General features: G+C 50.4%; 1 protein-coding gene across 2 annotated transcripts; it reads left to right on the plus strand.

The window, feature by feature from the left end:
* Positions 1 to 37,921: 37,921 nt before the first annotated feature.
* Positions 37,922 to 121,653, plus strand: LOC146333997 (potassium/sodium hyperpolarization-activated cyclic nucleotide-gated channel 2-like). 2 transcript variants are annotated; one of them, XM_084825389.1, is made up of 8 exons: positions 37,922 to 38,076; positions 78,182 to 78,605; positions 88,673 to 88,834; positions 90,384 to 90,602; positions 94,573 to 94,719; positions 95,871 to 96,111; positions 109,227 to 109,391; positions 112,536 to 121,653. In XM_084825389.1, the coding sequence occupies exons 1-8, from the start codon at positions 37,952 to 37,954 to the stop codon at positions 113,564 to 113,566; spliced, it is 2,514 nt and encodes an 837-aa protein (XP_084681515.1). In that variant the 5' UTR covers positions 37,922 to 37,951; the 3' UTR covers positions 113,567 to 121,653. The 2 variants fall into 2 exon arrangements, with proteins under 2 accessions (XP_084681515.1, XP_084681514.1); XM_084825388.1 differs by lacking the exon at positions 37,922 to 38,076 and adding an exon at positions 43,253 to 44,202.
* The last annotated feature ends 243 nt before the right edge of the window (positions 121,654 to 121,896 follow it).

Below are 121,896 nucleotides of genomic sequence, written 5' to 3' on the forward strand. Positions count from 1 at the left end.
CTCCCTCTCCTTCTTTCCTGGCTTCCTCCTTTCTCTCTTCGACCTTCTTTCCCACTCCCTCCCTCCCTCCCTCCCTCCCTCTCTCTCCTTCTTTCCTGGCTTCCTCCTTTCTCTCTTCGACCTTCTTTCCCACTCCCTCTCTTTCCTTGCCTCCCTCCCTCCCTCTCCTTCTTTCCTGGCTTCCTCCTTTCTCTCTTCGACCTTCTTTCCCACTCCCTCCCTCCCTCCCTCCCTCCCTCTCTCTCCTTCTTTCCTGGCTTCCTCCTTTCTCTCTTCGACCTTCTTTCCCACCCCCTCTCTTTCCTTGCCTCCCTCCCTCCCTCCCTCTCCTTCTTTCCTGGCTTCCTCCTTTCTCTCTTCGACCTTCTTTCCCACCCCCTCTCTTTCCTTGCCTCCCTCCCTCCCTCCCTCTCCTTCTTTCCTGGCTTCCTCCTTTCTCTCTTCGACCTTCTTTCCCACTCCCTCTCTTTCCTTGCCTCCCTCCCTCCCTCTCCTTCTTTCCTGGCTTCCTCCTTTCTCTCTTCGACCTTCTTTCCCACTCCCTCTCTTTCCTTGCCTCCCTCCCTCCCTCTCTCTCCTTCTTTCCTGGCTTCCTCCTTTCTCTCTTCGACCTTCTTTCCCACTCCCTCTCTTTCCTTCCCTCCCTCCCTCCCTCCCTCCCTCCCTCCCTCTCCTTCTTTCCTGGCTTCCTCCTTTCTCTCTTCGACCTTCTTTCCCACTCCCTCTCTTTCCTTCCCTCCCTCCCTCCCTCTCCTTCTTTCCTGGCTTCCTCCTTTCTCTCTTCGACCTTCTTTCCCACTCCCTCTCTTTCCTTGCCTCCCTCCCTCCCTCTCCTTCTTTCCTGGCTTCCTCCTTTCTCTCTTCGACCTTCTTTCCCACTCCCTCTCTTTCCTTGCCTCCCTCCCTCCCTCTCCTTCTTTCCTGGCTTCCTCCTTTCTCTCTTCGACCTTCTTTCCCACTCCCTCTCTTTCCTTGCCTCCCTCCCTCCCTCTCCTTCTTTCCTGGCTTCCTCCTTTCTCTCTTCGACCTTCTTTCCCACTCCCTCTCTTTCCTTGCCTCCCTCCCTCCCTCCCTCTCCTTCTTTCCTGGCTTCCTCCTTTCTCTCTTCGACCTTCTTTCCCACTCCCTCCCTCCCTCCCTCCCTCCCTCTCTCTCCTTCTTTCCTGGCTTCCTCCTTTCTCTCTTCGACCTTCTTTCCCACTCCCTCTCTTTCCTTGCCTCCCTCCCTCCCTCTCCTTCTTTCCTGGCTTCCTCCTTTCTCTCTTCGACCTTCTTTCCCACTCCCTCCCTCCCTCCCTCCCTCCCTCTCTCTCCTTCTTTCCTGGCTTCCTCCTTTCTCTCTTCGACCTTCTTTCCCACCCCCTCTCTTTCCTTGCCTCCCTCCCTCCCTCCCTCTCCTTCTTTCCTGGCTTCCTCCTTTCTCTCTTCGACCTTCTTTCCCACCCCCTCTCTTTCCTTGCCTCCCTCCCTCCCTCCCTCTCCTTCTTTCCTGGCTTCCTCCTTTCTCTCTTCGACCTTCTTTCCCACTCCCTCTCTTTCCTTGCCTCCCTCCCTCCCTCTCCTTCTTTCCTGGCTTCCTCCTTTCTCTCTTCGACCTTCTTTCCCACTCCCTCCCTCCCTCCCTCCCTCCCTCTCTCTCCTTCTTTCCTGGCTTCCTCCTTTCTCTCTTCGACCTTCTTTCCCACTCCCTCTCTTTCCTTCCCTCCCTCCCTCCCTCCTTCCCTCCCTCTCCTTCTTTCCTGGCTTCCTCCTTTCTCTCTTCGACCTTCTTTCCCACTCCCTCTCTTTCCTTCCCTCCCTCCCTCCCTCTCCTTCTTTCCTGGCTTCCTCCTTTCTCTCTTCGACCTTCTTTCCCACTCCCTCTCTTTCCTTGCCTCCCTCCCTCCCTCTCCTTCTTTCCTGGCTTCCTCCTTTCTCTCTTCGACCTTCTTTCCCACTCCCTCCCTCCCTCCCTCCCTCCCTCCCTCTCTCTCCTTCTTTCCTGGCTTCCTCCTTTCTCTCTTCGACCTTCTTTCCCACTCCCTCTCTTTCCTTCCCTCCCTCCCTCCCTCCCTCTCCTTCTTTCCTGGCTTCCTCCTTTCTCTCTTCGACCTTCTTTCCCACTCCCTCTCTTTCCTTCCCTCCCTCCCTCCCTCTCCTTCTTTCCTGGCTTCCTCCTTTCTCTCTTCGACCTTCTTTCCCACTCCCTCTCTTTCCTTGCCTCCCTCCCTCCCTCTCCTTCTTTCCTGGCTTCCTCCTTTCTCTCTTCGACCTTCTTTCCCACTCCCTCTCTTTCCTTGCCTCCCTCCCTCCCTCCCTCTCCTTCTTTCCTGGCTTCCTCCTTTCTCTCTTCGACCTTCTTTCCCACTCCCTCTCTTTCCTTGCCTCCCTCCCTCCCTCCCTCTCCTTCTTTCCTGGCTTCCTCCTTTCTCTCTTCGACCTTCTTTCCCACTCCCTCTCTTTCCTTGCCTCCCTCCCTCCCTCTCCTTCTTTCCTGGCTTCCTCCTTTCTCTCTTCGACCTTCTTTCCCACTCCCTCCCTCCCTCCCTCCCTCTCTCTCCTTCTTTCCTGGCTTCCTCCTTTCTCTCTTCGACCTTCTTTCCCACTCCCTCTCTTTCCTTGCCTCCCTCCCTCCCTCCCTCTCCTTCTTTCCTGGCTTCCTCCTTTCTCTCTTCGACCTTCTTTCCCACTCCCTCTCTCTCCTTCCCTCCCTCCCTCCCTCTCCTTCTTTCCTGGCTTCCTCCTTTCTCTCTTCGACCTTCTTTCCCACTCCCTCTCTTTCCTTGCCTCCCTCCCTCCCTCTCCTTCTTTCCTGGCTTCCTCCTTTCTCTCTTCGACCTTCTTTCCCACTCCCTCCCTCTCTTTCCTCGCCTCCCTCCCTCCCTCTCCTTCTTTCCTGGCTTCCTCCTTTCTCTCTTCGACCTTCTTTCCCACTCCCTCTCTTTCCTTGCCTCCCTCCCTCCCTCCCTCTCCTTCTTTCCTGGCTTCCTCCTTTCTCTCTTCGACCTTCTTTCCCACTCCCTCTCTTTCCTTGCCTCCCTCCCTCCCTCTCCTTCTTTCCTGGCTTCCTCCTTTCTCTCTTCGACCTTCTTTCCCACTCCCTCTCTTTCCTTGCCTCCCTCCCTCCCTCCCTCTCCTTCTTTCCTGGCTTCCTCCTTTCTCTCTTCGACCTTCTTTCCCACTCCCTCTCTTTCCTTGCCTCCCTCCCTCCCTCTCCTTCTTTCCTGGCTTCCTCCTTTCTCTCTTCGACCTTCTTTCCCACTCCCTCTCTTTCCTTGCCTCCCTCCCTCCCTCTCCTTCTTTCCTGGCTTCCTCCTTTCTCTCTTCGACCTTCTTTCCCACTCCCTCTCTTTCCTTGCCTCCCTCCCTCCCTCTCCTTCTTTCCTGGCTTCCTCCTTTCTCTCTTCGACCTTCTTTCCCACTCCCTCTCTTTCCTTGCCTCCCTCCCTCCCTCTCCTTCTTTCCTGGCTTCCTCCTTTCTCTCTTCGACCTTCTTTCCCACTCCCTCTCTTTCCTTGCCTCCCTCCCTCCCTCTCCTTCTTTCCTGGCTTCCTCCTTTCTCTCTTCGACCTTCTTTCCCACTCCCTCTCTTTCCTTGCCTCCCTCCCTCCCTCTCCTTCTTTCCTGGCTTCCTCCTTTCTCTCTTCGACCTTCTTTCCCACTCCCTCTCTTTCCTTGCCTCCCTCCCTCCCTCTCCTTCTTTCCTGGCTTCCTCCTTTCTCTCTTCGACCTTCTTTCCCACTCCCTCCCTCCCTCCCTCCCTCCCTCTCTCTCCTTCTTTCCTGGCTTCCTCCTTTCTCTCTTCGACCTTCTTTCCCACTCCCTCTCTTTCCTTGCCTCCCTCCCTCCCTCCCTCTCCTTCTTTCCTGGCTTCCTCCTTTCTCTCTTCGACCTTCTTTCCCACCCCCTCTCTTTCCCTCCCTCCCTCCCTCCCTCTCCTTCTTTCCTGGCTTCCTCCTTTCTCTCTTCGACCTTCTTTCCCACTCCCTCTCTTTCCTTGCCTCCCTCCCTCCCTCTCCTTCTTTCCTGGCTTCCTCCTTTCTCTCTTCGACCTTCTTTCCCACTCCCTCCCTCTCTTTCCTCGCCTCCCTCCCTCCCTCTCCTTCTTTCCTGGCTTCCTCCTTTCTCTCTTCGACCTTCTTTCCCACTCCCTCTCTTTCCTTGCCTCCCTCCCTCCCTCTCCTTCTTTCCTGGCTTCCTCCTTTCTCTCTTCGACCTTCTTTCCCACTCCCTCTCTTTCCTTGCCTCCCTCCCTCCCTCTCCTTCTTTCCTGGCTTCCTCCTTTCTCTCTTCGACCTTCTTTCCCACTCCCTCTCTTTCCTTGCCTCCCTCCCTCCCTCTCCTTCTTTCCTGGCTTCCTCCTTTCTCTCTTCGACCTTCTTTCCCACTCCCTCTCTTTCCTTGCCTCCCTCCCTCCCTCCCTCCCTCTCCTTCTTTCCTGGCTTCCTCCTTTCTCTCTTCGACCTTCTTTCCCACTCCCTCCCTCCCTCCCTCCCTCCCTCCCTCTCCTTCTTTCCTGGCTTCCTCCTTTCTCTCTTCGACCTTCTTTCCCACTCCCTCTCTTTCCTTGCCTCCCTCCCTCCCTCCCTCTCCTTCTTTCCTGGCTTCCTCCTTTCTCTCTTCGACCTTCTTTCCCACTCCCTCTCTTTCCTTGCCTCCCTCCCTCCCTCTCCTTCTTTCCTGGCTTCCTCCTTTCTCTCTTCGACCTTCTTTCCCACTCCCTCTCTTTCCTTGCCTCCCTCCCTCCCTCTCCTTCTTTCCTGGCTTCCTCCTTTCTCTCTTCGACCTTCTTTCCCACTCCCTCTCTTTCCTTGCCTCCCTCCCTCCCTCTCCTTCTTTCCTGGCTTCCTCCTTTCTCTCTTCGACCTTCTTTCCCACTCCCTCTCTTTCCTTGCCTCCCTCCCTCCCTCCCTCTCCTTCTTTCCTGGCTTCCTCCTTTCTCTCTTCGACCTTCTTTCCCACTCCCTCCCTCCCTCCCTCCCTCCCTCCCTCTCCTTCTTTCCTGGCTTCCTCCTTTCTCTCTTCGACCTTCTTTCCCACTCCCTCTCTTTCCTTGCCTCCCTCCCTCCCTCCCTCTCCTTCTTTCCTGGCTTCCTCCTTTCTCTCTTCGACCTTCTTTCCCACTCCCTCTCTTTCCTTGCCTCCCTCCCTCCCTCTCCTTCTTTCCTGGCTTCCTCCTTTCTCTCTTCGACCTTCTTTCCCACTCCCTCTCTTTCCTTGCCTCCCTCCCTCCCTCTCCTTCTTTCCTGGCTTCCTCCTTTCTCTCTTCGACCTTCTTTCCCACTCCCTCTCTTTCCTTGCCTCCCTCCCTCCCTCTCCTTCTTTCCTGGCTTCCTCCTTTCTCTCTTCGACCTTCTTTCCCACTCCCTCTCTTTCCTTGCCTCCCTCCCTCCCTCTCCTTCTTTCCTGGCTTCCTCCTTTCTCTCTTCGACCTTCTTTCCCACTCCCTCCCTCCCTCCCTCCCTCCCTCTCTCTCCTTCTTTCCTGGCTTCCTCCTTTCTCTCTTCGACCTTCTTTCCCACTCCCTCTCTTTCCTTGCCTCCCTCCCTCCCTCCCTCTCCTTCTTTCCTGGCTTCCTCCTTTCTCTCTTCGACCTTCTTTCCCACCCCCTCTCTTTCCCTCCCTCCCTCCCTCCCTCTCCTTCTTTCCTGGCTTCCTCCTTTCTCTCTTCGACCTTCTTTCCCACTCCCTCTCTTTCCTTGCCTCCCTCCCTCCCTCTCCTTCTTTCCTGGCTTCCTCCTTTCTCTCTTCGACCTTCTTTCCCACTCCCTCCCTCTCTTTCCTCGCCTCCCTCCCTCCCTCTCCTTCTTTCCTGGCTTCCTCCTTTCTCTCTTCGACCTTCTTTCCCACTCCCTCTCTTTCCTTGCCTCCCTCCCTCCCTCTCCTTCTTTCCTGGCTTCCTCCTTTCTCTCTTCGACCTTCTTTCCCACTCCCTCTCTTTCCTTGCCTCCCTCCCTCCCTCTCCTTCTTTCCTGGCTTCCTCCTTTCTCTCTTCGACCTTCTTTCCCACTCCCTCTCTTTCCTTGCCTCCCTCCCTCCCTCTCCTTCTTTCCTGGCTTCCTCCTTTCTCTCTTCGACCTTCTTTCCCACTCCCTCTCTTTCCTTGCCTCCCTCCCTCCCTCCCTCTCCTTCTTTCCTGGCTTCCTCCTTTCTCTCTTCGACCTTCTTTCCCACTCCCTCTCTTTCCTTGCCTCCCTCCCTCCCTCCCTCTCCTTCTTTCCTGGCTTCCTCCTTTCTCTCTTCGACCTTCTTTCCCACTCCCTCTCTTTCCTTGCCTCCCTCCCTCCCTCCCTCTCCTTCTTTCCTGGCTTCCTCCTTTCTCTCTTCGACCTTCTTTCCCACTCCCTCTCTTTCCTTGCCTCCCTCCCTCCCTCTCCTTCTTTCCTGGCTTCCTCCTTTCTCTCTTCGACCTTCTTTCCCACTCCCTCCCTCCCTCCCTCCCTCCCTCTCTCTCCTTCTTTCCTGGCTTCCTCCTTTCTCTCTTCGACCTTCTTTCCCACTCCCTCTCTTTCCTTGCCTCCCTCCCTCCCTCTCCTTCTTTCCTGGCTTCCTCCTTTCTCTCTTCGACCTTCTTTCCCACTCCCTCCCTCTCTTTCCTCGCCTCCCTCCCTCCCTCTCCTTCTTTCCTGGCTTCCTCCTTTCTCTCTTCGACCTTCTTTCCCACTCCCTCTCTTTCCTTGCCTCCCTCCCTCCCTCTCCTTCTTTCCTGGCTTCCTCCTTTCTCTCTTCGACCTTCTTTCCCACTCCCTCTCTTTCCTTGCCTCCCTCCCTCCCTCCCTCTCCTTCTTTCCTGGCTTCCTCCTTTCTCTCTTCGACCTTCTTTCCCACTCCCTCTCTTTCCTTGCCTCCCTCCCTCCCTCCCTCTCCTTCTTTCCTGGCTTCCTCCTTTCTCTCTTCGACCTTCTTTCCCACTCCCTCTCTTTCCTTGCCTCCCTCCCTCCCTCCCTCTCCTTCTTTCCTGGCTTCCTCCTTTCTCTCTTCGACCTTCTTTCCCACTCCCTCTCTTTCCTTGCCTCCCTCCCTCCCTCCCTCTCCTTCTTTCCTGGCTTCCTCCTTTCTCTCTTCGACCTTCTTTCCCACTCCCTCTCTTTCCTTCCCTCCCTCCCTCCCTCTCCTTCTTTCCTGGCTTCCTCCTTTCTCTCTTCGACCTTCTTTCCCACTCCCTCTCTTTCCTTGCCTCCCTCCCTCCCTCTCCTTCTTTCCTGGCTTCCTCCTTTCTCTCTTCGACCTTCTTTCCCACTCCCTCCCTCTCTTTCCTCGCCTCCCTCCCTCCCTCTCCTTCTTTCCTGGCTTCCTCCTTTCTCTCTTCGACCTTCTTTCCCACTCCCTCTCTTTCCTTGCCTCCCTCCCTCCCTCTCCTTCTTTCCTGGCTTCCTCCTTTCTCTCTTCGACCTTCTTTCCCACTCCCTCTCTTTCCTTGCCTCCCTCCCTCCCTCTCCTTCTTTCCTGGCTTCCTCCTTTCTCTCTTCGACCTTCTTTCCCACTCCCTCTCTTTCCTTGCCTCCCTCCCTCCCTCCCTCTCCTTCTTTCCTGGCTTCCTCCTTTCTCTCTTCGACCTTCTTTCCCACTCCCTCTCTTTCCTTGCCTCCCTCCCTCCCTCTCCTTCTTTCCTGGCTTCCTCCTTTCTCTCTTCGACCTTCTTTCCCACTCCCTCTCTTTCCTTGCCTCCCTCCCTCCCTCTCCTTCTTTCCTGGCTTCCTCCTTTCTCTCTTCGACCTTCTTTCCCACTCCCTCTCTTTCCTTGCCTCCCTCCCTCCCTCCCTCTCCTTCTTTCCTGGCTTCCTCCTTTCTCTCTTCGACCTTCTTTCCCACTCCCTCTCTTTCCTTGCCTCCCTCCCTCCCTCTCCTTCTTTCCTGGCTTCCTCCTTTCTCTCTTCGACCTTCTTTCCCACTCCCTCTCTTTCCTTGCCTCCCTCCCTCCCTCTCCTTCTTTCCTGGCTTCCTCCTTTCTCTCTTCGACCTTCTTTCCCACTCCCTCTCTTTCCTTGCCTCCCTCCCTCCCTCTCCTTCTTTCCTGGCTTCCTCCTTTCTCTCTTCGACCTTCTTTCCCACTCCCTCCCTCCCTCCCTCCCTCCCTCTCTCTCCTTCTTTCCTGGCTTCCTCCTTTCTCTCTTCGACCTTCTTTCCCACTCCCTCTCTTTCCTCGCCTCCCTCCCTCCCTCTCCTTCTTTCCTGGCTTCCTCCTTTCTCTCTTCGACCTTCTTTCCCACACCCTCCCTCCCTCCCTCCCTCCCTCCCTCTCTCTCCTTCTTTCCTGGATTCCTCCTTTCTCTCTTCGACCTTCTTTCCCACTCCCTCTCTTTCCTTGCCTCCCTCCCTCCCTCTCCTTCTTTCCTGGCTTCCTCCTTTCTCTCTTCGACCTTCTTTCCCACTCCCTCTCTTTCCTTGCCTCCCTCCCTCCCTCCCTCTCCTTCTTTCCTGGCTTCCTCCTTTCTCTCTTCGACCTTCTTTCCCACTCCCTCTCTTTCCTTGCCTCCCTCCCTCCCTCCCTCTCCTTCTTTCCTGGCTTCCTCCTTTCTCTCTTCGACCTTCTTTCCCACTCCCTCTCTTTCCTTGCCTCCCTCCCTCCCTCCCTCTCCTTCTTTCCTGGCTTCCTCCTTTCTCTCTTCGACCTTCTTTCCCACTCCCTCTCTTTCCTTGCCTCCCTCCCTCCCTCTCCTTCTTTCCTGGCTTCCTCCTTTCTCTCTTCGACCTTCTTTCCCACTCCCTCCCTCCCTCCCTCCCTCCCTCCCTCTCTCTCCTTCTTTCCTGGCTTCCTCCTTTCTCTCTTCGACCTTCTTTCCCACTCCCTCTCTTTCCTTGCCTCCCTCCCTCCCTCCCTCTCCTTCTTTCCTGGCTTCCTCCTTTCTCTCTTCGACCTTCTTTCCCACCCCTTCTCTTTCCCTCCCTCCCTCCCTCCCTCTCCTTCTTTCCTGGCTTCCTCCTTTCTCTCTTCGACCTTCTTTCCCACTCCCTCTCTTTCCTTGCCTCCCTCCCTCCCTCTCCTTCTTTCCTGGCTTCCTCCTTTCTCTCTTCGACCTTCTTTCCCACTCCCTCCCTCTCTTTCCTCGCCTCCCTCCCTCCCTCTCCTTCTTTCCTGGCTTCCTCCTTTCTCTCTTCGACCTTCTTTCCCACTCCCTCTCTTTCCTTGCCTCCCTCCCTCCCTCTCCTTCTTTCCTGGATTCCTCCTTTCTCTCTTCGACCTTCTTTCCCACTCCCTCTCTTTCCTTGCCTCCCTCCCTCCCTCTCCTTCTTTCCTGGCTTCCTCCTTTCTCTCTTCGACCTTCTTTCCCACTCCCTCTCTTTCCTTGCCTCCCTCCCTCCCTCCCTCTCCTTCTTTCCTGGCTTCCTCCTTTCTCTCTTCGACCTTCTTTCCCACTCCCTCCCTCCCTCCCTCCCTCCCTCTCTCTCCTTCTTTCCTGGCTTCCTCCTTTCTCTCTTCGACCTTCTTTCCCACTCCCTCTCTTTCCTTGCCTCCCTCCCTCCCTCTCCTTCTTTCCTGGCTTCCTCCTTTCTCTCTTCGACCTTCTTTCCCACTCCCTCCCTCCCTCCCTCCCTCCCTCTCTCTCCTTCTTTCCTGGCTTCCTCCTTTCTCTCTTCGACCTTCTTTCCCACCCCCTCTCTTTCCTTGCCTCCCTCCCTCCCTCCCTCTCCTTCTTTCCTGGCTTCCTCCTTTCTCTCTTCGACCTTCTTTCCCACCCCCTCTCTTTCCTTGCCTCCCTCCCTCCCTCCCTCTCCTTCTTTCCTGGCTTCCTCCTTTCTCTCTTCGACCTTCTTTCCCACTCCCTCTCTTTCCTTGCCTCCCTCCCTCCCTCTCCTTCTTTCCTGGCTTCCTCCTTTCTCTCTTCGACCTTCTTTCCCACTCCCTCTCTTTCCTTGCCTCCCTCCCTCCCTCTCTCTCCTTCTTTCCTGGCTTCCTCCTTTCTCTCTTCGACCTTCTTTCCCACTCCCTCTCTTTCCTTCCCTCCCTCCCTCCCTCCCTCCCTCCCTCCCTCCCTCCCTCTCCTTCTTTCCTGGCTTCCTCCTTTCTCTCTTCGACCTTCTTTCCCACTCCCTCTCTTTCCTTCCCTCCCTCCCTCCCTCTCCTTCTTTCCTGGCTTCCTCCTTTCTCTCTTCGACCTTCTTTCCCACTCCCTCTCTTTCCTTGCCTCCCTCCCTCCCTCTCCTTCTTTCCTGGCTTCCTCCTTTCTCTCTTCGACCTTCTTTCCCACTCCCTCTCTTTCCTTGCCTCCCTCCCTCCCTCTCCTTCTTTCCTGGCTTCCTCCTTTCTCTCTTCGACCTTCTTTCCCACTCCCTCTCTTTCCTTGCCTCCCTCCCTCCCTCTCCTTCTTTCCTGGCTTCCTCCTTTCTCTCTTCGACCTTCTTTCCCACTCCCTCTCTTTCCTTGCCTCCCTCCCTCCCTCCCTCTCCTTCTTTCCTGGCTTCCTCCTTTCTCTCTTCGACCTTCTTTCCCACTCCCTCCCTCCCTCCCTCCCTCCCTCCCTCTCTCTCCTTCTTTCCTGGCTTCCTCCTTTCTCTCTTCGACCTTCTTTCCCACTCCCTCTCTTTCCTTGCCTCCCTCCCTCCCTCTCCTTCTTTCCTGGCTTCCTCCTTTCTCTCTTCGACCTTCTTTCCCACTCCCTCCCTCCCTCCCTCCCTCCCTCTCTCTCCTTCTTTCCTGGCTTCCTCCTTTCTCTCTTCGACCTTCTTTCCCACCCCCTCTCTTTCCTTGCCTCCCTCCCTCCCTCCCTCTCCTTCTTTCCTGGCTTCCTCCTTTCTCTCTTCGACCTTCTTTCCCACCCCCTCTCTTTCCTTGCCTCCCTCCCTCCCTCCCTCTCCTTCTTTCCTGGCTTCCTCCTTTCTCTCTTCGACCTTCTTTCCCACTCCCTCTCTTTCCTTGCCTCCCTCCCTCCCTCTCCTTCTTTCCTGGCTTCCTCCTTTCTCTCTTCGACCTTCTTTCCCACTCCCTCCCTCCCTCCCTCCCTCCCTCTCTCTCCTTCTTTCCTGGCTTCCTCCTTTCTCTCTTCGACCTTCTTTCCCACTCCCTCTCTTTCCTTCCCTCCCTCCCTCCCTCCTTCCCTCCCTCTCCTTCTTTCCTGGCTTCCTCCTTTCTCTCTTCGACCTTCTTTCCCACTCCCTCTCTTTCCTTCCCTCCCTCCCTCCCTCTCCTTCTTTCCTGGCTTCCTCCTTTCTCTCTTCGACCTTCTTTCCCACTCCCTCTCTTTCCTTGCCTCCCTCCCTCCCTCTCCTTCTTTCCTGGCTTCCTCCTTTCTCTCTTCGACCTTCTTTCCCACTCCCTCCCTCCCTCCCTCCCTCCCTCCCTCTCTCTCCTTCTTTCCTGGCTTCCTCCTTTCTCTCTTCGACCTTCTTTCCCACTCCCTCTCTTTCCTTCCCTCCCTCCCTCCCTCCCTCCCTCTCCTTCTTTCCTGGCTTCCTCCTTTCTCTCTTCGACCTTCTTTCCCACTCCCTCTCTTTCCTTCCCTCCCTCCCTCCCTCTCCTTCTTTCCTGGCTTCCTCCTTTCTCTCTTCGACCTTCTTTCCCACTCCCTCTCTTTCCTTGCCTCCCTCCCTCCCTCTCCTTCTTTCCTGGCTTCCTCCTTTCTCTCTTCGACCTTCTTTCCCACTCCCTCTCTTTCCTTGCCTCCCTCCCTCCCTCCCTCTCCTTCTTTCCTGGCTTCCTCCTTTCTCTCTTCGACCTTCTTTCCCACTCCCTCTCTTTCCTTGCCTCCCTCCCTCCCTCCCTCTCCTTCTTTCCTGGCTTCCTCCTTTCTCTCTTCGACCTTCTTTCCCACTCCCTCTCTTTCCTTGCCTCCCTCCCTCCCTCTCCTTCTTTCCTGGCTTCCTCCTTTCTCTCTTCGACCTTCTTTCCCACTCCCTCCCTCCCTCCCTCCCTCTCTCTCCTTCTTTCCTGGCTTCCTCCTTTCTCTCTTCGACCTTCTTTCCCACTCCCTCTCTTTCCTTGCCTCCCTCCCTCCCTCCCTCTCCTTCTTTCCTGGCTTCCTCCTTTCTCTCTTCGACCTTCTTTCCCACTCCCTCTCTCTCCTTCCCTCCCTCCCTCCCTCTCCTTCTTTCCTGGCTTCCTCCTTTCTCTCTTCGACCTTCTTTCCCACTCCCTCTCTTTCCTTGCCTCCCTCCCTCCCTCTCCTTCTTTCCTGGCTTCCTCCTTTCTCTCTTCGACCTTCTTTCCCACTCCCTCCCTCTCTTTCCTCGCCTCCCTCCCTCCCTCTCCTTCTTTCCTGGCTTCCTCCTTTCTCTCTTCGACCTTCTTTCCCACTCCCTCTCTTTCCTTGCCTCCCTCCCTCCCTCTCCTTCTTTCCTGGCTTCCTCCTTTCTCTCTTCGACCTTCTTTCCCACTCCCTCTCTTTCCTTGCCTCCCTCCCTCCCTCTCCTTCTTTCCTGGCTTCCTCCTTTCTCTCTTCGACCTTCTTTCCCACTCCCTCTCTTTCCTTGCCTCCCTCCCTCCCTCCCTCTCCTTCTTTCCTGGCTTCCTCCTTTCTCTCTTCGACCTTCTTTCCCACTCCCTCTCTTTCCTTGCCTCCCTCCCTCCCTCTCCTTCTTTCCTGGCTTCCTCCTTTCTCTCTTCGACCTTCTTTCCCACTCCCTCTCTTTCCTTGCCTCCCTCCCTCCCTCTCCTTCTTTCCTGGCTTCCTCCTTTCTCTCTTCGACCTTCTTTCCCACTCCCTCTCTTTCCTTGCCTCCCTCCCTCCCTCTCCTTCTTTCCTGGCTTCCTCCTTTCTCTCTTCGACCTTCTTTCCCACTCCCTCTCTTTCCTTGCCTCCCTCCCTCCCTCTCCTTCTTTCCTGGCTTCCTCCTTTCTCTCTTCGACCTTCTTTCCCACTCCCTCTCTTTCCTTGCCTCCCTCCCTCCCTCTCCTTCTTTCCTGGCTTCCTCCTTTCTCTCTTCGACCTTCTTTCCCACTCCCTCTCTTTCCTTGCCTCCCTCCCTCCCTCTCCTTCTTTCCTGGCTTCCTCCTTTCTCTCTTCGACCTTCTTTCCCACTCCCTCTCTTTCCTTGCCTCCCTCCCTCCCTCTCCTTCTTTCCTGGCTTCCTCCTTTCTCTCTTCGACCTTCTTTCCCACTCCCTCCCTCCCTCCCTCCCTCCCTCTCTCTCCTTCTTTCCTGGCTTCCTCCTTTCTCTCTTCGACCTTCTTTCCCACTCCCTCTCTTTCCTTGCCTCCCTCCCTCCCTCCCTCTCCTTCTTTCCTGGCTTCCTCCTTTCTCTCTTCGACCTTCTTTCCCACCCGCTCTATTTCCCTCCCTCCCTCCCTCCCTCTCCTTCTTTCCTGGCTTCCTCCTTTCTCTCTTCGACCTTCTTTCCCACTCCCTCTCTTTCCTTGCCTCCCTCCCTCCCTCTCCTTCTTTCCTGGCTTCCTCCTTTCTCTCTTCGACCTTCTTTCCCACTCCCTCCCTCTCTTTCCTCGCCTCCCTCCCTCCCTCTCCTTCTTTCCTGGCTTCCTCCTTTCTCTCTTCGACCTTCTTTCCCACTCCCTCTCTTTCCTTGCCTCCCTCCCTCCCTCTCCTTCTTTCCTGGCTTCCTCCTTTCTCTCTTCGACCTTCTTTCCCACTCCCTCTCTTTCCTTGCCTCCCTCCCTCCCTCTCCTTCTTTCCTGGCTTCCTCCTTTCTCTCTTCGACCTTCTTTCCCACTCCCTCTCTTTCCTTGCCTCCCTCCCTCCCTCTCCTTCTTTCCTGGCTTCCTCCTTTCTCTCTTCGACCTTCTTTCCCACTCCCTCTCTTTCCTTGCCTCCCTCCCTCCCTCCCTCTCCTTCTTTCCTGGCTTCCTCCTTTCTCTCTTCGACCTTCTTTCCCACTCCCTCCCTCCCTCCCTCCCTCCCTCCCTCTCCTTCTTTCCTGGCTTCCTCCTTTCTCTCTTCGACCTTCTTTCCCACTCCCTCTCTTTCCTTGCCTCCCTCCCTCCCTCCCTCTCCTTCTTTCCTGGCTTCCTCCTTTCTCTCTTCGACCTTCTTTCCCACTCCCTCTCTTTCCTTGCCTCCCTCCCTCCCTCCCTCTCCTTCTTTCCTGGCTTCCTCCTTTCTCTCTTCGACCTTCTTTCCCACTCCCTCTCTTTCCTTGCCTCCCTCCCTCCCTCTCCTTCTTTCCTGGCTTCCTCCTTTCTCTCTTCGACCTTCTTTCCCACTCCTTCTCTTTCCTTGCCTCCCTCCCTCCCTCCCTCTCCTTCTTTCCTGGCTTCCTCCTTTCTCTCTTCGACCTTCTTTCCCACTCCCTCTCTCTCCTTCCCTCCCTCCCTCCCTCTCCTTCTTTCCTGGCTTCCTCCTTTCTCTCTTCGACCTTCTTTCCCACTCCCTCTCTTTCCTTGCCTCCCTCCCTCCCTCTCCTTCTTTCCTGGCTTCCTCCTTTCTCTCTTCGACCTTCTTTCCCACTCCCTCCCTCTCTTTCCTCGCCTCCCTCCCTCCCTCTCCTTCTTTCCTGGCTTCCTCCTTTCTCTCTTCGACCTTCTTTCCCACTCCCTCTCTTTCCTTGCCTCCCTCCCTCCCTCTCCTTCTTTCCTGGCTTCCTCCTTTCTCTCTTCGACCTTCTTTCCCACTCCCTCTCTTTCCTTGCCTCCCTCCCTCCCTCTCCTTCTTTCCTGGCTTCCTCCTTTCTCTCTTCGACCTTCTTTCCCACTCCCTCTCTTTCCTTGCCTCCCTCCCTCCCTCCCTCTCCTTCTTTCCTGGCTTCCTCCTTTCTCTCTTCGACCTTCTTTCCCACTCCCTCTCTTTCCTTGCCTCCCTCCCTCCCTCTCCTTCTTTCCTGGCTTCCTCCTTTCTCTCTTCGACCTTCTTTCCCACTCCCTCTCTTTCCTTGCCTCCCTCCCTCCCTCTCCTTCTTTCCTGGCTTCCTCCTTTCTCTCTTCGACCTTCTTTCCCACTCCCTCTCTTTCCTTGCCTCCCTCCCTCCCTCTCCTTCTTTCCTGGCTTCCTCCTTTCTCTCTTCGACCTTCTTTCCCACTCCCTCTCTTTCCTTGCCTCCCTCCCTCCCTCTCCTTCTTTCCTGGCTTCCTCCTTTCTCTCTTCGACCTTCTTTCCCACTCCCTCTCTTTCCTTGCCTCCCTCCCTCCCTCTCCTTCTTTCCTGGCTTCCTCCTTTCTCTCTTCGACCTTCTTTCCCACTCCCTCTCTTTCCTTGCCTCCCTCCCTCCCTCTCCTTCTTTCCTGGCTTCCTCCTTTCTCTCTTCGACCTTCTTTCCCACTCCCTCTCTTTCCTTGCCTCCCTCCCTCCCTCTCCTTCTTTCCTGGCTTCCTCCTTTCTCTCTTCGACCTTCTTTCCCACTCCCTCCCTCCCTCCCTCCCTCCCTCTCTCTCCTTCTTTCCTGGCTTCCTCCTTTCTCTCTTCGACCTTCTTTCCCACTCCCTCTCTTTCCTTGCCTCCCTCCCTCCCTCCCTCTCCTTCTTTCCTGGCTTCCTCCTTTCTCTCTTCGACCTTCTTTCCCACCCCCTCTCTTTCCCTCCCTCCCTCCCTCCCTCTCCTTCTTTCCTGGCTTCCTCCTTTCTCTCTTCGACCTTCTTTCCCACTCCCTCTCTTTCCTTGCCTCCCTCCCTCCCTCTCCTTCTTTCCTGGCTTCCTCCTTTCTCTCTTCGACCTTCTTTCCCACTCCCTCCCTCTCTTTCCTCGCCTCCCTCCCTCCCTCTCCTTCTTTCCTGGCTTCCTCCTTTCTCTCTTCGACCTTCTTTCCCACTCCCTCTCTTTCCTTGCCTCCCTCCCTCCCTCTCCTTCTTTCCTGGCTTCCTCCTTTCTCTCTTCGACCTTCTTTCCCACTCCCTCTCTTTCCTTGCCTCCCTCCCTCCCTCTCCTTCTTTCCTGGCTTCCTCCTTTCTCTCTTCGACCTTCTTTCCCACTCCCTCTCTTTCCTTGCCTCCCTCCCTCCCTCTCCTTCTTTCCTGGCTTCCTCCTTTCTCTCTTCGACCTTCTTTCCCACTCCCTCTCTTTCCTTGCCTCCCTCCCTCCCTCCCTCTCCTTCTTTCCTGGCTTCCTCCTTTCTCTCTTCGACCTTCTTTCCCACTCCCTCTCTTTCCTTGCCTCCCTCCCTCCCTCCCTCTCCTTCTTTCCTGGCTTCCTCCTTTCTCTCTTCGACCTTCTTTCCCACTCCCTCTCTTTCCTTGCCTCCCTCCCTCCCTCCCTCTCCTTCTTTCCTGGCTTCCTCCTTTCTCTCTTCGACCTTCTTTCCCACTCCCTCTCTTTCCTTGCCTCCCTCCCTCCCTCTCCTTCTTTCCTGGCTTCCTCCTTTCTCTCTTCGACCTTCTTTCCCACTCCCTCCCTCCCTCCCTCCCTCCCTCTCTCTCCTTCTTTCCTGGCTTCCTCCTTTCTCTCTTCGACCTTCTTTCCCACTCCCTCTCTTTCCTTGCCTCCCTCCCTCCCTCTCCTTCTTTCCTGGCTTCCTCCTTTCTCTCTTCGACCTTCTTTCCCACTCCCTCCCTCTCTTTCCTCGCCTCCCTCCCTCCCTCTCCTTCTTTCCTGGCTTCCTCCTTTCTCTCTTCGACCTTCTTTCCCACTCCCTCTCTTTCCTTGCCTCCCTCCCTCCCTCTCCTTCTTTCCTGGCTTCCTCCTTTCTCTCTTCGACCTTCTTTCCCACTCCCTCTCTTTCCTTGCCTCCCTCCCTCCCTCTCCTTCTTTCCTGGCTTCCTCCTTTCTCTCTTCGACCTTCTTTCCCACTCCCTCTCTTTCCTTGCCTCCCTCCCTCCCTCCCTCTCCTTCTTTCCTGGCTTCCTCCTTTCTCTCTTCGACCTTCTTTCCCACTCCCTCTCTTTCCTTGCCTCCCTCCCTCCCTCCCTCTCCTTCTTTCCTGGCTTCCTCCTTTCTCTCTCCGACCTTCTTTCCCACTCCCTCTCTTTCCTTGCCTCCCTCCCTCCCTCCCTCTCCTTCTTTCCTGGCTTCCTCCTTTCTCTCTTCGACCTTCTTTCCCACTCCCTCTCTTTCCTTCCCTCCCTCCCTCCCTCTCCTTCTTTCCTGGCTTCCTCCTTTCTCTCTTCGACCTTCTTTCCCACTCCCTCTCTTTCCTTGCCTCCCTCCCTCCCTCTCCTTCTTTCCTGGCTTCCTCCTTTCTCTCTTCGACCTTCTTTCCCACTCCCTCCCTCTCTTTCCTCGCCTCCCTCCCTCCCTCTCCTTCTTTCCTGGCTTCCTCCTTTCTCTCTTCGACCTTCTTTCCCACTCCCTCTCTTTCCTTGCCTCCCTCCCTCCCTCTCCTTCTTTCCTGGCTTCCTCCTTTCTCTCTTCGACCTTCTTTCCCACTCCCTCTCTTTCCTTGCCTCCCTCCCTCCCTCTCCTTCTTTCCTGGCTTCCTCCTTTCTCTCTTCGACCTTCTTTCCCACTCCCTCTCTTTCCTTGCCTCCCTCCCTCCCTCCCTCTCCTTCTTTCCTGGCTTCCTCCTTTCTCTCTTCGACCTTCTTTCCCACTCCCTCTCTTTCCTTGCCTCCCTCCCTCCCTCTCCTTCTTTCCTGGCTTCCTCCTTTCTCTCTTCGACCTTCTTTCCCACTCCCTCTCTTTCCTTGCCTCCCTCCCTCCCTCTCCTTCTTTCCTGGCTTCCTCCTTTCTCTCTTCGACCTTCTTTCCCACTCCCTCTCTTTCCTTGCCTCCCTCCCTCCCTCCCTCTCCTTCTTTCCTGGCTTCCTCCTTTCTCTCTTCGACCTTCTTTCCCACTCCCTCTCTTTCCTTGCCTCCCTCCCTCCCTCTCCTTCTTTCCTGGCTTCCTCCTTTCTCTCTTCGACCTTCTTTCCCACTCCCTCTCTTTCCTTGCCTCCCTCCCTCCCTCTCCTTCTTTCCTGGCTTCCTCCTTTCTCTCTTCGACCTTCTTTCCCACTCCCTCTCTTTCCTTGCCTCCCTCCCTCCCTCTCCTTCTTTCCTGGCTTCCTCCTTTCTCTCTTCGACCTTCTTTCCCACTCCCTCCCTCCCTCCCTCCCTCCCTCTCTCTCCTTCTTTCCTGGCTTCCTCCTTTCTCTCTTCGACCTTCTTTCCCACTCCCTCTCTTTCCTCGCCTCCCTCCCTCCCTCTCCTTCTTTCCTGGCTTCCTCCTTTCTCTCTTCGACCTTCTTTCCCACTCCCTCCCTCCCTCCCTCCCTCCCTCTCTCTCCTTCTTTCCTGGATTCCTCCTTTCTCTCTTCGACCTTCTTTCCCACTCCCTCTCTTTCCTTGCCTCCCTCCCTCCCTCTCCTTCTTTCCTGGCTTCCTCCTTTCTCTCTTCGACCTTCTTTCCCACTCCCTCTCTTTCCTTGCCTCCCTCCCTCCCTCCCTCTCCTTCTTTCCTGGCTTCCTCCTTTCTCTCTTCGACCTTCTTTCCCACTCCCTCTCTTTCCTTGCCTCCCTCCCTCCCTCCCTCTCCTTCTTTCCTGGCTTCCTCCTTTCTCTCTTCGACCTTCTTTCCCACTCCCTCTCTTTCCTTGCCTCCCTCCCTCCCTCCCTCTCCTTCTTTCCTGGCTTCCTCCTTTCTCTCTTCGACCTTCTTTCCCACTCCCTCTCTTTCCTTGCCTCCCTCCCTCCCTCTCCTTCTTTCCTGGCTTCCTCCTTTCTCTCTTCGACCTTCTTTCCCACTCCCTCCCTCCCTCCCTCCCTCTCTCTCCTTCTTTCCTGGCTTCCTCCTTTCTCTCTTCGACCTTCTTTCCCACTCCCTCTCTTTCCTTGCCTCCCTCCCTCCCTCCCTCTCCTTCTTTCCTGGCTTCCTCCTTTCTCTCTTCGACCTTCTTTCCCACCCCCTCTCTTTCCCTCCCTCCCTCCCTCCCTCTCCTTCTTTCCTGGCTTCCTCCTTTCTCTCTTCGACCTTCTTTCCCACTCCCTCTCTTTCCTTGCCTCCCTCCCTCCCTCTCCTTCTTTCCTGGCTTCCTCCTTTCTCTCTTCGACCTTCTTTCCCACTCCCTCCCTCTCTTTCCTCGCCTCCCTCCCTCCCTCTCCTTCTTTCCTGGCTTCCTCCTTTCTCTCTTCGACCTTCTTTCCCACTCCCTCTCTTTCCTTGCCTCCCTCCCTCCCTCTCCTTCTTTCCTGGATTCCTCCTTTCTCTCTTCGACCTTCTTTCCCACTCCCTCTCTTTCCTTGCCTCCCTCCCTCCCTCTCCTTCTTTCCTGGCTTCCTCCTTTCTCTCTTCGACCTTCTTTCCCACTCCCTCTCTTTCCTTGCCTCCCTCCCTCCCTCCCTCTCCTTCTTTCCTGGCTTCCTCCTTTCTCTCTTCGACCTTCTTTCCCACTCCCTCCCTCCCTCCCTCCCTCCCTCTCTCTCCTTCTTTCCTGGCTTCCTCCTTTCTCTCTTCGACCTTCTTTCCCACTCCCTCTCTTTCCTTGCCTCCCTCCCTCCCTCTCCTTCTTTCCTGGCTTCCTCCTTTCTCTCTTCGACCTTCTTTCCCACTCCCTCCCTCCCTCCCTCCCTCCCTCTCTCTCCTTCTTTCCTGGCTTCCTCCTTTCTCTCTTCGACCTTCTTTCCCACCCCCTCTCTTTCCTTGCCTCCCTCCCTCCCTCCCTCTCCTTCTTTCCTGGCTTCCTCCTTTCTCTCTTCGACCTTCTTTCCCACCCCCTCTCTTTCCTTGCCTCCCTCCCTCCCTCCCTCTCCTTCTTTCCTGGCTTCCTCCTTTCTCTCTTCGACCTTCTTTCCCACTCCCTCTCTTTCCTTGCCTCCCTCCCTCCCTCTCCTTCTTTCCTGGCTTCCTCCTTTCTCTCTTCGACCTTCTTTCCCACTCCCTCTCTTTCCTTGCCTCCCTCCCTCCCTCTCTCTCCTTCTTTCCTGGCTTCCTCCTTTCTCTCTTCGACCTTCTTTCCCACTCCCTCTCTTTCCTTCCCTCCCTCCCTCCCTCCCTCCCTCCCTCTCCTTCTTTCCTGGCTTCCTCCTTTCTCTCTTCGACCTTCTTTCCCACTCCCTCTCTTTCCTTCCCTCCCTCCCTCCCTCTCCTTCTTTCCTGGCTTCCTCCTTTCTCTCTTCGACCTTCTTTCCCACTCCCTCTCTTTCCTTGCCTCCCTCCCTCCCTCTCCTTCTTTCCTGGCTTCCTCCTTTCTCTCTTCGACCTTCTTTCCCACTCCCTCTCTTTCCTTGCCTCCCTCCCTCCCTCTCCTTCTTTCCTGGCTTCCTCCTTTCTCTCTTCGACCTTCTTTCCCACTCCCTCTCTTTCCTTGCCTCCCTCCCTCCCTCTCCTTCTTTCCTGGCTTCCTCCTTTCTCTCTTCGACCTTCTTTCCCACTCCCTCTCTTTCCTTGCCTCCCTCCCTCCCTCCCTCTCCTTCTTTCCTGGCTTCCTCCTTTCTCTCTTCGACCTTCTTTCCCACTCCCTCCCTCCCTCCCTCCCTCCCTCCCTCCCTCTCTCTCCTTCTTTCCTGGCTTCCTCCTTTCTCTCTTCGACCTTCTTTCCCACTCCCTCTCTTTCCTTGCCTCCCTCCCTCCCTCTCCTTCTTTCCTGGCTTCCTCCTTTCTCTCTTCGACCTTCTTTCCCACTCCCTCCCTCCCTCCCTCCCTCCCTCTCTCTCCTTCTTTCCTGGCTTCCTCCTTTCTCTCTTCGACCTTCTTTCCCACCCCCTCTCTTTCCTTGCCTCCCTCCCTCCCTCCCTCTCCTTCTTTCCTGGCTTCCTCCTTTCTCTCTTCGACCTTCTTTCCCACCCCCTCTCTTTCCTTGCCTCCCTCCCTCCCTCCCTCTCCTTCTTTCCTGGCTTCCTCCTTTCTCTCTTCGACCTTCTTTCCCACTCCCTCTCTTTCCTTGCCTCCCTCCCTCCCTCTCCTTCTTTCCTGGCTTCCTCCTTTCTCTCTTCGACCTTCTTTCCCACTCCCTCCCTCCCTCCCTCCCTCCCTCTCTCTCCTTCTTTCCTGGCTTCCTCCTTTCTCTCTTCGACCTTCTTTCCCACTCCCTCTCTTTCCTTCCCTCCCTCCCTCCCTCCTTCCCTCCCTCTCCTTCTTTCCTGGCTTCCTCCTTTCTCTCTTCGACCTTCTTTCCCACTCCCTCTCTTTCCTTCCCTCCCTCCCTCCCTCTCCTTCTTTCCTGGCTTCCTCCTTTCTCTCTTCGACCTTCTTTCCCACTCCCTCTCTTTCCTTGCCTCCCTCCCTCCCTCTCCTTCTTTCCTGGCTTCCTCCTTTCTCTCTTCGACCTTCTTTCCCACTCCCTCCCTCCCTCCCTCCCTCCCTCCCTCCCTCTCTCTCCTTCTTTCCTGGCTTCCTCCTTTCTCTCTTCGACCTTCTTTCCCACTCCCTCTCTTTCCTTCCCTCCCTCCCTCCCTCCCTCCCTCCCTCTCCTTCTTTCCTGGCTTCCTCCTTTCTCTCTTCGACCTTCTTTCCCACTCCCTCTCTTTCCTTCCCTCCCTCCCTCCCTCTCCTTCTTTCCTGGCTTCCTCCTTTCTCTCTTCGACCTTCTTTCCCACTCCCTCTCTTTCCTTGCCTCCCTCCCTCCCTCTCCTTCTTTCCTGGCTTCCTCCTTTCTCTCTTCGACCTTCTTTCCCACTCCCTCTCTTTCCTTGCCTCCCTCCCTCCCTCCCTCTCCTTCTTTCCTGGCTTCCTCCTTTCTCTCTTCGACCTTCTTTCCCACTCCCTCTCTTTCCTTGCCTCCCTCCCTCCCTCCCTCTCCTTCTTTCCTGGCTTCCTCCTTTCTCTCTTCGACCTTCTTTCCCACTCCCTCTCTTTCCTTGCCTCCCTCCCTCCCTCTCCTTCTTTCCTGGCTTCCTCCTTTCTCTCTTCGACCTTCTTTCCCACTCCCTCCCTCCCTCCCTCCCTCTCTCTCCTTCTTTCCTGGCTTCCTCCTTTCTCTCTTCGACCTTCTTTCCCACTCCCTCTCTTTCCTTGCCTCCCTCCCTCCCTCTCCTTCTTTCCTGGCTTCCTCCTTTCTCTCTTCGACCTTCTTTCCCACTCCCTCCCTCCCTCCCTCCCTCCCTCTCTCTCCTTCTTTCCTGGCTTCCTCCTTTCTCTCTTCGACCTTCTTTCCCACCCCCTCTCTTTCCTTGCCTCCCTCCCTCCCTCCCTCTCCTTCTTTCCTGGCTTCCTCCTTTCTCTCTTCGACCTTCTTTCCCACCCCCTCTCTTTCCTTGCCTCCCTCCCTCCCTCCCTCTCCTTCTTTCCTGGCTTCCTCCTTTCTCTCTTCGACCTTCTTTCCCACTCCCTCTCTTTCCTTGCCTCCCTCCCTCCCTCTCCTTCTTTCCTGGCTTCCTCCTTTCTCTCTTCGACCTTCTTTCCCACTCCCTCCCTCCCTCCCTCCCTCCCTCTCTCTCCTTCTTTCCTGGCTTCCTCCTTTCTCTCTTCGACCTTCTTTCCCACTCCCTCTCTTTCCTTCCCTCCCTCCCTCCCTCCTTCCCTCCCTCTCCTTCTTTCCTGGCTTCCTCCTTTCTCTCTTCGACCTTCTTTCCCACTCCCTCTCTTTCCTTCCCTCCCTCCCTCCCTCTCCTTCTTTCCTGGCTTCCTCCTTTCTCTCTTCGACCTTCTTTCCCACTCCCTCTCTTTCCTTGCCTCCCTCCCTCCCTCTCCTTCTTTCCTGGCTTCCTCCTTTCTCTCTTCGACCTTCTTTCCCACTCCCTCCCTCCCTCCCTCCCTCCCTCCCTCCCTCTCTCTCCTTCTTTCCTGGCTTCCTCCTTTCTCTCTTCGACCTTCTTTCCCACTCCCTCTCTTTCCTTCCCTCCCTCCCTCCCTCCCTCCCTCCCTCTCCTTCTTTCCTGGCTTCCTCCTTTCTCTCTTCGACCTTCTTTCCCACTCCCTCTCTTTCCTTCCCTCCCTCCCTCCCTCTCCTTCTTTCCTGGCTTCCTCCTTTCTCTCTTCGACCTTCTTTCCCACTCCCTCTCTTTCCTTGCCTCCCTCCCTCCCTCTCCTTCTTTCCTGGCTTCCTCCTTTCTCTCTTCGACCTTCTTTCCCACTCCCTCTCTTTCCTTGCCTCCCTCCCTCCCTCCCTCTCCTTCTTTCCTGGCTTCCTCCTTTCTCTCTTCGACCTTCTTTCCCACTCCCTCTCTTTCCTTGCCTCCCTCCCTCCCTCCCTCTCCTTCTTTCCTGGCTTCCTCCTTTCTCTCTTCGACCTTCTTTCCCACTCCCTCTCTTTCCTTGCCTCCCTCCCTCCCTCTCCTTCTTTCCTGGCTTCCTCCTTTCTCTCTTCGACCTTCTTTCCCACTCCCTCCCTCCCTCCCTCCCTCTCTCTCCTTCTTTCCTGGCTTCCTCCTTTCTCTCTTCGACCTTCTTTCCCACTCCCTCTCTTTCCTTGCCTCCCTCCCTCCCTCCCTCTCCTTCTTTCCTGGCTTCCTCCTTTCTCTCTTCGACCTTCTTTCCCACTCCCTCTCTCTCCTTCCCTCCCTCCCTCCCTCTCCTTCTTTCCTGGCTTCCTCCTTTCTCTCTTCGACCTTCTTTCCCACTCCCTCTCTTTCCTTGCCTCCCTCCCTCCCTCTCCTTCTTTCCTGGCTTCCTCCTTTCTCTCTTCGACCTTCTTTCCCACTCCCTCCCTCTCTTTCCTCGCCTCCCTCCCTCCCTCTCCTTCTTTCCTGGCTTCCTCCTTTCTCTCTTCGACCTTCTTTCCCACTCCCTCTCTTTCCTTGCCTCCCTCCCTCCCTCTCCTTCTTTCCTGGCTTCCTCCTTTCTCTCTTCGACCTTCTTTCCCACTCCCTCTCTTTCCTTGCCTCCCTCCCTCCCTCTCCTTCTTTCCTGGCTTCCTCCTTTCTCTCTTCGACCTTCTTTCCCACTCCCTCTCTTTCCTTGCCTCCCTCCCTCCCTCCCTCTCCTTCTTTCCTGGCTTCCTCCTTTCTCTCTTCGACCTTCTTTCCCACTCCCTCTCTTTCCTTGCCTCCCTCCCTCCCTCTCCTTCTTTCCTGGCTTCCTCCTTTCTCTCTTCGACCTTCTTTCCCACTCCCTCTCTTTCCTTGCCTCCCTCCCTCCCTCTCCTTCTTTCCTGGCTTCCTCCTTTCTCTCTTCGACCTTCTTTCCCACTCCCTCTCTTTCCTTGCCTCCCTCCCTCCCTCTCCTTCTTTCCTGGCTTCCTCCTTTCTCTCTTCGACCTTCTTTCCCACTCCCTCTCTTTCCTTGCCTCCCTCCCTCCCTCTCCTTCTTTCCTGGCTTCCTCCTTTCTCTCTTCGACCTTCTTTCCCACTCCCTCTCTTTCCTTGCCTCCCTCCCTCCCTCTCCTTCTTTCCTGGCTTCCTCCTTTCTCTCTTCGACCTTCTTTCCCACTCCCTCTCTTTCCTTGCCTCCCTCCCTCCCTCTCCTTCTTTCCTGGCTTCCTCCTTTCTCTCTTCGACCTTCTTTCCCACTCCCTCTCTTTCCTTGCCTCCCTCCCTCCCTCTCCTTCTTTCCTGGCTTCCTCCTTTCTCTCTTCGACCTTCTTTCCCACTCCCTCCCTCCCTCCCTCCCTCCCTCTCTCTCCTTCTTTCCTGGCTTCCTCCTTTCTCTCTTCGACCTTCTTTCCCACTCCCTCTCTTTCCTTGCCTCCCTCCCTCCCTCCCTCTCCTTCTTTCCTGGCTTCCTCCTTTCTCTCTTCGACCTTCTTTCCCACCCCCTCTCTTTCCCTCCCTCCCTCCCTCTCCTTCTTTCCTGGCTTCCTCCTTTCTCTCTTCGACCTTCTTTCCCACTCCCTCTCTTTCCTTGCCTCCCTCCCTCCCTCTCCTTCTTTCCTGGCTTCCTCCTTTCTCTCTTCGACCTTCTTTCCCACTCCCTCCCTCTCTTTCCTCGCCTCCCTCCCTCCCTCTCCTTCTTTCCTGGCTTCCTCCTTTCTCTCTTCGACCTTCTTTCCCACTCCCTCTCTTTCCTTGCCTCCCTCCCTCCCTCTCCTTCTTTCCTGGCTTCCTCCTTTCTCTCTTCGACCTTCTTTCCCACTCCCTCTCTTTCCTTGCCTCCCTCCCTCCCTCTCCTTCTTTCCTGGCTTCCTCCTTTCTCTCTTCGACCTTCTTTCCCACTCCCTCTCTTTCCTTGCCTCCCTCCCTCCCTCTCCTTCTTTCCTGGCTTCCTCCTTTCTCTCTTCGACCTTCTTTCCCACTCCCTCTCTTTCCTTGCCTCCCTCCCTCCCTCCCTCTCCTTCTTTCCTGGCTTCCTCCTTTCTCTCTTCGACCTTCTTTCCCACTCCCTCCCTCCCTCCCTCCCTCCCTCCCTCTCCTTCTTTCCTGGCTTCCTCCTTTCTCTCTTCGACCTTCTTTCCCACTCCCTCTCTTTCCTTGCCTCCCTCCCTCCCTCCCTCTCCTTCTTTCCTGGCTTCCTCCTTTCTCTCTTCGACCTTCTTTCCCACTCCCTCTCTTTCCTTGCCTCCCTCCCTCCCTCCCTCTCCTTCTTTCCTGGCTTCCTCCTTTCTCTCTTCGACCTTCTTTCCCACTCCCTCTCTTTCCTTGCCTCCCTCCCTCCCTCTCCTTCTTTCCTGGCTTCCTCCTTTCTCTCTTCGACCTTCTTTCCCACTCCCTCCCTCCCTCCCTCCCTCCCTCTCTCTCCTTCTTTCCTGGCTTCCTCCTTTCTCTCTTCGACCTTCTTTCCCACTCCCTCTCTTTCCTTGCCTCCCTCCCTCCCTCCCTCTCCTTCTTTCCTGGCTTCCTCCTTTCTCTCTTCGACCTTCTTTCCCACCCCCTCTCTTTCCCTCCCTCCCTCCCTCCCTCTCCTTCTTTCCTGGCTTCCTCCTTTCTCTCTTCGACCTTCTTTCCCACTCCCTCTCTTTCCTTGCCTCCCTCCCTCCCTCTCCTTCTTTCCTGGCTTCCTCCTTTCTCTCTTCGACCTTCTTTCCCACTCCCTCCCTCTCTTTCCTCGCCTCCCTCCCTCCCTCTCCTTCTTTCCTGGCTTCCTCCTTTCTCTCTTCGACCTTCTTTCCCACTCCCTCTCTTTCCTTGCCTCCCTCCCTCCCTCTCCTTCTTTCCTGGATTCCTCCTTTCTCTCTTCGACCTTCTTTCCCACTCCCTCTCTTTCCTTGCCTCCCTCCCTCCCTCTCCTTCTTTCCTGGCTTCCTCCTTTCTCTCTTCGACCTTCTTTCCCACTCCCTCTCTTTCCTTGCCTCCCTCCCTCCCTCCCTCTCCTTCTTTCCTGGCTTCCTCCTTTCTCTCTTCGACCTTCTTTCCCACTCCCTCCCTCCCTCCCTCCCTCCCTCTCTCTCCTTCTTTCCTGGCTTCCTCCTTTCTCTCTTCGACCTTCTTTCCCACTCCCTCTCTTTCCTTGCCTCCCTCCCTCCCTCTCCTTCTTTCCTGGCTTCCTCCTTTCTCTCTTCGACCTTCTTTCCCACTCCCTCCCTCCCTCCCTCCCTCTCTCTCCTTCTTTCCTGGCTTCCTCCTTTCTCTCTTCGACCTTCTTTCCCACCCCCTCTCTTTCCTTGCCTCCCTCCCTCCCTCCCTCTCCTTCTTTCCTGGCTTCCTCCTTTCTCTCTTCGACCTTCTTTCTCACCCCCTCTCTTTCCTTGCCTCCCTCCCTCCCTCCCTCTCCTTCTTTCCTGGCTTCCTCCTTTCTCTCTTCGACCTTCTTTCCCACTCCCTCTCTTTCCTTGCCTCCCTCCCTCCCTCTCCTTCTTTCCTGGCTTCCTCCTTTCTCTCTTCGACCTTCTTTCCCACTCCCTCTCTTTCCTTGCCTCCCTCCCTCCCTCTCTCTCCTTCTTTCCTGGCTTCCTCCTTTCTCTCTTCGACCTTCTTTCCCACTCCCTCTCTTTCCTTCCCTCCCTCCCTCCCTCCCTCCCTCCCTCTCCTTCTTTCCTGGCTTCCTCCTTTCTCTCTTCGACCTTCTTTCCCACTCCCTCTCTTTCCTTCCCTCCCTCCCTCTCCTTCTTTCCTGGCTTCCTCCTTTCTCTCTTCGACCTTCTTTCCCACTCCCTCTCTTTCCTTGCCTCCCTCCCTCCCTCTCCTTCTTTCCTGGCTTCCTCCTTTCTCTCTTCGACCTTCTTTCCCACTCCCTCTCTTTCCTTGCCTCCCTCCCTCCCTCTCCTTCTTTCCTGGCTTCCTCCTTTCTCTCTTGGACCTTCTTTCCCACTCCCTCTCTTTCCTTGCCTCCCTCCCTCCCTCTCCTTCTTTCCTGGCTTCCTCCTTTCTCTCTTCGACCTTCTTTCCCACTCCCTCTCTTTCCTTGCCTCCCTCCCTCCCTCCCTCTCCTTCTTTCCTGGCTTCCTCCTTTCTCTCTTCGACCTTCTTTCCCACTCCCTCCCTCCCTCCCTCCCTCCCTCCCTCTCTCTCCTTCTTTCCTGGCTTCCTCCTTTCTCTCTTCGACCTTCTTTCCCACTCCCTCTCTTTCCTTGCCTCCCTCCCTCCCTCTCCTTCTTTCCTGGCTTCCTCCTTTCTCTCTTCGACCTTCTTTCCCACTCCCTCCCTCCCTCCCTCCCTCCCTCCCTCTCTCTCCTTCTTTCCTGGCTTCCTCCTTTCTCTCTTCGACCTTCTTTCCCACCCCCTCTCTTTCCTTGCCTCCCTCCCTCCCTCCCTCTCCTTCTTTCCTGGCTTCCTCCTTTCTCTCTTCGACCTTCTTTCCCACCCCCTCTCTTTCCTTGCCTCCCTCCCTCCCTCCCTCTCCTTCTTTCCTGGCTTCCTCCTTTCTCTCTTCGACCTTCTTTCCCACTCCCTCTCTTTCCTTGCCTCCCTCCCTCCCTCTCCTTCTTTCCTGGCTTCCTCCTTTCTCTCTTCGACCTTCTTTCCCACTCCCTCCCTCCCTCCCTCCCTCCCTCTCTCTCCTTCTTTCCTGGCTTCCTCCTTTCTCTCTTCGACCTTCTTTCCCACTCCCTCTCTTTCCTTCCCTCCCTCCCTCCCTCCTTCCCTCCCTCTCCTTCTTTCCTGGCTTCCTCCTTTCTCTCTTCGACCTTCTTTCCCACTCCCTCTCTTTCCTTCCCTCCCTCCCTCCCTCTCCTTCTTTCCTGGCTTCCTCCTTTCTCTCTTCGACCTTCTTTCCCACTCCCTCTCTTTCCTTGCCTCCCTCCCTCCCTCTCCTTCTTTCCTGGCTTCCTCCTTTCTCTCTTCGACCTTCTTTCCCACTCCCTCCCTCCCTCCCTCCCTCCCTCCCTCTCTCTCCTTCTTTCCTGGCTTCCTCCTTTCTCTCTTCGACCTTCTTTCCCACTCCCTCTCTTTCCTTCCCTCCCTCCCTCCCTCCCTCCCTCCCTCCCTCCCTCTCCTTCTTTCCTGGCTTCCTCCTTTCTCTCTTCGACCTTCTTTCCCACTCCCTCTCTTTCCTTCCCTCCCTCCCTCCCTCTCCTTCTTTCCTGGCTTCCTCCTTTCTCTCTTCGACCTTCTTTCCCACTCCCTCTCTTTCCTTGCCTCCCTCCCTCCCTCTCCTTCTTTCCTGGCTTCCTCCTTTCTCTCTTCGACCTTCTTTCCCACTCCCTCTCTTTCCTTGCCTCCCTCCCTCCCTCCCTCTCCTTCTTTCCTGGCTTCCTCCTTTCTCTCTTCGACCTTCTTTCCCACTCCCTCTCTTTCCTTGCCTCCCTCCCTCCCTCCCTCTCCTTCTTTCCTGGCTTCCTCCTTTCTCTCTTCGACCTTCTTTCCCACTCCCTCTCTTTCCTTGCCTCCCTCCCTCCCTCTCCTTCTTTCCTGGCTTCCTCCTTTCTCTCTTCGACCTTCTTTCCCACTCCCTCCCTCCCTCCCTCCCTCTCTCTCCTTCTTTCCTGGCTTCCTCCTTTCTCTCTTCGACCTTCTTTCCCACTCCCTCTCTTTCCTTGCCTCCCTCCCTCCCTCCCTCTCCTTCTTTCCTGGCTTCCTCCTTTCTCTCTTCGACCTTCTTTCCCACTCCCTCTCTCTCCTTCCCTCCCTCCCTCCCTCTCCTTCTTTCCTGGCTTCCTCCTTTCTCTCTTCGACCTTCTTTCCCACTCCCTCTCTTTCCTTGCCTCCCTCCCTCCCTCTCCTTCTTTCCTGGCTTCCTCCTTTCTCTCTTCGACCTTCTTTCCCACTCCCTCCCTCTCTTTCCTCGCCTCCCTCCCTCCCTCTCCTTCTTTCCTGGCTTCCTCCTTTCTCTCTTCGACCTTCTTTCCCACTCCCTCTCTTTCCTTGCCTCCCTCCCTCCCTCTCCTTCTTTCCTGGCTTCCTCCTTTCTCTCTTCGACCTTCTTTCCCACTCCCTCTCTTTCCTTGCCTCCCTCCCTCCCTCTCCTTCTTTCCTGGCTTCCTCCTTTCTCTCTTCGACCTTCTTTCCCACTCCCTCTCTTTCCTTGCCTCCCTCCCTCCCTCCCTCTCCTTCTTTCCTGGCTTCCTCCTTTCTCTCTTCGACCTTCTTTCCCACTCCCTCTCTTTCCTTGCCTCCCTCCCTCCCTCTCCTTCTTTCCTGGCTTCCTCCTTTCTCTCTTCGACCTTCTTTCCCACTCCCTCTCTTTCCTTGCCTCCCTCCCTCCCTCTCCTTCTTTCCTGGCTTCCTCCTTTCTCTCTTCGACCTTCTTTCCCACTCCCTCTCTTTCCTTGCCTCCCTCCCTCCCTCTCCTTCTTTCCTGGCTTCCTCCTTTCTCTCTTCGACCTTCTTTCCCACTCCCTCTCTTTCCTTGCCTCCCTCCCTCCCTCTCCTTCTTTCCTGGCTTCCTCCTTTCTCTCTTGGACCTTCTTTCCCACTCCCTCTCTTTCCTTGCCTCCCTCCCTCCCTCTCCTTCTTTCCTGGCTTCCTCCTTTCTCTCTTCGACCTTCTTTCCCACTCCCTCTCTTTCCTTGCCTCCCTCCCTCCCTCCCTCTCCTTCTTTCCTGGCTTCCTCCTTTCTCTCTTCGACCTTCTTTCCCACTCCCTCCCTCCCTCCCTCCCTCCCTCCCTCCCTCTCTCTCCTTCTTTCCTGGCTTCCTCCTTTCTCTCTTCGACCTTCTTTCCCACTCCCTCTCTTTCCTTGCCTCCCTCCCTCCCTCTCCTTCTTTCCTGGCTTCCTCCTTTCTCTCTTCGACCTTCTTTCCCACTCCCTCCCTCCCTCCCTCCCTCCCTCCCTCTCTCTCCTTCTTTCCTGGCTTCCTCCTTTCTCTCTTCGACCTTCTTTCCCACCCCCTCTCTTTCCTTGCCTCCCTCCCTCCCTCCCTCTCCTTCTTTCCTGGCTTCCTCCTTTCTCTCTTCGACCTTCTTTCCCACCCCCTCTCTTTCCTTGCCTCCCTCCCTCCCTCCCTCTCCTTCTTTCCTGGCTTCCTCCTTTCTCTCTTCGACCTTCTTTCCCACTCCCTCTCTTTCCTTGCCTCCCTCCCTCCCTCTCCTTCTTTCCTGGCTTCCTCCTTTCTCTCTTCGACCTTCTTTCCCACTCCCTCCCTCCCTCCCTCCCTCCCTCTCTCTCCTTCTTTCCTGGCTTCCTCCTTTCTCTCTTCGACCTTCTTTCCCACTCCCTCTCTTTCCTTCCCTCCCTCCCTCCCTCCTTCCCTCCCTCTCCTTCTTTCCTGGCTTCCTCCTTTCTCTCTTCGACCTTCTTTCCCACTCCCTCTCTTTCCTTCCCTCCCTCCCTCCCTCTCCTTCTTTCCTGGCTTCCTCCTTTCTCTCTTCGACCTTCTTTCCCACTCCCTCTCTTTCCTTGCCTCCCTCCCTCCCTCTCCTTCTTTCCTGGCTTCCTCCTTTCTCTCTTCGACCTTCTTTCCCACTCCCTCCCTCCCTCCCTCCCTCCCTCCCTCTCTCTCCTTCTTTCCTGGCTTCCTCCTTTCTCTCTTCGACCTTCTTTCCCACTCCCTCTCTTTCCTTCCCTCCCTCCCTCCCTCCCTCCCTCCCTCCCTCTCCTTCTTTCCTGGCTTCCTCCTTTCTCTCTTCGACCTTCTTTCCCACTCCCTCTCTTTCCTTCCCTCCCTCCCTCCCTCTCCTTCTTTCCTGGCTTCCTCCTTTCTCTCTTCGACCTTCTTTCCCACTCCCTCTCTTTCCTTGCCTCCCTCCCTCCCTCTCCTTCTTTCCTGGCTTCCTCCTTTCTCTCTTCGACCTTCTTTCCCACTCCCTCTCTTTCCTTGCCTCCCTCCCTCCCTCTCCTTCTTTCCTGGCTTCCTCCTTTCTCTCTTCGACCTTCTTTCCCACTCCCTCTCTTTCCTTGCCTCCCTCCCTCCCTCCCTCTCCTTCTTTCCTGGCTTCCTCCTTTCTCTCTTCGACCTTCTTTCCCACTCCCTCTCTTTCCTTGCCTCCCTCCCTCCCTCTCCTTCTTTCCTGGCTTCCTCCTTTCTCTCTTCGACCTTCTTTCCCACTCCCTCTCTTTCCTTGCCTCCCTCCCTCTCTCTCCTTCTTTCCTGGCTTCCTCCTTTCTCTCTTGGACCTTCTTTCCCACTCCCTCTCTTTCCTTGCCTCCCTCCCTCCCTCCCTCTCCTTCTTTCCTGGCTTCCTCCTTTCTCTCTTCGACCTTCTTTCCCACTCCCTCTCTTTCCTTCCCTCCCTCCCTCCCTCTCCTTCTTTCCTGGCTTCCTCCTTTCTCTCTTCGACCTTCTTTCCCACTCCCTCTCTTTCCTTGCCTCCCTCCCTCCCTCTCCTTCTTTCCTGGCTTCCTCCTTTCTCTCTTCGACCTTCTTTCCCACTCCCTCCCTCTCTTTCCTCGCCTCCCTCCCTCCCTCTCCTTCTTTCCTGGCTTCCTCCTTTCTCTCTTCGACCTTCTTTCCCACTCCCTCTCTTTCCTTGCCTCCCTCCCTCCCTCTCCTTCTTTCCTGGCTTCCTCCTTTCTCTCTTCGACCTTCTTTCCCACTCCCTCTCTTTCCTTGCCTCCCTCCCTCCCTCTCCTTCTTTCCTGGCTTCCTCCTTTCTCTCTTCGACCTTCTTTCCCACTCCCTCTCTTTCCTTGCCTCCCTCCCTCCCTCTCCTTCTTTCCTGGCTTCCTCCTTTCTCTCTTCGACCTTCTTTCCCACTCCCTCTCTTTCCTTGCCTCCCTCCCTCCCTCCCTCTCCTTCTTTCCTGGCTTCCTCCTTTCTCTCTTCGACCTTCTTTCCCACCCCCTCTCTTTCCTTGCCTCCCTCCCTCTCCTTCTTTCCTGGCTTCCTCCTTTCTCTCTTCGACCTTCTTTCCCACTCCCTCCCTCCCTCCCTCCCTCCCTCCCTCTCTCTCCTTCTTTCCTGGCTTCCTCCTTTCTCTCTTCGACCTTCTTTCCCACTCCCTCTCTTTCCTTGCCTCCCTCCCTCCCTCCCTCTCCTTCTTTCCTGGCTTCCTCCTTTCTCTCTTCGACCTTCTTTCCCACCCCCTCTCTTTCCCTCCCTCCCTCCCTCCCTCTCCTTCTTTCCTGGCTTCCTCCTTTCTCTCTTCGACCTTCTTTCCCACTCCCTCTCTTTCCTTGCCTCCCTCCCTCCCTCTCCTTCTTTCCTGGCTTCCTCCTTTCTCTCTTCGACCTTCTTTCCCACTCCCTCCCTCTCTTTCCTCGCCTCCCTCCCTCCCTCTCCTTCTTTCCTGGCTTCCTCCTTTCTCTCTTCGACCTTCTTTCCCACTCCCTCTCTTTCCTTGCCTCCCTCCCTCCCTCTCCTTCTTTCCTGGCTTCCTCCTTTCTCTCTTCGACCTTCTTTCCCACTCCCTCTCTTTCCTTGCCTCCCTCCCTCCCTCTCCTTCTTTCCTGGCTTCCTCCTTTCTCTCTTCGACCTTCTTTCCCACTCCCTCTCTTTCCTTGCCTCCCTCCCTCCCTCTCCTTCTTTCCTGGCTTCCTCCTTTCTCTCTTCGACCTTCTTTCCCACTCCCTCTCTTTCCTTCCCTCCCTCCCTCCCTCCCTCTCCTTCTTTCCTGGCTTCCTCCTTTCTCTCTTCGACCTTCTTTCCCACTCCCTCCCTCCCTCCCTCCCTCTCTCTCCTTCTTTCCTGGCTTCCTCCTTTCTCTCTTCGACCTTCTTTCCCACTCCCTCTCTTTCCTTGCCTCCCTCCCTCCCTCTCCTTCTTTCCTGGCTTCCTCCTTTCTCTCTTCGACCTTCTTTCCCCCTCCCTCCCTCCCTCCCTCTCTCTCCTTCTTTCCTGGCTTCCTCCTTTCTCTCTTCGACCTTCTTTCCCACCCCCTCTCTTTCCTTGCCTCCCTCCCTCCCTCCCTCTCCTTCTTTCCTGGCTTCCTCCTTTCTCTCTTCGACCTTCTTTCCCACCCCCTCTCTTTCCTTGCCTCCCTCCCTCCCTCCCTCTCCTTCTTTCCTGGCTTCCTCCTTTCTCTCTTCGACCTTCTTTCCCACTCCCTCTCTTTCCTTGCCTCCCTCCCTCCCTCCCTCTCCTTCTTTCCTGGCTTCCTCCTTTCTCTCTTCGACCTTCTTTCCCACTCCCTCTCTTTCCTTGCCTCCCTCCCTCCCTCCCTCTCCTTCTTTCCTGGCTTCCTCCTTTCTCTCTTCGACCTTCTTTCCCACTCCCTCTCTCTCCTTCCCTCCCTCCCTCCCTCTCCTTCTTTCCTGGCTTCCTCCTTTCTCTCTTCGACCTTCTTTCCCACTCCCTCTCTTTCCTTGCCTCCCTCCCTCCCTCCCTCTCCTTCTTTCCTGGCTTCCTCCTTTCTCTCTTCGACCTTCTTTCCCACTCCCTCTCTCTCCTTCCCTCCCTCCCTCCCTCTCCTTCTTTCCTGGCTTCCTCCTTTCTCTCTTCGACCTTCTTTCCCACTCCCTCTCTTTCCTTGCCTCCCTCCCTCCCTCTCCTTCTTTCCTGGCTTCCTCCTTTCTCTCTTCGACCTTCTTTCCCACTCCCTCCCTCTCTTTCCTCGCCTCCCTCCCTCCCTCTCCTTCTTTCCTGGCTTCCTCCTTTCTCTCTTCGACCTTCTTTCCCACTCCCTCTCTTTCCTTGCCTCCCTCCCTCCCTCTCCTTCTTTCCTGGCTTCCTCCTTTCTCTCTTCGACCTTCTTTCCCACTCCCTCTCTTTCCTTGCCTCCCTCCCTCCCTCCCTCTCCTTCTTTCCTGGCTTCCTCCTTTCTCTCTTCGACCTTCTTTCCCACTCCCTCTCTTTCCTTGCCTCCCTCCCTCCCTCCCTCTCCTTCTTTCCTGGCTTCCTCCTTTCTCTCTTCGACCTTCTTTCCCACTCCCTCTCTTTCCTTGCCTCCCTCCCTCCCTCTCCTTCTTTCCTGGCTTCCTCCTTTCTCTCTTCGACCTTCTTTCCCACTCCCTCTCTTTCCTTGCCTCCCTCCCTCCCTCTCCTTCTTTCCTGGCTTCCTCCTTTCTCTCTTCGACCTTCTTTCCCACTCCCTCTCTTTCCTTCCCTCCCTCCCTCCCTCTCCTTCTTTCCTGGCTTCCTCCTTTCTCTCTTCGACCTTCTTTCCCACTCCCTCTCTTTCCTTCCCTCCCTCCCTCCCTCTCCTTCTTTCCTGGCTTCCTCCTTTCTCTCTTCGACCTTCTTTCCCACTCCCTCTCTTTCCTTGCCTCCCTCCCTCCCTCTCCTTCTTTCCTGGCTTCCTCCTTTCTCTCTTGGACCTTCTTTCCCACTCCCTCTCTTTCCTTGCCTCCCTCCCTCCCTCTCCTTCTTTCCTGGCTTCCTCCTTTCTCTCTTCGACCTTCTTTCCCACTCCCTCTCTTTCCTTGCCTCCCTCCCTCCCTCCCTCTCCTTCTTTCCTGGCTTCCTCCTTTCTCTCTTCGACCTTCTTTCCCACTCCCTCTCTTTCCTTGCCTCCCTCCCTCCCTCCCTCTCCTTCTTTCCTGGCTTCCTCCTTTCTCTCTTCGACCTTCTTTCCCACTCCCACTCTTTCCTTGCCTCCCTCCCTCCCTCTCCTTCTTTCCTGGCTTCCTCCTTTCTCTCTTCGACCTTCTTTCCCACTCCCTCTCTTTCCTTCCCTCCCTCCCTCCCTCTCCTTCTTGCCTGGCTTCCTCCTTTCTCTCTTCGACCTCCTTTCCCACTCCCTCTCTTTCCCTGCCTCCCTCCCTCTCCTTCTTGCCTGGCTTCCTCCTTTATCTCTTCGACCTTCTTTCCCACTCCCTCTCTTTCCTTGCCTCCCTCCCTCTCCTTCTTGCCTGGCTTCCTCCTTTCTCTCTTCGACCTTCTTTCCCACTCCCTCTCTTTCCCTGCCTCCCTCCCTCCCTCCCTCTCCTTCTTGCCTGGCTTCCTCCTTTCTCTCTTGGACCTTCTTTCCCACTTCCTCTCTTTCCCTGCCTCCCTGCCTCCCTCCCTCCCTCTCCTTCTTGCCTGGCTTCCTCCTTTATCTCTTCGACCTTCTTTCCCACTCCCTCTCTTTCCTTGCCTCCCTCCCTCTCCTTCTTGCCTGGCTTCCTCCTTTCTCTCTTCGACCTTCTTTCCCACTCCCTCTCTTTCCCTGCCTCCCTCCCTCCCTCTCCTTCTTTCCTGGCTTCCTCCTTTCTCTCTTCGACCTTCTTTCCCACTCCCTCTCTTTCCTTGCCTCCCTCCCTCCCTCTCCTTCTTTCCTGGCTTCCTCCTTTCTCTCTTCGACCTTCTTTCCCACTCCCTCTCTTTCCTTGCCTCCCTCCCTCCCTCCCTCTCCTTCTTTCCTGGCTTCCTCCTTTCTCTCTTTGACCTTCTTTCCCACTCCCTCCCTCCTTCCCTCCCTCCCTCCCTCTCTCTCCTTCTTTCCTGGCTTCCTCCTTTCTCTCTTGGACCTTCTTTCCCACTCCCTCTCTTTCCTTGCCTCCCTCCCTCCCTCCCTCTCCTTCTTTCCTGGCTTCCTCCTTTCTCTCTTCGACCTTCTTTCCCACTCCCTCTCTTTCCTTGCCTCCCTCCCTCCCTCTCCTTCTTTCCTGGCTTCCTCCTTTCTCTCTTGGACCTTCTTTCCCACTCCCTCTCTTTCCTTGCCTCCCTCCCTCCCTCCCTCTCCTTCTTTCCTGGCTTCCTCCTTTCTCTCTTCGACCTTCTTTCCCACTCCCTCTCTTTCCTTGCCTCCCTCCCTCCCTCTCCTTCTTTCCTGGCTTCCTCCTTTCTCTCTTCGACCTTCTTTCCCACTCCCTCTCTTTCCTTGCCTCCCTCCCTCCCTCCCTCTCCTTCTTTCCTGGCTTCCTCCTTTCTCTCTTCGACCTTCTTTCCCACTCCCTCTCTTTCCTTGCCTCCCTCCCTCCCTCTCCTTCTTTCCTGGCTTCCTCCTTTCTCTCTTCGACCTTCTTTCCCACTCCCTCCCTCCCTCCCTCCCTCCCTCCCTCCCTCTCCTTCTTTCCTGGCTTCCTCCTTTCTCTCTTCGACCTTCTTTCCCACTCCCTCCCTCCCTCCCTCCCTCCCTCTCCTTCTTTCCTGGCTTCCTCCTTTCTCTCTTCGACCTTCTTTCCCACTCCCTCTCTTTCCTTCCCTCCCTCCCTCTCCTTCTTTCCTGGCTTCCTCCTTTCTCTCTTCGACCTTCTTTCCCACTCCCTCCCTCTCCTTCCCTCCCTCCCTCGCTCTCCTTCTTTCCTGGCTTCCTCCTTTCTCTCTTCGACCTTCTTTCCCACTCCCTCTCTTTCCTTGCCTCCCTCCCTCTCCTTCTTTCCTGGCTTCCTCCTTTCTCTCTTCGACCTTCTTTCCCACTTCCTCCCTCTCCTTCCCTCCCTCCCTCCCTCTCCTTCTTTCCTGGCTTCCTCCTTTCTCTCTTCGACCTTCTTTCCCACTCCCTCTCTTTCCTTGCCTCCCTCCCTCCCTCCCTCTCCTTCTTTCCTGGCTTCCTCCTTTCTCTCTTCGACCTTCTTTCCCACTCCCTCTCTTTCCTTGCCTCCCTCCCTCCCTCTCCTTCTTTCCTGGCTTCCTCCTTTCTCTCTTCGACCTTCTTTCCCACTCCCTCTCTTTCCTTGCCTCCCTCCCTCCCTCCCTCTCCTTCTTTCCTGGCTTCCTCCTTTCTCTCTTCGACCTTCTTTCCCACTCCCTCTCTTTCCTTGCCTCCCTCCCTCCCTCTCCTTCTTTCCTGGCTTCCTCCTTTCTCTCTTCGACCTTCTTTCCCACTCCCTCCCTCCCTCCCTCCCTCCCTCCCTCTCCTTCTTTCCTGGCTTCCTCCTTTCTCTCTTCGACCTTCTTTCCCACTCCCTCCCTCCCTCCCTCCCTCCCTCTCCTTCTTTCCTGGCTTCCTCCTTTCTCTCTTCGACCTTCTTTCCCACTCCCTCTCTTTCCTTCCCTCCCTCCCTCTCCTTCTTTCCTGGCTTCCTCCTTTCTCTCTTCGACCTTCTTTCCCACTCCCTCCCTCTCCTTCCCTCCCTCCCTCGCTCTCCTTCTTTCCTGGCTTCCTCCTTTCTCTCTTCGACCTTCTTTCCCACTCCCTCTCTTTCCTTGCCTCCCTCCCTCTCCTTCTTTCCTGGCTTCCTCCTTTCTCTCTTCGACCTTCTTTCCCACTTCCTCCCTCTCCTTCCCTCCCTCCCTCCCTCTCCTTCTTTCCTGGCTTCCTCCTTTCTCTCTTCGACCTTCTTTCCCACTCCCTCTCTTTCCTTGCCTCCCTCCCTCCCTCCCTCTCCTTCTTTCCTGGCTTCCTCCTTTCTCTCTTCGACCTTCTTTCCCACTCCCTCTCTTTCCTTGCCTCCCTCCCTCCCTCTCCTTCTTTCCTGGCTTCCTCCTTTCTCTCTTCGACCTTCTTTCCCACTCCCTCTCTTTCCTTGCCTCCCTCCCTCCCTCCCTCTCCTTCTTTCCTGGCTTCCTCCTTTCTCTCTTCGACCTTCTTTCCCACTCCCTCTCTTTCCTTGCCTCCCTCCCTCCCTCTCCTTCTTTCCTGGCTTCCTCCTTTCTCTCTTCGACCTTCTTTCCCACTCCCTCCCTCCCTCCCTCCCTCCCTCCCTCTCCTTCTTTCCTGGCTTCCTCCTTTCTCTCTTCGACCTTCTTTCCCACTCCCTCCCTCCCTCCCTCCCTCCCTCCCTCCCTCCCTCTCCTTCTTTCCTGGCTTCCTCCTTTCTCTCTTCGACCTTCTTTCCCACTCCCTCTCTTTCCTTGCCCAGTCTCTCCTATTTCCTTGCCTCCCCTTTGCCTTTCTCCCCCCTTCCTTTTACCTCCCCGTTCCCTTCCCCTCTCCTTGTCTCCTGGCTCCCCGCTCCTCCCTCCCGCTCGACCTTTGCCTGCCCCTCCCCACCCCTCCCCCGGGCTTCTGGGCTCCGCCTCCGCGGCGGCAGCCGCAGCCACAGCTACATCTACCTGTACTGGGTCCAGCGGGGTCCGGCAGCCATGCGGACGACGGGCGGCGGGGGCAGCGGGCCGCGCCCGGCGGGCGCCTCGGAGCCGGCGGCAGGCGCCTTGGGCTCGCTGCTGGCGCTGCGGCGGGGCGGCTGCGGCGGGGCGGGCAAGGGCGGCTCGCCCAACGGCGAGTTCCGGCGCGCGGGGGGCGGCGGCGGCGGGCAGCCCAAGGTCTCCTTCACGTGCGGCGCCGGCGCGGCCGAGGACGGCCCCCCGGAGGCGGCGGCGGCGGGCGGCGGCGGCGGCCAGGCCGGCTTCCTGCAGCGCCAGCTGGGCGCGATGCTCCAGCCGGGCGTCAACAAGTTCTCGCTGCGGATGTTCGGCTCGCAGAAGGCGGTGGAGCGCGAGCAGGAGCGCGTCAAGTCCGCGGGCGCCTGGATCATCCACCCCTACAGCGACTTCAGGTGAGCGCCGCCTGGCCGGGGTAACTACCTCGGGGAGGAGGGCACGCGGGCAGGCCTCCCCTCCCTTCCCCTGTCCCCTCCCGGACATCTGGGGTAACTACCTCTGGATACTGATGCAGACAGTGAGGGTGAGGCGGTGGCATCTGGTCTCCAGGGCCATTTCAGATTTCCCTTCCCATTTCCCCTCCCTAGAGGCAGGGAGATCCGGGGTAACTACCTCTGGATAGTGACAGAGAGGGTGAGGCAGTGGCAGCTAGTCCCACAATGATTTCAGGCAAAGGGGAGGGGTTTCCTCTCCCATCCCATGCCCCACCACATAGGGGCATGGAAGGGAGGGAGTTCTGGAGTAACTACCTCTGGATAGTGACAGAAAGCATGCAGTGCTAGAAGTGAGGGCGAGGGTGAGGCACTGGTGCTAGAAGTGAGGGTGAGGGTGAGGCACTGGTGCTAGAAGTGAGGGCGAGGGTGAGGCACTGGTGTCCAGCCCCTACTGGCTGTTTCAGGCAGTCTTGAGCAAGCAGTTGGGGAGGTAGGTTTCCCTTTCCCTTCCCCCTGGGGCCATGGGAGGTAGGCAGGCAGGCAGGTAAGGAAGGATATTCGAGGTAACTACCTCAGGGTAACCACAGGGAAGGTTCTGCAATGGCAGTCATACAGCAATTTCAGGTGAGCTATGTTGCAGTGACCTGGGGGGTGTGCAGGGGGAGAGGAGAAAGCAGAGTGCAGATCTGGGGTAACTACCTTGGGGTAGTGACGGAGAGGGTGAGGCACTTGCAGCCAGCCCCTACAGCTGTTACAGACGAGAGGGAGGAGGGGTTTCTTCTCCCCTCCTGGTCTCTTTCCCCATAGGGGCATGAGAGGGAGGGAAGGAGATCTGGGATAACTATCTCTGGATAGTGATGGAAAGGGTTAAGGGGCTGGCAGCTAGCCTGAAAGTGATTTCAGGTAGTCTTGAGCAAGAAGGTGAAGGGGATGATTTCCCTGTCTGCTGCCCCTGGGGGCATGGGGGCAGAGAGGTGGAGGAGAAAGATCCAAGGTAACTACCTCAGTGTAGTTAAAGGGAGGATTACGTACTAGTAGCCAGGTGGAATATTTTCCTCTCTCCTGGGGTAACTGTCTAGGCATAACTACCTGGGGATGGTGACAAAGGGGTATTTGTACTGCTAGCTACCCCTACAGTGATTTCAGGCAAGTGGGGTGTGTGTGTGTGTGTGTGTGTGTGTGTGCGTGTGCGCGCACGCGCATGCGCATGCGCACCCTATCCAGGGGAAGGCCCTGGAGGCATGGAAGCGAGGGAGATTTGGGGTAACAACCTTAGGTTAGTAATATAGATGATGATGTATTGGTTGGTAGCTAGCTAGTCTTAACAGCAGTTTCAGATAAGGTAGAGGAGTTTTCCCTCCTCTCCAGGACCATGGAGGAAAGGGGAGAGATTGGAGGTAATTACCTTGGAGTAACTTCCTTAGGGTAGTGACAGAGAGGATTACATGTGGGTTGCTAGCCCTACAATGACTTCAGGAAAGATGATTGGGAGAGAGATGTGAGCTAGGTTCCAGGGATAGCAAGGCTAGTAGCCCTCTGTTAAACAATTTCAGGCAAGGTGGGAGGTCTTTCCCCAGGGTGGGAGGGAGAGATAATAATCCAAGTTAACTATCCTGGGGTAGTGCCTGCAGCAATTTGGGGCAAGGCAAAAACCTTGGAGCTGAGGAAGTGGCAAGAGTTAGTAAGGGTTGGCCATCCAAGGTTACTTCTGATGGTGGGCTATATGCCTTCAGCTGCTCTTGCCACAATTTCCGGCAAAGCGGGCGATCCCAAGGTAGGGTAGATGGCAATCTGGGGTAACTACCTTGGGAGTGTTGACAGAGAGGGATATGTGCAAAGCAGCCCTGCAGTGATTTGGAGCAAGGTAAAAGAGATGGTGGTGTGAGGTCAAGGCCTTAGGGGTGGTGACTAAGCAGCTAACTGTGTGGCAAATTTGGGTAAAGCAAAATGCAGAAGGGACAATCCAATAAAACTACCTTGGGGGTAGTGAGAGGAAGCAGTGCTAATACGAGGTATATTTCAGAGGTAGCGACACTTTGGAAGCTCTTTGAAGAATTCTGGAAAGAGGAGGAAGAGAAGGGATGGGAGGATGGGTAATCTGCGGTAACTACTTCAGGGTAGTGGCAGAAAGGATGAGAACAACTACCTCTCCAGGATAGCAAGTGAAAATGTATATCAGAATTAACCTCACAGGGGCACTAATGCACATTTCCCCAAAATGGCTAGTGTAGCTGCATAAAGACTCTCAGTCAAAGGCAACCAACAAATATGTCTATTTTACAGGTCGGGAACACTGAGGCAAAGAGAGGAGCAAGGAACACAAGGCCATGTGGTCCTTTGAACTTGTAATTTTACTTGCTGTTGTTCAACTCCTGGAAATTGGGGGTGCCTTTGCTGAGCGATTGCAAATCACCCCCTGATTTTTGCGGTGCTCCAAAGTGCTGCTCTGGGGTGCCTTGTGGAGGGCGCAGGCTTGATGATTCGAAGTAGTTTTCTCTAGAGTCGTGAGGGAATTGGTGCTCTGGATCTGTCGATCTGAAATGAAACCCCAGGGTATTTTGGAATGGAAGCGGTGGGGGGGTGGGAATTCCAAGTAAATACCTCTGGGGGAGGTAGGAAGGTAGGGCAAGTGCTGGGCTCGAGAATCTCTCCTCCTCGTGATTTTAGATCTTTGGGTCTTGACCCAGGTCTTGGGTGAGGGGGAGACAGAAAGTTGACAGCTTTGACAGAAAGTTGATAGCAGCTTTGGAAGCAACGGTGGAGGAAACTCTGGGTTTGGGTCTCCAACAGCACCATCCTCTGCATATTTACTTGGAAGTAAGCATCTCCTCCACCCCCCTATGTTCAAGGGAGCTTACTTCCAGGTACCCCTTCATGGATCACTGCCTTGTTGTGGCAAAGGGGCTTGCGTAACTCAGTGAAGCCATAAGCTATGCCGTGCAGGGCCACCCAAGACGGACAGGTCATGGCGGAGAGTTCTGACAAAATGTGGTCCACTGGAGAAGGAAATGGCAACCCGCTCCAGGATTCCTGCCAAGAAAACCCCATGGAACGTATCACAAGGCTAAAAGAGATGACGCCGGAAGATGAGCCCCTCAGGTCGGAAGGTGTCCAGTATACTCCTGGGGAAGAGCAGAGGGTATTTCCAAGTAGCGCCAGAAAGAGTGAAGCGGCTGGGCCAAAGCCGAAAGGACACTCAGCTGGGGATGTGTCTGGTGGTGAAAAGAAAATCCGATGCTGTAAAGAACAATATTGTTTAGGAACCTGGAATGTCAGATCAATGAATCAAGGTAAGCTGGAGGTGGTCAAACATGAGATGGCAAGATTGAACATCGACATCTTGGGAATCAGCGAACTAAAATGGACAGGCATGGGTGAATTTAATTCAGGTGACCATCATATCTACTATTGTGGGCAAGAATCCCTTAGAAGAAATGGAGTAGCACTCATAGTCAACAAAAGGGTGGGAAAAGCAGTACTGGGGTACAATCTCGAAAACGACGGAATGATCTCAGTACGAATCCAAGGCAAACCATTCAACATCACAGTAATTCAAGTCTATGCCCCAACCACTGAGGCCGAAGAAGCTGAGGTTGATCGGTTCTATGAAGACCTACAACACCTTGTAGAATAAACACCAAAAAAAGATGTCCTCTTCATCATAGGGGATTGGAATGCTAAAGTAGGAAGTCAAGAAATCACCGGGATAACAGGCAGGCATGGCCTTGGTGTACAAAATGAAGCAGGACAAAAGCTAATAGAGTTTTGCCAAGAGAACATGCTGATAATAGCAAACACTCTTTTCCAACAGCACAAGAGGCGACTCTACACATGGACGTCACCAGATGGTCAATATCGAAATCAGATTGATTATGTCCTTTGCAGCCAAAGATGGAGAAGCTCCATACAGTCAGTCAAAACAAGACCTGGAGCTGACTGTGGCTCAGATCATGAGCTGCTTCTTGCAAAATTTCGGCTTAAATTGAAGAACGTCGGGAAAACCACTAAACCGTTCAGGTATGACCTAAATCATATCCCTGATGAATATACAGTGGAGGTGAGGAATAGATTTCAGGGATTAGACCTGATAGACAGAGTGCCTGAGGAACTATGGACGGAGGTCCGTAACATTGTTCAGGAGGCAGCAACGAAATCCATCCCAAAGAAAAAGAAATGCAAGAAAGCCAAGTGGCTGTCTGATGAGGCTTTACAAGTAGCTGAGGAAAGAAGGGAAGCGGAAAGCAAGGGAGAAAGGGGAAGATATACCCAACTGAATGCAGAGTTCCAGAGAATAGCCAGGAGAGACAAGAAGGCCTTCTTCAATGAACAATGCAAAGAAATCGAGGAAAACAACAGAATGGGAAAGACTAGAGATCTCTTCAAGAAAATCGGAGATCTCAAGGGAACGTTTTGTGAAAGTCGGGCATGATAAAGGACAAAGAAGGCAGGGACCTAACAGAAGCAGATGAGATTAAGAAGAGGTGGCAAGAATACACAGAAGAACTATCCAGGAAAGATCTGAATGTCCCTGATAGCCATGATAGTGCGGTCACTGAACTTGAGCCGGACATCCTCGAGAGTGAAGTCAAGTGGGCCTTAGGAAGCATTAGTAACAACAAAGCTAGCGGAGATGACAGTATTCCAGCCGAGCTATTTAAAATCCTAAAAGATGATGCTGTTAAAGTGCTGCATTCAATATGCCAACAAATCTGGAACACTCAACAGTGGCCACAAGACTGGAAAAGGTCAGTTTACATTCCAATTCCAATGAAGGGCAACGCCAAAGAGTGTTCAAACTACCGCACAATTGCGCTCATTTCACATGCCAGCAAGGTGATGCTCAAAATCCTACAAGCTAGGCTTCAGCTGTATGCGAACCGAGAACTACCGGAAGTACAAGCTGGGTCTCGAAGAGGCAGAGGAACTAGAGATCAAATCGCCAACATTCGCTGCATCATGGAGAAAGCAAGGGAATTCCAGAAAAACGTCTATTTCTGCTTCATTGACTACGCTAAAGCCTTTGATTGTGTGGATCACAACAAACTGTGGCAAATTCTTAAAGTGATGGGAGTACCAGACCACCTTACCTGTCTCCTGAGAAACCTGTACGAGGGTCAAGAAGCAACAGTAAGAACCAGACATGGAACAACCGATTGGTTCAAAATTGGGAAAGGAGTACGACAAGGCTGCATATTGTCACCCTGCTTATTTAACTTATATGCAGAGTACATCATGAGAAATGCCGGGTTGGATGAATCAGAGGTCGGAATTAAAATTGCTGGGAGAATTATCAATAACCTCCGATATGCACACGATACCACCCTAATGGCAGAAAGCGAAGAGGATCTCAAGAGCCTCTTGTTGAGGGTGAAAGAGGAGAGTTTAAAAGCTGGTTTGAAACTCAACATTAAAACAACTAAGATCATGGCATCTGGCCCCCTCACTTCCTGGCATATAGAAGGGGAAGAAATGGAAGCAGTGACAGATTTTACTTTCTTGGGCTCCAAGATCACCGCAGACGGTGACTGTAGCCATGAAATTAAAAGACGCTTGCTCCTTGGGAGGAAAGCTATGGCCAACCTAGACGGCGTAGTAAGAAGCAGAGACATCACCTTGCCGACAAAGGTCCGTCTAATCAAAGCTATGGTTTTCCCAGTAGTAATGTATGGCTGTGAGAGCTGGACTATAAGGAAGGCTGAGCGCCGAAGAATTGATGCTTTCGAACTGTGGTGCTGGAGAAGACTCTTACGAGTCCCCTGGACTGCAAGGAGGTCAGATCAGTCCATCCTAAAGGAAATCAACCCTGAGTGCTCATTGGAAGGACAGATAATGAAGCTGAAGCTCCAATATTTTGGCCACCTAATGCGAAGAGAAAACTCCCTGGGAAAGACCCTGATGCTGGGAAAGACTGAAGGCAAAAGGAGAAGGGGACGGCAGAGGATGAGATGGCTAGATAGCATCACTGATGCAATGAATATGAACTTGAGCACGCTCCAGGAGAGAGCGCAGGACAGGAAGGCCTGGCGTGCTATGGTCCATGGGGTCACGAAGAGTCGGACACGACTGAACAACAACAACAACTTCCAGGTAAGCATGGTTAGGATCACAGCCCCAGATCGTCCCTTTTGGAATGACGCGGGAGGGCAGGTAATAGGGCACAAGCCGAAATCTGGTTCATTGTTTATGCCCGGTCTTCCCACACGTCTTTCAGACGTGTTGGACTACAACTACCATATCATGGGAAGGCTGGTTTATGCCCTGTTGCAATTTTAGTAGAGGTAATGTTCTGTAGGGGTTAAAGACAGTTCAAGGTGACTGGAGGTGGGGGGAGATCGGGTGGGAGCAGATCGGGATAATAGTGCACCCCTTCACATGATTAAAGTAATTCTGGAGATCTTTTTTGTGCGTTTGTGGTGGGGGATGTTAATGAGGTGCGGGTGGCTTTAAATGACTTTGCAGAAATGTTGGTTATCTCCCAGAGGAGCTGGGATTGGAGGGTAACCCCTTCAGCGATTGCAGATGACCTGGGAGTTTGTAGATTTGGTGGGCAGAGATCTGACAATCTGGGGGCAACCCTCTGGGGTGGGTGTCAGTCACGGGGTCTTGGGGGTGGGGTGAAGTCATCAATCCTCTCTCTACCAATCTCAGGCCACAATCCTACGCACATGCTTCCCCGGCAGTAGTCTCCATGGAACGCAACGGGGCTTCTCGGTAGACCTGGATAGGGACGGAGAATGATCAAGGAGGCTGAGTCAAGCATTGAGCACAAGAAAATTAATCCTGGGGGTAAGGGGTGGTACAGGGATCACCTATAAAGCCATGTCGAGTTACCTCAGGGGAGCAGGTTCCTGCAGTTGTACCATATGGAAAAATCTGCTCACCACCTCAGCTCAGTGCTTTCTGCGGCTTAATTCCACCCTCAAGGTTTGTGTGTGGGTTGGTGGGGGTGGGGGAAATGTGTTGTTGATTAAAACCTGTGGCAACAATTTGGGGGGTCCCCGATAGGTAACAGGGCGGGGGTAGACAAGAGAGTTTGCTGTGGGTTCAGCACCAGACTTCTACCTTGGGGTTTATACTAATGGGTAGCCTATGTATGTGAGAACCCTGCTTCGCAGGGATTCGAAGTATTCCTTAGGTGACAGGGGGGACCGTAGCCCAGAGACAGGGCGCCTGGTTTGCCTGCATTTGGTCCCAGGTTCCATTTCCATCATTTCCCGTTGAAAAGGGTTCTGCGATCAGGTTTTGGGGCTGAGCAGCTTGAGTCCTGAGCAAGGTGCTGCCAAGTCCTGGCTTAGATGGTCCTACGAGATATAAGAGAGGTTCCGAGGCTCTGATTTAAATCAGTGGTTTATTCAGGATGATGAGGACTGGAATCTTGCTTTATTTGTAGTCAACAGACTTTAACTCTGTGGTGGAGACCCCTCTGTTCTGTTGGGCTCGCTGAGTCCTTCTTGGATCCCAAATCCACTTGTTCCTCTCACAGCAGGGTCAAATACAACGGCCCTTTTAGCAAATGAGGCCGTACAGAAATGTTAATAATACATAAAAATCCATCCATGTCCCTTGGGTAATCCACATTTGTAGCTATGCCAGATTATCCCAGTAGCGGGGTGTAGGTGTGTGTGGGGTATTTTGCAGCTTTTCCCCAAGTGTGTGCCCCTCAGATGTGTTGGGCTGCAACATCTGTCATCCTCAGACAGCTGGGTTGTAATCCAGCAGAACTACAGTGCACCGGCTTGTGGGAGACTGACGTGCTGATTAAAAACAGTATTGAATTCCCAACGCTCCAGAGTCTGTATGGCTGTTTATTTAGTTTTTTGCAAGAGGGATTTTCAGGTAATGAACCCTGCCCCCACACACACACTCCCCCCTCCCCCGATCTTGTGTGAAAGATGGGTGTTGCTCCATTCTTCATAGTGCTTTAAAGTTTTAGGGTGACTTGGACCCATGTCAGATCAGGGCCGTCAGCTCTCCAGGTGCATAGGATGTATTTACTTAATTAATGAATTAAAACATTTCTATCCTGCCCTATATCAGGAGGGTTGTTCATGACTCTCCATTTTCAGAGTAACTTCAGGGCATTGTATTTGGGGTGGGGAGAGTCCTATGAGTGGTTGCGGGTTTCCCGAGCAAGGATTCAGCTTAGAGGGGGAGAGACGGTGGGTGATACCCTCCTCTAAGAAACCTTCAGGATTTGGGGCAAAGGTGGTGGTGGAAATGGGGGATGGGTTGAGTTTTTTTTGGGGGGGGTTATCCCCAGCACCCTTTATGGCCTTCGTTGGGGTTCTTCTGCTGTTGGGAGCAGAGACCGTCTGAATGTGAAAAGGTGCGTTTATTTTGACTGTTTTTCTTTTTTTTTTTTTAAGGGAAGGGGTCCCCCAAAGGCTGTGTGTTTTCCCTTCCCCCTGGAAAAAAAGAGGCAAATTGGGGTGGGGCTTTCTGTCCCCCAATGATTTGCTGAGAGTAGAAAGATCAGCCTAGGCCCACTCAGAGGGCACCTTGAGATGTGTGCAAAGAAGACCCCGGTTGAGATCATATTGGGAAATCAAGCGATTTGTTCTCCTCCATTCCCCCATCTCTCTCTCTCTCTCTCTCTCTCTCTGATTATTGATTGCCCCCCCTTTTCTGACTCTTATAACCCCCCTGCCTTTCAGTAATAATTTGGATTCGGATAGATTTCCTCCAGGACGAGGGGAGAAATCCAAGCCTGTTCCTTGCAAGGTGACAGAGCTGCATGAGTGTGGAAAGAATAGAACTCATCCTGTTGCAAAGCAAACCAGGGACTGCAGGGTGTGTGTGTGTGGGGGGGGGGGTGCTGTCAGCCCTGTGTTACTTGGGGGCAGGGCAGGGAATGTGGAGAGAGCACAGAAACACTGACCCGTCTTTTCCAGCATCCTTAAATGATGCAAAGCCGGTGACCGATGGATTCCATGTGCCATGTGCACGCACACATGTTGTTTTGGGTGCAAATCATGTCATACATGGGTGTTGTCAGTTTCCTGCTGACAGGACAGCATGGGGAAGCATTCCCTCAATGTCAGAGGTTTCTTGGTGGGTTTGGTTTGCTGCTTCTCAGCTGCTGCAGTGATTCTTTCTCTTCCTGCCCCCCCCCCCCATTCTCAAGGGAGTTCATAAATCAGATCAGGTGTGCTTTGGATTTTGAAAACCATAGCAGAGCGCTCTGCTGCTGTTTCAGGGCTCGGGGGGGGGGGGGCGGGGGCAGTGAAGGTGGCAGTCAGCGTTGTAGCCTCTGTCACTCGGCTGTTTAGAAACGTATCTGGTCTCTCTGGAGTCGTCTTGTGAAAGATGCCTCCGTGAGACTTATCCTGGCGCTGTACAGGGCTTGGTGCGGTGCACAGCTTGGCAAGAGACGGGCTCTGTTGCAAACCTTATTCGATGACCTTGGGCTGTGCAGCCTAACCAACCTTGCAGGGTTGTTGTTGCGGGGGGGAAGAGACCTCAAGGCAGTGGGGTTGGCCACTATGGGAACAGAGGGTAGAAGCCAACTGAAGTCCTGCTTAGAGCAGACCCATTGAAATGAACGGGTTTTGAGGTAGGCATGACTAACTTAAGTCCCATTCATTTCAGTGGGTCTCCTTTAAGTAGGACTTCAGTTGGATTCTAGCCAGAATGCTGAACGAAACAGGCATTCTGTTTGATTCAGCAGGGCTCTTATGTACCCAAAAGATGGGCATATTATTATTGTTATTAAAGTTTGTATCCTGTTATTGTTAGATTAATTGTTCTTTTCATGCCATTGTATTTTATGTTTGCTGCTTTGATACCTTTGTGGAAAGCATTCTATAAATTTGAATAAATAAACATTGTTACCACCTCCAGGCTAAAGGTCCCACCGCTCATTCCAGATGTGTGGAGAAGCATCTGTCATTCCTTGGGCCTGATGGTGGGGCACTCTGCACTGGATCAGGAACCCTGTTCTTTAGCATGATTTAACGTGTCGGCATTGGGGCAAGAAAGAGGACTTAGCAGGTTGGGTTTAGCACACCTTTCCAAAACCTGGCACCCTCCAGATGTGTTGGACTACAACTCCCAGCATGGCTGGGGGTGCTGGGAGTTGTAGTCCAACACATCTGGAGGGTGCCAGGTTTTGGAAAGTGGAGCTAGCAGGTTCCTTTGTTCAGGGCTCATTCTTCCAGATTCAAATCTGTAAAATGGGCATAACTGCAGGATGGGAATGGGGCAACCCCTCAATCTGGTTGAGGTTAAGTGAGAAAATGGACAGGTTGGGTCTCACTGTCATTATTAATGACACCCCACGTCTATAAATTGAGGTACTTGCCGTTTTCCAATTGCCTGCCTCTTACCTCTGTGCGCCAAATGACCACCTGAAATATTGTTGTTGTTGTTCAGTCGTTCAGTCATGTCCGACTCTTCGTGACCCCATGGACCATAGCACGCCAGGCCTTCCTGTCCTGCGCTCTCTCCCGGAGCGTGCTCAAGTTCATATTCATTGCATCGGTGATGCTATCTAGCCATCTCATCCTCTGCCGTCCCCTTCTCCTTTTGCCTTCAGTCTTTCCCAGCATCAGGGTCTTTTCCAGGGAGTTTTCTCTTCGCATTAGGTGGCCAAAATATTGGAGCTTCAGCTTCAGTATCTGTCCTTCCAATGAGCACTCAGGGTTGATTTCCTTTAGGAACCTGAAATATATATATATTTTAAAATGTGCATGTTATTGAAATCCGCCCCCCCCCGTCCGCCCCAGAAACCAATGCCCAATTGCTGTATGTGGGTGTTTTTTTCCATGGATATCGAATATAAATCTAATACACCAACTTCATCGGGTTTCATCCTTTCAGCCTTTCCCAAGGCTGGCACCTTCCAGAGGGGTTGGACTACAACTCCCATCACCGCAGGGGCCATGCTGGCTGGGGATGATGGGATTCATAGCCCAAGGTGTCTGAACAGGAACACCCCTCATTCCAATGTTTTCTTGCTTGTCAGAATTTAAAGCAATGCTGTAGGAGAGCCTTGCTTGACCTCCCAGATGTTTTGGACAACAACTCCCAACACTCCTAGCTACTGGCCATGCTGACTGTGGCTGATGGGAGTTGAAGTCCAAGGCATCTGGAGGGCACCAGGTTGAGGAAGGGCGGACAAGACCGTTGACCGTTTGACATGGTTGCAAAGAAAGCAACCGGCTTCCGGCTGTTGCGGGAACACGAGCATTTCAGTGTTTGGATCTGACCAGAGGGCATTCTGGTTCTCATAGCGGCCAGCTTGTGGGAAGCCCTCAAAGAGGGCATGAACGTATTGGCCATCTCCTGCGGTTTGGCCCTGGCATCTCATCCTCCTAGGTAGACTGCCCCATGATGTGGAGGTTCCTCTTTCAGCTGCCAGTTGACAGTCATTGCATGTGCCACGACAGAGCCCGAAAACGTTCTCCCTGCATAAAGGACAGGGCGCTCGTGTTCAGAGAGTGGCCTTCCCGACTACATCTCCCATCATGCTTGGATCCTCCCAGCAAGGTAGCCCCCCCGCCCCCTCTCAGCCGCCACTCCCATTGCCAAACAGCTCTGACCATCAAGCAATTTCTCCTAACGTTCAACCGCAATCTACCCTCCTGTAATATTAGGTCCAGTCGGTCTTGAAGGTGTCCAGTGCAGGGAGGAAGACACTAGATTGGTTCTGTCTAGAACCATTTCTTTGAGGACTTGTATTTTATCTTGCTTTTATGGTGGGTTGAGAGACTCTGGGAAGGGTGCGGTGAGGGCTGAGCGAATAATCAGGGCAGATCCTGAGCTAAAAAAGTCCAGATCGATAGCCCTGCTGAAAACCACCCCCATGAAGGTTCCTCTTCCCTCAACTGTCACCAGGCTGAAAGGCTGAATGCTTTTTTCCCTCTTCCCCCCCTGCCTTTTTTCCTTGCATGTTGTGCCTTTTTTAATTGTGAGCCTGTGGTGAGGGTGGGGGGGGGCTGTCTTATTTTATGGGTTGCATGGAACGGAATGGGTTGCACAACGAACCTGTGGAATTCACTGCCACCGGATGTGGTGACGGGGAAAGAAATCCACGCAGGCCTCCTGACAGTTCCGGGCTCTGGTAGCTGTATGGAAACCCCAGTCTGTGTCTGTAACAGGTGCCGTGGGCCGCAAACCAGCTTTTACCTGATCCCGCGAGGGCGCTCCTCCTGCATTTTGAACATTCTTATACTTCCGTTCCCGTGCAGGTGGGGTGCTAGTCCCTGCTGTCTCTGGCACCATCAAAACAAGGAGAGAACTTTGGTGTGCTGCAGTGCCGTGGGGAGGGGAGGGAAGCGCTCTGCGGTGTGTCCTCAGTTGATCTCGTTCTCGATATCTCTGGGCTGGAGTGACAAATGACTCCTTCCCCATGGCTCTAACGGCTGGTGTTTTATAGTGTTGGTGGAGACGAGGCCGACCTGTCACTCTGGGCACAATGAGGTGGCTGGGTTTGGGTCGCTCTTCAGGGCAGGACCGAGGCCACGAGAATTCATTGGCAGTCTTTACCTTTGTTGCTTTTCCCAGTTTTATCACGTTGGCTGTTCTGCTTTCAATAGACAGTTACTTTTTATTATGATCATTGATTAACACCTTACATGTACAGTGCTTACACACAAGGTGCATAGTTATATAGAAACTTAAAAAACCCCTTAACCTGACCCCAGAGCATCAGACTGGTGAAACAGTACCATTTTACTAAAAGTTTGCAGCAAGGGCTAGCAGCTGTGCGAAACCTGGGGGGGTCCCCCCCCCACTCCTTCAGTCTGTTTGGGGATTTAGTGCCATCCCTCTTTTGTGTGTCATCTGGAACCCTAACAGAGCCATTGATAGCCCAACGGCCTACCTCGCTATAAGGAAGCTGGTGATGTTCCTGTTTCAATCAGTCCTTTCTCCAGAACCATGAGGACTAGCCTCTTACTTTACTTTTAGGGGAAAGACCAGAGTGGGTGAGCGCATCTGTGGATCCCGCAGAAAGGGGGACATTTTGGAGAGCAGGCATGGGAACCTCTCAAACCTTTCGGAGGAGTCAGAAAGAAATTCGCCTCCGCTGTCAGAAGGGGCCATAACTCAGTGGCGGAGCACGGCTTGGTGCACAGAAGGTCCCAGGTTCAATCCACAGCATGGTGGGGTTGGGAAAGACCCCTGTCTGGAACCCTAGAGACCAAACAGACTGAAGGAGGGGAGAACCCCCCACCCCCGGTGCCAGCACACAGGAGCACTGCGACTTGGATAGTCGAGGAAACATTTAATTTAAGCCCAATCAGTCCTTTGTTCAGAACCATGAGGACTAGGTTCTTGCTTTACTTTTAGAGGGAAGACCAGAGTGGGAGAGCACATGCTTTGCATTCCAAAGGTCTCAGGTTTGATCCCCAGCATCCCCAGGTAGGCCTAAGACACCCCCACCCTGCTGTCTGAAACCCTAGAGCTGCTGCCAGTCAGTGTCAGTAATACTTAGCCCAATGGACGAAAGCTCTGACTCTTTGTCCAATGTTCCTGTTTCAATCAGCCCTTTATTCAGAACCATGTGGACTAGAAACTTGCTTTATTATTTAAGGAAGAGACCAAAGCTCAACAGCAGAGCACCTGCCCCCTAGATGTTTGGGGTATCAAATCCCATCAGCCCCCGGCAGCATGGCTAACGCCCAGGAATCCTTGGGAGTTGTGGTCCCGTAAATCTAGAGGGCACCGATACTGAACAAGATAGACCAAGAATGTCTCTGTTGAAATCAGTCCTCATCCGTAATCCGAGAGTCCTACTGCTTTGCTTTGATTGAAGGTTTAGACTGCAGGTGGAAAGAGCTGAAAACATGCTAGGTTTCCGCTTGCAAGGACTTAAAAAAAATGGGTAGAAAGCGAGCATCTCAGATGAACGCCGGTGGGATGCAGACTGTCAGTTCCCATCGCTGCTTTTGAACACGATGAAGAGCTTGTTGTGCAAACTGTGGCTGCTTGGAGTTTGGAGGGGTGGGGTTCACATTTTTGAAAACTTCCCACAGACTGAGGCCTAACATATCAGAGGGAGAGATTCTAGCTTGGCATTCTCTCTGCTGTGATAGTTATCTATTTGAGGGGGGGGCGGATAGGGGAGGATTTAAATAATATGATCCCCCCCTCCCCACAGTCTGACACCTCTGTCTGGACTCTACTACCTGCTTCTGCACTCTAACACCTCATTGTGCCGTATGTGTAGAGCCAGTCTTGCAGAGCGGCCCTGCACCGGATGTTCTTTATGTGGGCCAGTTCTGGTGGTCTGGATCCATCTTCAGTGATTTTGTGCAGGAGACACATTGTACCTCTAGCAAGTGTTCCATGTGTCGCCAGCAGGCTGCAAGTGGCTTGGTGCATTGCAACTTGTGGAAGCCTGGGGGCTTTTGGCCCCCGCCGAAGGGAAGACATCTAGAGGTCTGAGCCCTGGAACCTTTCGGTACAGGCTTCCCATCTCAGTGCACCCATTTGCGCAGGAAATCGGAGTAAAAAAGATGCATTGAAGGGGGCGGAAGTGGTGTTTCGCTACACCAGGGGTGCGGAACCTGAAGTCCGTGGGCCGAATTGGTTCCTCCAGGGTCCCCAGAAGACCACACCCCATTTCCTCTGACCAGAGGTTTGACACCCTTGGCCTATGCCAACGTGGGAGGCTTGGCTGAATTTAGTGCTTGGGAGCAGAAATGCACTCTGCCCATGCACAGATGCACCCTCTCCTGTTGTATGACTCTCTGTATTCCAGCCCTGTGTCTCTCCAAACACTGAAAGTTGCTCACCTCTGGTTCCTGTTTCACGCCCTTCTCTCACTCCTGCCTCCCCCCAGGAAGTGCCCGTTCTGGGCCTTTTGCAGTACATCCTTTTTGGCCCGGGCTTCCTTTTTGAACTCCTTGAACCACTGCTCTGGGTGAGCCTCCCAGTTGGGAAGGGGGAAAGCCTTGGAACAGGGAATCGTGCAGGGCGGCAACAGGGGGCCTCAGCCTAGGGAGGTTCATCCCTTTGTTTCTCTGGATTGGAAGGATTGTATCTTGCAGAGAGACTGCAAGCTGCCTTTTCTGTGTGTTGGTGCTCCAGGTTTGTAGGTTTTCAAGAACCGATGTGCGCATTTCCAACGCATGTTGACGGTACCCTTGCAAACCGCAGATGAATACTCTCAGGAAGAAAGTCAGCCTCTCGCCTTCTGGTCCAAGTGCCATTTCGCAGAGGTGTCGGTTGCTCTGTTGGGAAGACGGGCGGGGAAAATGTCTTCATTCTCTGGGCCTACCTTACAGGGCTGTTGCATGGCTTTTGGAGACAAAAGCTGCATTCAGACGTGACGAGAAGCTGGAATGGCTGAGCATTTGGGCCCTTGTCATCTACCAGTGCTGGGCTCGTTCATGCTGCTGGGTCACAGTTTTGTGCAGGTGGGAGCGGGTAAACTAACCGGAAACAGGCAAGGAGACACTTAAAAGACTCAGGACCCAGGCCCAGAGGGTGTAAATTTGTATAAGATCTGCATAGGCTTGTTTATGTTTGTAAATGCAAATTTAGGAAGAAGTATTAGGCTTTATTGCAGTTTCACAGGAGGCAAAGCTGGCCAATTAATTTCCCCTCCAAATCATTTCAAATACACTGAATTGCTACAAAAGGGAAAGATTTGGTGAGGGGGAGTGTTGCAGCGTGTGTGGAGGGGAGAGTTAACCCTTCCCACCGCAGCTGCAATTCCTTTTGAAAATTGCCCCTGTGTGGATTTTAAGCTGAGAAAAAAACCCCTTCTATTGGCACCAGTGGTTACTCTGGGGCCCCGGAAATAGATTCAGAGGGGCCAGGAAATAGATTCAGGGTCCCCGGAAATAGATTCCCCTAGCAACTCTCCCTCCCCTAACAAACCAGGAATGGAAAGCTGACTTCAAACCCTGGCTTTGCATTCTGATTTGTTAGGGGAGTGGCAAACCAGGAATCTGGGTTCAGATGTAATGGGAAACTTTTGCTTCCTCATTTGTTTCTGGTTCATTTAGCCACTCCCGGTAAGACAGAGTTCTTGGCCATCCCAGTTTAGTGTTCGGGTCCAATGTGGCAAAGGCCCATGCACCGCTGGGGGGGGGGCGGGGGGAAACGCCCCCCTGCTCTGCAGTTGCGAAGCATTATTATTGAGCAATCATAGAGGATTAATGCCTGCCTCTCTGCCCGATCCTTTCCGAAATCTGATCAGCGTGATGGAATCTGCACCTGCTATTCCCTTCCCTCCCTACTCTTAAGATAAAAAGTAATTTAACCGAAAAATCATTTAGCATCTGTCTCCATGCAGTTGCTTTTCAGGATCTGCCCAATGAATGGCTGGCATGACATCGGCGTGAAATAAAATGCAGCCATTTCTCATTCTTAAATGATGTGGCTGTGGGGAAGCAGATGTGGGGGAGATCATGCTAGTGGAATTAAACTTCCTTTAAAATATTGGAAGTTTTTAAATATAAAATACGGAATTATTAGGAAGAAGCCAGGAGAAGGAGTTCTATCTTGTTAGGAGCTGTAAATCCAATTTAAAGGGAGAGGGGGAAATACAACTTGCAATTTGCTCAAGGTAATGGGCAATATGTTTTTTAAAGCCCTAACTAAACAGGAAACCGTCTGTAGTGTTTTGTATTTATTTATTTACTGTATGTATGACATTTATATCCCTCTTGTGAGGAGCCCAACGCAGCTTGCGTGATCCTCTTCATTGGGTCCTCACAACAACCCTGTGAGGGAGAGGCTAGGCTGAGAGTCACGGACTGGCCAAAAGTCATCCAGTGAGCTTCATGGCCACAGTGGGGACTAGAGGTCTCCCCTGTCCAACACTCTAACCACTACACCAGACTGATTTGGGGGCATCCAATTCTTTTAAGTGTTTTTCTTATCTTTGCAACATGGGTGAAGATGGATGTGATGTTTGCCGGGTTCTGGAATTGGTTTGGACGTGCCCTTCTCCTGAGTTCCGGTCCAGATATACCTATTGTAGAATTGTGGAGTTGGAGGTGACCTGATTTGGCCCACGGATTTGAGATTCTGTACTCCTGCTCTAGTCGCAGACTTCATGTGGGGAAGAGCCCGCCACCCCTTTAGCAATGGAATGGTTCCATTGCCAATCTGCTCTTCCTTTCAACTCATTGCTGCTAATGTTCGACAAAAATCTACCCTCCTGTAACTTCAGCCTGTGAGAGCGAGTCCTGCCCTCTGGGTCAGCAGCACGGAAGAGGTCTTTGCCCTCTCCCATGCGACAGCCCTTCAGGGATTTGGAGAGAGCTGCCACGTCCCCCACTTCCTCGCCTCGGCTGAGGCCTAAAACAAAACGGTTCTATGCGATAGCAGCAGAATCCAGCCGTGCTCAGCACCAACCAGCCAACACTGAAGCCGTCACAGCCCCCCTTTGGCTGAGGCCTAACCGGTTCTACGCGATAGCAGCAGAATCCAGCTGTGCTCAGCACTGACTGGCCAATGCTTATGCCATCACAACCCCCCTTTTGCATCCATCCTCAGAGCACTTCCGCAACCCTTAAAATAAACAAACAAACAAATAAATGTAAAAATAACAAGAAGGGGGAAGCTTTTCCGGGAATAAACATGCAGTGATTTAAAAATAAAAAAGTCCAGTGCTTTGATTGTGTTTGTGTAGCTGTGGTGGGCTTCCTTTTGGAAGGAGAAAGGAAGATCCAGATGTTAAAGGGAACGATTGAGCAAATGAATCTCAGACATGAAGCGTTTGGGAAACTCATAGATATGTCAGAGTGGCAGATTTGAGGTCTAGAAAGGATTACCTTCTGACGTGTTAGGATCTAATGATGGGACTCTGTTGGGATCTTATTGCTGGGTTGGGTTTTTTTAGCAGTGACACAAAAGCTCCTTTTTTTGACAAGCTTAGCTTGTCCCTGATAAAGAAGTTATTGCCATTATCCCTGGCAGAACTGAAGTGGGATTAGTGTCTAAAGTCACGAGGGTTTGATGGATTGGCTGGGGAAGGAAGCTCTTCTGCTCATTCTCCAGGAAAATCAAGATTGTGGTGTTTGTGTATGAGCTGCCTGGTGTTTTTAAAATTCCAGCCTGTCTGTCTGTCTGTCTGTCTCTCTCGTTCTTCCTTCCTTCCTTTTTTTCTTCCTTCCTTTCAAACATTTGTATCCTGCCCTTTATCATTAAGATCTCAGGGTGGTGTACAGATAAAATCAATTTAGACAGTATAAAACAATAAATAATTTAAACTGCTCCAAACATATTAAACCATGGACAAGCTAATACCAATTAAAATCTAAAACAATAAAACCGTTAAAACATGGGCTACTTTAGGGAGTGCATTTAGCCCTCCAAGGCTTTTGACTTGTTGCCAAAAGGAAACCAATGTCTGCACCAATCGGGCCTCCAAGGGGAGGGCATTCCACAACCGGGGTGCCACAGCAGAGAAGGCCCTCTCCCACATCCCACCGTAGTGTGTGTCTTGCACCAGTGGGACGCAGAGGAGGGCCCCTCCAACAAACCTCAGTCCTCGGGCAGGCAAATATAGGGAGAGGCACTCCCTCAGATATCGAGGTCCCAAGATGCTTAGGGCTTATCTTAAGCATAGGCTTAAGATAAGCCCTAAATATATGTGTATCGTGGCTCCCTGATAATTTCTTTTAAAAAAATCAAGTTTCTAGCCCTTATGATTGCAGCAAGAAGGGATGACTGCAAAAATCTCAGAAGGCAGTGGGGGAGTGTTTGGCGATGTGTGTGTTTATTTATTTATTATTTATTATTAAATTTATTAATCGCCCATCTGGCTGGTCACCCAGCCACTCTGGGCAATGTATAGCGTACAATAAAACAGTTTAAAACAATAAAATTCTACAATAAAAACATTTTCTAAAATACCCTAACCTACCCCAAATGCCTGCCTGAACAACCACGTTTTTAATGCATGACGGAAGCTCATTAAAGAGGGGGCATGAGGGAGTTCCCTAGGGAGGGAGTTCCACAGAGTGTGGGCCACCACAGAAAAGGCCCTCTCCCTCGTCCCCACCAGTCTAGCTGTCTTGGCTGATGGGACAGAGAGAAGGCCATCCGAGGCTGATGTTGTTAAGCGGCCTGTCTGGTGTTGCTGGAGGTGCTCCTTAAGATAGGCTGGGCCGGAACTGCATAGGGTTTTAAAGGTCAAAACCAACACCTTGAATTTGGCCCGGAAAACAACTGGTAACCAGTGCAACTCCTTCAGCACTGGAGTGATGTGATCTCGCCAGTGGCTGCCTTTAATCAGGCGAGCCGCCGCGTTCTGTACCAGCTGCAGCTTCCGAACCGTCTTCAAGGGTAACCCCACATAGAGCGCATTACAGTAGTCTAAACGAGAGGAGACCAGGGCATGTACTCCCGATGGGAGCAGATGGTCGGGAAGGAAGGGGCACAGCCGCCGTATCAGATGGAGTTGGTACAGCGCTGTCCGGCTCACAGCTCACACTTGAGCCTCCATGGACAGCTGGGAGTCCAAAATGACCCCCAGGCTGCGGACCTGGTCTTTCAAGGGTAGCCGTACCCCATTCAACACCAGGTCAACATCCCCCGACCTCCTCTTGTCTCCCACCAAAAGTACCTCAGTCTTGTCAGGGTTCAGCTTCAGCCTATTCCTCCCCATCCAGCCACTCACCGTCTCCAGACATTTGGACAGGGATTCTATGGCCAACCCTGGTGAAGATTTGAACGAGAGGTAGAGCTGCGTGTCAGCCGCATGTTGATGACACTGCACCCCAAACCTCCTGATGATAGCCCCCAGCGGCTTCACATAGATGCTAAACAGCATCGGGGAGAGGATGGAGCCCTGTGGCACCCCACAAGTGAGTGGCCACGGGTCCGACACCACCTCTCCCAGTGCTACCCTCTGGTACCTGCCGGAGAGGAAGGACCGGAACCACCGCAGTACAGTGTCTCCAATGCCCAGCCCCTCCAGGCGGTCCAGGAGGATACCATGGTCAATGGTATCAAAAGCCGCTGAGAGGTCAAGGAGAACAAGGAAGGAGCATTCGCCCCTATCCAGAGCCCTGTGTTCTGGATATGTGTGTGTTAGCAGGGCTTCCATGTGTGTGTTAGCAGGGCTTCCTGTGTTCCTGGAGTGGTACTTCAGTGCTTCTTCTGAACTGCAATCTGTATCCTGAGGGAAGTTGCAATGATATCAGTTTTACAGAGGGGAAACTAAGGCTGGGGGACTGTAATGCTTGCTGAAGCTCTCATGTGTCCTTGTGGGAAAAGGAGTTAGGGACCTGAACCCCACATCCCCTAATTCCAAGTGCCCCCCCCAGCTCAATTTCTGAAATGAAAGTAGATAGAAAGTCTTGTCCCATTCCAATCCTAGACTTTTGGAGGTGAGCTGTGATAATGGAAAAATACTCTGCACGCGCTTTGAGGCATGGCCAGTAGAGCCTAGCTGAGCGATGGCTGTGAAATTAGGTTGCTTTGAGTTGTTTGTTCCGTATTGTGCTGTGGGTGCCGAGAACTAGAGTTGTTAATTTTTAAAGCACCTAAAATCTGCTAAGGATTGCACGAAAGTATTTGTGGCTTTCATGTTCAGGCTAAAAACAGCAATTAGGGCAGGCCGTGTGTGAAACTCTGCCGATATTCACCTTTCTTTGGTTCTCTTTGTTGCCCTTGTGGGGGGCAGTTGCGTTGTTATTCCTGGATTAGAATCATAGCCTTTTTAGAGCAGGAAGGAGGTCATCTAGTCCACCCCACTGTTCGACCTGGGAGTCTGCCAGCTACAGCTTCGCTACACTTCCAGTCAGGTCTGGCATGAGGACAGAGAGAGACAGGGTGGTGTAGTGGTTAGAGTCTTGGGCTAGAACCAAAGAGACTCAATTCAAAATGTCGCTCAGCTACAAAGCTTTCTGGGTGTGTTCTTGAGTCAATAGCTATCTCTCAGCTTAGCCTACCTCACAGGGAAGTTGTTGTCAGGATAAAATGGGAAGAGGAAGACCGACTGTAAAGGTTTGAGGCCTACAGAGGCAAGGCAAAGAAAAAGGTTGGGCTTAGAGGCCTGGAGTTTTTCTTGGGAGGGGGCATCCCTGAGAGGAATAGTTCCATTTCCCCGGTTAAGTTTCAGTCTCATTTCCCCAGTAAAGTTTCATTTCTTCAGTTTTGTAACAGTACTTTCACCTTTGAGGGAGGAGGGTATATAAAGAGAGTGAGAGAGCCAGTAAGAGCACAGTTGAGGAGACCAGAGCCTGAAGAGGGAGCAGGAAGAAGCAGCCTGGAGAAGTCGAAGACAGCTAGGGGAAAGGAACTTGCATTTTGCAACTTTTATTTTCTCTGAAGGCCTTTTGTGTCACTCAGCTCTATTGTGTAAATATCTTTAGGTGTGATTTGCTTGCTTTTTTATTATCAACAGTTCAAACAATATAGACTATAATCAAATTAATCAACAAAACCAGCAAATATCACAAAGTTCCCAATAACACAAAAGGCTGTACATTCTCTTGATTCTTATTACACTAATACATTACAAAGAATGATCACTTTTCTATACATCTATTATTTTGCTGTCTTCCCTCTCTAACCCTTACTATATTCGTTAACTTAACCATATATATTATTTCCCATACTTTGATAATCCAGTCATCAACTGTAGGTCCCTGCCTTCTTTGTCCTTTATCATGCCCGTCTTTGCACAAAACGATCCCTTGATATCTCTGATTTTCTTGAAGAGATCTCTAGTCTTTCCCATTCTGTTGTTTTCCTCCATTTCTTTGCATTGCTCATTGAAGAAGGCCTTCTTGTCTCTCCTTGCTATTCTCTGGAACTCTGCATTCAGTTGTATATATCTTCCCCTTTCTCCCTTGCTTTTCGCTTCCCTTCTTTCCTCAGCTCCTTGTAAAGCCTCATCAGACAGCCACTTGGCTTTCTTGCACTACTTTTTCTTTGGGATGGATTGAGTTGCTGCCTCCTGAACAATGTTACGGACCTCCGTCCATAGTTCCTCAGGCACTCTGTCTATCAGGTCTAATCCCTGAAATCTATTCCTCACCTCCACTGTATATTCATCAGGGATATGATTTAGGTCATACCTGAATGGTTTAGTGGTTTTCCCTACATTCTTCAATTTAAGCCGAAATTTTGCAACAAGCAGCTCATGATCTGAGCCACAGTCAGCTCCAGGTCTTGTTTTGACTGACTGTATGGAGCTTCTCCATCTTTGGCTGCAAAGGACATAATCAATCTGATTTCGATATTGACCATCTGGTGATGTCCATGTGTAGAGTCGCCTCTTGTGCTGTTGGAGAAGAGTGTTTGCTATGATCCGCGTGTTCTCTTGGCAGAACTCTATTAGCCTTTGTCCTGCTTCATTTTGTACACCAAGGCCATGCTTGCCTGTTATCCCGGTGATTCCTTGACTTCCTACTTTAGCATTCCAATCCCCTGTGATGAAGAGGACATCTTCTTTTGGTGTTAGTTCTTGAAGGTGTTGTAGGTCTTCATAGAACCGATCAACCTTAGCTTCTTCAGCCTCAGTGGTCGGGGCATAGACTTGAATTACTGTGAAGTTGAATGGTTTGCCTTGGATTCGTACTGAGATCATTCTGTCGTTTTTGAGATTGTACCCCAGTACTGCTTTTCCCACCCTTTTGTTGACTATGAGTGCTACTCCATTTCTTCTACGGGATTCTTGCCCACAATAGTAGATATGATGGTCACCTGAATTAAATTCGCCCATGCTTGTCCAGTTTAGTTCGCTGATTCCAAAGATGTTGATGTTCAGTCTTGCCATCTCATGTTTGACCACCTCCAGCTTGCCTTGATTAATTGATCTGACATTCCAGGTTCCTAAACAATATTGTTCTTTACAGCATCGGACTTCCTTTTCACCACCAGACACATCCACAGCTGAGTGACCTTTCGGCTTTGGCCCAGCCGCTTCACTCTTTCTGGCGCTACTTGGAAATTCCCTCTGCTCTTCCCCAGGAGTATACTGGACACCTTCTGACCTGAGGGGCTCATCTTCCGGTGTCATCTCTTTTAGCCTTGTGATACGTTCCATGGGGTTTTCTTGGCAGGAATCCTGGAGTGGGTTGCCATTTCCTTCTCCAGTGGACCACATTTTGTCAGAACTCTCCGCCATGACCTGTCCGTCTTGGGTGGCCCTGCACGGCATAGCTTATGGCTTCACTGAGTCATGCAAGCCCCTTCGCTACAACAAGGCAGTGATCCATGAAGGAGGGTTAAGCCTTACAGGCATTAAATACCAGTGGAATATAAATTTGAGAAAAATTTATTTCAGGTTTGTGCTAATAGTCTGCTGTGATATATTATTCCAGATCCATGTCCAGGTACCTACTGGAATCAGACAAGTTAGTTCTCTTTCTCAGCTTTTCTGATAATTATTAATTGTAAGATCTAAATCTAATAGAACTTTATAAAGCTTACTTAATAGGTTTTCCTGATTTATGTATCATCAAATTTTCAAAGGTGGTTTTTTCCCGAAGAGGTCCGGATTTCCTTAGTAACCATAAGGCTATACTTCTAAGCTGTAGGTACTGAAAAAATAAAGGTTGGGAGTATTGCATTTCGTTCTGTATTTGTTCATATGATTTAAATGTTCCCTTATCTACAAGTGCGGTTATTTCTGTTAGCCCATGATTGTACAGTAAAGATAGGTTGCCTAGTTGTGTTTCATCTATCACCTCATCGTTATATGTAATAGCTGTTCATGGAGATAAACCCGGACTTAATACTCTTTTAAGTTTCAACCAGTTGTTAAACAGGGTTTTGTTACATGGGTTCATTCTTAATATATTTCTGTCAAATGTATTACACAACCATAAAGTATTTTTCAACTTTGTTGAAACATTATACTGTTCTAATTCAGTTGCTCTATCTGGATTAAACCATGTCTTCAGATGCATAAGCATAGCCGCAACATAATATTTTTTTATGGATGGGAAGGCTAATCCATCATTCTTTGTTGGTTTTATTAAAGTTTTTTTTTGCTACCCTTGGTTTTTTCCCATTCCAAACAAGATCTAAGAACGTTGTTTGCCAGTCTCCAAGTATCTTTTGTGGGACCTTTAATGGTATGTTTAAGAACAAAAATAAAATTTTTTGAAAGTACCATTTTTAAGGCAGATATCCTACCCATCCATGAATTATGAAGCTGGTTCCAGCGAGCCAAGTCATCTTTTACTTCAAGCATGACCTCACGATCATTATATTCTGTTAAGATATCAAGATTTTGTGTAATCCATACCCCTAAATATCTAACTGGAGTATAAAATCCGAGGGATTTTATATTCTTTGGTAATCTTAGTTTTTGTAGAATTATCCATATTGAATCCAATCCACTCTGATTTTGTAATATTAATTTTATATCCTGATACTTGACCATATTTCTGCAACAAAAATAAAAGTTTATCATAAGTATTCATAGGATCATATAAATAAATAACTATATCGTCAGAATAGAGACTAATTTTGAACTCTTCCCTACCAATGTTTACCCCTTTTAATATATTTTCCATTCTAACAGCTTGAGCAAGAGGCTCTATAGATAACGCAAATAACAAAGGAGATAAAGGGCAACCTTGTCTAGTGCCCCTCCTCAGATAGAATGTGTCTGAATCAACACCATTCACAGAGACACAAGCACTGGGGTTTGTATAGATCATTTTAACCCATTCAGCAAATGGGCCACCTAAACCAATTTTATCCAAAATCTGTAACAGGAACTTCCATTCTAGGTGGTCAAATGCCTTTTCGGCATCTAAAAAAATTAGTCCATATGGTTGTTGAGATTTATTAACAAGAATCATAGAATCATAGAATAGTAGGGTTGGAAGGGGCCTACAAGGCCATCGAGTCCAACCCCCATTATATTATATTTATTATATAATATGTATTATATTTACTAATAAATAAATAATAAATATAATAATACAATATTATACAAACACAATAATTAAATTTAATTATTAATTAATTAATTAATTATTATATATAAATATAATAATAGAGATGTATTATATTTACTAATTTTCTTATATTCTTTGCCAATTTACAATTTTTAATCTGTTTGATCTTCTGATACATGTTTAGCAATTATTCCATTTAATCTTCTGGCAAGGATGGATGTCCATATTTTAAAGTCTTGATTCAAAAGAGCAATAGGTCTATAAGACTCAACTTTTGTAATATCTTTATCTTTTTTTGGAATCACTACTATACGAGCTTCCTCCCAGTTTTTTAAAAGAGAGTGAGTTGTCATGATCTCATTCAGTACACATAATAATGGTTGTTCTATTTCCATTAAGAATACTGTTTAATATTCTGGTGTAAAACTATCCATACCTGGGGCTTTATTGTTTTTTAAATCCTTAATTATGTTATGTAATTCTGTTAAGGTAATAGGCCTCTGTAATTTATCTATATCATCTGGTGTTATGCTTGGTAGTTTGATCGTATTCAGATATGATTCAATATTCTCTCTAGAGGGTTGTTCTGAAGCATATAAACTTCCATAAAACTTTTTGAACTCTTTTGCTATATCTTTAGATTTAGTATAAACTGTACTTCCTTTCTTTATTTTCATAACCATTGTGCTATGTTGCTTCTTTTTTAACATGTAAGATAGTAATTTATTGGCTTTATTGCCTTTTTCGAAAATATCGTAACTTTCTCTCCACTTGGTCACAAATCAGTAAATCTAACTGTTTCCTGACACTTTCCAATCTCTTGTATATAATATTTGAACATGTCTGATGTCAGGGTTGTATCTGAGGCCATAGAGTCCCAAGGCAGCTCTAATTCTGAGGAGGAGAGACAACTCGTGAAGGAGGAACTCTCTCAGACTTCAGAGGTGCAGCTGGAGGGGGAACCCCCCCTTCTCACATCCCTTGGAGCAACAGTGAACCAGGCATGGAAAGGGAGGGACAACTTTTAGACGCCAGGCGCAGGTGCAGGCACAAGCGAGAGATTGCAGGAGCTGCGCTTAGGTGCTCAGCTGGATTGGCTCGACGTCAACAGCTGCGCCCTGAGGCCCCACAGGAGAGGGGGAGATCTTCCCCTCCCACCCCTTAAGTTCAGAGAGTTGCCCGTTTTTCCCAAACGGAGATCAACTGATGTCCTAACCCTTAGAAACCCCTAGATGGCTGTTCCTTTGTAGTTCCTCTGAGTCTCAAGCAATTAGCATCTGTATGCCTCATTAGGATAAATGGAATTAAAGCCTTGGAAAGCAGCCCTTTTGTCTGAGTGTTGATTTTGGTTATTGGAGTATTCAGTAGGCAACAGGGGAACCTTGACATCTGTTTATGTTCTTGCTCTAATTTCTGAATTTTATTTTTTAAGTCCAGTATGTTTTTTTTCCTTTTGCTTCCTTAGGAAGCATGTTTTTTTGTATTATCAATCCTCTCATATAAGCTTTTGAAGCTTCCTAAATGGTTGATTTTGTTAGTTCAGAAGTGTTATTAAATTGAAAATATTCACCTAATTTAATATTTAAGTCCGATACATTTTCTTGATTTTGCAAAATAAAATTACCTAACCTCCATTTCCTGCTTATTAAGTACTCTTCTCCAGACAGCTATTCTACATAAATAGGAGAGTTGTCTGCATATATATATGGTTTTATTGATACAGATCATACTTGTTTAATTATATAGGGAGAGGCAAAAAACATATCTATCCTTGAATAAGAATTGTGAGGAGGAGAGAAAAAAGTATTATCTCTCTCCTGAGGATTTAAATATCACCACACATCAGTAAGATGTTCTTTTTAAAGATTTTTTATAAAACCATCAGGCAGTTTACTGCTGCAGATTCTTAAAGATGATCTGTCTAGTTGAGGGTTGACCACTCCATTGAAATCCCCTCCAATAATAACTTCTTTGTCCAAATTAGCATTTATTATATTGTTTCAATTTTTTATAAAACTCCTTTTGATTGTTATTCAGAGTATACACGCATCCTACTAAATAAGTTTTACTTCCCCAATATATAGTACCAAAAATAAATCTGCCCTCTGGATCAATTATCTCTTCAGAAAACTTAATTTGAGAGGGGTTTTTTGGACTATAATGGCCACTCTCCTTTTTAAATTATTTGCTGAAGCAAAATAAACTTCCCCTAAATTTAAACTCTTTAGTTGTTCATCCCCTTTTTTAACATGAGTTTCTTGGAGAAATATCAGATCCACTCTTTCTTTTTTCAATAGGTAAGCAAATTTCCTCCTTTTAATGGGGGAATTTAATCCTTTAACATTCAAAGATATAATTCTTTATTAAAGTTTATTTGACATTTTTTATTACTAAAAAGAAAGAGAAGGAAAAAAGAAAAACAAGAAAAAATATCAATATTTTAACGATGTTATATAGGAAACCAAGCAGATAGAAACAGTCAAACTATGAGGGGTTTACAGAAGCTGTTGGTTAATCCCTAATGATCTCTAAAAGTTGTTTTGCCTCTTCCACTGTCTGGACCATAACCCACTCCTTTCCCATCCAAACATTTAATTTAAATGGGATTCCCCAATGATATTTAATTTTCCTTTCTTGTAAAGAGATTGTCAAAAACTTCAGGTCTTTCCTTTTTTCCCAGTGTCTCAGGGTGTAGGTCAGAGAGAACCTGAATTACTTTGTCATCAGTTTTCAAGGTATTTCCCAACCAGATCTTTTTTTGTATGGCTTCTTTAGTTTTAAGACTGGTAAATTTAACAAAAATGTTCCAAGGTAATTGCTTACGTTTTGCATAAACTGAGTTAATTCTATAGGCTGATTCTATTTCTATTGTATAGCAAATAGCTATATGCGGATGACACGCAGCTCTACCCCTCGTTCAAATCTTCACCAGGGCTGGCCGTAGAATCCCTGTCCAAATGTCTGGAGACGGTGAGTGGCTGGATGGGGAGGAATAAGCTGAAGCAGAACCCTGACAAGACTGAGGTGCTTTTGGTGGGAGACAAGGGGAGGTAGGGGGATGTTGACCTGGTGTTGAATGGGGTACGGCTACCCTTGGAAGACCAGGTCCACAGCCTGGGGGTCATTTTAGACTCCCAGCTGTCCGTGGAGGCTCAGGTGTCAGCTGTGAGCCGGACAGCGCTGTATCAACTCCATCTGATACGGCGGCTGCGCCCCTTCCTTCCCGACCATCTGCTCCCATCGGTAGTACATGCCCTGGTCTCCTCTCGTCTAGACTACTGCAATGTGCTCTGCATGGGGTTACCCTTGAAGATGGTTCGGAAGCTGCAGCTGGTGCAGAGCGCGGTGGCTCGCCTAATTAAAGGCAGCCGCCTGAGTGATCACATCACCCCGGTGCTGAAGGAGTTGCACTGGCTACCAGTTGTTTTCCGGGCCCAATTCAAGGTGTTGGCATTGACGTTAAAAACCCTATGCGGTTCCGGCCCAGCCTATCTCAAGGAGCGCCTCCAGCAACACCAGGCAGGCCGCTCAATGAGATCAGCCTCGGATGGCCTTCTCTCTGTCCCATCAGCCAGGACAGCTGGACTGGTGGGGATGAGGGAGAGGGCCTTCTCTGTGGTGGCCCCCACTCTGTGGAACTCCCTCCCTAGGGAACTCCCTCATGCCCCCTCTTTAATGAGCTTCTGCTGCGCATTAAAAACGTGGTTGTTCAGGCAGGCATTTGGGGTGGGTTAGGGTATTTTAGAAATATGGTGTTTTTACTGTAGAATTTTATTGTTTTAAACTGTTTTATTACACACTTTGTACATTGCCCAGAGTGGCTGGGTGACCAGCCAGATGGGCGATTAATAAGTTTAATTAATTAATTAATTAAATAAATAAAATAAAATATCTGGTTCAAGAAATTGTTTTATGCATTCCTCTAAGTAATTGGTAAGATTTTGTCCTTCTAGACCTTCTTTTGTTCCTCTAAGTTTCAGGTTACATTTCTGCGTCTCATAATTGTTCTGTTCTTACTCTTAATCTAACCATTTCAGTTTTAGAATCATGTTGTTCAGCAGCTATTTCCTGAAGAAATCCTTTCTGGTCACTTGTTTTTTTTTTCCATAATACAAGTTCTTCATTATGAGTTTTCAGTGTTTTTTCTGTGTCTACAAAATGTTGTTTCAACCCCTTAACTGTGGTAGATATCTCACTTATTTTAGATAATATTTCTTTCTCGTGTTCTTTAATCAGATTTGTTAGTGATACTTCTCCCTCTTTCTGTTTCTCTTCTATCTTTTTCAGTAATGTTTGCTCAGTTTCCTTAACTTTTTTTATGGCATGCACTTCAAATTCTTTAAATTATTTAGTTATGAGTGCTTTGATTTCTTCTGCTAATGAACTAGACGTTCCTGCTTCATCTTCATTCTTTTCTGCTTTTTAATCCTTCCTCCCCATCCTAAAAAATACGGGATTTCCCAAATTTAAGACCTGTTTCCATTCAAATACGGGATTTCCCAAATTTAAGACCTGTTTCCATTCAAATACGGGATTTCCCAAATTTAAGACCTGTTTCCATTCAATTTATAACAGTTATAACAGTTAATTCCGCAACTAATTCATTTAACATCAAAATTATTCAAATGTGCAAAAAATATCAAATGTGAGGAATTTGTTAGAAATTAAAGTCATCAGTAATAATCACTTCAATATATTCCTTTCTATCAGTCTTACAAGTTTATAAATCCTCAGTGATAAGTCCTAGAAAATTAATGAATCCGTTCGTTAGTCTTACGAGTTCAGCTTACAGCATAGGCTAATTTAAGGTCAGTCAGTTAAACCCCCAGCTCAGCTCCAAGTGCGGCTCTAAGTGCACCGCACTCAGCGCCTCACTCTATGTGTCACTGGCCTCAGCTGCAGGCGCTGCTTTTATGCGGGCAGCAACCCGGAAGCCGGTCTCCCCTCCAGCTGGTCTCGCTGCCGCTGTTGCACTCTCTCCTCGCCCCTTCCTCTCCCGTCCTGCGGGTGGGGTGAACGAGGCAACTGGGCGTTGGCAAGGCTCCTGGCACTCTCGTTCTCTCCCCTCCAATTTGCTTTCTTTAATTTTGCAGGAAACTGTTGTAGTTAAACCCTATATCAGTCACCTGACACCTACAGCCTAAACCCCACGTTACTGGGAAGGGGAAGGTAAAAGAAGGAAGGTGGGACTCTGAAGGAGGCAAGAGTTCCTTAAGGGGTTGCTCAAGGGGTGACACCAAGGGAAGAATGTATTATCATCATCACCATCATTATTATTATTATTATTATATTCATTTATACCCCGCCTTTTTCCCAGTATTGGGACACAAGGCAGCTTACAAAAATTAAAACATATACAATTAAAACATATGAAAATACACAAAAGTTAAAATATAAATTAACAATACAATTAAAATTATATTAAAATGTTAAAACAGCATTTTAAAACAGCATTTTAGCAGCTTACCCCCAGGTTCCAACTATGTCTGAAAGGCCTGCTGGAACAAGAATGTTCTAGTCTGCCTCTGGAAACACATCAAGGAGGGAGCCATCCTAGCCTCCCTGGGAAGGGTGTTCCACAGCTGTGGGGCAGCCACCATGAAGGCCTTCTCCTGGGTTCCCACCAAATGTGCCAGTGACAATGGTGGGACTGAGAGAAGGGCCTCCCCAGAAGATCTCAGGACACAGGCAGGTTCATAAGGGAGGATACAGTCTTTCAGATAACCTGGACTGGAGCCATACAGGGCTTTATAGGTCAAAGCCAGAACTTTAAATTGAGCCCAGAAACAGACTGGAAGCCAGTGAAGCTGTTTTAACAGGGGAGTTGTATGCTCCCTGTAGCCAGCCCCAGTCAGCAGTCTGGCAGCAGCTCTTTGGACCAACTGCAGTTTCCAAACACTCTTCATAGGTAGCCTCACATAGAGCACGTTGCAGTAATCCAAATGGGATGTAACTAAGGCATGTTTCACCGTGGCCAGATCAGACATCTCCAGGAACGGGTGCAGTTGGCGCACTAGTTTTAACTGTGCAAAAGCACTCCTGGCCCCACTGAAACCTGAGCATCCAGGCTTAGGGCTGAATCCAGGCACACCCCCAAACTGTGAACCTGAGTCTTCAGGGGGAGTGCAACCCCATCCAACACAGGCTGAATCCCTATTCCCTGATCTGCCTTTTGACTGACCAGGGGCACCTCTGTCTTGTCTGGATTAAGTTTCAATTTGTTCTCCCTCATCCAGTCCATTACTGATGCCAAACACTGGTTAAGGACAGAAACAGCTTCCTTGGAATCTGATGAAAAGGAGTAGTGGAGCTGGGCGCCATCAGCATATTGGTGGCAGTGAACTCCAAAGCTCCAGACAACCTCCCCCAGCGGTTTCATGTAGATATTAAATAGCATGGGGGACAGAACAGAACCCTGAGGGACCCCGCAAGCTAACTGCCACAGAGTCGAGCAGGCATCCCCCAACACCACCTTCAGAGTTTGCCCTGCTAGGAAGGAATGGAGCCACTGCAAAACAGTGCCCCCAAGTCCCATCCCAGTGAGGCGTCCCAGAAGAATACCATGGTCGATGGTATCAAATGCCACTGAGAGGTCCAGCAGAACTAACAGGGACACACTCGCCCTGTCCAGTTCCTGGCGTAGGTCATCCACCAAGGCGACCAAAGTTGTCTCTGTCCCATACCCAGGCCTGAAACCAGATTGAAATGCATCAAGATAATCCGTTTTATCTAGGAACCCCTGGAGCTGGGAGGTCACCACACGCTCTAATACCTTGCCCAAAAATGGTACATTAGAGACTGGACGATAGTTATCTAGTATGGTGGGATTCAGGGAAGGCTTCTTCAACAGAGGTCTCACAACTGCCTCTTTTAAGCATAATGGAACAATACCTCGTTCCAAAGAGGCATTAACCACTCCCGTTATCCACTCAGCCAGTCCTTCTCTGGCCTCTTTAAGAAGCCAGGAGGGGCAAGGATCCAGCATACATGTGGTGGCTCTCACCGCTCCAAGGATCCTGTCCACATCCTTGGGCTGCACAAATTGAAAAGAATCTATCAACACTGAACAAGCAGGAGCCAAAGTGACATCCACAGGATCTGCATCAACTACAGCATCCAAGTCAGAACGGATCCGAGCGATTTTATCAGCGAAGTGCTGGGCAAATTATTCACAGTGGGCTGTTGAGTGGTCAGAATTTTCATCATGTGGGGCAGGATGTAGAAGGCCCCTGGCCACTTGAAACCACTCCACTGGCCGGCTCCCTGCAGATGCAGTGGTGGCAGAAAAGAAAGACTTCTTTGCTGCCCCCACTGCCACGGAGCAGGCTTTCAGATAAGCTCTGGCCTGTGTTCGATCAGACTTGTTCCTTATTTTCCGCCAACATCGCTCTAGTCTCCGTCTCATTCGCTTCATCGCTGCCAGTTCCCTAGAGAAACAGGGGGCTAGTTTGGCTCCACTCCGTTAGAGATAAATGTATTTATTTATTGCATTTCTATACCGCCTGATAGCTGAGGCTCCATAGCCGAATTAGTCAAAGCAGTGACCTTAAACACACTTATTTTGTGCGCAAATCCTGTTGGATGTCATGGGATCTAACATCCGAATAAACATGCACTGGACTGTAACTAATCGCTGAGGGCAATTGAGAGCAAGTGAGGGTGACATCACCAGAGGAAGGGCTGAACCTTTGAACTGTGACTGTATTTTATTGCAAGTTGCTTTGTGGGTCCCTTTTTAGGGGCCAAAAACCAGATGTGTATATAATATAACCTGAATTTAAAAATTTTTTTGCAAGGAAGCCCTCCCTCCACACAAATGGTGGAAAGGGGGGTTCTGCTGAAATCACGCAAAACCCAACAAACCCACAGGGCGGCTTCTGCAGAGCATGGTTAGGACTCTAAGGACGTGATCCTATGTGTGTTTAGACAGAGAAAAGGACCAGAAATCCCAGCATCCCCCTATACACACAGAGGATTGCACCAACTTGCAAGTGTGTTATAGGGAGCTGTCTGTGGTGCTGAAAATTGACCGGAGACTCTGTAATACCAGGCAACCTGGTGGCCTCCAGAAGTTTTGGACTACAACCCCCAGATATCCCAGCTAGCATGGTCAATGGTCAAGGGTGATGGGAGTAGTAGTCCAAAACATCTGGAGGCCACCAGGTTGCCCATGTGTGTGAGAGAGGGAGGGAGGGAGAGATGTTGTTGGGCTCCATCTTCCATCTTCCCAGGCAGCATGGCCAGTGGTTAGGGATGATGGGGTTTGTAGTCCAACAACATCTGGAGGGCCACTGGTTACCCACCCTGGCTGTAGGGTGTGACAGTAGTCATTCTGGGGTGGGGATTTGAGTTTTCGACCACTCCCCCCATGAAAATGTGCGAAATGCCATCATGTGTTTCTGCCACAATTAATATGGTAGCCTTTAAGTTGCCACAGGATTCTTTGTTGTTGCAGTGGCCTTCCCCAACTAAATGCCCCCCAGATGCCTTGGACTCCAGGCATGTTGGCCATATTGGTTGGGGATGCTGGGGGTTGAAGTCCAATAGGTTTGGAGGGGGCCTGTTTGAGGAAAAGATTCCTTGGTGTCCATGTAAACGATGTTGGGTTCCTTGCAAGAGGAAAAAAGGGTGGGTTGATGATGATAATAGTAATAGTAATAATAATAATAATATATTAATAATAATAATAATAATAATAATAATAACCAACCGCCACCACCACAGCAGCCTTATGTGAGGGGTATATTAAAATTGATGTATGGATCAATTTTAAATTGCTCCCCCCGCCCAAATGAGATGTTCTCATTAGCATCCTCTGTTGCTGCTTTGGTTAGCACCATAGTGTGAAGGAGAGCCAGGATCCTTCCATTCTCCCCCCGACCCCTTTTGGCATCCTATTTTTATTTTCACAAAATCTATATTTTAAACATTCTACTTTGCAACCATTCCCCCCGCCCCCTAGGCGCCACAGTTGGCTGGGAATAACCCGGAGAGCCTAACCTTGCTGGGAATAACCCATAAGCTTGGCTGGGAATAACTCGGAGAGCATAAACCCATAAACTGGCTGGGAATAACCCATAAACTTGGCTGGGAATAACCCGAAGAGCATAAACTGAACCCAGGTCTTTCGGATATGGATGTAAATCAGATGCATTTTGCTGGTGATCGTTTTGTGTATTATTTGCCAAAGTTCAATGCTAGATCACGTACGAGTAGCGGCCGACTTTGAAATCCCCAGTTTTGGAAAAGTTCCCCTAATTAAGACAGGTTCAGTTCTTTTGCAGTGAGTTTGACATTTGAGCTGTTTTGTGTGGGTTGGTCAGGTTTCTTGCTGGAAGCCCTCCTGCCCTCCCAATCCAGTGCCTGCTGTCCACTATTCAAGGAAAGGTGCTCTGCACATGCTCTTGATCCCACAGGTCTCTCTGGCTATTTTGAAATAGCCTTTGGGGCTAAGCTCCTCTTAGAACCTTATGTCATATCTGAGCAGAGGTTTCGTACTTGGTTCGTACTTCGCATTTCTTCCTCAGTCGATCCATCCTGTCCTCCTTAGCTCAAAACAGGAGCTGGATTGGAAGGAGGGCGGCTCAAAGGCCTCTTGGCGGGGGGCCATCCTCTGGCTAGGGGCTGCTGAGGGCAGTGGGGCACTGAGGGTGCGAGAGCAGGAGGAGGCAGCCCTGATCCCATGCACAGTGGGGTGTGTGTGTGTGTGTGTGTGAAGCCTGCTTTAGTAACTGGTGTCTGGATTTTTGCACTGCTCCGTATTACCCTTCCACATGGCCTGTCTGTACAACTCACTTCCTTTCTTCCTTCCACATTGCCTATCCTCGATTTTAAATCTGAATTCCATCCCTTCTTTCCTTTCTTTCTGCTACCTTGCCCGCCTGTCATTTCCTACCTTCTTTCCCTTTCTTTTCTTCCACATTTCTTGTCCTCTGTTTTGAAACTAACTTCCTTCCTTTCTTCTTCCACATTGCCTGTCTATCATTTCCTTCCTTCCTTCCTTCCTTCCTTCCTTCCTTCCTTCCTTCCTTCCTTCCACCTTATTGCCTGTCTATCCTTTCCTTCCTTCCTTATTGCCTGCTTATTACTTTATTCCTTTCCTTCCATGTTTGCTTGTTATTACTTTTTTCCCTTCCTTTCTTCTTCCTTATTGCCCATCTACCATTTCTTTCCTTCCACCTTATTGCCTGTCTACCCCTTCCTTCCTTCCTTCCTTCCTTCCTTCCTTCCTTCCTTCCTTCCTTCCTTCCACATTGCCTGCTTATTTCTTCCTTCTCTGTCTCTCTGTGTGCATTTCCCTCCGTCCTGTCCGTCATCAATCTCCCTCTCCTCTCCTCTCCTCTCCTCTCCAGTTCTCCATCCAGATGCCCACAACCCCCTGTAGCGAACAAATCAGGGTCAGTTTACAAAACACAGGTCGGGGGCAGGGAGGGAGGCAGCCGCAGCTGTCCAAGGACACAAAGCATCGCCGTGCTGGTGACCCCCACAGAGGCGCAGCCTGCTGTTTTTGGCTGTAGCCTGCTGCAGTGGGATGCTGTATTAAATAACAAGTCTTTGTCTGGATTGGCCAGTGGTCCTTTTGGGAGAGGTGCTGGGGGGGGAGGGGGGGAGTGAGAGAGGGACCGTAATTTCTGTGCAATGGCGGTGCCTGATTTCTGGCGTCCTCTCTATAAATGCTGCTGCTGTGTTAATTGAACTCTCCCCAGTGACTCAGTTTTCCCAATCTGTTAAATGGGACCCAATAATTTGGCAGTGGTTCATGCTGGAGGCAAGACGGTGCAATTCATGATCCACCAGTCATGGATTGGGGCCCCCGTATCTTTTTTTTAAAGTAATTTTTAAATGTCTGAAAGTGCACAGCTAAATCTTAAAAGGTGGAGTCCATTGGGAGTGGGTAGTGTGCAAAACATTATGGGGAGGGAGGGAGAGAGAAACCAAATAAAAATATGGCAAATTATTTTATTCCTGCCCATTGCGGGGGCCTCAAAGTCCCGCTCCCCCCACGATCATCAAGGCACGCGGCAGGACTGTGAGAATCCTTCCGATGTGAGAAGACGAAGAACAGCGAAAGGGCATTTGGAGCTGTTTTAGTTTAGAGAAAAAGACAACGAAATCTGGACTCTCAGCCCAACCTACCCCGCAGGGTTGTTGTTGTGAGGATAAAATGGAGAGCAGGAGGGTTATGTACGCTGCCTTGGGTTCCTTAAGGAGGAAAAGGGCGGGATATAAATGTAATACATAAATAAATCTGTGGCTGGGGGCGGAAAGGAAGGGGACATGATAAAGGTTTATGAGATTAAGCATTGTTTAATTGGGCAGAGAGAGGTTTTCCTCCCTCTTGTATGGCAAGATCTTGGGGGTGATCCAATTAACTGGATTGGTGCTTGATTCGGGGCAGACGAAACGATGCCCTCTTTCACATACCGCAGGATTAAGCTGTGGAACTCACAGCCACAAGCCGCCAGTCCCTTAGGTCAGAGGTCCCCTTCGGGTTGGTGGGTGGGTGCATTTGGAATTTTCAAAGAGTGTTGTGGGTGCTCTCACAAAATAGCCACCATGGGGGAGCGGCTTGCCTGTTCCTCAAATGGCATGGCCGGTCACAAAACATTTTCCAGGAGGCACATTGGTAAAGCTAAAAGACGGCTTTCCCCAACTCGATGCCCTCCAGATATTTTGAACGACAGCTCCCAGGCTTTGTCACCGTTGGCTGTGTTGCCTGGGGCTTATGGGAGTTGAAGTCACAGCATGCTAGCCTCCTGGTTACTTTGCGGCATGCTAGCCTCCCAGTTATTTTGTTTTAAGTTTTAAAAAAATATTTACAAAATTAAATAAAAATTAGGAGGGGGCTCAGAGGCTGGTGAGTGCCTGTGTCTGTGGCCACCGCCTTGGGGGCCCAGGCTAAGAGGGGCTTAGACAAATTCACAGAGGGTTGCTCCCTCAATGGCTCATCATGGCTAGAAGGAAGCCGTGTACATGGGAAAAGGACCTTGGTGTCTCAGCAGACCGCAAGGTGAATGTGAGCCAGCCGTGTGACACGGCAGCTATGAAAGCAAATGCAATCTTGGGTGGCATTAACTGAAGTGGAGTGTCCAGAACATGGGGAGGAATTGTTTCTCTCCGTTCTGTGTTAGTTGGGCTGCATTTGGTGAACCGTGTCCAGTTCTGGGCGCCCCGTTTTAAGAAGGGCCTGGACAAGACCGGCGCATAATGTCCAGGAAACAGCAACCAGGACGCTTGAAGGAGCGAAGTATGTTTTGCCTGCAGAAGAGAAGACTGAGGGGAGACGTGGAAGTGGCCATCAAATATCTGAAGTGACGCAGAAGACGGGACAGACCTGTTATGCTCCCATCCTGTTTCTGGGCTTCAGTGGGTGGTTGGCCTGATCCAGCGAGATTTGTCTGATGTTCCTTTGATGGCTTGAGACAGGCTGTTTGCCTCTGCTTTGGAAAATCCGCAAAGGGTACCCAGAACCCAACACAGCACCCCTGAAGTCATAATTCTGTCGCGGTGACATTGGTAGCTGCCCTGGCAGCAAGCCCTCGAACGCAGGCACTGTCATTGGGGGAAAGTCATGAGCCGAAATGTGGCATGCTCGCCTTTCTTCCCTTCCCTCCCCCTGTGCCTGAGAAGCATCTGGAGTTAGTTTGGCGCACGGGAAATGGACGCTTATGGCTTCCAAGTCCCATGGAGGCTGCAGTTGCATTCTCGAATCTTGGCGTGTGCGCCTAGAGTTTCAAACCAAATCGCTGCAGGCTTTTGCATTTGTATGGGGTGGCCGAGCCCAGAGAGGCTCGAGAGCAACAGATCAGGGTGTCCCGAGATCGGATCTCGCCTCTGTTGGCAAGGCATCGCCCATCACCACTTTTTTATGGAGGGAAGCAGTTTTCCCAGGCCTGGTGCCTTCCAGGTGTTTTGACTACAACTCCCAGCATTCTTGGCTATTGGCCAGGCTGGCTGGGGCTGATGGGAGTTGAAGTCCCCAGACATCTGGAGGGTGCCAATTTGGGGAAATCTGGTGTAGGGGAATTTGGTGCAGGAAGAGCAAGGTGCTAAAAGCTGCCGATTTTATGGAAATCCTAGTTTTTGAAGAGCGAAAGATATGTGGAGTGAAAGATACTTGTCTGTTTATTTAGATTTTTAAGAGCCAGCATGGCGTAGTGGTGAGAGTGTCGGACTGGGACTTGGGAGACCCGGGTTCGAGTTCCCATTTGGCCCTGAAGCTCACTGGGTGACTTTGGGCCAGTCCCTGTCTGTTGGCCTGACTTACCTCGCAGGGTTGTTGGGAGGATGAACTGGAAAGGAGGAGGGCCATGTAAGCAGCCCAGGGTTCCTTGCAAGAGGGAGAAAGGCGGGATCATGGAATCATAGGATACTAGGGTTGGAAGGGGCCTATAAGACCATCAAGCCCAAGTAATAATCAGTAAAAATAAAATGAAGTCTGTCGCCGTCGGATCGAACGAGCAAGGCAGCGTTGACTTGATCGTAAGAGTTCCCATGCACAGAAGTACACACAGGTCTAAAGCCTCACGATTTGGCATCCCGTTTCCCCCTAACTGGAGTTGGCTTCCTTTCAGCTCAGGGGGTTCCCGGGCAACTGGCAACCTGAGCAGATCGTGGGCGTCCTTCTTGGGACGGAAGTGGTGCCGCATCTCCGTGGCTGCTGGTCCCTGCTCCAGCCAGCATACCTGCAGGAGTTGCCACAGCCGCTAGCCAGGTTGGGGGAAGGCTATAGAGATGCTGAGTTCAGCGCCCCTCTCGAGATACTTCTGGAAGCCCATTGTTCTCTGGGCCAAGTTACTAGCCCTCATGACGGTGGGGGAGTGCTCAGGAGCCCGTTGAGCTGCCTGGGCGGGATTGGACAGGTAGCACCTGGTCTCTAAAAGAAATCGACCTTTGAAGGTGGCCCCACCCAGGGGGTCACGTTGAACCCTTTCCCCCAATCAACGCAGCGCCTAGAAGCACATTTGCCGGCTTTTCCCACATTTGGCATTGATTCTCACGTCCACACAGTCCCCAGAGTTCTCCACTCGATCTCAGCTAACCGTGTGAATGGGCCCTGCTGAAAGGCAACTGCAGCTGTGGAGGTCAGAGATTTTATTTTTATTCTTTATTTATTTCATTTCTATACCCCCCAAGAGCTGAAGCTCTCTGGGCAGTTCACAAAAATTAAAACTGCAAAGCACGGTGTAACATGGTATAAAATGCTGTTTTTTATATGATTGCGTGAGATCTGTGACTTCTCCTGGGTGTGTGAGCACCTGCCTGCCTGCAAGGTTGCATCCCTCAACTGTTGTATGCGTGATGCAAGCATAAATTATTTGGGGTGGGTTTTTGTGGGGGGGACGGGACCCTGCGCACGTCCTTCGAAAATAAATGCTGACATGTTAAACTCAGTCGTTCCCCAAAGGGAACGTTTTCCCATTGGGCTGGAGTTCTTGGGTTGGGGGCATAACCTGGCGGTCGAGCCCCTTGGCATGAAGATCCTGGGTTCGAGCCCCCATGTGCAGCATCCTGCATTCAAGCCCTGGTTTCTCCGGTTGAGAAGGATCACAGGTAGGTGACACAAGGGACCATGCTCCACTCAAAACCCCAGAGAGCCAGTCTGGTCAGCACAGAGAAGGCTTCCTTGATCTGACGGCCTCCAGATGTGTGGGGTGGGTCACAGCTCCCATCATCCCTGGCCAGCACTGGCTGGAGATGATGGGGTTTGTAGTCCCTTCGCATTTGGGGTGCGGGGCCAGTTTGGCGAACGCTGGCATACCAAATGCTCCGCCCAATGGAGTTTGTAGACGGCAACATTCCTGTAGCCTTTGACGGGAGCTTGGCGGTCCAGCCCCCCTCCTTTGCCTGCAGTAAGTCCCAGGCTCAATTCCCCAAAGTCTCCAATTGAAAGGGTCCAGTAGCAGATGACCGGGAAGACCCTCCCGGAGAGCCCGGTAGAGCAAATAATATTGAGCTAGATGGGTGAACAGTTTGACGCAGCTTCCTAGGTTCCTCTTTAAATTGGCCTTCAGCTCCATGAGGACTAGAAACTTACGTTGCCTTTGGTGGGATTTTTGTTTTTGGTGGAATTGTTGTTTTCTCTGCCTGAGGCCTGCGAGAGTGCTGATGGACAAACAGCTGCGCTCAGGATTTGACGGATTCTGACCTTCTGACACGTCTTTGTTCGTTCTCTCTCTCTCTCTCTCTCTCTCTCTCTCTCCCCCTTTCTCCCTTTCTCCCTCTCCCCCCCCCCCCAGGTTCTACTGGGACTTCACCATGCTGCTGTTCATGGTGGGCAACCTTATCATCATCCCCGTGGGCATCACCTTCTTCAAGGACGAGACCACGGCACCCTGGATCATTTTCAACGTGGTCTCCGACACCTTCTTCCTCATGGACCTGGTGATGAACTTCCGGACGGGCATTGTCATCGAGGACAACACCGAGATCATCCTGGACCCGGAGCGGATCAAGAAGAAGTACCTGAAAACCTGGTTCGTGGTGGACTTTGTCTCCTCCATCCCCGTGGATTATATCTTTCTCATCGTGGAGAAGGGCATCGATTCGGAGGTCTACAAGACTGCCCGGGCCTTGCGCATTGTCCGTTTTACCAAGATCTTGAGCCTCCTGCGGTTGCTCCGGCTCTCTCGCCTTATCCGTTACATCCACCAGTGGGAAGAGGTAAGAGGAGGCAGCTGCAGTCGTGGGTGCAGCCCAGCCACCTAGGATCCTAACAGTAAATGAGGCAAGGTAGGCGCGGATCCTAACCGGCTCAGATCCTAACAGTAAATGAGGCAAGGTAGGTTCGGATCCTAACTGGCTCAGATCCTAACTGGCTCGGATCCTAACAGTAAATGAGGCAAGGTAGGTTCGGATCCTAACTGTCTCAGATCCTAACATTAAATGAGGCAAGGTAGGCTTGGATCCTAACCGGCTCAGATCTTAACAGTAAATGAGGCAAGGAAGGCTCAGATCCTAACCGGCTCAGATCCTAACAGTAAATGAGGCAAGGTAGACTCGGATCCTAAGTGTAAATGAGGCAAGGCAGAAGGCTACAACAGAGAGGGCCTTTTTGGTGGTAGTACCCTGTTTGTTGAATGCCCTCTTCAGAGAGGCTTGTCTGGAACCTGCATTGTGGTCTTTCCAGTGCTCGGTGAAGATCTTTGGGTTTTCCTTGCCATTTTAAGAACTGTTTTGTTCTACTCTATCCTGCTGCTGGTTTTATTTTGGTGTTATGATGCTGCAACGCTTTTCTTCTTTGCTGCCCATTTTATCTTGGTTTTATTTGCACCTTTTTAATTTTTTGTTTTGTCTTAATGTTTGTACTGCGTATTTTGGATGTATTGGACACCTAGAGTACTTCGGTTATTGATCAGTTTACAAGTACAGTAAATAAATAAATAAACTGGATTGGATTCAGATCCTAGCAGTAAATTTAAATTGGATTGAGCTCAGATCCTAATGGCAAATTTTCTCAGGGCTTTTTAAAAAAAGCCACTGAATCTGTGTTTTGTTTTTGAGTTTTCCTCTTCTGATGTATGTTGTTCTATTCCTCTGCTTTAAAAAAAAAAAAGAATTTGTTTTTTAAATATTTTATTTCTTTTTATTTCTTTATAAGATTTATATACTGCCCTATATTTAGCCAGATTCCTGAGTGGTGAACCATAAAAGAAAGTTGGGGGGAAGAATCAAACTGCAGAATTAAAATACTTAAGATCGGATTCTTGTAATAAAACTGTGGTTGGTCAATGAGAGAAGGCTTGTTTGAAGAAAAATGTCTTCAGAAAACACCAAAAACGAAGCCATGTTGACATCAACAGGCAGGGAGTTCCGCAGAGAAGGAGTCAATTTGCAGAAGGCTGTGAGTAGCATACAGAGCTGGCTGGGAAGTGCTGGGAGTTGTAGTCTAACACATCTGGAGGGGTCCAGACTGGGGAAGGATGTTTTATGTGTATTTTATATAATGTAGACAATGCAGACACTATGTTAAATTCGTTCCGTCTGTGTTTTGTGGCTTGTCAGGCATCTTTCGCTCCATCATCTGCTCATTGACTGAATCAGATTTTTTTAAGGATGTACAAGGATTTTGTTCCACTTGCGCAAGTGTGCGTTAGTGCTAATGCGCACGGGCTCATGTGCGCGCTTGCCTTAATGCGCAACAGCCCCAGTGCGTGCTTGCTCTAATGTGCATTAGCATGTGTGCAAATTGGATTCATAAAAATTTGAACTCATTTCAATCTATTGCAGATTTCTCTGACATTCCTGACACCCACCCATTAGGACTTCCTCCGTTGTATTTTATTTTACTGTATTTTCTTTGACATCATTTTATTGTGATTTTCTTTGTCATATGTTGCTCTGAGTGGCATGTAAGTACTGGGCATGGCGGTGTCCGTAAGAAGAGCTATGCAGGCTGGCTGGTGGATCATGGGAGCTGTGGTCCAACCCATCCTGAGGGCGTTGTGGAAAAGTTGAGGGCAGCTGTGACGATTGGTCAGGCCATTTCAGGGCCAGCACTTTTTGGCAAATGCTCAGCATTCCGCATGTTTCCACCCGTGAGTCTTTGGGAATCCTCTGTGCGGTTCTGGTCTCACCCTATCTGCAAAAGGGCACCATTGAGCTGGCAAAGGTGGTGGGAAAGGGGCGGCCAAAATGGTCTGCAGGGCTGGAGCAACTCCCTTACAAGGAAAGGTTGTGACGCTTGAAGCTTTAAAAAGTTCCGCTCGATAATGTGGCTGAGTGTGGAATGTGTCAGAGGGTTATAAGACAAGAGGTATAATGTATAGAAAGAGAAGATTTTTCATCTTCCTCTCCTAATAGTAGAACTCAGGGGTCATCCAGAAGAAGATGAGAGGGCAAGTGGGACCATCCCACTGCCCTGCTGAAAGACCACCTGCTTCTTTTTTTCCTCTTCCCTCCCCATCGCTTTTTTCTTGCGTGCTGTTACCTTTTTTTAGATTGTAAGCCTGTCAGGGCAGGGACTGTCCTGCTTTACTGATTGCATGTAAGCTGCTCTGGGAGGCTTTCTGGCTGAGAGGTGGGCTAAAAATACATCCAAGTCAATAAAATAAAAATGGGCTGGTGGGAGGTTTGAGTCGAACCAAAGAAGAATCCTTCTTCGGGAAGTGTGGAAGGAGCGTGTGGGACTCCCTTCCACAAGACTTGGGGACAGCGGGAGGTTGGATGCTTTGAAAAGGGGATTAGACAGATCCCTGGAGATGGGCATGGAACGGGACCTGATGGAACCTCCAAGGACCAAGGCAGTTTGCCTGTTTCCCTCATGCCCTGCTTGTGGGCTTCCCGGCAGCACCCAGTTCTTCCTGGCGAGGTTGTCCTTGAGTTCTTAACTCTCTCCTTACATTTTATCTGCTATTGCTTTTGGACCATGGGCCACATTGCATGGACAGGTGGTGCCGTTTCTACTCAAGCACCGGGCCGGTCCCTCCTTGGCCATTCTTTGGTCAACGTGGCAATGGACAGCCGACGGTTGGTGTTGCAGTGTGCTGTGGAACGGCTGTGTTTGGAGGAAGGTTTGGGGACAAATGATGCCATTTGCCCCATCAGTCACCTTCTGCCCCGCTGGGAAAAAGAGAGAGAGAGAATCGGGGTGGGCCATTTGCAGGTGATCTTGGCTGTGTTGCCGGCTGGCATCGTATGGCATGAGCAAAAGCATTCTGCAATGCAGAAGAAAGACTTGAACTCAAGGTCACAGATGCAGCAATCAAATCTGCCCTTTTCTCTTGAAATGGTTTCTTTCCACCCTTCACTCCCCAAATTTTGAACATAACCTCTTTGTCCTTCCCTCCCCAGGGACTAGAACCATTTTTAAATGTCTTTTAAAGCTCAGGCTCGCCCCTTTCTTCTGTCCTTCTCTCCATTATCTACCTTGCTATCAGTCTCAGATTGTAGGGTGTCTGGGGCAGGGACCCCAGATTCTCTGGGCGGTTTGTAAACCTCCCAGAGGGCTTTGGCTGGGGTGTTGAAATGTAATAAATAAAATAAATAAAAGATTTTGCGCCTCAGACACGGTTGTGTAAAGCACTGCGAACACCATTCTTGCTTGAAGGTTGCCGTCCAAGGGACACATGCAGTGCGGTCCTATGCGTGTCTACTCAGAAGTAAGTCCGATAGTGTTCAGTGGGGCATACTCCCCAGTAAACTGGTAGAGGATTGCGGCTTTCACTGGGGAGCTCAAATGTGGCTTTCTCTTTAGTTTCTATGTGGCTGATCCACCAGGGGGATCAAGGTGACGTACATGGTTATCCTCAGAACAACGCTGAGAGGTAGGTTAGGCTGAGACATTTGCTGCATCCTCTCCAGGATATGATTCCAGGATTCTCCATAGAAGAAATTATGAGATATCTCTTAGGAGACACACTGACATCCACACTGTAACAAAATGTTGCAGGTCCCACTGTTAGGTTTAAATAAAAAATGCAACATATAGCAGGGGTAGTGGGTAGAGCACCAAGCCTGGATTTTTTGTGGGGTGGGTGGGTCCTGGGTTCAAATCCCCCTTGGCTGTGAAGTGCATTTTGGGCCAGTCATTCTTTTGCAGCCAAGCCTACCTCGCAGAGTGGTTGTGAGGCTTAAATTGAGCAAGGTGGGGAGAAAACATACGCTGCTTTGAACTCCCTAGAGGGGTTTTCGATTTTTTAAATTTTATTTTTATTTTACATTTCTATATTGCCCAATGGCCAAAGCCTTCTTTTCTTTTTCTTTTCTTTTCTTTTCTTTTCTTTTCATCACATCTTTTTTTCCCCTTTCCTAAATATTTCCTTTGAGCTTTTGCTCTGTAGGATTTGTCTGAGAGACACCATTCTCTTTGTTACACCTTCTCTGAATGTGGTTCATCCTTGTCAGCATCTTCTGGTGGACAGAACTGAGCTTCTCACCCTATTAATGAGGGATAAAATGTCAAGGCTTGAGGGGGGTGGGGGTGGAAATCATGGACTTGAATAAATTGCTTTGGAAAGCAATTTCAGCATCATGGACAGAGAGCTGAATTTTGCCTTCTGGCCGAGGTGAAACTAACTTCCATACTTTAACATTCCTTTTTCTTACTGTTTTCTCCCTTTTCCTTCCTTACTTCCTTTCCAAAATGCCAAAGCCGCGCATATTATCCAGCGTGCTTCATGACTATTTACCAATTTATGTCCTGCTTTTTAAGACGAGGCTTCACAAATAGTGCTGAAAACTAGGGCTTGGGTTTGGATTTCGTCCAGCTTGGAGTAGAACCCTTGAAATCAATGGGATGCTACTGTAAGTCCCCGTGATTTCAGTGTGTCTACTCTTAAGTAGGACGAAATCTGAATCTGAAAATCTGAAGACGAGCCTTCACAAATACCGCTGAAAACAAGAGCTTGGGTTTGGATTTAGTCCCGCTTTGAGTAGAACCCTTGAAATCAATGGGACACAAGTTAGTCATGACTGCCATAAGCCCCCGTGATTTCAATGTGTCTACTCTTAAGTAGGACTAAACTGGAATCCAGCCCAGTAACAACCATGAGTGTATTTATTTGCTACATTTATATCCCACCTTTGCTTTAGAACAGGGGTCTCAAACATCTTTCAGCCCAAGATTTGAATTCCATTTCAGATAACCTCTTGGGGGCGGTATTCCAGTGGTGGGCAGAGCAAAGGCAAAAGGGGGCGGGTCAAAAGGCATAAAGGGTGGGGCCGAAAATGCCTGCATCTTTTAGTTTTACCCTCTTCCTGCCAACTAATAGCCAACTCTCCTAAGTCAGGTTCACGTGGATCCTAGGTTGTCACTACCATCAATCTTTAGTGGCCTCAATGAACATTTAGCAGACAAAGAAATGCTGACTTTTATGACGGTAGCGTCTCACCAACTGATAGCAAAGAATTGGGAAGAGTCTACAAATCTCTCAATAATTGTGCGGTATAACTACCGTTGGGATATTGTGTTGGCTGAAAAACTAACGAAACGGATAAGGGCACAAAGACCACGAAAAGGGTCCGACACCTTCCATACAATCTGGTATGAATTCATAGACTCGGTCAACAAACAAAGTTCTCAGGGAAAACCCCCATCAAGTCTTGGACAGATATGGAGAGATACATTTTGAGAACTGCAACTGAACCTTAAACCCCTGAAGGATTTCTGTGGCTAAATATAAGGTTATTAATACGTTGAAACCCCTGTAATCCCAGTTGACTGTAATTGAATGTCCTATGTCATGTCTGTGTTTTGTTAGGATATTTTGATGTGTTCATTGATGGCGTTGAAAATATGTGATTAAAACTCAATAAAAATAATTTTTAAAAAAGAATGCATAAAAGCTGGGAGGTCACCAAACAATCCGTGATTGGGGAAAGGGGCAAGGCCAGGAAAAAGGAACCCTAGATTGGAAATTATTTTATGTTCTCACTGATTACATTGAAAATATGTGATTAAAACTCAATAAAAATAATTTTTAAAAACTCTCCTAAGTCAGCCTTCGGAGAGGCATTTCAACTTTTTAGAATAGGAAGAAAGCCTGAGGCAGTTGGTGTTTTTGGAAGGGAGACATCAGGAGAATCGGGGGGGGGGGGGCTGGATTTGACCTGTGTGCCTGATGTATTTTCATATTTTGACAGTAAAATGTCTAATATTGAAAGCAAAACAGCCACGATCATGCTGACCATATACAGATCTGTGGTGCAACCACACTTGGAACATGGTGTACAGTACAGGGGTCACCCCACGAAACTGAATGGTGGGGGATGAACGGAAGGATGAAAGGAAGCCCTTCTTCACAGCGCATAGTTAAGCTATGGAATTCGCTCCCACAAGATGTGCTGCTGGCCACCAATGTGGATGGCTTTAAAACGGGGACAGATTCCTGGAGGAGGAGGCTATGGACTAGTCCTGATGGCTCTGTGCTACCTCCAGTATCAAAGCCAGTACTCCTGTGTTGCTGGAGAACATGGGTGGGAGGGTGCTGTTGTGCTTGTGTCCTGCTTGCGGGTTTCCTGTGAGCAGCTGGTTGGCCACCAGATGAATAGAACGCCTGATGAGAAGTGCCGTGGAGAGCTTCTCCTTTAGAGCTCCCAGAGCTGGTGGGGGGCCTGGATTTTTGCGCTCCTTTCAGTTCTTTGGCCCTGCAAAACAAACTCCTGGGCTCTGGATTCTTCAGTTCTTGGTCTGTCTCAGTGGCTGGTGGCTCCAGTGTCCGTGGTGTGATGAACCTGCTCTGGGTTTCAGTCAGCACTCTAAAGGAGCTGCAGGCACCTTGGAGAGCTTCTTTAGAGTTCTGACTGGTTCTGACTGAAACCCAGAGCGGATTCACCGCCCCACTGACATCGGAGCCGCTAATGACACATCTTTGTTTTGCTCATGGCTTCAGTTGGCGGATCTCACGGTGAAAGCTGGCTGTGGATGATGGGAGTGGTAGTCCAAGGGCCCCCAGTTGGGGGAAGCTGCTGTAATCCATGCCATGAGGGACGCGTGCGTGAGTGAGATGTGGCACTCCGTTCCCGCTGGCCGTTCCTCCCACAAGCCCCTGCCACAGGGCAGAGCTGTTCTCCGATGCTCCTGGCTGTAATTCCCCAGGCAGATTGAATATGAGAACAATTAATTCGTCCTCATCAGAAGACCAGGATATTTTGTGATTTTTCCCCTTGCCTCTCCTCGGCTTCACAGCACTGTGCTCTACAGAACAGCTTTAGATCTTGCCACGCTTGTGAGCAGAGCTCCCTTGGAGGGACAAGGAGCATTCCTCCTCCTCTGGGTTCGAATTCTGCTGCGGCCTCTTCCTGTGGAGCCCTGTCTTTTGGGGCCTAATTTCTAGCACATGCCCGCCCCTGGCTCGATTCCTGAGCATCTCCAGTTAAAGCAGAGGCAGGGAGCCCGTGGCTGTCCCAGTGTGGCTGGACTGCAATTCCCATCATTGCCCATCTGCATGCTGCCTGTGGCTGATGGGAGTTGGAGTCCCCCCGAGTTAAAGAAACAATGTTTCCTGCAGAGCTCACCTCCCCCTGATGTCAAGGTCTCTTTATGAAAAGGAAGGCATGGAGCTCATCTGTTGGAAGGGACCTCAGAGCTCATCTAGTCCAACCCCGTTCTCAATGCAGGACCTGCACTGTAGGGAAGCACCTCTAGCATCCCTGAGAGATGGCCATGCAGCCTCTGGCTAAATATCTCCAGGGAAGGTGTTCACGCCACCTCCCAGACATCTCCAGGAGTTCACCATCCAAGAGTTCACACTGCCATTTCCTGGAGTTCAGCCACCATCATAATGGCTGGTACTCTGAAAGAGTTTTGGGAAGCTGCTCTGTTTAAAGAAACCGGGATTTTCCTTTCTCTCCTTAATTGTGGGTTTAATTGGGCACACAGTTCTAACTGCGTTGTTTTATTACCTTTAATTGGCTTCTTTATTTGCATTTACTGTTTTGCTTCAAATGACATTGTCACCCGGCCAGGGATGACGATTGTGCCTTTGATCCAGATGTAGTCCCAGCTAGAGTAGACCCTTCGCAATGACTGGGACTTAGCTTAGTCACAAGTCACTCCCATCTGAGTGCTTTCAGTGGGTCTCCTCTGAGCCTGACCAAATCTGGTTCCAGATGAATAATAATGGACAGGGCCTCGCGCTCGCATCAACAGAAGCTGCTGGGAACCAAGTGGAGGAGGTTGCCCGCCACCTCCCTGCAGGATGTTGTTTTCTGCCTTCGATTCCTTCTGGTCAGCCTGTTAGTGCTCTGCGCAGGGTAGGGTTGGATCGTTCAGTCACTCCCGGTGGAAACGTACTGTAGAACAACTCACCCGTCTTGGGGGAGGCTGTTCATTGCTTCTCTGAATGAGTCCCCTTCCAATGAGGAAATACACTAAGAATGGTGACTAGTATCCTAGCCCTCCTAAAGCAGGCCCTGGTACAACCTGAAATCATGTCACCTGGCAGAGCAGGGGTGTTTAACGGCTCTCAGCCGGAGGGCCTAATTCAGTATCCAGGAAGCTCTTGGGGGCCTCTTTCCAGTGGTGGCAAAGGGGGTTGGGCCACTCCCCCCCCCCAAAAAAAAAACACCAGCCTATTTTAGCTTCTAAAGCTCTTACTGTCAGTGACTCAGCTTTAAGAAGGAGATTCCAACTTAATGGGGAAAAACTGCACAAAAGCCGGGTGGCTGCCAAACAATTTGTGGGGGGGGGAAGGGGGGGCAGGAAAAAAGGGGGCATCTAGGGAACCCCGGATTGGGACCCCGGGCCTGTGGCAGGGAGTGATTTCAATATCCACAGGCCCCTCTCATGGTTTGATTGTGCAGATTTCAACATGAGGTTGGCCTCCCCGCCCCACCCCGAAACCTGGGGGGAGCAGCTTGTAACTTCTTGCCTGGCGGAAGAGGTCTGGAAATCGCGAAAGCATGCTCACTTTTTGGCCTGATGAAAAAAGCTCAAGCTGGCCTAGTCAAAATATGATTAACCCCAAGTCTGATTCATGTTGGGGGGTTTCTGACGGCCGACACGGCCCCTTTGCTTTTTGTCGATGCAGACATGTGCGTTCAGGCTGAGAGATCCTGGCTTGGGGGAGTTGGGGGGCTTGATGTGGGGGGCTTCCAATTCTGTAATGGCAGCAGCCCCCCAATCCGAATGCCTGGGCTCCAGCTCTTCAGTGGCTCCCCTCCCTTGAGAAGGCCACCCTTTCTCATTTCACCCATTGTGTGTTTCTGAGCCCAATTCAGGGTGCTGGTTCTAGCCTGTGGAACCTTACCTGGCTTCAGACTGCAATACTTGACGGAGCGCCTCTCCCGACATGAACCTACCTGTGCACTACACTCAGCATCTAAGGTCCTCCTTGAGCTGCCTACTCTGAAGGAAGGTCGGAAGATGGCAACAAGGGAGAGGGCCTTCTCTGTGGTGGCCCCCCAATTGTGGAATGATTTCCCCAATGAGGCCCGCCTGGAGCCAACATGGTTCTTTTTTTGGTGCCAGGTCATGTCAGGAGCCCCTTGGCGGCCTCTCTCAGTAGATTCCAATAGCCAACTCAAGACACAGATGAAAGGATTTCTTTTCAAAGCTTTAATCCTTTTACAACTTAATGACTCTTTCAGATGCTAATCACCAGCGGCTAAAGCAAGGAACAGCAGAGTGGCCTAAGCTTCAAGTAGGCAGTTGGTCCCCATTTGAAGGAGAATCACTTGAAGACCCAGAACTTATGGGCTAGGGAGAGATCCTCCCTCTTTCCCTTGGCTCCACGGGACACGGCCGTTGCTTGCGCGCTAAACGAGCGGTATGCCTCCTTTCCGCGCCCTCCATCTGGCGCCGCTCCCTGCGTCTGCGCCGAGCATCCAGCAAGCCCCCCTCCAGCGCTCTCTCACTGCCAGGGTCACTATCTCTCCCAGGAATGCTGGCAGGAGGAATCTCTGCCAGCTGCTGTGCCTGTGAGGGATGAGCTGGCCCCTCTCCCACGGATTGCTGTTCCTCCTCAGAATCAGAACTGCTCTGGGCTCTCTGGGCTCAGTTTCCACCCTGACAGGTCAAGACCTTTCTCTTCTCCCAGGCATTTGGCAGCATACAAGGAGTTTTAATTGATCCTGGATTTGTGTTGGGGTTATGGATGACTGCTTGAAGTTGTTTTTTAGATATATGTTGTCTTTGTGTCTATTGTCTGTTCCTTTGTTTTCTATGTAAATGGTTTTAACCTCTGCATACTGGATTTTTAATGTTTTTAATCTTTGTAAACTGCCCAGAGAGCTTTGGCTATGGGGCGGTATAGAAATGTAATAAAGAATAATAACCCTCTTCCTTTCAGATCTTCCACATGACCTACGACCTGGCCAGTGCGGTGATGCGGATCATTAACCTCATTGGGATGATGCTCCTTCTTTGTCACTGGGACGGATGCCTCCAGTTCCTGGTGCCCATGCTCCAAGATTTCCCCAGCAACTGCTGGGTCTCCATCAACGGCATGGTGGTGAGTGAGGAAGGGTGGACATTCCCCCACTGCAGCTGTGCAGCTCTGTCGCTTGAGTCCCATCAAGGACCTCCCTGAGGACTAATAACGGCCTTGGCCCCTGTTGGTGTCCTGCTCTGTGGTTACCCAAGGCCCACCAGGGAAGCAAAGCTCATCTTGCAGGCTCCGAGCAAGTAGAACAGCAGGTCAAGGCAGGCAAAGTTGGGCTAGGTAGGTAGGGTCCAGTCAAGGGAAGTGCATCAGGCACAGCATGAGAGGGAAAGGCAGAAGCCCTCTTGTATATAGAGCAACTGCAGCAGGACCACGCACAGCTCAGGGTGTGAGCATTGCTGGCTGGAGCTCTCCTCTGCTAGAAACAAGAAGATGTTGTCTCAGCAGAGAGCTGAAGCCAAATGTAGGCAGCCACCATCCAGAGGAGCTGGCTGGCCTTTTAAAGGACCCACATCTGATTCTGTAATCTCAGACTTCTGTGAGGCTGGGGAGATGGAGGGTCTGCCAGGGACTCATCCTCTGAGCCTGAGGACAATGGCGGGGCTGTGTCTGGCTGGCAGGGCCCTGAATACAAGACTGATACTCTTCTCCTGTAGCCTGAAAAGGCCGAGGGTTGGGAGACATGACAGTTGGCCTCTTTATTCTCCTGCCTTCCCTCTTCCAGCTGCAAAATCTCCAGCTCTCCTCAACGTTTTTCCCCCTTCTCCTTTTGCTTTGGAATCCGTCCTAGACCTCTTGCCCTTCAGCCGAAAAGGCAGCCAGAGCGGCTTACAAAGATCAGGAGTGTGACTGTTGCTGCCTGCAAGCTTACAGTCTAAAAGACCTGACATAAAACAAAAGCTGGTTGGGTTGGAGGAGGAAAATGGAATTAAGTGGATGCATGTGTTGGGTGCCTTCATGTGTGTTTTTAGAGTTATATTCTAAGCCATCCCAGTGGCCCTTGGGTCTCTGGCTGATGGATGAGGCCAGAGTCTGCAGTCCCAGGGATTTGGATTATTAGTATCTCTCTCCCCCACCCCCCAATGCAAAGATAACAGAATTGCCTGCTCCGGGAAAAGGAAGCTGTCCATAGCATCTCTGTATGAACCGCCATTCTCAGATGGCCTCTTTTGAAATTGGGCTTAGAAGCGTGTGACTCACACACAAATGCAAAGGGCATCAGTCCGATGACAGGTTTCTATGTCCAGTATTGGAAAGTTTGGGGGAAACACTGCCTTACATTCACAGTTACGTCTGAGCCAGGAGTAGGCAACTTGGGGCTCGACAGGTGTATTGGACTCCCAGCTCCCATAAGCCCCATAACGCAGAGAAATCCCCCCCCCCCCCGCTGCTAACCAGCTGCTGGAAATCTTATTCAGCAACCCTATCTGGCCTCTTAAGATTTCCCACCAAGTGTGTTTGCCCAGACACTGCCAATCAACCCTTTGGGACCATAGGGACTAGAAACTTGGATCTGGTGTTATCTGTTTTTTAATTGAAAGCTGAGATATTGTAATGATGACAGTACGGACATGCCTGGGGGCCCTTTTGAAGCTTTTCCCCTCTCTTCCCCTTCTAGAACGACACCTGGAGCGAGCTCTACTCCTTCGCCCTTTTCAAGTCCATGAGCCACATGTTGTGCATTGGGTACGGGCGGCAAGCACCGGAGAGCATGACCGACATCTGGCTGACAATGCTGAGCATGATCGTGGGCGCCACATGCTATGCCATGTTCATCGGCCATGCCACAGCCCTGATCCAGTCTCTGGACTCCTCCCGGCGCCAGTATCAGGAGAAGGTACGAAGGTGGGGTGCGAAAAAGAGTGTGTGTGCGCATGTGCATGCCTCCGCTGTTTGCTGGATCGTATATAAACCAGGGGTGTTGAATCTCTTTCAGCCAGAGAGCTGGATTCCATGTTGAAGAAGCTCTCGGCAGCCGCATTCTGGTAGTGGGCAGGGCCAAAGACAAAAGGGGTGTGGTCAAAATCCCCAAAGTCCCAGCGTATTTTTGCTTTATGCTCTGATCCTGGAGGTGTAGGATATCGTCACAGTAGTAGAAGTAATAAAAATGATCATGATGTTGTTGACATCTTCTGGCCGTCTCTAACGTTGCAAGCGTGTTTTTAGGGGAAAAAAGGAGAGAAAGCCGGTAGGTGAACACAATTCTTGGTTCTTCAGGGCATCCATGCCACTTCCACATGAACAAACATCCCTTGTATGGATGCAGCCACAGCAAATGGCATCGATGTGGAGCACGACACCCTATTTTGGTTCCAGTTCTGTTGGCACTCACCCACCTGCTCTTGCGATTAGAAGGAGTGGCAGAGACGGAGTGGCGTAAAATTGTTAGAGCACGAGAAAGCTGAATTTTACCTTGCCTTTCAGAGCGAAACCTGGTTTCCCCAAATTAGGAAAAGTTTAAAACGCATATCAAATGCACATTTTGATTTATGATAAGATTGTAATGAACGCACTCCCTCCCTCCCCACAACTCTTTTTAACCTCTTGAGTGTTCTGACTTATATCCATTTATCCTGTTTATCGGTTTGCATTGTATTGTATTTTACTCATTTAAATATTTGTATTTTATATTTTTCACCCTTCTGTGGCATTTTAGTCTTTTCACTGATTGTAATCCGCCCAGTGAACACTAGTTATTGGGCTGATTAGAAATGTAGTAAGTAAAATAATAATAATAATAATGACAACAACAATAATAATATAATAACATTGATATGAGCTGTTTCATAAGCTACACCACTTCTTCATTTTTTAGGCCAATTTAGAGCAGGTTTAGGGAACCCGATGCCATCCAGACTACAACTCCCATCTTGCCTGACCGTTGGTTATGCTGCCTGGGGCTGATGGGAGTTGGAGTGCAACCACATCTAGAGGGTTCCATGTGCCAGACTCAGAACTTCAAAGATTTATATGGGCGCATGACCAGATCTCTTTGGGAGGCTCTCCGTTGTGGCTTTGCAAGAATTCTGGATTTGGGCATCCAAATCAGGAGTCCTGCTCGGAACAGTGACTCCTGCCATGTTTAACATCTCCACTCTGTGATCCTGTCTCAATCCTGCATCAAGCAGGGACTAGAAGACCTTTTGGGTCCCCTCTGCCTCTAAAATTTGGCAATTTCTGCTGTTAATCAATCCATTAATTAGCCTTTTAATTGCACGTCCCTTTGTGGGCACCTCATGAGGGTCCCAAGGCAGGCTAGAAATAAACAGGGTTGGGGTGCGTCGTCTCCGCTAAACGTAAACCTTTTCGGGGATACAGTAAAGGCTGGAGCATGTCTCCAATTTTGATTGGAGAGCAAAGAGTGCCTTGGCTCTCTGACGTTGAGCAATGCTGATCTCGGTTCTGCGGAGGCGGAAACGGCGCTGTGTGAGGTGGGCATGAGGTTGATGGCTGGACCCTGCAGCAAGCTCGCCCCCAAATCAAGCTCTCCCCGTTTATCTGGACACATCCTTATGGATTGACAGACACCTGAGAGCTTCGAGTAATCCATCACTGGAGGCAGGTGTCACCCGGCTTCTGTTCACCCCCAGGCCTGTGAACCGTCACCACGCGAAGGGGGAAGCAAAAGCCGTCTGGGTGATGGATCCCTCTGACATCTTGATGTTTGCCTTCCTGGCCAGGCGGATCTCCAGGGGATAAGAAGCCCCTCTGCCCTGTCCCACTCCCAACAACTGCAGGGACACTCTGCCCACAACTACAGCTGATAGTTCTCTGTTTCTAAAGCAATGAAAGTAATCGTCATTGTTAATTGCAGTGTGTGCATGTTTCTTTTCCCTGTGTGCATATAACTGAGAGTTTTTCCAGGATGGTCAACACATTAAAGGCATCATTGTCATTACATTTGTTTGGTTGTTTGAAATCTATCCCGCCTTTCCGCCCAAAATGGCACTCAAGCCAGAATAGCAAGACCAAGATTAAAACAAAAACATAATGAAAGCAATCCTAAAACGAAACCCAAATAAATTAAAGTCACGATTGAAAACACAAGAAGAGAAATAAACAGCACTTGACCCAATAGAACACCAAAAGAGTAATAACAATATTTTAATATAATATAACATAATTATTATAGAAATTAATTTGACAGTTAATCAATGAAAAAGGCATGAGCTAAAATATTACATTATTTCAGCTAAAATATTTGTATGTTATTATTTTAGCTCATGCTTTCTTCATTGATTAACTGTCAAATTATTGCTGAAGAAAGTGATGGGCCCTGTGGAAAAGCATCAGCTGTGTGGCAGAACAGCTGGGTCCCAAGTTCAATTCCTGGCATTGCCACGTCAGGCTGGAAAAGACACCTCCCCCCATGCCCCCGTCTGAAGTCCTGAAGAGCTGCTGCTGCCAGTCAATGTCAGCAATACTGGGCTAGATGGACCCAGGGTCTGACTCAATAAGGCAGCTTCCTATGTTCCTGTTGAAATCAGCCCTTGATTCAAAACCATGAGGACTAGAATCTCACTTTCCCTTTAGGGAAAAGACCTTAGCTCAGTGGTATGCTTAGCAGGAGGTCCCAGGTTCGATCTCTGGCAGCTTCTCCCAGTAGGGCTAGGAAAGAATCCCGCCTGAAACCCTGGAGAGCTTTGGCCAGTCAGTGCCGACAATACTGGGCTAGATGGACCTGAGATATGGGCCAGTGCAAAGCAGTTCTCTATGCAACCAGTTGAAAAGCAATTAAAAATCCTTTTGCCAGTTGACTGCTGTCCAGGAAAATTCACGACTGTTAATTAACTGACTGGCTTTCTGTGTGTTCTGGGGCTTCCTGGGAAGGCTTTGTGAGCTTTTGGAGTTCTTCTGTGAAAAGATGAACGTAGGACGCCAGTCTTGCCTTGACAGTAAGGTTCCAGTCCTCATGGTTCTAAATAAAGGGCTGACTTAAATACGAAGCTGTTTTCTACTGAGCTAGCCCATTTGTTCGTCTAGGTCAGTATTTACACTGACTGGCAGCAACTCCCCAGGATTTTAGACAGGTCCTTCCAGGCCGGCCTGGAAATGCTGGGGATTGAACCTGGGACCTTCTGCATCGCTCCTGATCTCCCCAGGTAAAGGTCAGCTGTGGAAGGTGTTTGGGGGCACATGCCCTAGGGTAGGAGAGTTGAATGTGAGGCCTACTGGCCAAATCTGCTCTGCCTGCGTTACTGATCCAGCCTCTAGGGTTCCCTCCATGCCCCCTCCCCGCCCCGATCATTTGCAGGTTTCCTTATTGATTTATTTAAAACATTTTTATCCCACTCCTCAGACAAAAAAGGTTCCCAGTGTGTCTCGCATAGAACCAATAAAAACTAGACAGTCCCAGCCTTCAAAGCTCACCATAGAAAAAGAACATGACACAAAAGGAAAAAGGCATGGGGAGGGAAGAGGAAAAAAAGCACGGTTTTTCAGCAGGGTTGGTAGAACGGCCCCTTTTCCCCTCTCATCTTTTTTTTTCTTTCTTAAATTCATATCAACAAAATCTCATAGCCCAGGCTTCCAGATCCTTGCCTTTTCTTCCTTGTGTTCAAAAATGTGTTTTTAGTGCCACTTGGTGAAGTCTCTCGCTGCTTCATGGTCATTTGGTTTTAACATTATTATGTCAGATAAAGTTGCGATATTATGTTGCCTTCTGATAAGTTAATGTTTGATGTGAGCTGCCTAGAGTATGATTTACTGTAGGAAGTTGGCATATGAATATTGCTAAGGAAAAAAATATTCTGCCCATTCATTGTTTTTCTTTCTGCCTCCCCCCTCCCCCCCACCCTCTGCTGCAGTACAAGCAAGTGGAGCAGTACATGTCCTTCCACAAGCTGCCGGCAGACTTCCGGCAGAAGATTCACGACTACTACGAACATCGCTACCAGGGCAAAATGTTCGATGAGGACAGCATCCTGGGAGAACTCAATGAGCCCTTGCGAGAGGTAAGTATCATCCCTGGACCACATATGCACCAAGGAGAAGAGGGCGAGGGGCTCTTCTCTGTTGCCCCAGAGGGCCAAGGATTAATTCCAATGGGCTTGAGTTACAGGAGGGTAGATTTTGGTTGAACATTAGGGAGGAAAAACCCATTAGGAAAAAAGAGCAATTACCAGATTTCTCAAGGTAATATACAATCTGTTTTTTAAGGCAGCAGCTAAATAGGAAACAGTCAGTAGAGTTTGGAAATATTTTTGTACTTATTATTACATTTATATCCTGCCGTATTTTTTTCTTGCAGGGAACCTAGGGTGGCTCACGTGGTCCTCATCCTCTTCATATTATCCTCACAACAACCTTGTGGGGTAGGCTAGGCTGAGAGTCAGGGACCAGCCCAAAGTCACCCAGTGAGCTTCATGCCCGAGTGGGGACTAGAACCCAGATCTTCCCAGGCCCACTCTAACCACTACACTATACTGCCTGCCTGCCTGCCTGCCTGCCTGCCTTCCCTTATAAAATGTATACACTGCCCTTCACTGGATCCCAGGGCAGTGTACAACACAGCATCAAAAACACATGCAATATAAAACCCTACAATTACGCATTAAAACAAACAAACAAATTAAATGACAGTATTACGCAACAAGAATACTTTGGCTGGCAAACCAAACAGCCATCAATTCCATTTAAAAGTAACTTACATTTATTTTTTAATGAAAAGATATTTGAATTCTAAAATATTAAAAGAAAGGAAACATTTCAACTTTGTCTAAGAACAAAGGAAGCTGCCTTATACGGACTCAGACCCTGGGTCCATCTATCCTGGTATTGTTGACACTGGCAGCAGCGGCTCTCCAGCGGCTCTCCAGGGTTTCAGGCAGGATTCCTTCCCAGCACTACCTGGAATTGCTGCTGGGGGTTGAACTTGGGACCTTTTGCGTGCAAAGGAGGGGCTCCCCCACTGAGTGACAGTCTTTTCCCTAAAGGCAAAGTGAGGTTCTAGTCCTCATGGTTCTGAATAAAGGGCGGATTTGAAAAGGAGTGTTGGATGGCTCTCCGGGGTTCCAGGCAAGCATTTCTCCCAGGGTTCTGTTTTGCTCTCTGCTTCACTGCGCTCATCCCCTCCTCTCTCCTTCCCCTGCCTGTTGCTCGCTAGGAGATCGTCAATTTCAACTGCCGGAAACTGGTGGCCTCCATGCCCCTTTTTGCCAACGCGGACCCCAACTTCGTCACTGCCATGCTCACCAAGCTGAAGTTCGAAGTCTTCCAGCCTGGTGACTACATCATCCGCGAAGGCACCATCGGCAAGAAGATGTACTTCATCCAGCATGGGGTGGTCAGTGTCTTGACCAAGGGCACCAAGGAGATGAAGCTCTTGGACGGTTCATACTTTGGAGGTGGGTCTGTGTATTGGCGCCAGGAGCGTAGCCAAGTCATTTGTAGTGTTAGAGGGGCCTGGAGATCCATAATGCTTGCTTGAGTTCGTTATTGGTGCAATTCCCTTGCTAGTAAGCCTCTGAGCACGTGCAGATGAGTCAAAGGGCCGCTAACAGCCTTCTCAGTGCATTCCTTGCGAATGAGGAGAACGTCTTATCACTGATGTGCCTGAGAAGCAGAGTTTGTTTACCTTAAAGCTGCAGGTGGCTGTGCTTGAGGACCAAGCGCTCTTAGTTTATGTGGGGAATGGACGCTAGGGGGAGCTTGCTGCTGTTATGCTGCCTCACTGCTTACATGTATGGTAGAAAACCCATTTTACCCCATGGCTCGGGGTTCAGAGAAGCTGTCTGATCCAACCACTGGGTACGCCTGTGTGCTGGAAGTTACCCAATGAAGTCTCCTTGTAAGCAAACCTCTGAGTCTGACGTATCACTATCTTGGTGCTTCTAACCTAAGAGTTCAACGCCCACTGCGGGGCGACACATTTGGCGCAGCGAGCAGGTTGCCAAAGATACTGCCATGTTCAGGAAGGAGGATTGGGGGGTTGGCGTGTTAAACCGCCTCCCAGGCTGGCCACAGGAGGGGCTGTGGGGTCCAGCCGCAAAGCAGTTGGCGGTCCTGTGTGGCCCAACTGCATGGCCAGAGGTCGAAGACGACTGCACCCCAGTGGGCCTGGAAGCTGCGTCAGAATCTCTGCAGCTGGAGTGGTCAGCTAAAGAGAAGCGGTGTGCAGGACCTCTAGCGTGGTTACTGTTGACAGCTTTAGGAGCTGTCGGGCAGAAGGATTCAGAATGGAGGGAGGAAACAGCAGAACAGCCCAAGGCCGAGCTGAGAAAAGAACAAGATCTGAGGCTGTTACCTAGAGAAACGTTGCAGGACAGCCTGGCCTCTGACGAGGCGGGGGAGCGTGAAGCCGAAGGAGTAGCCGTTCGCCTGGTACGCCGAGCACGGAAGAAGAGTTGCCCACGGCGTCCCGAAGGGTGCAACCTCATCACCTCGCCTGATTGGGATGAAATCCCTAAGTGGAAACTGAAAATGAAGACCCAGAAGATGAAGACACGGAACCGAGTAAAGGTGAAGAATCAGCCCCCAGGGCACAGGCCAGACCCCTCTTAGAGCGGGAAGCGTGCCAGAGGACGGTCCCAAGGCAGAATGAAGCGGAGAGGCCACGTTGAAGTCCTCTGTCAAGGTAACCGTGTTTAGCTTCGAACTGTTCTAGAATTGCACAGAGCCTGTAGCTACTGACCATCAGCTATATGATTTCTGAAGTGTGTAACCGTTAAGCTTTTGCCGTGGGATTCCCTGCAATGACGAAATCTCACTCATTCGAGTGTCCAGTGTCGGACTGCCTGAGCGTGTGCGCTGAAGAGATCGAGAAAGTGCTACTGCCATGCTCCTGCAAGCTGCAACAAACGGTGTAAGCTGGGAGACCCCAACCTGATTGAGAAGAAGATATTGGAGTAGCTGTCTTCAAAAACAGTGAGACCTGTGTAGGCGGCTGGCTGACGCTGTCAGTGATGTCGCAACTGCAAACTAAGACTGCTTTCCTGTTTGAGACCCCAGCAAAAAAAGCTGACCTGAGTCATTTGTCGCCCTGACAAGGCAAAGATCTGACTGCCCTGTATCTCATCGTGTCGCGTTTCGGACTTGGGATTACAAATACAAACTGTGAAGTTTTACTTTGAAGCCCTGCAAAACACCCCGCCGCCTCCCAAAGAAGATTGATGGCTGCGTAAAGAATGCAAGTATAAGGTGACCCCCGCATCTCCCCGCAGCGTCCTGAATTGCGGCACGTTGTTTTGTGTGTGTCAGGTTGAGGGAGAAGAAGAAAAGAGGGGTGTGTGTGTGTCATGTCGTGAATCCCTGGCTAGCCTGTCTAGTGATCCCCTCCCTGCGCAAGCCTCAGTTTCCTTAGTCCTTGTTTAAGAAGTGTTTAAAGTATAATTGTTGTTCTGTTATTGTTAAGAGCCGTGCAGTTCAAAACCGCCCTGTAACTTTAAGTGTACTTTTGCAGAAGGGGAGGGGTTCGTAGCTCTCCTTTTCTCCTTGCAAAAGAGATGGTTTGGTTGTTTTTAATGTGTTTGAAATAGCTTAGAATTGAGGTTTCCAGGTAGACCCATTGAAAGCTCAGAAGCACTGGCAATGTCTTTGCGAGCTCCCTAGCTTGGACAGTCGCTTCCCCTCATCAGGCGATGAGTGTGTGTGTGTGTGGCAGGGGGAGTAGTTTTTAGAGTGAGAGAATGTCAGAGTCTGTGTGAGCTTATCTCTGTCAGTGTGCTTGAAGCAGAGCCAGGGGGAGTCATCCAACTCCCTGTCCACTGCTGGTTTAGCCTTGGTGGGCAGGGAGGCCAGAAGATGTCTGTGAAAACCTGAGAGAAGGAGAGTAAAATTTGTAGAAAGGTTGCCCAGGTTAAAGCATCACTGCTAGAGAGCTGAGCTGTGCCGCTCTGTTTATTCCGAAGCCTTGCTAAAAATTTAAAGGCCTTTGTCTGTTGAGGGATCTAGAAGGGGTGTAGGGTCACACCTTCCCCTTTTGAGCTGATGCAGAAGCGAGGAGCCTTTGCTGGAAACATCCCATCTTCATTGCCCAGAGCCTCCTCTATTTGGATCCATCATCATCTGGGCTTTTGAGAGGCACTCTGCACATGGACTGGAACTTTGTTAAATACTTGCCATGGAAAGTACTGTGAGGCTTTTCATAGTCTTGAACTATCGTTGCTGTGGATTGTGTGTCTGTAGTTTAGTTTGTAGTGTTTGTAGTCAGCTCAGTGTACGGCAGGCTGAGTTTGATCCACGACTTTTGGACTTCCCTCTGCCAGAACTCGCGCAGCGTGGAGTTGCCGATGCGAAAGCGGTGGCCTCGAACTCTTTGCATGTGCGAGCATGCCCTTCCCTTGATCTTGACGGGCCCTGACCATGCAGCCTGGAGGAGCAGTACGATTGCTGGATCTGCTCCATCATGCCTCACCATGCAAGAAAAGAGTTCCAGTCATGGTGTTAGATTTCAGTGAAAGGTTGTTGTGTGCATTTTGTGATTTGTTAAATACTATATCCCCTTCATGGATCACTGCCTTGTTGTGGCGAAGGGGCTTGCGTAACTCAGTGAAGCCATAAGCTATGCCGTGCAGGGCCACCCAAGACGGACAGGTCATGGCGGAGAGTTCTGACAAAATGTGTTCCACTGGAGAAGGAAATGGCAACCCACTCCAGGATTCCTGCCAAGAAAACCCCATGGAACGTATCCCAAGGCTAAAAGAGATGACGCCGGAAGATGAGCCCCTCAGGTCGGAAGGTGTCCAGTATACTACTGGGGAAGAGCAGAGGGAATTTCCAAGTAGCGCCAGAAAGAGTGAAGCGGCTGGGCCAAAGCCGAAAGGACGCTCAGCTGCGGATGTGTCTGGTGGTGAAAAGGAAATCCGATGCTGTAAAGAACAATATTGTTTAGGAACCTGGAATGTCAGATCAATGAATCAAGGTAAGCTGGAGGTGGTGAAGCATGAGATGGCAAGATTGAACATCGACATCTTGGGAATCAGCGAACTAAAATGGACAAGCATGCGCGAATTTAATTCAGGTGACCATCATATCTACTACTGTGGGCAAGAATCCCGTAGAAGAAATGGAGTAGCATTCATAGTCAACAGAAGGGTGGGAAAAGCAGTACTGGGGTACAATCTCAAAAACGACAGAATGATCTCAGTACGAATCCAAGGCAAACCATTCAACATCACAGTAATTCAAGTCTATGCCCCAACCATTGAGGCCGAAGAAGCTGAGGTTGATCAGTTCTATGAAGACCTACAACACCTTCTAGAACTAACACCAAAAGAAGATGTCCTCTTCATCATAGGGGATTGGAATGCTAAAGTAGGAAGTCAAGACATAATCGGGATAACAGGCAAGCATGGCCTTGGTGTACAAAATGAAGCAGGACAAAGGCTAATAGAGTTCTGCCAAGAGAACACGCGGATCATAGCAAACACTCTTTTCCAACAGCACAAGAGGCGACTCTACACATGGACATCACCAGATGGTCAATATCGAAATCAGATTGATTATGTCCTTTGCAGCCAAAGATGGAGAAGCTCCATACAGTCAGTCAAAACAAGATCTGAAGCTCACTGTGGCTCAGATCATGAGATGCTTCTTGCAAAATTTCGGCTTAAATTGAAGAACGTAGGGAAAACCACTAAACCATTCAGGTATGACCTCAATCATATCCCTCATGAATATACAGTGGAGGTGAGGAATAGATTTCAGGGATTAGACCCGATAGAGTGCCTGAGGAACTATGGACGGAGGTCCGTAACATTGTTCAGGAGGCAGCAACGAAATCCATCCCCAAGAAAAAGAAATGCAAGAAAGCCAAGTGGCTGTCTGATGAGGCTTTACAAGTAGCTGAGGAAAGAAGGGAAGCGGAAAGCAAGGGAGAAAGGGGAAGATATATCCAACTGAATGCAGAGTTCCAGAGAATAGCCAGGAGAGACAAGAAGGCCTTCTTCAATGAACAATGCAAAGAAATCGAGGAAAACAACAGAATGGGAAAGACTAGAGATCTCTTCAGGAAAATCGGAGATCTCAAGGGAACGTTTTGTCCAAAGACGGGCATGGTAAAGGACAAAGAAGGCAGGGACCTAACAGAAGCAGATGAGATTAAGAAGAGGTGGAAAGAATACACAGAAGAACTATACAGGAAAGATCTGAATGTCCCTGATAGCCATGACAGTGCGCTCACTGAACTTGAGCCGGACATCCTCGAGAGTGAAGTCAAGTGGGCCTTAGGAAGCCTTACTAACAACAAAGCCAGCGGATATGACAGTATTCCAGCTGAGCTATTTAAGATCCTAAAAGATGATGCTGTTAAAGTGCTGCACTCAATATGCCAACAAATCTGGAACACTCAACAGTGGCCGCAAGACTGGAAAAGGTCAGTTTACATTCCAATTCCAAAGAAGGGCAACGCCAGAGAGTGTTCAAACTACCGCACAATTGCGCTCATTTCACATGCCAGCAAGGTGATGCTCAAAATTCTACAAGCTAGGCTTCAGCAGCATGTGAAACGAGAACTATCGGAAGTACAAGCTGGGTTTCGAAGAGTCAGAGGAACTAGAGATCAAATCGCCCACATTCGCTGGATCATGGAGAAAACAAGAGAATTCCAGAAAAGCGTCTATTTCTGCTTCATTGACTACGCAAAAGCCTTTGATTGTGTGGATCACAACAAACTCTGGCCAATTCTGAAAGAGATGGGAGTACCAGACCACCTTAACCTGTCTCCTGAGAAACCTGTACGAGGGCCAAGAAGCAACAGTAAGAATCGGACATGGAACAACCGATTGGTTCAAAATTGGGAAAGGAGTACGACAAGGCTGCATATTGTCGCCCTGCTTATTTAATTTATATGCAGAGTACATCATGAGAAACACCAGGTTGGATGAATCACAGGTCGGAATTAAGATTTCCGGGAGAATTATCAACAACCTCAGATACGCAGACAATGCCACCCTAATGGCAGAAAGCGAAGAGGATCTCAAGAGCCTCTTGTTGAGGGTGAAAGAGGAGAGTGCAAAAGCTGGTTTGAAACTCAACATTAACAAAACAAAGATCATGGCATCTGGCCCCCTCACTTCCTGGCATATGGAAAGGGAAGAAATGGAAGCAGTGACAGATTTTATTTTCTTGGGCTCCAAGATCACCGCAGACGGTGACTGTAGCCATGAAATTAAAAGACGCTTGCTCCTTGGGAGGAAAGCTATGGCAAAAATAGCTATGGAAAGCTATTGTTTCCCGCCTCCCAGCTGAGCAGAGCAGAGCAGAGCAAGCTGCTCCAGCTGGTCCAGGGACTACAGAAGCAAGCAAGCTCCCAGAGAGCGAGCGAACAGAGCGAGCGACCAGGGGGAGCAAACAGGAGTTGGCCAGGGGAGTTCGGCAGGGGAGGTCAAGGGGGAGGCCCCTAACATTTTTTTTTATTTTTTTATTTTTTTTTTACTAACTTTTTTCCATTTATTTGTCTTGTAACACACACTTCCACACCAGTGGGACTCTGCTTTTAACCTCTACTGAGTAGAGGAGCAGGCACAGGCTAGTCTAGAACAATCACAAAGCTAGACACAAAAAGGGAAAAGAGGCAATGGAAGGACAAGACTCTCCAGTGGTGGTGACCTGCAAGGCCTGTGCCATGTTTGTTTTCTTGCCTGAGAACAACATGGCCTACACCTGCAACAAGTGCAAGTTGATCACGCTGCTGGAGGAAAAAGTAAGAGGACTGGAGCGGCGACTGTCGACCCGCCGGGGAATAAGAGAACACAAAGAGTTCTTGGACAGAATGGGGGAACTACAGCAGCAAAGGGAAGACCAGAAGCTTGAAGAGCAACAGCAAGCTGAGGCAGTGGGAAATGCTGAGGTGAAGAAAAATGGAGTAGAGGAGACTCCTTGGAAAACGGTGACAGTTAGGAGAAGAAGAACTAGACGCCACTCTGCACCAGTGGAAGCAGTGGAGCTGTGGAACTGATTCCAGGTACTTGCGGATGAGACTGGAGGACAGCCTGCAGAGGAAGAATCACAGGGGAACCTGCATGAGAGTGAGCAAGAGGCTGAAGGTCAGTCAAACAGAGGCGATGAAACCCAGGCCTACAAGAAGAAGAAGAGAAGAGTGGTAGTAGTGGGAGACTCCTTGCTGCGTGGGATCGAGACCCAAGTATGTCACGAAGACCCATGGACTCGCCAGGTATGTTGTCTCCCGGGAGGACAGATTAGAGACGTGACTGAAGGGTTGCCTGCACTCATAAAGCCCACTGACAGGTATCCCTTTCTTCTCATCCACGTGGGAACAAATGATACCGCCAAGCGGAGCTACGAAGAGATCACGTCAGACTTTCAAGCTTTGGGAAGGAAACTCCAGAACTTTGGGGCCCAGATAGTTTTCTCATCCATCCTTCCAGTAGTTAGAAGAGGGATAGAAAGGGAACGAAAAATACTCCAGGTGAATGACTGGCTACGAAGGTGGTGCCGACGAGAGAGATTTGGATTCTGGGACCACGGGCTATACTTCCTGGAAGATGGGCTGTTGGCAAGGGACGGGTTGCACCTCACAAGGGCTGGGAAGAATGTGTTTGGCCACAGCATGAAGAACTTCATCAGGAGGGCTTTAAACTGAATCCTACGGGGAAGGGAGATGTAATGTTGGGGGTAACGATGGACATAGGCGCATGCACTGCAATGGAGAGAACAGCTCTGATAGCACCCAATAATAGTCTTCAGACACATGTAGGAAGAAAGCCAGACTATGAAGCACATGGTCTTCGATGTCTCTATACTAATGCCCAGAGTATGGGAAACAAACAGAACGAACTTGAACTCTTAATACAGGAGGGAAATTATGACTTGATAGGTATAACTGAGACTTGGTGGGATGACTCTCATGACTGGAATACAGCAGTTGAAGGATATAACTTGTTCAAAAAGAACAGGAGGAACAGAAAGGGAGGTGGGGTTGCACTGTATGTGAAAAATACATATCTCTGCACAGAAACACAGGAGGAGGAGCTTGGTAGCCCCATCGAGAGCATCTGGGTTGAAATAAATGGAGCAAAGAATAAAAGGAACCTGGTGGTCGGAGTCTACTACCGGCCACCCAATCAAGGAGAAGACAAGGATGAAACTTTTGAAAAGCAAATAGCCAATGTTTCAAGGAAGCATGATGTAGTAGTAATGGGGGACTTCAATTTCCCCGATATTTGTTGGGAGACAAATTCTGCAAAACATGGCCCCTCCAGGAAATTCCTGACTTGTGTGGCGGATAACTTCCTCCTACAGAAAGTAGAGGAAGGAACTAGAGGATCAGCTATCCTTGACTTGATCCTAACCAACAGAGATGACTTAGTGGATAAAGTAGCAGTTACAGGAACTCTGGGGGAAAGCGACCATGTTGTACTTGAGTTCTTGGTTCTAAGGGAAGCAAAAGCCGAGTGTAGTCAAACGCGTACCCTGGATTTTAGGAAAGCTGATTTTAGTAAACTCAGAACAATGATCAGTAAGGTCCCATGGCAAGCAATGCTAGCAAGAAAAGGAGTCCAAGATGGGTGGGAACTTTTAAAAAAGGAAATTCTCAAGGCACAATCACAAACAATTCCAACAAGAAGAAAAGGTGGAAGACAACAGAAGAAGCCAATGTGGCTTCACAAAAAGCTTAGGGATGACCTGAAAACAAAAAAGGACACATATAGGAAGTGGAAAGAAGGCCAAGTAACAAAGGAAGAGTACAGGCAGGTAGCACAGAATTGCAGGGATGGCGTCAGGAAGGCTAAAGCGGAGAACGAGGTGAGGTTAGCGAGGGATGCTAAAAACAACAAAAAGGCTTTCTTCAGCTACGTGCATAGTAAAAGGCAGAGGAAAGAAATGGTTGTTCAGCTATTAAATAAGGATAGCAAAACGATAACAGATGACAAAGAAAAGGCAGAGGTGCTCAATTCCTACTTTGGCTCAGTCTTCTCCCAAAAGAGGGTCTATGGCCCCCCTGGCAAAGGCGAAGTCCAGGCTGAAGGGGCAGGATTGCAGCTTGAGATCGACAGGCATATGGTCAAGGAACACCTCATTACTTTGAATGAGTTCAAATCTCCAGGGCCAGATGAACTGCATCCTAGAGTCATAAAGGAACTGTCAGAAGAACTCTCAGAACCGCTGTCTATTCTCTTTGAGAAATCATGGAGGACGGGGGAAGTGCCAGATGACTGGAGGAGGGCTAACGTTGTCCCTATCTTCAAAAAGGGTAAAAAGGAGGAACCTGGGAACTACAGACCAGTCAGTCTGACATCAATCCCTGGGAATTCTGGAGCAGATGATAAAGCAATCCATCTGGAAGCACCTTGACAACAATGCCGTGATTACTCGAAGCCAACATGGGTTTGTCAAGAACAAGTCCTGCCAGACGAATCTGATCTCATTTTTTGATCAAGTCACCTCCCTTGTAGACCGTGGGAATGCTGTGGACATAGTATACCTCGACTTCGGCAAAACTTTCGACAAAGTGCCCCATGATCTCCTGATGAGCAAACTAGCTCCAAGTGGGCGAGACGAAACAACGATCCGGTGGATCCACAGTTGGCTACAGAATCGGACTCAAAGAGTGCTTCTCAATGGGACCTTCTCAAGCTGGGGAGAGGGAACGAGCGGGGTACCGCAGGGCTCAGTATTTGTATTAATGACTTGGAGTATTTGTATTAATGGCTTGGAGGAGGAGGTGCAGGGAATGCTGATCAAATTTGCAGATGACACAAAATTGGGAGGGATAGCTAATACTTTGGAAGACAGAAACAAAATTCAAAGTGATCTGGATAGACTGGAGCGCTGGGCAGAAAACAACAGCATGACATTTAATAGGGACAAATGCCAAGTTCTGCACCTAGGAAAAAGAAACCAAATGCACAGTTACAAGATGGGGGATACGTGGCTCAACCACACTACGAGCAAGAAGGATCTTGGAATTGTTGTCCATCACAAGCTGAATATGAGCCAACCATGTGATGTGGCTGCAAAAAAGGCAAATGCTCTTTTGGGCTGCATTCATAGAAGCATCGCTTCCAAATCCCGGGAAGTACTAGTTCCCCTCCACTCAGCACTGGTTAGGCCTCATCTGGAGTACTGTGTCCAGTTCTGGGCACCACACTTTAAGAAGGATGCAGACAAACTGGAGAGGGTTCAAAGGAGGGCAACAAAGATGATCAGGGGACTGGAAACAAAGCCCTATGAAGAGAGACTGAAAGAACTGGGCATGTTTAGCCTTGAGAAGAGAAGACTGAGGGGAGATATGATAGCACTCTTCAAGTACTTAAAAGGTTGTCACAGAGAAGAAGGCCAGGATCTCTTCTTGATCATCCCAGAGTGCAGGACACGGAATAATGGGCTCAAGTTACAGGAAGCCAGATTCCGGCTGAACATCAGGAAAAACTTCCTGAGTGTCAGAGCAATACGGCAATGGAACCAATGACCTGGGGAGGCGGTGGGCTCTCCCACACTGGAGGCCTTCAAGACGAGGCTGGACAGCCATTTGTCAGGGATGCTCTGACTTGGATTCCTGCATTGAGCAGGGGGTTGGACTCGATGGCCTTGTAGGCCCCTTCCAACCCTACTATTCTATGATTCTATGAAACCTAGACAGCATAGTAAGAAGCAGAGACATCACCTTGCCAACAAAGGTCCGCATAATCAAAGCTACGGTTTTCCCAGTAGTAATGTATGGCTGTGAGAGCTGGACTATAAGGAAGGCTGAGTGCCGAAGAATCGATGCCTTCGAACTGTGGTGCTGGAGAAGACTCTTACGAGTCCCCTGGACTGCAAGGAGGTCAAATCAGTCAATCCTAAAGGAAATCAACCCTGAGTGCTCATTGGAAGGACAGAGACTGAAGCTGAAGCTCAAGTATTTTGGCCACCTAATGCGAAGAGAAAACTCCCTGGAAATGACCCTGATGCTGGGAAAGACTGAAGGCAAAAGGAGAAGGGGACGACAGAGGATGAGATGGCTGGATAGCATCACCGATGCAATGAATATGGACTTGAGCACACTCCGGGAGAGAGCGGAGGACAGGAAGGCCTGGCGTGCTATGGTCCATGGGGTCACGAAGAGTCGGACACGACTGAAAGACTGAACAACAACAACAACAACAAATACTTTGTGATATTTGCTGATGTCTTTACTGTCAGTTGCAACTCCGAATGATACTGAGGGTGGTTCCCAATGGTTTGAGTTAGTGCCACCCGAGACAGAGCCTTCAGAGTTAACATGCAGAAGGCAAACAAATCTATCAAAAAGAGAGACAGAAAGACAAAGTAAGTAGCAGACAAGGCAGAAGAAAGAAAGGGGAAAACGCAAAGAGAGGAAGAGGGAGGAGGCAAGGCGAAAGAACAAGTGAAGAGAAAAAGCATGGCCGTGGGTGCCCCCAGGGTGAATTGGAAGCAGCTGATTATGCCTGGAACCTATTACCTGGGGGTGGAGTAGCCACAGTAATGTAATAGTTCTTTAAAATGAGACGATGTGACTAGAAGGCAAAAAAGAGCCTATCCCAAATGTGCATCATTGGGACTGGTGTAAGGCAGAAAAGTTTAAGTAGGTGAGTTTCTGTTGAGACGAAGGCAAACAGCCTAACTTGCAGAGAAGACAAGTGAAGGGTTAAGGCTGGTGCATGGCACACAGAGTTTTATGTGGAAAGTTTGAAACATGATCTGCAAAACAGGCAGATCGCTTCCGAGGGACTCCTCGTGACTTCATGGACCAGCCCACGCCAGAGCTTCCTGTAGGCCGTGGTCACCCCCAGCTCCCCCAAGGTCGAGTCCGTCACCTCCAGAATGTCATCCGTCCACTTTGCCCTTGGTCGGCCCCTCTTCCTTTTGCCTTCCACTTTCCCTAGCATCAGCATCTTCTCCAGGGTGTCCTGTCTTCTCATTATGTGGCCAAAGTACTTCAGTTTTGCCTTTAATATCCTACCCTCAAGTGAGCAGTAAGCCTCTGAGCATGTGCAGATGAGTCAGAAGGCCAATAACAGCCCCAGTACATTCCATACTAATGAGAGTGTCTTATCACTCATGTGCCTGAGAAGCAGAGTTTGTTTACCTTAAAGCTACAGGTGGCTGTGCTGAGAACCAAGTGCTGTTAGTTTATGCTGGGAATGAATGCTAGGGGCACATGCTGCTGTTATGCTGCTAACATGTATGGTATAAAACCCATGTTACCCCATGGCTCAGGGTTCACAAAAGCTGTCTGATCCAACCATTGGGTATGCCTGTGTGCTGTAAGTTGCCCAATAAAGTCTTCTTGTAAGTAAACCTTTGGATCTGATTTATCACTATCTTGGCACCCCTAACCTAAGAGTTCAACGCCCATGGCCAAGGCAAATACAGTCTGCCCCAGCGTTCTTCATTTGCTACCCCAATTAAGGCCACCCATGCTGTAGAATAGCCCATAGATGTGAGCTAGAAAATAGAAATGAAAACTTGTAAAACGGCCTTCCCCAACCAGATGGGTTGGACTACAACTCCCATCATTCCCAACCAGATGGGTTGGACTGCAACCCCCATCATTCCCAGCCAGCTTGGCCAATAGCAGCACAGGGAAATTGCGGCATAGGATCAGCAGCTGCAGCCTTTGGTCTTGCCCCATTTTTGTTCCAACCCAGCCTGGCCCTCCTGGGGTTTCATTCTGGCCCTCTGAGATTCCCCACAATGCCCTGCCCCCTTTTTCTGGTCCCACCCCCTTTTGCCTTTGGCCGTGCCCAGCCCTGGAATGCAGCCCCTGAGAGCTTCCGCAAAATGCGATTCAGCTTTTGGGCTGAAAGAGGTTCAACATTTGACTGGGTGGACAACTTTTAAAACTAACTCTGAGCAGAGGTGTGAGAAGTTTGGAAGAGACTTCCACCATTGGTGCACCATTATTTCCCCTCTCCCCCCCCCCCCGCTTAAAATTTGGCAGCACACCACATTGTCACTGGCCATGACAGTGAAATTATTATTTATTTTTAATTGGAACCGTGCATTTTTTTTTTTTACCCTAACCCCGCCATGCTTACACTTGAAGTAGTGCCACACAAAAAAAGAAAAAAAGGATGTGGGGCAGGGCAGGGGGAGAGAGGAAAACAAGCATGCTTAGCTTTTAAGTTACAAAGTTCTTATAAGGCACAGCTTGAATGGAAACAGTCAAGGGAGAGGGGAGTCTAGAGGCAGATGGTGGCTCAGCCAAGCCCATGGAGTGGACCCTGCTCTCCTATCTCTCCCTCGGCTGGAGCTAGGTGGAATGGCAGGTCAAGGATGATAGTTGAGGGAGAGGGGAAGCCTAGAGGCAGATGGTGTCTCAGCCAACCAAGGGAGGCTTTATGCACAGAGATGGCATACCTGTGAGTACCAGACACTGAGGACAAACAGCTTGCAGGCTCCCAGGAGGCATCGGGTTGGCCACTGTTGCAAATAAGGTGCTGTATTAATGGACCTCTGATCTGATCCAGTAAGGAATCGGGGGGGGGGGGGTATGGGAACCCCTTTGAAATCTGCAATCGTTTTTGGATTTGAACCCCTTTCCCATCGTCTCCAGAGATTTGTCTGCTGACAAGAGGCCGGCGGACGGCGAGTGTCCGCGCCGACACCTACTGCCGTCTGTACTCCCTCTCGGTGGACAACTTCAATGAAGTCCTGGAGGAGTACCCCATGATGAGGCGGGCTTTCGAAACAGTTGCCATCGATCGCCTCGACCGCATAGGTATGGGTTTGAATTGTGCTTGCGTTGGGGGGAACGGAGGGCACCAACCTCCCCAGAAATGGCAAGAGGAGGACTTCCAGGCTGCTGTTGATGCCTCGTGGCGAAAAATCCCAATTCTGTGCAGCAGGCAGGCAGAGACAGAGACAGAGTGAGGATTCTGCAGTTGGAATAAATGGGGCACCTCTGACCAACTTGCATAATTGATTCTGCTTCTTAAACTTCACATTTCAGGGGAAAAAAGGGTTTTTTTCCTCTCTCAAGTGTTAGGATGATGGAAGGCAGGAATGGTAGGTTATATATGCATACTAAAGGGGTGTGTGTGTGTGTGTGTGTGAACTTGTTTTATTATTTATTTGTTGCATTTCTGTACTGCCTGGGCTGTTCACAAAAGTTAAAACCCTACATACAACATGAAAAAAGCACAGTATGAAACCTTTAAAAGTTTTAAACAGAATAAATTATATATAAACACAAATTGTGTGTGTGTGTGTGTGTGTGTGTGTGTGTGTGTGTTCTGCGACCTGCATAAATTACATGATGCCCCAGGGCCATATTTTATTTATTTGTTTGTTTGTTCGTATATATTTATTAATTGCATTTATATCCTGCCTTTTTTCCTCTTGTAAGGAGCCCAAGCCAGCTCACATGGTCCTCCTCCTCCTCTCTATTTTATCCTCACAACAACCCTGTGAGTTAGGTTAGGCTGAGAGCCAGGGACTGGCCCAAAGTCACCCAGGGAGCTTCCATGTATATAGCCCCTGGATCTACTCCCCAAGGCTCCCAAATCTATTCCCTAGGGCCCCAAGTATCCATTGGTACCAATGGGAGTTTTTCTTTTCTCAGCTTAATTGCAACACAGAGGGCAATTTTCAAGGGGGATTTCAGCTGGGGAGGGAAGAGTTAAATTCCCCTCCCCAAATGCTGTAACCCCCCCAATCTCCTCCTCTCTATTTTATCCTCACAACAACCCTGTGAGGTAGGTTAGGCCGAGAGCCATTGACTGGCTGAAAGTCACCCAGTGAGCTTCATACCAAGTGGGGACTCGAACCTGGACCTCCAGAGTCCCAGTCCAACACTCTAACCACTACACCACACTGCCTCTCATTTTGTACTGAGCTCCCACTGACCCCCCCATGCACTGACCCACTCCTGCCCTGCCCCCCACAATAGAGCCCTCCCTGTTTCTGTCTCTCCACATCAGATTCTCAGTACATGAGCCGTGGACTCATGCAAATGGGAATGAGCAGACATGAGGGCACATGGAGGAAGAACTTTGCCAAAGCCACTGTTGCTGTTTGCACTAGGAAGGTGAATGGTTGTGGTGGAGCGATAAGAGTCCTCTGCCCGGGAAGGGTGTATCATAAAAGGGCAGTGTCCCAGGGCTGGGGGAGATGGAAAGACGCTGAGCTCGCTCCCCCAAGATGTCAGTTGTCTACCCCTGTAGGGGTTTTTGTGTGGGATCGTCAGGAATTAGATGATCAGACTGTGATGTGTGCGTGTGTTTACACCTGGGAGGTGGATGTGGGTAATCTTCAGGTGCGTGTGTGTGGTCCAGCTCTCACCACCGACCTTGTTGGCAAATAAAGGGAACTGCTTCTCACACTGTATCAATGGGAAGGCCTCTTCTTTCAAAGCCCAAATGCAAAGATGTCTACATCCATCAAAAATCCTGCCTGGTGGTAGCTTTTGATTGACTGCTGAAATGTATGCCTACGTGTATTTGTGTGTGCATGTGTGTGTTTTTTAACAGTTTCACCTGGTTCAAGCAATCTTAAAGTGAAACAGTTGCATTCTTCTTAATCGATTTGTAAATTTAAATCTGTACATGTCGGATGCACATAATAATGAACAATGACGAACTCTTCCAAAGGAAAGGGGGCGCTCTCTTTTTGGAGCAGGCTCCATCGAAGAAGGGACATTCCATCCCACTTCAGGAAGAGGACGACCTCTAATCAGATGGCACCTACCATCTGCCATTTGTGTAAATTCTTTGATTAAGAATGGACTCCCAATTTAAAGTCTGCAGGTAGTAGGTACCGTCGCAGAAGAGGCATTCTGTCTGGTGCAGGGGAGGACAAGAAATGCCTCTTCTAAGATGACACATCTGTTGCCCAATGAATTGGGGGCACTCTTTTAATCCAAGTACTTACAGAAATGGCAGGTGGTAGGGGCCATCTTAGAAGAGGCATTCTTCCTCCTGCAGCTCCTCTCTTCCACAGGAGGGAATACCTCTTCTAAGTTAGTGCCAGTGCCCTGGTGCTGTATGATGATGCATCCATATGTCAGAGTAGGCATCATCATAAAAGAGGTATTCCCCCTTCAGTCTTAAATGGGAGGGAATGTCGCTTATATGATGGCACCTCCTACAGCATATACATGCACCATGTAAAAATGTTGATTATGTTTAATACAAGTATTCATGAAGAATTTCCCAGATGAGGCATTCCCACTTTACTGTCACACGAGATGGAATGCCTCTTCTAAGATGGGGCCAATGCCTTCTGGTTCTGCATGGTAAGCATCACCTTAGAAAAGGCGTTCTTCCTTCTCTTACATGAGGCAATGCCTCTTCTTATGCAGCAATAGTGCCGCCTTGTGCTGTGTGGTGATATGTTGCAGCAAGCATCACTGTAGAAGAGGCGTAGCCCTTGCTGTCTCACACACAGACAGGGACACCTCTTCTAAGATGACAGCCGCACCTTCTGCTGCTACATGATGATGATGCATGCATGTGTCACAGCAAGCATCATCTTAGAAGAGGCACTCCCTCTTCCTGCCTCCATGGGAGGGAATGCCTCTTCTGCAATGGCACTAACCACAAGCCACTTTTGCAGTAAATACTTGTTTTAAAAATCATTTTTATTGGGTTTTTTTTTAAAGGTCTTCTGCCCAATTAATTGGAAGCATGATAGGGGGCAGATGCCATCTTAGAAGAGGCATCCCACCACCTCATGAAAGAAGGAACCCCTCTTCTTCATCTGCATTTTTGATCAACCGATCAAATGTTAGCAGCTGTTGCTCTTTTCCTGGGGACAACCATTGAAGAGAGTGGGTTTGTGTAAGTGGGGTTGGGCCATGACTAACCATGACTCCCTTCTGTCCCCATCCCACATGATCTCTCTCCCCCCCCCCCGCCCCCCGCAGGCAAGAAAAACTCCATCCTGCTGCACAAGGTCCAGCATGACCTCAACTCGGGCGTCTTCAACAACCAGGAGAACGAGATCATCCAGGAGATTGTCAAGTACGACCGGGAGATGGTGCAGCAGGCGGAGTTCCAGCAGCATGCGGCCATGTACGCCCCTGCCCAGCCCCAGGTCACGTCGGCCATCGCCACCCTCCAGCAGGCGGTGGCGATGAGCTTCTGCCCGCAGATGGCCAGCCCGCTGGTCGGCTCGGTGGGCCTGGGCTCACCCCGGATGGTCCGCCGGCTGCAGTACCAGGGGGGCATCCCTGGGCCGTTCTCCATCTCGCCAGCGTTGCTTCAGCAGCATCACCAACAGCAGCAGCGGATGAACCTGCAGCAGCAGCAGGGTGGCCCTCCGCTGCAGAGCATGCCACAGCCGAACGTCACCTTGCAGCAGCAGCAACAGCCCCCTCCCACGCAGCCCCCTGCAGCTCCGTCCACCAGCCCCTTCCCCTCCGTAGTGTCCAGCCCGCCCTCCCAAAGCCCTCACGCCAGCCGGACGTTCCCGTACGGGGGCGCCAAAGGCCAGTCGGGTTCCCAGCTCTCCCTGACTCAGCAGAAGCTGCCCGGCTCACCGCAGCGGCTGGCGGCCCACAAAAGCACACAGGCCCTGCACACCAGCAGCCTGAGCCAGGAGACCAGGCCGCTCTCGGCCTCCCAGCCCTCCCTGCCGCACGGCATGTCTCAGACCATGCGCCAGAGCCCCCCGTCCTCGGCCCGTGAGTCCAGCACTTCGATTGCAGCAGGGCAGGGGCCGTCACCCACCACCTCGACACAGAGCGCTGCCGGCACCCCGCAAGCCGCGCCCCGGGCCGCCGCCCCCCCGCCTCCCTGGGCTGGCCGCCCCCACCAGATGTCCACAGCTGCTACATACCCAGGGACAGCCACCGCAGCAGGTATCCAGAAGGACTCGGGTGACGCCTGCAAGGATTCTGTAGTTAGCGCTCCCAACATGGACCCAGCCAAATCCCGGCTTCCTTCCAACTTGTGACCTTTGACTGCAGTGGCAAGGGGCATTGCAGGGAAGGGGAGGGCACCCTGGCAGTTCTAGCGGTGCAGCATCACGAGTCAGATGTGCGGGGTTCCCACAGAATCCATCATGGCTCCTTTTCTCTCATGTTGACCATTAGTTGTTCTGCACAAACGGTAGCGGGAAGGGGGCATTCCGGACCCTTTGAGGTTTTTCACCATGGACTGCCGCTTAATCAGGTGGGATTCCCACAGAGCTTTTGAATCCTGCTTCACTGGAAGGGAGGAGGGGGATGCAGTCTGCCTCTTATGGAGCTGGGAGATGCAGGATGGGTGGGGTGTGCATGGGTTGGGGCGCTCCTCTGGCCAGGAGACAGGGGGCCGGGGTGGGTCAGGGGAGAACCACCTGTCCCACATAGTTCCTGACCAAAGTTTGGCCCCCGTCTCCTGCCGTCATCTCCATCCCGCCTCACCTTGCAGTGACTGTGCCACAGAAAGCCATATCTAGACTATTGTGTAACTTAATCCAATAGGTGTAAAATATATGCATATATATACATATCTAAAGAAAAGAATTATATATATATACTGTATATATGATCAATTGAGTGTGCAGCACCTTATACACCCAGCCCCCCTGCTGAGCCCAAATGGAAGGGGATTTGGGAGTTGGGTGAAGTGGTTAGGAAGAGAGCATCCCCCCCTCCTTTAAAAACAGTTCCCCCCTTTTCTCTTTGGAAATTAGGTTCCCAGTTTTACGTGCCTACTGGAGGACATGGAGCGGGGCAATATTAAAACTGAGATGCAGCATTTAGAGGACTGGAGGGGGGGATTGATTGCTTTACTGGTAGTACCCAGTACATGGAGATCAATTTGTATTTTTGTCTCCCTAGACATCTCCCCATTTCCCCTCCACCTTTCCTTCCCTTCTAGTGCCTTCTTCCACAAAACCCGATATTAACTTATGGAATTTGCTGGTGACGGCCTTGCCAGGCTGCCTTTATTCTGTTTTTTTTGAAGTGGAGGGATAAGACCCAACATGAAAGGAAACAGGATCAGGAGGGAGGAGGAAGAAGAAGAAGCAAACTCAGGCCCTAAGTTCTTAGTTACACATTTCTTATAGGGTCTTTTTTTCTGGCAGGGAGAGGGAGGGAAGTGAGCCCCCTGCAGCTGCTCCTTCTCTCGCTGATGGATGGGGCCAGGCTGGTCTTCCCCCTTGCTGTGATGCTATTCCCAGGAGACAGGGGGACCAGCCTTTCAGGGGGCACTAGTCTCCTGGCTGATGGCAGAGATGCGGGAGAGATGCGTGTGGGGGAGCAGGAATTCTACCTCTCAACGTGTTGCACAATGTGGTGATGGCTTTAAGGAGGGTCTTGGACAAATCTATGGAGGTTGGGTCTATCAGTGGCCCAGTGGGTGTGCCGGCTGAGTGGAACCTCCGCGTGCAGGTGTAGTGTACCACTGAGTAGTAGCTGCGAGGAGTGGGGACAGGGGAGAGCTCTTGCCTTGGTTCCCTGTTCATGGGCTTCCCAGAACGGCCCATGTGGCCACAACAGGAGGTAGCATTTGGGCCCCTTGATGTCTGCTGCCATCTTTGGCCTGATCGATTATTTATTTTTCAAGGAAGGTGCCAGGAGAATGGAGCTCTGTGGACAGTATCCAACTGTGTCCTCCTATTAGCATTAACAACGTTGCGCTAGCGGAAACTGGGTTCTCAACTATGCACGAGAGAAGAATCCAGCGGAAGTGAAGTTTGCACATGCGGAGTTGCGCATTATGTTGTGCAAGCGTAACGGGCAACAGCTTGCACAATGGAAAGATTCAGCATAACTCCGCTAGTGCTATATGCGTTTGAGGAATGACACCTTTGGATACCACCCTGTGTATTGTTTTCAAACTGGTCCCCAGAATATTGGAGGAGTTAAAGTTTTTATTCTCCCCCTCCCACCCACCCACATTTTCTTGCAGTTTGGGGAAAATTAGAGGGATGGATAGAGCAATCCTATGAGTCTCAACTCAGAAGTAAGTCCCCTCGAGTTCCCGGGGGATTACTCCTGATTCATTGTATGTAGCAGCCTTTCCTTGACCTGGTGCCCCCCATATGTGCTGGGACTATAACTCCCAGCATCCCCAGGGATAGTGGGAGTTGTAGTCCCAGCACATTCGGCCTCAACTATGGAACAACCCTGCTTTGTTGACTAACCTGTTCACAAGGGACCCTACATCTGAGGTGGGCAGACTTCAGGCATCTCTTTTGCTTTTTGTTTTTGCTGGAAAAGATCCACCAACCGGAGCCCAGTGCAAACAACGCACTCTTAGAATTAAAGGCCTCTGAGGCCAGGAATTAGTTCTTCTGTACCAGAACTGAATGGAGGTCACAGCCCTTCTGCACAAAAATCCATTTCTTACACCCCTCTTACACTCTTCCTTCATTTTAGCAGTATAAGAGTGTGGGGGGAGTCATTTTTAGCTGCTTGTGTTCAACTCTTCAGGAGTCAGAAATCCCTACTGATCTACTGCAAATCTACCAGAGATCTACCTCTGGGTCCTGGCCTAACTTTCGGCCCAGCCCTGATCTCCTCCTCCCCCCCCCTTCCCATCCCTCCCTCTTAGTTTAAGCTTTGCCTTAATCAGGGGTACCCAGCGTTTGGTTTTGGAAAGCTGTCCCAAAACATTTGATCAGTGGCTGGAGGGGAGTGTATTCCTAGGCATGAGCAGATCATAAAGCAATCCATCTGTGAGCACCTTGAAAATAATGCAGCGATTACTCGAAGCCAACATGGGTTTGTCAAAAACAAGTCCTGCCAGACGAATCTGATCTCATTTTTGGATCAGGTCACCTCCCTTGTGGACCGTGGGAATGCTGTAGACATCATATACCTCGACTTCAGCAAAGCTTTCGACAAAGTGCCCCATGATCTCCTGAGGAGCCAACTAGCTCAAAGTGGGCTAGATGAAACAACGATCCAGAGGATCCACAGTTGGCTACAGAATTGGACTCAAACACTGCTTATCAATGGGACCTTCTCAAACTGGGGAGAGGCAACGAGTGGGGTTCCACAGGGCTCAGTCCTGGGCCCAGGGCTCTTCCACATTTGTATTAATGACTTGGAGGAGGAGGTGCAGGGAATGCTGATCAGATTTGCAGGTGACACAAAATTGGGTGGGATAGCTAATACCCTGGAAGACACAAACAAAATTCAAAGTGATCTTGACAGACTGGAGTGCTGGGCTCAACAATAGGATGAATTTTAATAGGGATAAATGCCAAGTTCTGCACCTAGGAAAAAGAAACCAAATGCACAGTTACAGGGGATACGTGGCTCAACCACACTACAAGCGAGAAGGATCTTGGAATTATCGATCACAAGCTGAATATGAGCCAACAATGTGATGTGGCTGCAAAAAAGGCAAATGCTCTTTTGGGCTGCATTAATAGAAGCATTGCTTCCAAATGCCAGGAAGTCCTAGTTCCCCTCTACTCAGCACTGGTTAGGCCTCATCTGGAGTACTGTGTCCAGTTCTGGCCACCACATTTTAAGAAGGATGCAGACAAGCTGGAGAGAGTTCAGAGGAGGGTAACAAAGATGATCAGGGGGCCGGAAGCAAAGCCCTATGAGGCGAGACTGAAGGAACTGGGCATGTTTAGCCTTGAGAAGAGAGGTCTGAGGGGAGATAGTGCTCTTCAAGTACTTGGAAGGCTGTCACAGAGAGGAAGGCCAGGATCTCTTCTCCATTTATTTATTTATTTATTATTAAATTTATTAATCGCCCATCTGGCTGGCCACCCAGCCACTCTGGGTGATGTACAGCACACAAAACAGTTTAAAACAATAAAATTCTACAATAAAAACATTTCCTAAAATACCCTAACCCACCCCACATGCCTGCCTGAACAACCGCGTTTTTAATGCATGACGGAAGCTCATTAAAGAGATCATCCCAAAATGCAGGACGCGGAATAATGAGCTCAAGTTCTGGGAAGCCCGATTCCAGCTGAACATCAGGAGAAACTTCCCGACTGTTAGAGGAATACGACAGTGGAACCAATTCCCTAGGGAGGCAGTGGGCTCCACCACGCTGGAGGCGCTCAAGACGAGGCTGGACCGCCACCTGTCGGGGATGCTCTGACTTGGATCCCTGCACTGAGCAGGGGGTTGGGCTTGATGGCCTTGTAGGCCCCTTCCAACCCCACTATTCTATTATTCTATTCTGTGTTTGCGTCTTCAAGCAGCACAGATAACCCCTTCTGCAACTTGAGGATCTGGGGTTACAGAGCATCCTGAGGTTACTTGCTATATTAGATCCACGAGCCAGACAATCCATTTCTGGGTCGCTCTTCAACAAACCTTTGCAGAGAAAAACATCTGGGGTCCCTCCACAATTGTGAATCGCGGCAAGGTGGGGGAGAAAATAATGACACAATCTGGTTGATCAATGTGAAACTCTTCCTTCTCCTCTCCTTCAAATGTGCAAATTGCCTTTCATTTGTTTTGGTGGTGGTTGGTATCTGGCAAGAAAGCCGGGGTGCGGAACCTCCAGACTGTGGGCCGAATGCGGCCCACTGAAATTCTATATCTGGCCTGCTGAGCCTCCTTGAATTCCTTTGCCTCCAAGCCCGCCCCCTTGGATTCCTTTGTCTCCAAGCCCACCCCCTGGAAGAATCTCTGCTGTTATCTCCAATCTCAGGTTCATGATAAAACGGGATGTAGGCCGCGGGGGAATCAGATAAAGGGTTTTACCAATGTATAATGCAGCCTCCATGTTCACAAGTCTATTTCTGAATATTAGCAGTGCGTAGCAATTGCAGTGGGGAGTTGTTGCTTTTACACCCTGCTTTGCAACTGCTGTTCCAGGGCTGTCTGGGTGTCAGAAAGAGAACTTGACCACCTCGGTTTGATCCAGCGAGCCAATTCGTAGACTCTTGGACCAAGAGTCTGTTGACTTATTCTTGCCCTGGGTTCACTCGGGTATACGTTGGTCAAAGTGAGGCTGCATTTGCATGAGCAACTGTAGCAGTGTCGGCACAGTGGGGCAGCTGCCCAGGGCCCACACCCCAGTAGGGGCCCACCAACAAGAGCCCCTTGGAGTTGCTCCTCCTCTTCCCCATTGCATCCTGGTTGTTCACTTGCCTCTCACTCTGGCCCAGACAACGGAGGTGATGAGAAGGAGCAGCAGCAGATGCCCTGGCCTACTGGCTCTCTGCCTGCCAAGCAATTATGTGGAAGTGCAGTTCGTGACAGCAGTGGTGAGAAGGTAAGTTCACTGAGGGAGGGGATGCACTGAGGCTGTTTTGCCCAAGGGCCCTCCAAAACCAGGACCTGGCACTGAATGGGCACCCTCTTTAGTTACTGATTTTTTGAAACCCTTGACCTTGTTGTGGAAGCTGCAGTGGCATCCTTAGAGAGGGATGGATTGAGCCTTTCTCTTATTCCCTCTTCCTCTCCAGGTTTTTAATTTTCATTTGATATTCTGCTTGCAGTATTTTCCTTCCTTTTTCCAAATGCACATGGAAATTCCAAGTGCACCCACTGGCCTCTGCCCTTTTCTTCAGGGCAATAAACATATCAAGCAAAACAGGCTGCAGACAATGATCAGAGAATCCTTTGGGGGTCAACGGTAGTTTGGTTGGGGAACCATTTTTTCACACAAAATTATCTCCTCCCCAGACTTTCTGGAAGAAAAATAATGTCCCAAATCATCATCTCCAAGGAGAACAAGAGAAATTGTGCAGAGATAACGGTTAACAGTTAATCCTGGTTCAGGTTTGACATGTCTAGACCAGAGGCAGGTACGATAGTAAATTAGAATCTACTTGTACCTCTCCCTGGGTGATTTGCAGTAAATAAGGCAAAGCTTTCTGACTGCTGATGGTGTCTGCCCCCTCCCCTCACCCCTCCAAATAGGTTGTTAAAACCTTTGATCTGTGGTAACTCAGGTGTAAATTTGTACTTGTATAATTGGCAACAAAATGTCACACATTGGAGTGCCCCTGTTCAGGATTTCAGCCAGCAAAGGGGAACGCAAGAAGGAAAGCCAAAAGCAAAGGGGGTAGACAAAAAGGATGTTTTATTCAACAGCGGCAAAAGGTTCCAGCATATTTTGGACTACACACAGGTCCTTCTTTGGGGAAACTGAAAAAAACATTTACAGCATTTAGAGACTTTAAATATTCCCTATGTTCAATAGTATCACATCAATTGCTGAAGTTCTCTATTTCATTTCCCTTCTGCTTCTAGCTTTATGTTCCCCCTGTCCCTCTCAAAACAGTGGGGGGGGGGTGTTACTCCTGCACATAATGGGGTTTCCCCGACCACACAGATATGCAGGTGGTGCTGTTTTGGCTACGTAAGGAACGGCACTTGGTAAATTGAGGCTGCTAGTATATGAAGGTCATTCCAGTGTGATGGCTTAGAAGGTACAGGAGATAATATGCTCTGCCCCCAAGCTGCCATTTTGCACCAGGCTCCAGTTGGTGGAACCTCCAGTTCCCAATTAAAAAAACAAAGTAAATCCTGTCAGTGCATCTACCCACACCTTCTCTCCCCGTTACCTCCATCACAAAGATTGTCCCTACTATGTGGATGCATCTGTCCTTTTTTTAACAAAAGGATTTATTTCTTCATTCTACTAATTGATTACCTTTTTATCCCACCATCCCACGCTCCAAGAGATGTACCTGGTTCTCACCAATGTTGCCCTTACAACAGCCCTGTGAGGGAGCTTAGGTCGAGGAATGGTGACCAGCCTCGAGTCACCCGGTGAAGTTTCAAGTGGTAGTCCAACACTTCTGGAGGGGACTGGTTTGGAGAACCCTGCTCTAACATACCATGCTGTGACTCTCTCTTAGGACATGTGTCAAGGGAAAGGGGCTGTGTATTGGGCCGGGGCATTCCATCTCGAAGTGGGAGTGATGGGAGTTCAACCCACAACTTCTGCTTGAGTAGGGAGACAAATGGGGGGTCTCCGGAATGGGCACCCAAGGCTGTCCACGTGCCACAGCTAAATTCATGCCAGAGGCGGTTCCCTTGCATAGCCTTCTCGTTCTTGTGTAATAATTGGCCTTGTTCTCATGAGCTTCTTGCCCATGCCTGTGTGAGATGTCTCAGGCGTGCGTGTGTCTCGCCCTTTTGGGGCCTGTGTCTTTGGTGCATGGACGTGTGTGTGTATCTTGCACGTGCAGACGTTGCATGGCTTTGGGTGGAGCAGTGGCCAGTCTGTTTCGGGGTGTAATGGCTGGTCTAACCCTGACCTTTTTGTCTGGAGAGACATATTCAAATCCTTTCCTGAGCACCATCTTTTGGGATTCATTTAATATTTTGCTGCATCTGGAATTCTGTCGGTGAGGCATAACCTTGCAGAATTTGCATATTGGGGCAAAGCAACATTCTTCCCTGCCCCCTGGATTTTGGCGCCTTCTGGGTTTGGCCAGGCCCATATAAATTCACCCCACCTCGGTCAAGCCACACAGGTTTCCGAGAGCCCCATTGCCGATCTTTTTTCACACTTGAGGTCTAGCACCTTGATTCCTAGCCGAAACGTTTTAAGATTCTTGCCATGCTGAATTATGTGCTGGGTGGGTATGGAGTTTGGGGGTTGCAGTTGTGGGAGCACGGACTGTTACCCAACTTTGGCTGGATTAATGCTTATTGCAGTGAGGTATTGATGATATCCTTTCGAACTGTGGTGCTGGAGAAGACTCTTACGAGTCCCCTGGACTGCAAGGAGGTCAAATCAGTCCATCCTAAAGGAAATCAACCCTGACAGCTCATTGGAAGGACAGAGACTGAAGCTGAAGCTCAAATATTTTGGCCACCTAATGCGAAGAGAAAACTCCCTGGAAAAGACCCCGATGCTGGGAAAGACTGAAGGCAAAAGGAGAAGGGGATGGCAGAGGATGAGATGGCTGGATAGTATCACGGATGCAATGAATATGGACTTGAGCACGCTCCGGGAGAGAGCGCAGGACAGGAAGGCCTGGCGTGCTATGGTCCATGGGGTCACGAAGAGTCGGACACGGCTGAACGACTGAACAACAACAACAAATTGATGATATCAGGATGCATCCAGAATAAATAACTCCGATTCAGCGGCTGAAATAAATATGCAGTTCAGACAACTCTTTTTAAACATGTTCCCTGAATTCTTAGGAATTCCCTGATTCTACAGGTGTGTGTGTGTGTGTGTGTGTGCTGGTTGTGTGGTTTGTGCAAGTTTTGGAATTGTTGCTTGCTTGTTGGAGGGGCAGGTGTGGGGTGACAAACACAGAATGGCTGGAAGGTGTTGACTGGGGTTGTGCTATAGGCAGATGTCCTGCCCTGCCCTCCTTCCTTTTTTGGTTTCTCCTTTTTT

This window comes from Heloderma suspectum, chromosome W (genome assembly GCF_057233095.1).
Source record: "Heloderma suspectum isolate Gila_16-S chromosome W, 16-S_ref, whole genome shotgun sequence".
Taxonomy (NCBI): Eukaryota; Metazoa; Chordata; class Lepidosauria; order Squamata; family Helodermatidae; genus Heloderma; species Heloderma suspectum.

What these genes read in the sequence shown, in the direction of transcription:
- LOC146333997 (XM_084825389.1), top strand. Translation starts at nt 37,952, where the DNA reads ATGCTCCAGCCGGGCGTCAACAAGTTCTCGCTGCGGATGTTCGGCTCG. An exon ending in TCAATGAGCCCTTGCGAGAG is followed by an intron (nt 94,720 to 95,870) that starts GTAAGTATCATC and finishes GTTGCTCGCTAG; the next exon opens with GAGATCGTCAATTTCAACTG. An exon ending in CGATCGCCTCGACCGCATAG is followed by an intron (nt 109,392 to 112,535) that starts GTATGGGTTTGA and finishes CGCCCCCCGCAG; the next exon opens with GCAAGAAAAACTCCATCCTG.